Source organism: Ascaphus truei, chromosome 1 (genome assembly GCF_040206685.1).
Source record: "Ascaphus truei isolate aAscTru1 chromosome 1, aAscTru1.hap1, whole genome shotgun sequence".
NCBI lineage: Eukaryota > Metazoa > Chordata > Amphibia > Anura > Ascaphidae > Ascaphus > Ascaphus truei.
In genome coordinates this window covers 278,472,465-278,616,643 of record NC_134483.1, presented here as the reverse complement: position 1 = coordinate 278,616,643, position 144,179 = coordinate 278,472,465, and the positions used below count along the sequence as shown (strand labels likewise).

General features: G+C 43.5%; 1 protein-coding gene and 1 long non-coding RNA gene across 7 annotated transcripts; one reads left to right on the top strand and one right to left on the bottom strand.

Moving 5' to 3' along the window:
- Positions 1-54,304: 54,304 nt before the first annotated feature.
- HEMGN (hemogen) lies at positions 54,305-130,708 on the bottom strand. 4 transcript variants are annotated; one of them, XM_075604576.1, is made up of 4 exons: positions 130,517-130,708; positions 108,619-108,706; positions 81,326-81,549; positions 54,305-54,478 (listed from the first exon to the last, which is right to left on the bottom strand). In XM_075604576.1, exons 1-4 carry the CDS (start codon positions 130,608-130,610, stop codon positions 54,363-54,365), a joined length of 522 nt encoding a protein of 173 aa, XP_075460691.1. In that variant the 5' UTR covers positions 130,611-130,708; the 3' UTR covers positions 54,305-54,362. The 4 variants fall into 4 exon arrangements, with proteins under 4 accessions (XP_075460691.1, XP_075460683.1, XP_075460710.1 ...); XM_075604568.1 differs by having other exon boundaries at positions 108,619-108,709; positions 130,517-130,704; XM_075604595.1 differs by having other exon boundaries at positions 108,631-108,706; positions 130,517-130,704.
- On the top strand, positions 119,908-130,808 carry LOC142497163 (uncharacterized). 3 transcript variants are annotated; one of them, XR_012802190.1, is made up of 3 exons: positions 120,775-120,905; positions 128,851-128,986; positions 129,849-130,808. It is a non-coding gene; the product is annotated as an uncharacterized LOC142497163 (long non-coding RNA). The 3 variants fall into 3 exon arrangements; XR_012802192.1 differs by having other exon boundaries at positions 129,819-130,808; XR_012802189.1 differs by having other exon boundaries at positions 119,908-120,905; positions 128,851-130,808.
- The last annotated feature ends 13,371 nt before the right edge of the window (positions 130,809-144,179 follow it).

Genomic DNA, 144,179 nt, shown 5'->3' with positions numbered 1-144,179 from the left:
AAGGGATTGTCTTTAGACCGTCCTGGGTTGTGATATATCTTTTGTTGTCTAAGCAGGACGGGTCCCTGATTGTATATTTGCTCTGTCTTCTCATTAACATACCAAGTGAGTTTATTCATGGATATCTGTTTAGAAGGTTTTATCTGTATCTCTCTGTATCCATGTTATAAAAGTATAAGGTTTATCAGGACTGGTTTGGACCCGCTGAAGTAATTCAAGTTTCTTTCTTTGGTATAGCTATGATGAGAAAATATGATTGGGGAACAGTCTCGTGACAGGTCCTTAATTGCATATTTACACTTTTCAGATCAATAACATGTTAAAAGAGTTGTACGTAATCAGCTTGCGCTGATTATTGTATCAGGAGAATTGTACATTGTCAATTAAATTTTATTGTAACGCTAAATTGTACATTATCAATTACATTTGATTATTGTAACGTTGAATTGGACATTATCAATTAAATTTGATTATTGTAACAGGGGAATAATGGGAAACCAAAATTCTCAAAAGGTTGTGTGTCGCAGACAAAAATAATAAAGAATGAAAACAGAGAACAAAAAGAGACAATATAAATATATTTTGTTGGCCAGTGAATGGCACGGTTTGTACTATTATCAACAATTTGCGCAGATGTTTAAATGAAAGAGGGGTCTTTTTCTCTGGGATTGAGAGGCTCAGGGAGCGCCGCCTCGTGTGTTTTTGAATCCCACAGGGAAACATACCTTACGTTAATATGGGCCAAAAGAATTCTGTTGAGGGACAGGAGGGTCCCGCTGCATTTATTTTGACCATTGCCAGGACAGAAGTTAATATAATAACAAGTGAAATAGAAAGTGAATAGGAAAGAAATAGCAAGTGAATTTGCCAATAGATAATCAAGGCATATGATGGTGTTGAGGAAGTAGGTATTGAGGGTTATTTTTTATGAAAGGTTTATATGCAGAAATTGGGATGCAAGTAGAGATTGTGTATATTGTTTGGAAGGGACAGAAAGTGTTATAATGGTAAGAAGTCAGGACATTTTTGCCAGTAATTGCAGAGCAGCCCTAAGAGAGAGAATTAGAAGAACCAAGGTTATTCTCAAACAAATTTTTGTCTAAACCAAAACGGATCTTCCTACCAGAACTTAGAATCTCAAATTCTACATCATGCTAATTATCGCATGTGTACACAAATCACCATCCAAGAACTTGCAAGTACGTACAAAAACATAAAAGATTATTAATTGCTCACAGTGAAGTTCAAATGTCTAAAAGGTATACACCCATTATAATACTAAGTGAAAAATACTGAAAAAGAAGAGAGTTTGAGTGTCCAGAAGAGAACGATAAAGAATGGGCATATTATAAAGTAGCCCTGTAACTGGTAAAAATGTAAAAAGCTTGTTCGTACTGGACATGTGAATAAGTTTTTTAAACCAGAAAATATTCTTTTTCCTTCTGTTCAAATGTCAACTAGAAAGAGAATCAGAATAACAGCAGCACAGACTGCGCCCCCCTTTTTCAGCTTGAGGAATGTGCAAAATATACGAAAGTTAACTCAAAAACTCCGGAGCATAACAATAAGTTTTAAAAGCAGGTTATTTATGAGAATAAAGAAAGAGAAGGAAACTTTTATTAATTTAGTTGCAGGATGAAATTGTTTTGTGAATAGGTGAGAAATGTTTTTCTTTCTCGTTTCCTTTGTTATTTTTGTGATGTTGGTTGCCTGTGTATGAGAGAAGTTTTGTTTCTGTGTTCAGTATTGTATTTCTGTATTGTGTATAACCAGTAAAAACACCTTTCAATTTTATTTCTATAGGATTAGGATATGTCTGGGAATATTTTTTGTTTACAAATGTTGGTAAAAACTCACATGCACTGTTTGAATTATATATTGTATTGTATGTCTTTATGTATACAGCACCGTTGGTGTGCATAGCACTTCAGAGGAGTGGTGCACGTGATAATCATATAGGTAGCAAATGGTAAAGGTAATAGGTAATGGAATAAGCAATCCAGACATAAAAGTAACATGAAGGAAGAGGAGTCCCTGCGCTGAGGAGCTTATGATCTAATTGGTATGTAGGGAGAGTGTACAGAGACAGTAGGATTTGATTGGAAGCCAGGAGAGGGATTTCAGGAGGGGAGACGCAGAATCAGAGTTTAAAGAGTAGAGTGATTCTGGCAGCAGCGTTTAGGATAGATTGTAGGGGAGACAGGTGAGAGGCAGGAAGGCCGGACAGCAGGGGAATACAGTAATCAAGACGGGAGAGAATGAGGACCTGAATCAGAGTTTTAACAGCCGAGCAACAGAGGAACGGGCGTATCTTTGTGATATTGTGGAGGAAAAAGCGACAGGTGTTTTAGAAACGTTTTGAATGTGTTACGCCGGAGTAGCCCGCAGACCAGACCTGTCACTAGAACTGAGGTGGCAGGTATGAATACACACACCGAAAGAGCGAGGGACGTGTCCAGGTTGTGATATTAGATGGTGCCAGGCCAGATGGGGTGTATGCGTGAATACTTGCCGGTACCGTTTTCCCAGAAGTATGGTCATTACCGTTGCCGAGATCAGGGGTAGGAGACGTATGGAAGGATCGAGATGAGGGACGTGGTCGAAGGGAGCCAGAAGGAACGTAAACAGGAACAATCCGAAGTCAAGAGCCAAGGGGGTAGTCAGCCAAGCCGCGTCAAAACCGAGAGAATCAAAGAACAAGCACTGTGAAACACCCTTACAAAAACTATGACGAGCGAAGAAGCCCAGAACAGAGAGGGTATATAAAGCTGGAACAGCTAATCAGGAGAGGGGGCGTGCCTGGAGGAGCCCAGGGAGCTTCAGTGCATTGGATGCTGTTCTTAGAGCTCAGGTGACACTCAGCAAGAGCCAGATTGTAACCATGCAGTGTTTGGGGGCAGAGTCTGAGTGGGGATAAGTTCAAGGGCTTTTGTGTGTGCACTGTAAGTCCGACGTACGCATGAGAGGAAGCAACGTGGGGTGCACACGTGCGCACGGGGCGGCGATTCTGCGCCGACGGCCACGGCGCAGAGCGTGGAGGAAGTACCTCGTGGAGCGTTCCACCATGCCGAGGGGTAAGTGATGAAGCTGAAGGGGGCTTGCATGGTTGTAGTGGAAGGGTCTGAGCAGTGTAAGGAGAGAGCCGTGAGCTCTGCCTGAGGCGCTTTGTGCTCACATTCCTAACAGTACCCCCCTCTTCAGGATCGGCCTCAGGACGATCCAAGAACGGCTTGTCTGGAAATTTCCTCCTAAAAGTCTTCAGGAGGCTGGGCGCATGGATGTCTTTGAGCGAAACCCAAGACCTCTCCGGAATGCCATGGATCCTAAAGATATGCTCGGAGAAAATGTCTGCTAGGGCGGGAGAAGAGGGCCGTCCCTTGAGGGGGATGAAGTGGGCCATCTTCGAAAACCTGTCTACGACAACTAAAATGGTGTTGAAGCCCCTAGACCTAGGGAAGTCGACTATGAAATCCATGGAGATATGGGACCATGGACGAGCAGGCACTGGCAATGGGAGGACAAGTCCCTGAGGTCTCTGTGGAAGTGTCTTGTTCTGGGCGCATACAGGACAAGTGCGAGTGTATTCCGCAATGTCTTTAGACATACTGGGCCACCAAAAGTTCCGACGAATTAAGTCTAACGTCCTTCTGAAGCCTGGGTGACCTGCGGGTTTAGAAGAGTGTCCCCAATCTAGGACCTCTGGAATGAATCTGGCGAGACGAAGAGCCTGTTAGAGGGCATCGCCGTGTTTGAAGGGATCTGTTGCTGGTTCCTTTTGATCTTGTCTAGCGATTTGAAGGTGGAAGTAGCCAGAATTCTTTCGGGAGGTAGGATAGGTTCCAAAGTTGCCTCAGGCCTGTCTTCCGAGGAGTATTGTCTGGACAACGCATCTGCCTTCACGTTCTTCGTTCCCGGGATATAGGATAGGTGATAGTTGAAACGAGAGAAGAAGAGTGCCCAGCGAGCTTGTCGAGGACCGAGGCGACTTGCTCCTTCGATATAAAGTACATTTTTGTGGTCCGTTAAGATAGAAAATGGCTCCCTTGACCCTTCCAACAGATGTCTCCACTCTTGTAGTGCCATTTTAACGGCCAATAACTCTCTGTTGCCGACATCATAATTCCTCTCAGCGGAGGAGAATTTCTTGGAGAAATACGCACAAGGGTGAAGTTTATCCTGGGGCGAGTACCTCTGTGATAGTACAGCCCCTGCACCGCAGTCCGATGCGTCAACTTCTATTACAAAGGGAAGATCCGTGTTGGGGTGGCGCAGGATCGGTGCCGTGACAAATGCCGTGATGGGGGCCACTAGAGTGGAGAAATTGCGAATGAACTTCCGATAGTAGTTTGCAAATCCTAAAAAGCGCTGGATAGCCTTTAGAGTTTCTGGTCTGGGCCATTCCGTAACTGCCTGGAGTTTACCTGGATCCATCAAAAAGCCTTCGTCCGAAATAATGTAGCCCAGAAATTGGGTAGAGCGTTGATGGAAGGTACACTTCTCTAGTTTGGCGTACAGGTGATGTTTGAGTAGACGTGAGAGGACGTACGAGGTGTGACGAATGTGATCCTGGAGATTTTTGGAGAAGATCAAAATGTCATCTAAATAGACAATAACAAAGATGTTGAGCACCTCACGAAATACGTCATTAATAAAGTCCTGAAAGACAGCCGGGGCGTTACATAAACCAAAAGGCATGACGAGGTACTCATAATGCCCACAGCGGGTGTTGAAGGCCGTCTTCCACTCGTCGCCCTGCCTGATGCGGACCAAGTTGTAAGCCCCACGGAGATCCAATTTGGAAAATATCTTAGCCACACACAGTTTATCGAAGAGTTCCGTGATCAAGGGGAGAGGATAGCGGTTCTTGGTGGTGATACCGTTCAAGCCCCGGTAATCAATACATGGCCTCAGAGTACCATCCTTTTTCTTCACGAAGAAGAACCCTGCTCCCGCCGGGGAACTGGAGGGCCGTATGAATCCTTTCTCAAGATTCTTTTTTATTTAGTCTTCCATAGCTTGAGACTCAGGTATCGACAATGGGTAAGTCTTGGACTTGGGCAAGGTGTATCCTGGGACCAAATCGATGGGGCAATCATAGGACCGATGAGGAGGCAATTGTTCTGAGCGGACCTTGTTAAAGACCTCGTGGAAAGGGTGATACACAGGGGGTAGACTGGAGTCCTGAGTCATTGTGTTAGCCAAGAGTTTGGGAGACTTCCCTGACCTCGGTTTACAGGTGATGGGGGTAGGAGAGACCCTGTCAATTGGAGGGTTGTTCTTCTGCAACCAAGGTAGGCCGAGGGTTACCGGCGTACCTGGGGCCTGGATTGCGTCAAGGACCAGGGTCTCGCTGTGGGAGTAGGTAGATAGGAGGAGAGGTACGGTCTGTAGCGAGATAAAGGCTGGAGACAGTGAACGTCTGTCAATCCCAACCAAGGCAATAGGTTGGGCCTTCTTCACCAAAGGTATCCGGTTCTGTTTGGTGAAATCGAGGTCTACAAAGTCTCCTCCAGCACCGGAGTCGATAAAGGCAGCAGTAGATGTGCGAAACTCAGTGCCTGCGAGAGAAATAGGAATCGTAAGTTTCTTAGGCAGTGCCTCCTTGGGGAGGGGACGAGAAGAGATAACACCCAGTGAGAGCCCCTCCATACTCACTGAGTGTTCCCATTTCCCGGACGCAAAGGGCATGCATGGACCAGATGTTCAGGGGATCCACAGTAGAAACAGAGTCCGCTGGCGTAGCGGTGTTGTCGTAGTGGATTCCGGATCTGTTGCACCCATAATTGCATTGGCTTGGGAGGCTCCAGTGCCAGCTGCTGCGAAGGAGGCGGTCTAGGAACCAGAGGAGAGTTGGGGAAGGGTGCTTGGAAGGTTAGTGGCCGGGCATGCTGACGCTCCGAGCGTCGTACCTGGATGCGTTGATCAATGCGTATGGCCAAGTCGATGGGCGCCTCCAATTGGTCTGGCCTGGGTTGCCGAGCAAGCTCGTCCTTGATGGACTCCGAGAGACCTTGCCAGAAGACGGAGACAAGCGGCTCTTGTCCCCAGTTCGTCTCTGCGGCGAGCGTGCGAAATTCCACCGCATACTGTGTCACCGATCTTCGCCCCTGAGTTATCTGGAGGAGGGAAACAGATGCCATCTCCCGGTGTGCAGGGGAATCAAAGACTTGTCGGAACTCACCCTTTAAGGCTAGCTAGTCTTGTGTCAGGTCCAGACGCAACTCCCAGACTGGCGAGGCCCATGCCAGCGCGCTGCCCATCAGTAGGTTGTACACGTAGGCTACCTTCTTCCGGCCGGTGTCATACTGAAGGGGTGCCATTTCAAATTGAACTTTGCACTGGATAAGGAAACCTCTGCACTCCTGCGGGTTGCCGGCGTATGGCTTGGGAGGCGGTATCTTCACGTCCTGACTGCTGGGTCTCACTGGTTCTGCAGCCTGTGGAGGATAAAGAGGAATAGGTGCTTCCGGTACCAGAGCCAAAAGTTTTGCCATTTGGCGTGTTAGGGCAACAATCTGATCGGCCATGGCCTGGTTTTGCTGTATCAGCGTAGAGATTGCTTGTCTCAGTTCGGCCTGGTCTGCGTCTTGTGGGCTCGTCATAATGTTACGCCGGAGTAGCCCGCAGACCAGACCTGTCCCTAGAACTGAGGTGGCAGGTATGAATACACACACCGACAGAGCGAGGGACGTGTCCGAGTTGTGGTATTAGATGGTGCCAGGCCAGATGGGGTGTATTGTGTGAATACTTGCCGGTACCGTTTTCCCAGAAGAATGGTCGTTGCCATTGCCGAGATCAGGGGTAGGAGACGTATGGAAGGATCGAGATGAGTGCCGTGGTCGAAGGGAGCCAGAAGGTACGTAAACAGGAACAATCCGAAGTCGAGAGCCAAAGGGGTAGTCTGCCAAGCCGCGTCAAAACCGAGAGAATCAAAGAACAAGCACTGTGAAACACCCATACAAAACTATGACGAGCGAGGAAGCCCAGAACAGAGAGGGTATATAAAGCTGGAACAGCCAATCAGGAGAGGGGGCGTGCCTGGAGGAGCCCAGGGAGATTCAGTGCATTGGATGCTGTTCTTAGAGCTCAGGTGACACTCAGCAAGAGCCAGATTGTAACCATGCAGTGTTTGGGGGCAGAGTCTGAGTGGGGATAAGTTCAAGGGCTTTTGTGTGTGCACTGTAAGTCCGACGTGCGCATGAGAGGAAGCAACGTGGGGTGCGCACGTGCGCGCGGGGCGGCTATTCCGTGCCAGCGGCCGCGGCGCAGAGCGTGGAGGAAGTACCTCGTGGAGCGTCCCACCATGCCAAGGGGTAAGTGATGAAGCTGAAGTGGGCTTGTGTGGTTGTAGTGGAAGGGTCTGAGCAGTGTAAGGAGAGAGCCGTGAGCTACGCCTGAGGTGCTGTGTGCTCACATTCCTAACAGAATGTGAGAGGAGAATATGAGAGAGGAGTCGAGTGTGACCCCTAAGCAGCATGCTTGGGCTACTGGATGAATGATTGTACTTCCAACAGTAATGTGGAAGGAGGTACTAGGGAAAGGTTTGGGAGGAAGTATGAGGAACTCTGTTTTTGCCATGTTGAGTTTAAGGTGGAGGAGGGCCATCCAGGATGAGATAACAGAAAGAAATTCAGAAACTTTGGTTTGTACAGCAGGTGTAAGGTCAGGGGTTGAAAAGTAAATGTGCGTGTCTTCAGCATAGAGGTGATATTTAAACCCAAGAGATGTTATTAGGTCACCTAGAGAGAGTGTATACAGAGAAAAGAGAAGTAGGTTTGTTTAGCTTGAGAGAGGGCAGAGTTGAAACAGGATACCATAAATTTGTAGTGAAGGAATTCTGTGAGAGTATGAGATTTCCAACAGAAGGCCTTTAAAGGAACGAGTGGAGGGACATACTGCTGCGGCACAGTTTATTCGAGCATTTGCCCGTTCTGTGCCGCAGCAGTAGCCTGGCGCGCGCCCGAGTGTGACGGGCGCACGCCGAAGCAGCGGAAGAGCGCCCTCCGATCGGGGCGCTCTCCCTACCGCTGCCGGGTCCGCCGGGTCCCCCGGAACCCCCTGCCGCTGTCCCGCGATCGCGGGACACCAGGGCTCCCTCGGGGAGCCCCTGGACACGCGTGCAGCGGGCGCACGCTCCCGATGACGCGTGACCGCGCGTCTATGACGCGCGGCACGCCGAGGGGCGGCCACTAGCAAGCCGGGAGATTTCCCGGCTTGCGGTACCGACCACACTTCAATAAAGTGTGTCGGTAGTGTAGCATGATCTTGTGGGAATCTATTTGTGTATTTAGAAGTTATCTAACCTCATCTATATAAATGTCCCGTTTTTATTTTTGGGAGGCCATCAAATTTTTTAGTTTTTAGGGCTGTGGAGAAAGCTCCATTTTTTAACTTTAAGCTAAAGTTCCAATCGAGTAATTATTATTTAGAAGACAGAGAAGCCATTGTTATCTGCTAAGTCTGCTTATCTCAAGGTTATTTGTTGAAATGCCTAGAACCAAAGTGGCGCAACCCCCAGGCTGGCTAAATGCCCGAGATAAACAAACTCTGAAAATATTTTTTAGTCAAATGAATAATACTGAGTGTCTTTAAAAATATAGAGCTGGCCATGTGCTCGGCACTTCGCAAAGAGATTATAATACAAGAAATTAGTGTGAAGTCCTATACAAAATCATTTGTCTATCAACTGAATATGTGATGTATATTTTAACTTTTAACCATTTATTTTTTCCATAGGCGTCCCATTTTATTATAAGCAGTAGTTATTGTCAAATCACTGAATAATATATATACTTCTAATTCTGCTGCTGATTAAGCAACAAACATCCTAGTTGCTAATTTATTTATTTATTTGTAGAATGTTTTGCCATGAAGTGGTGCATTGGGAGTCACCTCTCGTTTTTGGGTGTGTTCTGGGCGTAGTGTTAAAGGGCAGGTGATACATAGTTGCTAATGCAGTTACATAAGTGAGCAGGGTATACATTATATACCTGGCATTTCACATTTTTAGCAGACTAGTTACAGTGGAGTGTTTGGGGTGAAAGCCAGACTGGAATTGGCTAGGGAAAGTTGTCTTGGTATAGTAATTGTTTAATTGGGAGTGAACACATTTTTTTGTCCATGACTTTGGATAGTATTGTATTGTATGTCTTTATTTATAAAGTGCCAAAAATGTACTCAGCACTTCACAAAGAATACAATACAGGGAATTATAATAGTACAGTAAGTGCAGCAAAATCAGACAATAGGAAAGGAAATCCCTGACCTGAAGAGCTTACAATTTAAGGTTTGAGGGGAACTTACAGAGACAGCAGGTGAGGAAATAAGTGCTGTAGATGGCAGTGCGTGGCCACAATGGGTGGTAGGAGTGACTGGGTGTGGGATAATAGCCATGAGTGAAGGCTATTGGGATGCTTTATTTGTGGGGCGAGTTTTAAGGTTAGTTAGTATTAAATGAAAAGGTTAACACCATTTGCATAGGAGGAGATGGCAGTGAGGCATGGAGAGCAAGTGTGTATTGGGAGAAGAGAGATTGGGCCTGTAGTTTGAGACAGTGTTTTTGGCCCCACTTTTGAAACTTGGGACAACTCTGGCAGTTTTTCCTGGTCTTAGGGATATGGCCTGCAGACAGGATAGAGTTGATTATGGAAGCAATAGGTTTGGCACTGGCTGAGGCACCAAGTCTTTGGAACTTAGATTGTAGTAAAGTCAAGTCCACATTGGCCGCTTAGTTTTAAATTTGAGGAGCATTAATAGGGGATACCTCTGTCTATATGCGGATGCTAAGATAGTAGTAAACACATTTATACAAGAATTTATTCCTAGGTATAAATTATCTCCCTATGAGACACTTATGGGATGACTTATGACTATCAGTAGTTCAAAGGAACAAATTAAGGACCATGTTATTGGTAATAAAACAATTAGGAAGTATTGTATGCAACTAATATATTTTTTGAGTCTCTCTAGGCATAGGTCAAAGTTGAAAGTGCACCTACTCGAGACAGGCCTACTCAAGCATTTCCTACACAAGTACGCTCTTCATCCCAGATGAAAAGGCCCATTTCAAATACTACTCACCACTAATACCGCAATTAAAATGTCAGAGATTTCTTCTTGGATCCACGTGACACACGTGAAACTCATCACAGCTCCACAAAAGTCACCCAAAGCACAGCCACTTCAAGTTAACGTTTTGAATGGTAAAAATAAACACCCTGACTTTTAACCCCCGAGGGAAATAAGACACCAGGTCGAGACCTGGTCTTATCAGAACATTTATCTTTTTCCTTTTTATTAATGACTCAATATTTGTATTTTTTTAGAGTGTGTTTCAGTTAGAATTTAGGATGTATGTACAATTGGGCCTTGGTGGGTGGAGTGGTTCCCTGGAAGTGAGGCTTGTGAATGCTCTTGTATGTGTTTTGGCAGTACACATCACTCTCTATGTATGTGTCATGTGCAGCAAAACTTTGATCCAGAAGTGTGTTGCACCCCCACCAAGAGGAGGGGGTTACCCAGGGGTGTGTGTCAGAAACAGGAAAGGATCACAAGTCAGCCATTTTGACCATTGCAGACATTTTTGTTTGTTCTGATATTCTGAGTGAATGATGTACTGTATATGATGCGTGCAGGGGTGATTCATGCATTCGCTTCCACAGATACCAACCCCCCTCAATTCTCAGTAATAGAATGTTGTGCTGATTCTCAAAATATATGACGATAGAAATAGATGCCATTTCCTTTATCTAGCAACGGCAATAAGAAATATACAGAGTAAAGGTCGCTTGCATAAAATAAGGTTTTTAGCATTATGTGTATAATTTCTGTATTTTCCCATTTTTAAGCCATACTGTTTATTATTGGCCTGGTTAACCCCCTTCCTCCACAGCTCTGTACATTAATGGCGCAATATAAATAAAGACATATATACATACATACACTCTGCTCATATTACTCGACTTCTCTGCAGCATTTGATACCGTGCACCACTGTCTTCTCCTTCACATTCTCCATACTCTTGGTATTCGTAACAAAGCTAATCCTAGATCTCCTCTTACCTCTCCCATTGTACTTTCAGTGTCTCTTCTGCTAACACCTCCTTTTCTATCGATCTCTCTGTGGGAGTACTCCAGGGCTCTGTCCTGGGACCTTTTCTCTTTTCTCTGTACACACTTTCTCTAGGTCATCTAATCACATCTCTTGGGTTTACAAATCACCTTTAGGCTGTTAGCACACAAATTTACTTTTCAACCCCTTACCTTACACCTGCTGTACAGCCCAAAGTTTCTGAATGTCTCTCTGCGATATCATCCTGGATGGCCGCCTGCCAACTTGAACATAACTTGGCAAAATCCAAGCTCCTGATACTTCCTCTCAAACCTGGCCCTACTACCTCCTTCCACATTACTGTTGGAACTACGATCATTCACCCAGTAGCCCAAGCACGCTGCCCGGGGGTCACATTCGACTCCTCTTTCACATTCTCCTCTCACATCAAAACATATCTAAAACCTGTCTCTTTTTCCTCCGCAATATTACAAAGATACTCCCTTTCCTCTGTTGCTCGACTGCTAAAACTCTGACACAGGCCCCCATTCTCTTCCATCTTCACTACTGTAACCTCCTACTGTCCGGCCTTCTTGCCTCTCACCTGTCTCATACACATTGGATGAATTCGACTGCTCTCCTATATATAGGCGTCCTATGTAGTTAAAAAGGCAGGTGCAAGAGAGGTGTATAATATAGTACACAGAGAGAATCAAAAGAAAGGGCTCAAAGAACCCCACTATTTGCTCTCATTGCCATAAGTCACAAAATAATGTCTAAATAGCCCTCCTGTGGTCTAAGAGCCAGATCCAAAACAGGGTTAATAAGAGCGACCAAAACAAAAAAGTTTTATTACATCAATAATTACACACTAAATGGTTAAAATGATAAAAATATCCCCACGGAGGAGGTATGGAGAAAAGAGAGTGATAGCTATATTAGGACTAATAACAAAAACACTCTTTTCTCCTGCGATCCATTCGGTCATACCATAACCACTATTTCATAGTAGTGGGAGTACTCTTGTAATCTAAATGCAGACTAATCACTCAGATTTGTATTCACCCAGTATTAGCTCTGTATATGCAAACAGGCTTGGTTCACAGTGTACCTGAATCAGAGCTTTATAAACCCCATAGCTTACACTGTAGGAATAGGTATGTCTCCCAAGGCTGCAATACAACCTATGCTGGGTTAACTCTGATTCAATTAGATCAAAAACGTTATAACCACTATCTCATAGTAGTGGGAGTACTCTTGTACTCTAAATGCAGACTAATCACACAGATTTGTATTCACCCTGTATTAGCTCTGTATATGCAAACAGGCTTGGTTCACAGTGTACCTGAATCAGAGCTTGATAAACCCATAGCTTACACTGTAAGAATAGGTACAGGTGCGCCGATGAGTATTTTAAAACTTGCCTTAAACTTGCCTTGGAAAATCTGGGGCTATAACCAACAAGATCCAGGTACATGCTGGGTTCATGCTGCAAACATTTCAGTGACATTTCTGAAGAGACTAATGGCCCATCGGATTAACACAGCAGGGGTCCCTGGCAGTCCCATTCAGTTTGTATGGGACTGCCAGGGACCCCCGCTGTTAATCCGATGGGTCATTAGTCTGTCTGCAGAAATGTCACTGAAATGTTGCAGCATGTACCCAGCATTTACCCAGGACGTACCCAGAATGTACCTGGGTCTTGTTGGTGATTGCCCCAGATTTGTTTTAGAATACTCGTCGGTACTACAGTATGTCTCCCAGGGCTGCAATACAACCTACAGTGGCGACCAACTTTATTCGAAGTTGGCTAGTTCCGCGAATTTCGGAATATCCCGGTGATGTGCGGTTTAGTAACGTTTTCTCCCAGGGTATATAGCGTTATATCGAGCCCGTGATTTAAGCATTTTATTCCCGCTGGCTGCAATACTGCAATGCCGTGTAAAAACGCATGGGGGCGTTTGCGAGCTGTTGTCTTTGAAGCCGAGAAATTCATGAATTGTAATGCAGTATATACTGTATATATACAGTATATACTGTATAACAACAACCCCTATAACCCCTAACATACACATACAGTACTGTATATGCACATCAATGATACTATAGGCCGTCCCATGGCGAGATGTGTTTGCAGCAGAGAGAGAACCGCTGCTCTCTCTGCGCAAACATCGGCACATTAAAAATTATTTAATATACATTTTTATTCATAGTGTACATGTGCAGGGGGTCTCCGGAGCTGAACCGCGTTGGTTTCAGGTCCGGGGACCCCCTGCTCCCCGAGATACAGCCCCCTTTATGAGGTGCCGGTATCCCTCTGCATTAAAGGTCCCGATCACGTGACCGCGGCATGTAAACAAAGCAGAGGGATACCGGCACCCCCTAAAGGGGCCTGTATCTCGGGGAGCAGGGGATCCCCGGACTTAAAACAAAAACGTTTCTGCTCCGGAGACCCTCTGCAGATGTACAGTATAAATAAAACACATATATAAATAAACACTCGTTCCTTACCTTAGCGGCTATGTGCTATGGTAATGAAGCAGCATGACTGTATTTTTAATAATATAGTACCGTGAGCAAGGGGTTCCCTGAGCCAGAAATTAATGCTTAGGGGACCCCCTGCTCCTGCACAATATTATTAAAATACAGAAATGCTGCTTCATTACCATAGCTGATAGCCGCTAAGGCAATGAAGGGGTTAACCCACCGTGCCCGCTTTATTGTGGGTAGCGGGGGTGGGTGAAGGGGGTATTTTGCCCTTGGTGTGAGTTTAGGACTTGCGGGGGGGTTGCGGGTGCACTTAACCCCTTCACGACCGTAGCAGTTAATACCGCTACAGTCATGAAGGGGTTAACCCCTACCGCTACCCCCCGCAAGCCCTAAACAACCACCATTGGGGCTAATACCCCCTCCACCCACCCCTGTTACCCACAATAAAAAAAACTCACACACAGCAGCAGCACAAAAAATAAACAAATAAATCTAAATAAATAAATGAATATAAATAAATACATTTAAAATACATTTTTATTCATAGTGTAGATGTGCAGGGGGTCTCCGGAGCTGAACCACTTTGGTTTTAGGTCTGGGGACACCCTGCTCCCCGAGATACAGCCCCTTTTATGAGGTGCCGGTATCCCTCAGCATTTAAAGGTCCCGATCATGTGACCGCGGCCTGTAAACCAAGCAGAGGGGTACCGGCACCCTCTAAAGGGGCCTGTATCTCAGGGAGCAGGGGGTCCCTAGACCTAAAACCACAGCGGTTCAGCTCCGGAGACCCTCGGCACATCTACAGTATAAATAAAACACACACATCAATAAAGAATCGTTCTTTACCTTTGCGGCTATGTGCTATGGTAATGAAGCAGCATTTCTGTATTTTTAATAATATTGTACAGTGAGCAGGGGGTTCCATGAGCCAGGAATTAATGCTCAGGGGACCCCCAGCTCCTGCACAATATTATTAAAAATACAGAAATGCTGTTTCATTACCATAGCTGATAGTGCTAAGGCAATGAAGTGTTAAGACAGAATAAACAATACATACATTAAATACATATTTTTAATGTGTGTGTTAAACCTCCCTGCCTTGACTGTAACCTGTGTAAGACCCCTCCCCTTATTGTGTGTGTTAAACTTCCCTGCCTTGACTAATCTATGTAAAACCCCCTCCCACTATTGTTTCTGCTAAACTTCCCTGCTTTGACTAATCTGTGTAAGCCCCCCTCCCTCTATTGTGTCGGTTAAATCTCCCTGCCTGTGTTTCTGAGTGCAGTTTACTGTATGTAAATGTGGGGAGGGGGATCCCGTATAAATAACCACACCCACACCCACTACCCACTACCCACTACCCACAATAAAAAAAATTCACACACAGCAGCAGCACAAAAAATAAATAAATAAATCTAAATAAATAAATAAATAAATGAATATAAAAAAATATATTTAAAATACATTTTTATTCATAGTGTAGATGTGCAGGGGGTCTCCGGAGCTGAACCGCTTTGGTTTTAGGTCTGGGGACACCCTGCTCCCCGAGATACAGGCCCCTTTAGGGGGTGCCGGTATCCCTCTGCTTGGTTTACAGGCCGCGGTCACGTGACCGGGACCTTTAAATGCTGAGGGATACCGGCACCTCATAAAGGGGGCTGTATCTCGGGGAGCAGGGGGTCCCTGGACCTGAAACCAACGCGGTTCAGCTCCGGAGACCCCCTGCACATCTACACTATGAATAAAAATGTATTTTAAATGTATTTATTTATATTCATTTATTTATTTATTTATTTAGATTTATTTATTCATTTTTTGGGCGGCGGCTGTGTGTGACTTTTTTTATTGTGGGTAGCGGGAGTGGGTAAAGGGGGTATTAGCCCCAACGATGGTTGTTTAGGGCTTGCGGGGGGGTAGCGGGAAGGGTTAACCCCTTCATGACCGTAGTGGTATTAACTGCTACGGCCGTGAAGGGGTTAAGTGCACCCGCAACCCCCCCCACAAGTCCTAAACTCACACCAAGGGCCAAATACCCCCTTCACCCACCCCCGCTACACACAATAAAGCGGGCACGGTGGGTTAACCCCTTCATTGCCTTAGCGGCTATCAGCTATGGTAATGAAGCAGCATTTCTGTATTTTAATAATATTGTGCAGGAGCAGGGGGTCTCCTGAGCATTAATTTCTGGCTCAGGGAACCTCCTGCTCACTGTACAATATTATTAAAATACAGAAATGCTGCTTCGTTACCATAGCACATAGCCGCTAAGGTAAGGAACAAGTGTTTATTTATATATGTGTTTTATTTATACTGTACATGTGCAGAAGGTCTCCGGAGCAGAAAAGTTTTTGTTTTAAGTCCGGGGACCTCCTGCTCCCCGAGATACAGGCCCCTTTAGGGGGTGCCGGTATCCCTCTGCTTTGTTTACATGTCGAGGTCACGTGATCGGGACCTTGAAATGCAGAGGGATACCGGCACCTCATAAAGGGGGCTGTATCTCGGGAAGCAGGGGGTCCCGACCTGAAACCAACGCGGTTCAGCTCCGGAGACCCCCTGCACATCTACACTATGAATAAAAATGTATTTTAAATCATTTTTAATGTGCCGATGTTTGCGCAGAGAGAGAGCAGCGGTTCTCTCTCTGCTGCAAACACATCTCGCCCCCGCCGGCCTACAGTATCCTTGATGTGCATATACAGTACTGTATGTGTACAGTACTGTATGTTAGGGGTTATAGGGGTTGTTGTTATACAGTATACATATATATATGTATATATATATATACTGCATTACAATTCATGAATTTATGCCATCTGGCGGACACGCGAAGCATTGCAGCCTAGTAAATCCTGAACCATTATTAATTAACACATCAACCGCGCGTCAGCCGGGCATGCGCCTTGCTGGGAAGGCAAAAGGAGCCCGGCATGCTCCGGGTGAACAGTGTGGCATTCCAGAAACATGCCAGGTACAAGCCGGTGATTACTTCGAATAAAAGCTGCCGGAGCAGTATGCCTGGCTAACTCTGATTCCATTAGACCAAAAACGTGGTGTACTAAGGAACAAATTACTACGATGTATAGTCACTTGGAACCCCGCTGGTGTTCAGTTATCAGTATAACAGAATCAGAGCTAGAAAAACCGCTATACCGTTGGAATGGGTATACCTCCCAAGATTATAATCTAGACTATGTCAGGTTAGCTCTGATTCAATTCACCAAAACATGGTATATCAAGGAGCAATATTGCCACATTGTGTAGTCACTAAAAACGTAGCTGGTCTATTGATTAAAGCCACACTATAGCCGCTATAACAAATTGCATTAATACACAAGCGCAGCCTGTCTATTAAGAGGCAAAGGTATGCCCTGCTATATATTGCTGTGTGTACACCAGAGGTTACAGCGAACCCAAATGCAAGCGAGTATAATACAAGAGGGATAGTTGAGGTCCGCATAGACTGCACGGATCGCCGCTCCTTCGTGACTTCACCTCCGCGACGTCCTACTCTGCCAACATATGTTTTGCGTGATTAACACGCTTCATCAGGGGGGGAGTCTCACCTGTTTCCCCTACAACCTATCTTAAAAGCTGCTGCCAGAATCACTCTACTCTTTCCTAAATCTGTCTCAGCATCTCCCCTGCTGAAATCACTCTCATGGCTTCCTATCAAATCCTGCATCTCACACTCAATTCTTCTCCTCACTTTTAAAGCTTTACACTCTTCTGCCCCTCCTTACATCTCAGCCCTAATTTCTCGCTATGCACCATCCCGACTCTTGCATTCTGCTCAAGGATGTCTTCTCTCTACCCCCTTTGTATCTAAAGCCCTCTCCTGCCTTAAACCTTTCTCACTGACTGCCCCACACCTCTGGAACACCCTTCCCCTCCATACCCGACTAGCACCCTCTCTATCAACCTTTATGACCCATCTTAAGACACACTTGCTTAAAGAAGCATATGAGTAGTACCATGGCAAATACTGTACACATGATACTGTACATAAAGCTTGATCCCCTGCAGATGCACTTACCAGAATGCCCTCCTACTGTGTCTGTAATTTCTTCCTACCTACCAATTAGATTGTAAGCTCTTCAGTGCAGGGTCTCTTTTTCCTAAATGTTATTTTTATGTCTGAAGCACTTATTCCCATGATCTGTTATTTGCAGTATTTGTTATTTATATGATTGTCACATTTACTACTACTGTGAAGCGCTATGTACATTATAGGCACTATATAATTAAAGACATACATACAAGAAAAGATCGCATGATGCATGGGAAAACTCGTGATCAACTGGTCAGAAGAAGAAAGAATGTGCTTGTAAAAAGTCCTCCTCGAGCGACTGCAGAGTGCTGATTTCAAGCACCTTCTTGAGGAGACATTGGTAACCTGGAAAAAGGGCTCCAATCAGAGGGTGACTGAGGATTATCTTCCTCCATCCATTCTTATTCAAGTCGCAGCTGTATCTCGAGTGAGAGTGGAAGAATGGGCTTTGGCCGTGGCTAGCCCGAGCTACCCACAAACCGGGGAGGTATGTAACAGGGACTTAACCCCTGTATAAATAAGGCTTCAATATAAGCCTGTAGTGGTCTGAGGAATCCAGTAGTGAACTGGTTAATTGCAGGTAAAGACAATTAACCAGTCTCCACCTGGCTAATCAGACCTGTAGAAAAGCCTCCTGCTGGAAACTGCTTAGAGGGACTCCCGAGCACAGTAACAACTGTGCTGCTAAAGGAGATGATTGTCTTGAGCACACAGGACTGTGTGCTGACATTAAGACACCAGGACCCAGACCTCTATTCCAGGCCCAGCGGACCCTGGAACTCGCTAGAAGCTGGCCCATCAATGGACACCACCCAGACTCAGAGACTGACAAAGAGCCCCTGCTTACAGATACCTTTTTGGATTTTAGGGTGATAGGTTGGTAAGGGGCTCACCCTCCCAGCCCTGGAGATAGGGAATGTAAGAAAGGTAAGTTTGGCACAACCTATTTCTCATAAATCCATGCTGACTATAACTAATAATGTTTCTTATCCAATAGGTATTCTTGAATTCTTCAAGTAGCTTCCCCACTATTGATGTCAGGCTTATAGATCTGTTAGATCCTGGTTCCCTTTTCAAATATAGCAACACGATTGTTTATATATAGTTTTGCCAAGTTATTTTTTTTCTAAAAGGAAATTACTATTACATTTAATACTATTGTTCTCAGATTCTTAGAATCAGCATCATACATTTATTTTGAAGCCTGAGAATTTATTAAATCAGCTACTGTCTTGATTATCTCTTTAAGTCAGGGCTGTAAAACTCAAGACAACAAGGTCTCGCCATTTGCCCCATGGTGGCTCGGCATACAGACCACATCCAGCAGGCAGACAGACACTGTACTGGAACCCAGAGTGTGAGTAGGTGAGTCCAATCACCCTGACTATTGATGCCTTCATTCAGCACCCCGCACCAGAGCAGGATAACGCAGGGAGATAGAGAAAGGTGCGCTGATGAGAGGGAGAGGTGCACTGAGGAGAGGGAGGAGAGGTACTGGGGAGAGGGAGAAAGAGGTGATGGGGTGCCGGAAAGAGGTGATGGGGCACCGAAGAGAGAGGTGATGGGGTACCAGAGAGAGAGGTGATGGGGTGCCGGAGAGAGAAAAGTGTAATAAGAAAAGTGATATGTGATCATTATCAAGCAAAAATGTGACAACAATGTATATAATCAATTTAAAATCGAAAAATATCCTAAAATGCTAACATAAAATATACATATATAGTGACAACTTGACCTCTAGTGAATATACGCTGAAGAGTGAATATATCAAAAAGAAAAAATGATGTTTAGAGAACCGAGTTCAGGCTTATATGATGAGCGAGAATGTCCTCTTACTATAGTCCAAATCAACAGGAGACTTGCAGCTTTCTGTAGGATGAACCACATCCAAAACATTTTTAGAAACCAAAAGATGCAAATGCACGCTCCATAGCGTAAAAAGGTATGATACTTTAATAAAGTGAAAAGAGAACAAAGATGCACTCACTAGGGTAAAAAAAGTTAAAAGCAGTGTAGATTATATCTCAAAATCATAATCATAATCACAAGCCAACATTTTCCCAGCATGATAAAAGTGTGTGTCCTCAAAAAGGATAAAGGAGCCAAGAGGAACTGGACTGGAGGATATCCAAATCACAGACTGTATAAACTCCAATTTCCAAGAACCCAGTGGAGGATTCCAGACAAGCAATCAGTCTGTCCGAACTTGCTACGCTTGTAGTAAGGCAGGTCTCTGTGAAATAGTGTAAGCCTCTTGTCTTGAGAGAGAACTGCCACCCCCTCAAGACAGGACTCTAACACTGATCCACAGAAAAAAAAGGTTTATACAGCACCGACATTGTTTATTGCACTAAATCACGACGGCACGCCGAGATCTACCCCAGCTGCCGCCAGTAACAACCGCGCGCCGCCGCGTTTCCCCCACGCACCCCCCCTCCACTTCGCGTGCAATTTACCTCCCTTCCCGACCCCGTACCCGGCTCCTGCTCTGCCCCTCTGCTTCCCCGCACCCCCGCTTACCTTCATTTGATCTCCAGGGGTGTCGGGGAAGCCTGGGGAAGCCGGGGAAGACGGGGAAGCCGGGCGCGCATGTTACTGTGACGTCACAGTGCGCCGCCACGCGCCGCGGCTACCCGCTTCCCAGCCGCATGGAGCCGGCGGCTTTTGCTTCAATAAACAATGTCGCTACTGTACCACAACCCTTTTAATCAAGTAGTAAATCTACTATTTAAAGTGGTTGACTTGTATACCGATTAACCTCAGATGAAGTTGTCATTTTGAGTGCGTTGGGCTATGACATTGACATTATCACGCTTACGGAGTGAGATGGAGACCGGAATTTCTTCAAGCATAACAAGTTCGGACAGACTGTTTTCTCTGTGCTATTTCAAGCTTGTTTGGAATCTTCCATTGGATCCTTAGATATTGGACTTTATACGATTTGGGATCTGGGATTTGGGAATATGTTGGTTTGACAGGGTGAATGAACGTCACCAGCCATATACCTGGCAAACCTATGTTTAGGCTTGCAGTGCAGCAGTGACGAGGTTAAGTTTCAGTGGAGAAGGGTTGCTTAATTAGTCTCACCCCAGCTGCATAATCAAGGTGTTTTAAAACCCCCAGGCTGTACACACATGCAGGCTAACTGGTCAGGAGACAGGACTGAAAGGCTGAAGAGATTACTACTATAAGGTCTGTTTTGCAAAGTACATGTATGATGAACTATCTGTGTCCTGCATGCTGAAGAGCAGCTGCCTTGTTTTCCTTGCTGAAGAGAAGCTATTTTGTTTTTGTATGCTGAAGAGAAGCTATTTTATTTTTGTGTGTTGTATTTTGTTTAATGCTCAATAAATAAGCCTTATCAAGAGAACCCGCGTGTGTGGTTGCATGTACTCTGCAACATATGGTGTCAGAAGTGGGATTTTGAGAGGCCCCTGCAGTTGAAGGGTCACACACACAGAAAAATGAGAAAAATGGAAGAATTTTTAAAGAGTTTCTGTGCAAGCAGACCAGACAGCAGGGACTGTTAATGCAGGAGCAGGCCAAACTACTATTGCAGCAGAAAACCCATCTCCTAACCCAGTAGCAGGCAGCACAGGATGAGCGGATGGCCAGGCTGCTGACCAAATTCCAGGGGTCTGCCAGTCCAGAACTTGCGAACAAACCCCCGGTCCTCCTGAGGAAAATGGCTCCGAACGAGGATCCAGAGGCTTTTCTATTGAAGTTTGAATGGGTTGCCGAAGCTCAGGGCTGGTCTGCAGATCGCTGCGCAACTGCTTTGGCCCCGCTCCTCATAGGATAAGCCCAGGCCTCATATCAGGGCCTCCCAGCAGATCAGGTGATGGACTACCAACAAGTAAAAGCCGCCATACTGGATCGCTTAGGTCTGACCCCAGAGACCTACCGGCAGCAGTTCCGGAACTTGAAGTACACCGCTAAGATGGTTATTGGACTTGTGTATTCGCTGGATACAACCCGAGGAGTGCACTAAGGAGGCAATTTTTGAGCAAGTTGTTTTGGAAAAATTCCAACAGATAATACCCCCTTCCGCATGCTCGTGGGTAAAACATCATGCTGTTGAAACCCTAGCTTTGGCGGTCCGACTCGTTGAGAACTTCCTTGGGGCCGAGGATCAGGCGAGAGCCCTGGACCCGACGGATCCAACTTCACCAGCACTTGCAGACACCCAAAGAGGGAGATTGGAACAATGGGGAAACTACGGCCCCTTCATACGCAACCGCCAAGTGCCACAAAAGGAGCAGTCCTTCCAACATAGAAGAAGTCAAAATGCCGAGCACCGCCGAGACCCCCATCCCCTTCCTGATGTCGGCTTGTCGCCAAATGAGAGGAACTTCCGAGGATGTCGCCCACAGGACCCACCAGATGCCTGGTCTCCAGTATACGGTCCAGCGGAGCGCTATCCGCGGCACCCTCCTGCGAGGGAACCCTCTCCATGTTCTGCCTTCAGAGGACAAAGCCACCGACATGTGGACTGTCCACAGATGGATTGTTCCTTCAGCAGGACCGTCACCTCGGCCTTCACTGGAGAAAATTACAAGCCCTGGCAACTTCAAGCCCAGGTTGGGGGTAAAACCGTCTAGGCCCTTGTAGATTCGGGCTCTTGGAAAACTCTGGTCTTCCAAGAACTGTTACCGCCTGACGTGTGTTCTTTTGACTCCCCGTGGAGTATAGAATGTATACACGGCGATGTACAGTGGCGACACACTTTATTCTAACTCGGCTAGCTCCGCGAATTTCAGATTATCCCGGTTATGTGCGTTTTTGTATCGTTTTCGCCCGAAGTGTATTGCGTTATTTTCGCGCCTGTGATTTAAGCATTTTATTCCCGCTGTCTGCAATACTGCAATGCCGTGTAATAACTCATGGGGGCGTTTGCGAGCTGTTGTCTTTGAAGTCTAATATCTTCGTGGTTCAACCTACGCTCAGTACACAGTCTGTGCGTGCGCGCGTAGTTATAGTAAAATTGCATATTTAATTTATTTTAAAGTACAGTACTGTACATGCTCGGACCCTGTTGGGGTGAAGTGAGGGGGTTCCTAACATCTGGGGGCAAAATTAATTTTATTTCTAGGTGCCCTAGAACAGAAGTTCCCACGCCAATTGTCCGTGAACTTGACCGAGGCCCTAAGTAGTTCCCACGCCAATTGCGTGAATATAATGTAAAATAATCAGTTCTGTGGGTCTGAGCGTGTTGTAATTCGCCTGGTCCTCATGCGGAAGGACCCTTGCCATAGTGGCAAAATATCAGCCTTCCACGACCCCCGGAACCAGAGATACCAAAAGACAGTTTAAAAGCACTTTATCAAAGTGGCTTTTTTTTCTGCCATGCAATTCAATGGCAGAAAGCTAAATTTTACCATTGCCCTGACTCCGTTCTGTTGCCACGAGAGGGTCGCAATTTACCATGCAATCCTGCCGCAACTAGGACTACATGGTGACCGAATCTGAGCCCTCTAGGTTGAACAGAACCGGAGTTGTGGGTTCCAGGTTTCTGCTTTTTCTGACTTAGCCGTTTCAAAGCTTTCTCCGCCATTACGCTCAATGGTAGGACCCTTCTCGCCGGCGTAAATCTTTCTCGCCGCCATTACTGCTCGGACCCTGTTGGGGTCAAGTGAGGGGGTTCCTAACATCTATAGGCAAAATGAATTTTATCTCTAGGTGCCCTAGAACAAAAGTTCCCACGCCAATTGACCTAGTTCCCACGCCAATTGCGCGCTCATTGCTCTTTTTTTACAATGTTGCCAATCTTGCGGCTTTGTGGTCAGGCAGTAAAAAAACAGTGCAGCAAGCCTCGACAAGTGTTGCACTGTCAAAGGAGCAAATGGAAACAATGTGAGGCAATTCAACATGTTCTTTTATTAATGGAGTCAGTACAAAAACATTTATTTACAAACACTGTACAATGTTGAAACATTTAAAGTGCACAGCCATTCAAACCATCAACAGGTGTATGGTTTACTGCTACAGTACAGGGCAACCTTGAAAACCGTGCCTGTTTGCGGCCCTCAGGGACTGGAGTCATGCATGTCCTGTGTAAAAAAAACTCACAATAATACATACTGCAGCCTTTATTAAATTCTTGTGGCAGATTGAAATCGGAGAAACATTTACAAAACATTTGTAAAACATGGAGATACATGAAAAATGGCGGTTTATACTGTATGAATATTAATTTAAAATATATAAACAGTATATATATTCTGTATATAGAAAATCTACTGTTTGTTTTTGGTGCATGGGGCACAGGGAGTTAAAGTGACTTGCTTTTTATGTACTGTCTTTGAGGGTTGTATTTGGGGGTTTATTCATCAAATTATTATGAGGAACTGCCTTTTGAAATTACAGTGCTGTTAACTATTTCAGCCACACACCTCCAGAGTCATTCATTTTCTGCAGTTGCAGTACTTTTGTCATTGTGTTTGTAATCCCTCCCTAGCCAAGCGTCAATCGGCTGAGTCACCCTATCCTACCAACCCCCTCTCTCCACTGGGTCATTAATCTTCTGCATATTGCCATTGTGTTCTTAATCCGCCCATAGCCGAGCTACAAAGACTCAGTAGGCCTGCGTCTAATCACGCCATCCCCCTCCCCCAACACTTAGAGACCTGTTTTGTTTACGGTAATGCTTTGGAAAATCCCCTCTCGAATTTGAAATGTTAATCTGATGTGCACAGCACTGTGAGAATTGAGAATAAACTGATATTTCATCACGGAGAAATAAATAGAAAGATAAAAATAATCATGAATAATACATACAGTACTGCAGCCTTTATTAAATTCTTCTGGCAGATTGAAATCGGAGAAACATTTACAAAACATTCTTAATCATTGGTGCACTGTAGGGGTGGCTGTCAATGATTATGATTCGCTGGAAAGTGAATAAATATTTATTTTATTTTATCAGGAACCAAAAAATACAAATATAAAAATAATCAGGAATAATACATAATGCAGTCTTTATTAAGTTCTTTTGGCAGCTTGAAATTGGATAACCATTTGGAAAACATTTGTAAAACATGGGGAAACATGAGTAATGCACATTTATAAGAATATTATTTAATACTACAGTATATACAGTACTGTAATGTACTGTATAATATATATACTATATACTGTATAGTAATATTATTTTTTCCGTTTTTCTCTTTTCCTCATTCTGTCTGCAGTATAGTAGTTCATTGAGAGAGGAGAGGTTTTGTGTACATCATTACTGCTGTTTATATACTGTACATTTGACTGTACAAGCAGATTTGACTGTACACAACACCCCCACCTCCCCCTAGGCCACCCTTTTTCCTGAAACGACAAGAAAACCAAAAATTAGTGCAGTTACTGTATTGTACTGTATGTGCGTACTGTACTGTATTATGGCATTGTGTGATGTGTAGAACTACTGTAGATGGCTGGTGCAGCTTTCTCTGGAAAGAAAAAAATGGAGCAGTTAGTAGGCAGTTACTGTAGTACTGTCAAACTAGTCTACTGTATACTAGAACTACTGTATACTCTGACTAGTGTTAAAATCTATGTACTGTACTGTAACCTGATGGCTGGTGCTGCTCTCTCTGTAAAGAAAAAAATAACTACTGTACTGTATACTCTTACTATCTGAAAAGAAAAAATCTGTGCTATACTTACCTGTATCATACTGTACTTAGAATACTACAGCACAGTTCTACTTTCCTGATGCTTGCCCATTACGCGCGATGACAATGGGCAACACAGTGGCAATATGGTCTATATATTTATTGCAGCGTTCCACGGTGAGTACATCGTTCCAAAAACTCATTATGCCTTTCAGCAACTCGTCCTTTTTGGAGGGTTTCGCCACTTTCCGGATATGGTCCTTCAGCTGATGCCAGACCATTTCGATCAGATTGAAGTCTGGCGATCTGTCATTGGAAAAAAAGGACAATTGGTTAAAGAGCTAAAAACAGTGGGGAACAAAAATGGGACACGGTCTACTGCACTTACTCCGCTGGCGTCTTCACCCAGTTGATGACGCGCTCAAGGATATGCGCCGTTGACGCGGTGTGCTTGGGATAGTTGTCCTGGTAGAAGCGGTGACCATTGGGGAACTCGTGTGTGATGTATTGCACTATCTTGGGCACAATGTTGTCTTGGAAGAAAGCTTTATTCATGATTCCTATAGCAAGAAAAGAAAAGTGCTCAAAAAACTGCACAATAGTACAGTACAGTGCATACGGTAAGGCAACACTTTAACACTAGTCAAGTACAGTGCATTAGGCGAGATTATATTTGATAAATTTTACCTTCAAAGATGACAATGCATCCCGGTCCACGCCTAGAGATGGCACCCCACACATGCAGCTTCACAGGGTGTTTTGGCCGCAGCTTCAAAGATATGCGGCCTTTTTTGTGGAACGCAAAGCTTGCAAATCTCTCCAGCGACACAGTAGACTCATCAGTGAAGATGCAATCCTGGAAAGTCTCCCCGCTGTCGATCCATGCCTGGGCCTGGAGCACTCTTTTGATTTTGTTTGCGTCCCGTATCATGGGGTACGCTCTGTAATGACAAGGAATAAAAAAAAATTGCGGCACAGTGCAGTACAGTTTGCTAAACAACAGTTTTACCTCCTGTACTGTCCAGTACTAACCTCACACGTCCATATTTCCATCCAATGCTGCGTCTCATCTTCTTTATACTGCTCTCGGATACAGTCAGATTGTGCTTTTCCTGCAGAGTGTTTTTAACCCTTAATGCACTCCTCTCATCATTCTCCTCACTTATTTTGTCCACCAGAAGAGTTGTCTCCCTACAATGTAAAGAAAATATATTGTTTTATTAATATGTTGTAATATACAGTAAATAGAAATATACAAAAAATGTATACTGCTGTACTATAAATATAAATAGACAAAATATATTTACTGTTGTACTATAAATATAAGTATACAAAATAAATATACTGTTGTAATATAAATATAAATATACATCCTACAGTATATATACCGTTGTAAGATAAATAGAAATATACAAACAATGTATACTGCTGTACTATAAATATAAATAGATAAAATATATTTACTGTTGTACTATAAATATAAGTATACAAAATAAATATACTGTTGTAATATAAATATAAATATACATCCTACAGTATATATACCGTTGTAAGATAAATAGAAATATACAAAAAATGTACTGTATACTGCTGTATTATAAATATAAATACACAAAATATATATACTGTTGTACTATAAATATAAATACACAAAATAAATATACTGTTGTAATATAAATATAAATATACATCCTATACAGTATATACCGTTGTAAGATAAATAGAAATATACAAAAAATGTATACTGCTGTACTTTACATATGAATAGACAAACTACTGTAATATAAATCAACAGAAATAACAACAGTATTACAGTAGATACAGAACTGTACTGTAGATGTACTGTACTGTATGAACAGTACAGTACGTACAGTTTTCTATATTTTTTTTTGTTAAGTTTTATAAATATACTTACGCGTTTGTTAACCTTGGTGCCCTTTTACGGTCTCTGTTTTTTCCGTATGCATGATAGCTCACGGTGGTTAATGGCACAACGAGGTCAGAAGTAGCTAACCAGCGCTGGATATCTGCAATTCGGTGTCCGCTCGTGTACATCTCCTTCATTCGCATGCTGAGATCCTTTGAAATCTTTTTAACAGGCATTGCTGCGAGTAGAAAGAAATACAAACACAAGAATGTATATTCGATGTTTAGTCGATGTGTATTCATGTGCAGTCAATACACAAAATGGATGGTGTATTTATACGGTAATGACTCACATTAGAGTAAGCCCACTTTCAACACCTGTGAAAAAAGAATAAAATGCGCAACTAATGTTATAAAGTGACGTGATGAATATAAATATAAATTACGTGACCTTGAACAGAGCGTCTGCAGCTGCGATGAAGGGGGGGCTCATGGACCCCTTAAACTAGCAGATAAAAACAGAAAAGACACAGCGCACAACGCTCATAGTGCATTAAAAATTATATTGACATAAATTAGAATATGGTGAGTATTGTGCGTACATCAATATGGTATAAAACAAGCAGTTTCGGGATATTGTTACCCAACGCCACAGAAAAACCGGAACAGATGTCCTCACATGGATCTGGACGCTGGTGCCTCTGGTACAGGGTAGGTAAGAAGCCTTTGCAGTTCTACTCCCCAAACTCGAGTGGGACAATAGCACACGTCCCACTCGAGTTTGGGGAGTAGAACTGCAAAGGCTTCTTACCTACCCTGTACCAGAGGCACCAGATCCAGATCCATGTGAGGACATCTGTTCCGGTTTTTCTGTGGCGTTGGGTAACAATATCCCGAAACTGCTTGTTTTATACCACATTGATGTACGCACAATACTCACCTTATTCTAATTTATGTCAATATAATTTTTAATGCACTATGAGCGTTGTGCGCTGTGTCTTTTCTGTTTTCAACACCTGTACCTGGTCGCCATGCATAAAAGGTTACACACTTTGCATAGACCACCACTTGATGAGCCTTATCTGAACTTGCCCTTGTCCAGATAGTGCATTGTGCCACCTGCTTCCATGGAGCAACCCCATTTCTATGGACGCAAGAACCCACTCACCTCTGCCGTGCCTGTCAAGCTGAAAAATCGAAAGGTGGTTGCCGTTTCCACGCCAAGGGCAAAGCGACAGGCTAAGGCCAATAAATAAAACGTTCTGCTGACCCCAAAGGTTAAGGGTGTTCTTAGACGTAAGCCTCATTATGTCAAGAAGATATACGGTAATGTACTCTCGACACAAAACGATTGGCAGCCAACCCATCAAATCCGCGTGACCACTTCCTCCCATATTCTTTGACGACTCTGCTATAGCTGTCCCGGAAATCTTCAGCCCATCTTCTCCACCCCCATCTTCTCCGGTTCCATCTGACGACGCTGCCGCCTCTGAAATCCACGGGTCACTGTCTCCTTTGCGCTTAGACGACTCTGCTTCTCGCCCGGAAATCCAAAGGTCACTTTCTCCATCCCACTGTACAGTATACTGTAGAAGACACATAATGAAACGATACTGAACATGTAGAATAAATGCATAATTTAATTTTTTCGGGTTTATTACACAGTATACTGTACGGCAGGAAAACATCAGCATACAGTACAATATTACCCATCGAAATCCCCCCATTAGCCGTTTTCTTTTCTGAGGAAAAACAAAAAGAAAAGTTTTAATGTACAGTAATGGTTAGCCCCCTAAAGAAGTAAATAGAAGAGGTAGTCAGGCGGTGCACAGCTGCCGTCTGGATATGAATCGGAAGTCCACACGCTTTAAATCTTAAAGGTTTTATTTAATGAGTGCATACACAGAAGAGATATATTGCTACAAAAAACCTCTTGACGCGTTTCGTCCCGCTGGGGACTTTGTCAAAAGAGTAACTGGCACTGACCCCAGTGACGCTTATATAGGGAGACTAAAATTGCTATTGGGTGAATCAAATTGAATACGATGTTTAACACACCAGATGGATAATAGAGCAATCAGACACTATTCCTCACTAACAAGACATCACTTGGGCCAATCTCATGCAGTACACATAAATAGAAAGACAGAAAAGATTAAAAACAATTCTCAATACTGCCGTCTAAATACAAAAAGAAACCATGTATTAAACAGTTACCAGTAGCAATGTAGCAGAAACAGCAACATATATCATATATATAATAACAAATAAATCATATCATAATTAATACATACAATAGGTGTATACGAAGAAAGCATCACTACTAAACTACACTATGGAATCTATATAAAATGTGTAGGATCATATATGGAAAATAATACTAATATCTAATCACACAGTTAATCAATCTATATACATAGTAAATTTAAATATTAATCAATCAATATAATAGTAATGACCTAAAAATACATAATTATGTATACCACTATATACACAATAACAATTGAAAAAATATACTACTATATAATATATAAATATTAATCTAATATTAACACCAACAAATACTCATAATAAATCTATTAAAAGAACTTCCAAAGAAAATCATATATGAAAAAGACATCCAATATAAATAAACGATATATCAAACTAAAAAGTGCTTAAGATCCCACTCTACATTAATCCCCGTGGGATGCAGTGTATTCATTGCATGGATCCAATACATTTCCCTTGTATTAAGTTTATTAATTCTATCTCCCCCTCTAGGGTGGATACCAACATGTTCAAGAGCTGAAAAAGAAAATTGGGAAATATCCCCCAGACTACACATTGAAAAGTGTCGCGACACTGGATGTAACAAGTCCTTCTTTAAAATATGTCTGATGTGTTCCTGAACCCTTATTCTCACTGGCCTAATGGTCCGACCAATGTATGACATCTTGCATCCACATTGTAAATGATAGATCACGTAGCTGGAATGGCAATTCATAAAATTACCAATACGGTGGTTGCCCTCACATGTGGGAATACTTTTAATGGCTCTAGCATATTTGCAAACTGAGCACCGCCCACATGGGAAAAAACCTCTTGGTATGTTACTAAGTTGTGATCCTTGTGGTTTAGCATTGAATAGACTCGGTGAGAGATGAGAACCTAAAGTTTTTGTTTTTTTATAAATAAACCTTGGTCCCCCCTGTATCAGGGATGCTATATCCTTATCTAGAGTAAGTATTTTCCAATGTTTATGAAATATTTCTTTGATCGCTTTAGATTGTCTACTATAAACTGAAATAAAAGATGGACACATGGAATCACTTTCATAATTGTATTGCCTCTTTTTCTTATTATGTATTTTAGATTTAATAATTTCCTCTCTATTAAGAGAGTGCATATTCAAATGCTTTAATGATATCAATATCTTTATATCCTCTTTCTTTAAAATTATTCGCCATTTCATGTGAACGGGTCAAAAACATTTCATTACTTGAGCAAATCTTTTTTAAACGAATAAACTGAGCCTTGGGTATGCTCCTAATCAGGGCTGGAGGGTGACAACTAGTCGCACATAGGAGAGCATTTTTAGACAGGGGCTTTCGAAAAATATCTGTCTGTATCTTTTTATCAGTATCAATGAAAAGTGTTATATCTAAATAGTCTATATGATGATTATTTTGTGTATGTGTAAATCTTAAATTATAATCATTGATATTAAGTGTGTTAATGAATGTGAGTAGTGAATCCAAATCCCCATCCCACACCAAAATAAGATCATCAATAAAGCGCCTATAAAAAATAATGTGACTACGGAATAAATTAGAATCGTGATAGATGTGACGTGACTCCCAAAGACCCATAAAACGATTAGCATAAGATGGCGCAAAAGAAGAACCCATAGCCGTGCCTAATTTTTGTAAATAATATCGTGAATCAAACATAAAATAATTGTGAGTAAGTAAAAATGTGACTGATTCCAATAAAAAAGTGCTCAAAGTGACCGATAAATCTAATAAATTCAGATAATGTTGGAGTGCATGTATGCCCTGTTCGTGTGTAATAATAGAATACAGGGAAGCCACATCATGTGTGACCCACCTGTATCCCTGTTTCCATTCCAAGTCCTTTATGGACCTAATTAAATCTGAAGTATCTTTAATAAAGGATGGTAATTGATATACCAATGGTTGAAGAAACCCATCCACATACCGTGATAGCCCATCTCCCAAAGATCCAATACTCGCCACAATGGGTCGACCAGGGGGGTCGACCAGCGATTTATGGATCTTTGGGAGATGATGGAATATGGATATCACGGGATGTGACAGGCCAAGAATTCTAATTCTTTATGATTAACAACATTAAGGATCCTGCCCATATCCAAAAGCTCCATATATTGTTTTAAGTAATGATTAGTCGGATTTGACTTTAGTTGTTGATAAAGGGTTAAATCATTTAGTTGCCTATGGGCCTCTCTTTTATACTGATGATAAGACCACAAGGGCCCCTCCCTTATCCGCTTTTTTAAATATTAACCTCTGGTCACGTTTAAGAACCTCTAGCTGTTTAATTTCTGAAATAGTAAGGTTATTATTCCCAACATTTGAAAAAGAAAAAAACCCTTATTCAATAACCGAATATCACGTTCTACCAATTTTTCAAAGGTCGTGATATACGGACCCCTTTGAGAACTAGGACAAAAAAAATAGATTTTTTCCTAAACCCAGAATCATGGTTGCCAAAGAATGATTGCATAGATGTACTAAGCGATTCTCCCTGTTGCTCCAGGATATCCTCCATATCAGATAGGAGACATTGATCTTTAAAATCAAATAATACATTATCATCATTACATACATTCTCAACCATTGGAGCATCTACATTAATATTAGATGATGTCTGTTTGCCCTGTAATGCAAAAAGAATTTTTAGGTATAATTTTCGGGTGAACTTCTGCAAATCAATAACAGTCTCAAACAATTGAAAATTTCCAGTTGGTGCAAACCCCAACCCACGATTGAGTAAGGATAACTGATCAATAGTCAATTCAATCCCTGAGAGATTGATCACATTATCCATTGATTCATTCAAGTATATTTTTTCCTTTTCGTTCTGTCTCTCGCTTCCCCGTTTCCTCTTTGATCTTCGTGTTCTACTAAGTTTTTTGAACAACTATTGGGAACCGATTTTGAGTCCGATTTAAGTGGTCTGGAAAACATCAAGGCAGTAGAGGTAGATGGTTTAGGATCTAATCTATGGGTGTCCGTGTGTTCCCTCCCATAGTCATCTGACCTATCAAATGATACTGAGTGTGATCTAGCTTCGTTCTCAGAATGATCAGAATCGAAGCTTGATGTATCTACCCTTTTATTCTTTAGTATAGACTTTTTGGGTACATGATTATCTCCTCCCTTGTCATAATATTTCTTGGGTGTTCTAGGTCGTGACCCTTCTCTCTGAGGAGGTTTTTGCCAGCAATAGATATGGCCCCTACTATAATCAGCCTTGTCTCTTTCATATTTAATTTGTTTCTTTTCACTAATCCCCTCCTCAATTAATTCAAGATTCTCTAAAAAGGTAGCATCATTCTTAATAAATAGTTCCCTTAATTCAAAGGGTTTCAATTTATTCTGAAAAGCAGTGATCTCTACATTTAGCACATCTTTTTCATGAATTTTCTGTTGGATAATTAACTCCATCAATCTAATCGAGCACTGATCTAAGATCTTGATCCAATCTTGTTCAAACTGTCTATTGGAAAAACCAAACGTCGGCACTTTCTTGACACGAAGACCTCTGGGGATCCTATTGGTGTTGATGTAATTTTCCAAGGTAGTAATGTCCCACCAGAGTCTTATGTCCTGAACCAATAATTTTTCTAATCTCACAAAGTGATTAGTTAGATCAGAAGGCTCATCACATATTAATTCACTCTCCTCCCCAAACACATGAGAGGCTTTTTTGGCCCGTTTACTATTATTAACAGCTCCATATGTATAAATCCGCGGTTTACGTTGATGTGTAGAATCTTCCTCATCATCCATAGCGTAAAATATATCCAAAAACCTATACTTGGTATCTAATGTACAGTATGTGGTTCACTGAAAGCAACTTGTATGTATGGGACACACAAAACAAATCCCAATATTTATAATTAAACTCAATAAAATATCTTCAATAAAAAATATATTGCATGTGTATGCACTCAATGGTATATCATAAAAAAATAAATGTATCTAACAACCAAAATGCGTGTTCATATCCACAACGGAAAAAACTTGGCAATATATATATTGAAAAAGCCTTTCATTCCAAGTTCTTGATTGTAGAAATGTGCCTCAATGAGCAAACAGTCTAATAAACATAGATACAAAGTGTCCCAGAATTGCTTCAAGGTATGACCAATGCTGCCAAAATTGTGCACACATAAATTCTACAGACAGTCCAAAAGAAATCTAATGGATGTATAATCACATGAAAGCACTCCCGTTCAGCGTCTCACTACAGGAAATGTTGATGAATGTGGAACCCTTATGAGCTCCGTGTGTTCATGACTCAGCCACGGGACGGGGTAAAGATGTTGTAGGGAGGATATATACAAACGGCGGAGCCGTGTCTCCAGCAAGGAGACTATGACTGGCCACTGACTCACCACGATTCTCCGCCACTGCCCTCACAAGCCCAGTGTCACACACGGTAAGAATCCCCACTAAAATAATACGGCAACAATACAGTACTCACCATAGAATTTCCCATTCAGCTGGCGCCGGCGCCGGTCCACTGCCAGTCCAGCTTTCTTCATCATCCACGTCGATAGTTTGCAGCGGGACTAGTCCACCTGTAGTCAGCTGGTGCGGCTGGAAATCGCTTAGGTACATGCAAGCTTCATCAAAACTGCACGCAAAATCCGACTCAGGCTCAGGGTTGTCACTGACGGTGGGACCGTCATTGGAAGCCGGTGCTGGTGCTGGTGCATTCCTTGGCAGCGACTGTCGTTTCTTAGTTGGTTTTAACATGACCCTTCGCCTTTTGCCGCCTTCATGATGATAGATACACACCAATACCCTCCAACAAATTGTGGCTCAATCCGATGAAAACAGGGGTTGCTACATAACCTTTTCCCTACTGCACGCTTCCACGTATGAGGAGCTGGCGAAAATTTGTAAAAGTCATAGTTTTCAATAAAATACTGATTAATTTGAGCAACTGTTGCCATCTTATCATCTGTGAAACCCAGTGACTTGGAACGGCGCTATGACAGCAGTGATAGTGATGAAAAATAATATAAATATAAAGGTTTGGTGAATCTGAAAAATTCTCAACCTACCAGGGAATGTGCACTGATTCCCTTACAACAGTTAGGATCCAGGGCAGGAAGGGAGCGATGTCATCAGAAAGGGGAGAATCTGTGTGTAAATTATTAATTAATTGAGTGTGTTTCTAATTTATTGTTTTAATTTATTGCCTTAATTGATTATGCTATTTAAATAACACCCATTAGGGGACGTAATCATTGCTCCTGAGGAAGCTGCGGTATGCAGTGAATTGAGCCAATGCAAGCTAGCAGAGTACAGCTGAATCGAAGTCTGGCAGTCTGACTATCTGCTTCATCCCCGGAGGCACAGTTGCGGTCCGGCGATCCTCCCACCCTTCGATCTACCCACTCCTACCGGATGTCGTCACCCCCAGGCCAGGAAGTGACGACAGACGCCATCCATCCGACACCGGACGAGGGGGCACCCTCGAGGAGGGATAGTGAGTGGAGTGGAGGATTTTTTCATCTGCCGAGCCATCATACCTGCTGCCTAAAGAAAACCCCTATGTGATTGTGCTCATTCAATATATTGTGAGTACATGTCTTACACGTTCCTTTGATAAAGTTTGGTGTTACCTGGTAAAACACTATGGTTTCCTTCTATCTTTGTATGATTGAATATGCCTGATTGGGAGTTGAAGCCTCCTTTGAATACATCATCCAGCCTGCTACCAGTAATTACTGCTGTGTCCTGCGGTCTCAAGCTGAGGTGCCTAAAGACCCACCTATATACAAACCTGCTGTCTTTTACCTTACTTTTTGTAAGTAGGTCATCTACACTACCGACACGTTTAATTCGAGTAGGGCTAGTTCCGCAAGCCGGGGGATGCCCCGGCTTGCTAGCCCCACTCCCTCGGCGTGCCGCGCGTCACCGATGCGCGGTCACGGATCATCGGGTGTCAGCGCCCCCTGCACACGCGTCCAGGGCTCCCCGAGGGAGCCCTGGTGTCCCGCGATGTGGGGGATGGCGGCAGGGGGTTCCGGGGGACCCGGCGGACCCGGCAGCGGGAGGGAGAGCGCCCCGATCGGAGGGCGCTCTTCCGCTGCTTCGGCGCACGCCCGGCACCTTCCGGCGCGCGCCAGGTTACTGCTGCGGCCGAGAACGGGCAAATGCTCGAATAAACTCGGCCGCAGCAGTACAAGAGCCAAGTTTTTTCTAGTTTGATCCACACTTGTATTATGTACTACACTATGATTATTTATGTGTTTTTTTCTGGGTGTTCCTGATGACATCGCTCCCTTCCTGCCCTGGATCCTAAATCTTATCATCTGTTGCATTAATCGCGGCCCATATCAAATACGCGTAACTTCTGTCGGGTTTTTGGAAAGCGGGCTGCACTTGAACACTCATGGCGGGCGGCGGGTCTCTCTAAAATACTGTAACTGAAACTGGTCTTTGTCTTTCTTTAATATGAAAAGCCTAAATTGATAAATGTTTGCAACTCTTCCTTCAGTCTCAAGGCCAAGGCCAAGTTACAATGGCACACTGTGGTACAGTATCTTATTTAATCGAAACAACTGCAAGCCGACACATTACTGATTCGGCGCATTACAATTCATGAATTTCTGCCATCTGGCGGACACGCGAAGCATTGCAGCCTATTAAAATCCGAACCATTATCAATAAACGCATCAACCGGGCATGACCCGTGGCTGGGAATGCAAGGTGAACGCGGCATGTGCCAGGTGAACAGCGTCACATTCCAGGAACAAGCCAAGGAGAAACCGGTGATTTGTTAGAATAAAGTCTGCCGCAGCAGTAAAATGGTATCCGATGGCCAAAATCCGGCTACAGGTAAAAGGTCAGGAGGCCTACCTCAAAGTAGGAGTCGCTCCCTGCCCCTGTTGTGCTCGGTCGGTACTGGCCTTTCTTTTCGGACCTAATGGCTCCAGTCTCTCACGAGCAGCCTCATTCTATGGCTCAGGAGAACCCTGGTAAACTGTTCCCCTTCTCGGCAGACCTTTTTCCCAGTTGACACCGGGTTCAAAAGACTCGGAAGAAAAGACGCTCTGACAAACAGGACTGGTTGCAGAAATCTGGGTCTCAAGGTGACCATTCTAGTAGCCAGAAGTCACAAGTGATGGCTGGGGATGGCCAGAGGGAGGGGGATATGTGCCCTTGAGATTTATCAGACCTATACTTCCCTGATTTTTGCCAGAGGCAAAGGGAAGACCCAGTCCTTGCTAGACAGCATGATAAAGTGGTAAAAATTGATCAGCAGATATTGAATGCACAGGGGGTGATAGTATTCCCACATTTTGAATTATCAAATGATATCCTGTATAGGGTGAATAGGCAGACACACACAGGGGAGGTCACCAGACAGATATTGGTTCCCAAGGCGTTTGTTAAATCTGTGTTCACTCTAGCCCATACTGTCCCTTGGGGTGGTCACCTGGGCAGAGATAAAACATTGGCCGTATTTCGTCCCAATTCTATTGGCCAGGGAGGCATAGTGATATTGCTAAGTTATGTGCGGCATGTCCGGAGTGCCAGCTAACTAGTCCGAATGGACAAAAACCAGCCCTTTGGTTCCTCTACCCTTGGTGTCAGTTCCCTTTGAGAGGATTAGGGTAGACTTGGTAGGACCTCTAGAACCTTCTGCGAAAGGAAACAGGTTTATTCTTGTAATAGTTCACTATGCAACAAGATATCCTGAGGCGTTCCCCCTGAGAACAGCAACGGCGAAGCAAGTAGCCAACAAGTTGTTGGAGCTGTTCTCACTGGTTGAACTTCCCCAGGTTTGTTGAGAGACCAAGGTACACATTTTATGGCTAAACTGATGCAGGATGTCTTAAAATTACTAGAGGTCAAGTCGGTTCGGACATCGGTCTACCATCCACAGACTGACGCATTGGTGGAAAGATTTAACCGAACTCTAAAAGGGATGTTGAGAAAATTTGTAGATTCAGAGAAGAGAGCCTGGGATGAACTGTTTTCTGCTGTTTGCAGTGCGGGAAGTTCCCCAGGCCTCCACGGGATTCTCTCCATTTGAACTGCTGTATGGCCGACAACCCCGGGGTATCCTAGACCTCCTAAAGGAGTCCTGGGAGGAACAGCAGTCTCCTTCTAAGGCCTGGGACATAGTAACTTGAAGCTCGCTGAGGCGCGCTCCTGCTCTGCCTCGCCTGCTGAAAATGAAGCTTTTTCCTGTCCTTGCAGGTGAGGCAGTGAGTGCGCTCTGGGGGCAGGGCGGAGGTGGGGCGGAGGCGTGTCAGGAGGAGGAGCGGGAGGCTAGCTCCTCCGCTTCCCCGAGCGCCAAATTTGAAACTTCCCTGTCTGTTCCAATTTTCTGAGCCTCCGCACGCATCAGCCCGCATGTGGAAGGGGAAACTATAGCCGCGCTGATGACAGATGCAGGGGCTTTGTGCATCTGCTCAGCGCGGCTCAGCCCGCCTCAGCGAGCTTATATTCACTATGTCCCAGGCCTAAGAAAACCTGCAATATGTATTGGACCTTAGGAAGCGCCTAGATGTGGTCGGCCATTTTGCTAGGGAGAATCTGAGATCAGCCCAGGACAGTCAGGAGAGACATTACAATAAAAATGCTCGTATTAGAGTGTTTCACCCAGGAGATCAGGTGATGTTGTTGCTACCCAGTTGTGAGAGCAAACTCCTAGCCAAATGGCAGGGCCCATTCGAAGTACTCCGCAGCACGGGTTATGTAGATTACGAGATCGCTCAACCAGGGTCCAGGAAGGGTAAACAAATTTGCCATGTGAACTTGCTGCAACCCTGGAAGATGCAGCGGTCTCTATTCATTCACCTGGTGGTCCGCAGCCCCCACGGGAGAACATCGTGGGTGACGATAAAATCCCAATGGGTAGACAATTGTCCTCTGAACAAAAAGGGGACTTGTTAGAAATAATTACACAATTCCATTATGTTTTTTCTGATTTGCCAGGGCAAACTAATTTAGTTTCACATGTGATCGAGACAGCACCTGGGGTAAAAGTACGTTCCCGTCCTTATAGGTTGCCTGAAAGTCGTAGGGCCCGGGTAGAGAAGGAGGTACAAGAAATGTTACACTTAGGTGTGATTGAGGAATCATGCAGTGAGTGGTGTAGTCCACTAGTTATGGTCCCTAAACCCGATGGGAGTGTAAGATTTTGTGTGGACCTCCGAAACATCAATGAGGTATCCAAGTTTGACGCATATCCGATGCCAAGGGTGGACGAGTTAATTGATGCCCTTGGTAACGCGGATTATATATCCACGCTGGACTTAACAAAAGGATACTGGCAAATAAATTTAGAGGAAAAGTCCAAGTGCAAAACAGCCTTTGACACTCCCGTGGGTTTATACCAGTTTGTGACAATGCCATTTGGACTGCATGGAGCCCCAGCCACATTTCAGAGACTCATGGATAAAGTGCAGACCCCATAGGGCTTATGCCGCAGCCTACCTAGATGACATTGTCATTTATAGTAAACACTGGCGGGCCCATCTAAATAGGCTGAAAGCGGTCCTCAAATCTCTAAGAGAGGCAGGGCTCACAGCCAACCCTAAGAAATGTGCCTTAGGTAAGGCAGAAACCAAATACTTAGGGTATGCAGTGGGAGGTGGAAAAGTAAGGCCACTAGCCGACAAGGTAGCTGCCCTGAAAGAAGTTCCGACCCCCCAAACAAAAACGCAGGTATGCTCTCTGCTGGGTTTAGCAGGGTACTATCGGCGGTTCATCCCCAACTACTCAAAAGTTGCAGCCCCATTAACGGACCTAACAAAAAAGTGTGCCCCTACACAAGTGGTATGGTCAAGGGAGTGTCAGAGAGCCTTTGAGGACATAAAAAGGTGTCTATCAGAGGGTCCCATCCTTAGAAGCCCAGACTTCAACAGGCCTTTTGTAGTGCAAACTGATGCATCAGAGATAGGGCTAGGGGCAGTGTTGTCACAACAGTTTGAGGGAGTGGAACATCCAATACTTTTTCTGAGTTGGAAATTGTTCCTGAGGGAAAAAAACTACTCAGTGATTGAGAAGGAGTGCGTCGCAGTAAAGTGGGCAATCGAGGCTTCGAGGCTTTGAGGCATTACCTGGCAGGAGTCCATTTTATCTGGTGAGGGACCATGCTCCATTGAAGTGGTTAAATAGTATGAAGGACTCCAATGCTAGATTGATCAGGTGGTATATGGCCCTCCAACCCTTCTCATTTGAGTTACAGCACAGGCCTGGAAAAGAGAATGCAAATGCTGACTTCTTTTCTAGAGAAGGGGTGGATGGTCGGCCTTCAGCCGTGCGCAGCCCCAGCCACACACTAATAGGGGAGGAATGTGACAGGGTGAATGAACGTCACCAGCCATATACCTGGCAAACCTATGTTTAGGTTTGCAGTGCAGCAGTGACGAGGTTAAGTTTCAGTGGAGAAGGGTTGCTTAATTAGTCTGACCCCAGCTGCATAATCAAGATGTTTTAAAACCCCCAGGCTGTACACACATGCAGGCTAGCTGGTCAGGAGACAGGACTGAAAGGCTGAAGAGATTACTGCTATAAGGTCTGTTTTGCAAAGTACATGTTTGATGAACTATCTGTGTCCTGCATGCTGAAGAGAAGCTGCCTTGTTTTCCTTGCTGAAGAGAAGCTATTTAGTTTTTGTATGCTGAAGAGAAGCTATTTTGTTTTTGTGTGCTGTATTTTGTTTAAGGCTCAATAAATAAACCTTATCAAGAGAACCCACGTGTGTGGTTGCATGTACTCTGCAACAGTTGGCTTTGAACTATTTTTATCCTTCTGAGTGCATCTTTGAACTCTTTTCAATTTATAAAAGTGACATACTTTTTTAGTCTATGGCTCATGCACTTTTTTCATTTATTTTGTATAATTATATATGCATATCTTTATGTATCTAGTGCCCACAGTGTATTCAGCGCTTTTCAATAAAGGGAATTATAATACAATAAATGCAACAAACAAAATCAGACAATAGGAAAGGAAATCCATCCCCTTGAGAACTTACAATTAAAGTATATTTATATATATATATATATATATATATATATTTATATATATATTTTGTAGTATATATATTCAACCCCTTGTATTGTGTAGAATTTGTGAATATTTGTATATTGGTTGAGGAAATGTATAAAATAAATAAGTTCGAAAGTAATCACAGGACACAAAAATAGGTATACTAAGTGTTCTGCAGACACCAATTCCAAAGAACTTTAGGCAAAACCAGAACCCCAAAAAAATTGAAGACAAAACCAAAACACTGGGTTGCATAAACATCTCTATATTGCATAGCTCACACAATTAAACAAAGCATTGTGCAATATTTAACGAGCTACACAAATGTTATAAAAGTATATTGATACAAATCTGATACATAATTCAAATATACATTGTCTAAACTGAAGATTGACAGCACATTCCATCACAAAAGTGCTATATGGATGTGTGTCAGTATATTCTACTTATGGAACTGATGCTTTTTTTTGTACAGAAATCACCCATAATACCAGTTTTAAGCCAGCAGGAAATACTTGAGACACCCCCTAACACAGTGCTCATTTACTGAGGCACCCCTACAAAAGGGTCACAGAAAACACAGGACAGAGAGAAAGAGTCAGAAAGGGTAGAGTCAGAGAAAACACACCAACAGGACAGAACAAATACTTCTGATGCTTCCTTCTATGCTTGGCCACACCCCAAAGGCTTTGGGCATTTCCTCCTGATTAGTTACATTACCCAGCAGCAGCCAATCTGGATAGAGGAGACTGCCCAGTCCCCTAGCAACTGTCCTGCTTTCTCCCTGCTCTGGGAGATTGGGAAAATCCTGCGGCCCCTTTTGATCCTCTCGCGGAACCCCAGGGTGCTGCGGAACCCCGGTTGGGAAACACTGGACTGAGGGATTGTCACCGGAGCTTGTGGGAGGCGTTAACAGTGCAGCATGGGGGGCCGTGGGGGCTTTGCTCAGGGTGGGAGCTAGGGGGCAAATAAAATAAGGTGTAGGTGTGTGTGTGTGTGTTTGTGTGTGCCATGCTTGTGTATGAGGTGTGTGTGTGTCATGCTTGTGTATGAGGTGTGTGTGGCATGCTTGTGTATAAGGTGTGTGTGGCATGCTTGTGTATGAGGTGTGTATGTGTAGATGGCATGTGTGTGTATGTCTTTGTTTATATGGCATGCTTTTCTATGAGGTGTGTATGAGGTGTGTGCAGTGTCAGATTTTCCATTAGGCCTGATAGGTCCAAGCCAAAGGCGGCAAAATTGTGGTGAGGCAAATATTTCCGCCTCCATACACAGAGGCCACGCTCTCAGGCCTTCCCATCAAGCCCAATGCTTGATGGGAAGTTCCTTACCTGCTGCCGCCTCCACCTTCTTTCTGGAGCTTCAAATGATGCTGCAATGTCAAACAGCATCTCATTGCCCTTACGCATTGGTGACGTACTGTAAGGAATCCACACCTCAGTTTACTGCTTACCTTGCCTCACAGACCTGTGCAGTCCTGGAACACTCCCTCTGGTATCTACTGCAGCTGTGCAACCTATCACTGCAACCTAGCCTTGTATTCACTCATTGGAGCAGTGCCTTCACACCCCCCTCCGGGGATTGGCCCGCTGGCCTTTAAGTACTGCATCCCCACAATCCTCCCCTGCCGAGCATAGTCCTTCCTGGAAGTCACAAGTGTTCTGCCACAAACCCGAAGGCTTGGCTCTGTTGTGTACTAATCTCTCTAGTTCTATTCCCTAGTTCACGCAGAGTTCTGTTCCTGTCTCCTGTGATGAAGCGGAGTAATCCTTGTTTACTTCAGCTCATTGTTTCCTGAGACCGGCTGCTAGTGTCACTCAGCGGTCTGTTCCTGTCTCCTGTGCTGAAGTGGAGGTTTCCCCAGTGTTGTCTTCAGCTCCCTGGTTCCTGGGGCCTGCTGCTCATTCTCTATTGCAGAGGCCATGTCCTGGTTCCTGCACTGAAGCGGAGGATTCTCCAGCCCGCTCAGGACTCTTGCGCTGAAGCACTGATCTACTACTGCTGCCTGACGGTGTGCCCACTCCGGTCTACCTATCACTTCCTGAGACCAATACCATGGGCCATGGTCGCCGCACGCGCAGAGTCCACTCCCGCACTCCTAAACTGAAGTGGGAAACTCCTGACTACCTGTTGCCGAACTCCTGCTTGAACAACGTTTACAAAACAGAAGAAATAACAGCGCAAAAAACCCCATAGTGTAATATATTAAAAATCAATTTATAGGGTAAAAGGTGAGTATTTGCACGTACATCAATATAAAAATTACACAGCATAACATGTTAGGGACATGTTACCACTCGGCGGGGACAGCAGGGCACGAGCAGACGTACAGCTGGAACGTCCTTCCTCTGGTCGCTGGTATCCAGGATCGGAAAGTTGAGAAGCCTTCCTGTACACTGAAGATACTCCAGCCGTCAGTTCAGAGGGGGTGATCTCCTGATCAGTTCCAGGTTAGTCCGCGTGTGCGTGTGACGTCATCAAGTGGCGTCCCTCTGCCGGTCGCGTCTCACCACACTGGGTAGTATGTCGAGTTAGCAAAAGTCCCGAACAAAGCTTGTGCAATAAATTTAAGCCACAATGGAAAACGAATAAGAAAATAAAGTAACGCGCCCTCTCCTACGTGTTTCGTATCGAAATACTTCTTCAGGGAATAATGGAGGAAGTTCTGGGGCGCTTCATATACTCTCAGCTCTCATGCGATTGGCCACACTGAATGAACTCAACTCCCCCCACCTGGAGAGAAAAAAGCTCATCCCATAGAGGGTCAAAATCAGAACAGGCAGCCTCTCGCATAGAGATATGAGGGGTTAATTTGTAAACACTTAACATTACACAATAACAATTAATTTTAATATCATATTGCGGCAAGCAAAAACTCTAAAAATAAAGAGACAGAAATTAGTGACATTTCAAATGCATAGTAAATACACAGAATGCTACTACCTAATATTAAATGAGTATTTAAAAATGATATGGTCTAGATTCAGACATTTGGATGTATAGAGAGAAGAGATTTGAATGAGTTAAATACAAAAGAAATTAGATTAAAATTTAAAATGTTCACTGGCACTATTTAAATATGATTGGAGATTAAAATAAAGACCAAACATCAATCCTAGTTGATTAAAACCTAGTGGAGACAGAGTCTGTAGTTTGTAGATCCACAGACTCTCTTGTTTGGATAATTTTTTATCTCTGTCTCTATCGCGTCTCCCTGACTGGACAATTTGGATACCTATTTATGTCAATAGCGAAGGGTCACAATTATGTTTATATTTAAAGTGTCTGGACACGCTATGTTGTTCAAACCCTATCTTTATGTTCCTAGCGTGTTCTAAAATTCTAACTCTCAAGAATCTTTTAGTCCGCCCAACATACTGATACCCACAGGGACATTGTAACAGATAGACCACATATGTTGATTTACAGGATATGCAATCTTTAACAATAACATTTTCTTTGGTAGTGTTGGAATGTTTTACGATCTGTATTCAGCATTTTGCAGGCTTTGCATTTTCCACAGCAATAGTTACCGTTGGGTTTACAAGGCATCCATGGAATCTCCAAAGATGTATTTATTGGAGACCCAATATCGCTTGGTGCCAGGTAATGTTTTAAGGTCTTAGCCTGACGGTAAATAAAGCTGGGTTTTTGGTGGAGGGAGGGACCCAGAATCGGATCGTTACATAGAATGTTCCAGTTCTTATTGATTATTTTTTGAATGCTAGTGCTAACTGAACTAAATTCCGTAATAAATGGTACTTTCAATTTGTCATCTGTATCTTCATTAGTTATTCGTTTTTTCTGAACTAGTAAAGTGTCCCTCTCCATTCTTTCAACTTTCTCAAGAGAGCTGAGTAACAGGGCCTTATCATACCCTCGTTCAATAAACCTCTCCAAAAGAGAGACCGATTGAGCTTCAAAGTCAGTTTGGAGACTACAATTTCGTTTAATACGCATAAACTGACTCAGGGGTATGTTGTCAATCCATGATCTTTTGTGATTGCTGGATGACAATAAAAAGCTGTTAGTGTCCACTTTTTTGAAAAAAGTTTTGGTGTTAATGTTTTCACCAATTCTAGATACCAGACTGAGATCTAGAAAGTCTATCTGATTCAGATTAGTCTCGGATGTAAATTTCAAATTGAAATCATTATTGTTCAGATAAACCTTAAAGAGCTCCAAAGTATCATCATCACCCTCCCAGATACACAGGACATCATCGATATATCTCTGCCATACAATAACCCTATCCGCAAATGGGTTATTATGCCATATAAAGTTATCTTCCCATACCCCCATGTATATGTTTGCATAACTGGGGGCAAAATGCGTCCCCATGGCTGTGCCACACAACTGTATGTACAACTGATTCATAAATAGAAAATAGTTGTGTGACAAAATAAAACTGATGGCATCGATAATAAAATCACAATTTAGTGGGTGGAGTTCTATATCTTTTGTTAATGTCTCCTTAATTGCCCCAATCCCTTTATCATGGGGAATACATGTACTGCACCGACACACTTTATTCGAGCAAATACCCAGTATGTACCTGGCAGATACCTGGAATGCGCCGCTCCTCACCTCTGACAAGCCCCATTGTGTTTGCCTTCCCAGCCTGGGTTCATGCCTGGCTGACGGGCGGCTGATCTGTTAAATGATAATGATTAGGATTTAATAGGCTGCAATGCTTCGCGTGTCTACCAGATGGCATAAATTCATGAATTGTAATGCAGTATATATATATATACTGTGCAGTATTGCAGCCAGCGGGAATAAAATGCTTCAATCCCTGCCTGGAAAATAACCCAATGCACTCGGGCAGAAAACAATCACAAACCTCAATACACCCGGGTATACCCGAATTCGTGGGACTAGCCGAGCTCGAATAAAGTGTGTCGCCAGTGTATAAAGGGATTGAACATCGAATGTTGCCCATCTATAACCTTCTTGCCATTTTATTGTTTTGACCAAATTTAAAACAGCAGTGGTATCTTTAATATATGATGGCAGTATTTTCACATATTTTTGTAGAAAATAATCTACATACTGCGACAAATTCGACGTTAATGATCCAATTCCGGAGATTATAGGTCTACCCGGTGGGTCGATTGATGTCTTGTGTATTTTAGGAAGATGATAATATACCGGTATGGTGGGAAATAAAACATTTAGAAATTGATATTCTGATTTAGTTAACACTGTGGACACAACAGCCTCATCAAGGAGGCCCTGCAGCTCTAAAACGAAACGTTTAGTTGGATCCTGACTGAGTTTACCATAATTAACTGGATCATTTAGTATACGCATCGCCTCAATTTCGTAACTTTCACGGTCTTGGAGGACTACTCCTCCACCTTTATCTGCCTGTATTATGATCAGATCTTTCCTGTCCTGTAGTTCTTTTAAAGCTAAGTGTTCTTCATAGCTAAGATTGTGTGGTATATCTGATGATTTAAAATTCTTAACCAGTGATGTGAACTCATTGTTCACTACATTTAAAAACGAATCGATAAAACTCCCTTTACTGTGGGCTGGATAAAACCTCGATGGTGGTTTAAAATCACAATGTTGGCATAAAGTCAAATTTGGATCCTCATCGATGGGATCTGAATTTAAAGCTGAATTGCTTGGATCAGTTCCTATTTCTCTTTTAAGGAAATGTCTCTTAAGTGTCAGGTTCCTAGTGAAACTGTGCAAATCAGAAAACAACTGAAACCCATTGGGACCACTTGATTGAGAAAATTTAAGACCTTTACTGAGAACCAACTTTTGACATAAAGTTAAATCTATTTTATATAGTATTTTTATAGTATATGCAAGTGATCCAATGCTAGGTAAAATCCATCTCTAAATCCTCTGCTGTGTGTATTATATAGTATATGCAAGTGATCCAATGCTAGGTAAAATCCATCTCTAAATCCTCTGCTGTGTGTATTATATAGTATATGCAAGTGATCCAATGCTAGGTAAAATCCATCTCTAAAGAAGTGGACACCCCATCTGGCCCTGATTCCTGCATTTGAACTACGCTGGAAAGGAGGATATCATCAATACCAGACTGCATCATTACTGCTGTGATGCTGCGTTTACCATTTATATTTGCTGTGACTTCACTTCTTCTCAAATTATGCACTTCTTTTTACCAGCCTCAGTATGTCTCAAACTCTATTCATATATCTCCATCTCTCCTTTCTTCACCACTTCTCAGTTCACATGAACTCCTTTCTTACCTGCGTCCTCTGACACCACACAGCTATATCCCCTGCACTAAAAAACACCCCTACAAATCCTCCTCACACATCCTCTTTCTATCCATGCTTCTCCTCCTTGCTTCTGGGGATATCTCTCCCAATCCTGGTCCCTGTCTTATTTCAACTTGCTCTCGTCCTTGCCTCACACATGCAACTTCTACTCCTTCTGGTGTCAACCCCTCTAACCTCATACCCATCCCCTGCCACCCTCCCTCCTCTCTCCCTTTCTCCTGTGCCCTTTGGAATGCTCGCTCCCTCTCTAACAAGTTCCTCTCTGTGCATGACTTCTTTCTCTCTCACTCCCTGCTTCTCTTTGCTATAACTGAGACCTGGCTCACTCAGTCTGACTCTGCTCTGGAAGCTGCCCTCTCCTATGGTGGCCTTTCCTTCTCCCACACTCCACGCCCTGGTGGTAGGGGTGGAGGCGTGGGGCTCCTGCTCTCCTCTGTCTGCCGTTACCGAACTCTTCCTGTTCCCCCCTCTCTTGCTTTTCCCTCCTTTGAGGCTCACACTGTCCAGATCTTCTCTCCTCTCCCTGTTCATGTGGCGGTCATCTATCGCCCACCTACCTCTACTCATCCCCCTTCTGCCTTTCTCTCTCACTTTGAATCCTGGCTCTCTTTATTTCTCTCCTCAGACTCCCCTGATCTTCTCCTTGGGGACTTCAATTGCCACATTGATGACCCCTCTCTCTCTTGGGCTTCCCGCTTTCTTTCTCTTACCTCTTCTTTTGGCCTTCAACAGTGGACTGCAGCCAGCACCCACAAGGATGGCCACTACTTAGACCTGGTTTTCACTAAAAACTTCTCTCTCTCTGATTTCTCCATTTCCCCTTTTCATCTCTCTGACCATCATCTCATCTCATTCTCTTTATCTCGCTTCTCCCCTTCTCCACCTCCATCTACACCCCGGTTCTGCAGAAACCTACGCTCTATTCACTTACCTGACTTTGAGTCCACTTTACACGCCTCCCTCTCCTCTCTCAGCTCTGCTACAGACCCTGACAACCTGGTCAGAAAGTACAACTCTGTCTTGTCCTCGTCTCTTGATCTACATGCCCCACTTTCTCTCTGCCGCCCTCGCCCTTCTAACCCTAGACCCTGGCTAAATTCCCACACGCGCATGCTGCGTTCCTCCACTCGTTCCTCTGAACGCCTCTGGAGGAAGTCTCACACTCTCGCAGACTTCCTTCACTACAAATTTATGCTATCCTGTTTCAACTCTGCCCTCTCGCAAGCTAAACAAGCCTACTTTTCTGCACTAATCAACATGCACAAGTCTAACCCACGCCGACTGTTCTCTGTCTTTGATACTCTACTCAAACCACCCTCAGCTGCCTCTCCTTACTCCATCTCCGCTCAGGACTTTGCTGACTATTTTAAGGAAAAGGTGGAATCCATACGGCAGAACATCCCCTCTGTTTCTTCCCCCCATCCTACACCTCTTCCTAACTCTCCTCCTGCCTTCCTTGAGTCTTTTTCCACTGTCTCAGAGGAGGATGTGTCGCTGTTGATCTCCTCTTCTCCCTCTACCACTTGCCCTCTTGACCCCATTCCCTCCCATCTCCTAAAACCTCTAGCTCCTACTATAATCCCTACGCTTACACACATTTTTAACTCCTCCCTCTGCTCTGGAACCTTTCCATCCTCCTTCAAACATGCAACAGTCATACCATTACTCAAAAACAGCAAGCTTGACCCTACCTGTCTTTCTAACTATCGACCTGTCTCCCTCCTGCCTTTTGCCTCTAAACTACTTGAACGTCTTGTATTCTCTCGCTTGCTCCATTTTCTCAACACCTATTCTCTCCTAGACCCTCTACAATCTGGCTTCCGCACTGCTCACTCCACCGAAACAGCCCTCACCAAAATAACTGACGACCTCCATGCTGCCAAAGACAGAGGTCATTACACTCTGCTCATATTACTCGACCTCTCTGCAGCATTTGACACCGTGGACCAACCTCTTCTCCTCCACATTCTCCATACTCTAGGTATTCGGAACAAAGCTCTATCCTGGATCTCATCCTACCTCTCCCATCGTACTTTTAGTGTCTCTTCTGCTAACACCTCCTCCTCCTCTATTGATCTCTCTGTGGGGGTACCCCAGGGCTCTGTCCTGGGACCTCTTCTCTTTTCTCTGTACACACTCTCTCTAGGTGACCTAATAACATCTTTTGGGTTTAATTATCACCTCTATGCCGACGACACACAAATATACTTTTCAACACCTGACCTTACACCTGCTGTACAAACCAAAGTTTCTGAATGTCTCTCTGCTATATCATCCTGGATGGCCCTCCGACGCCTTAAACTCAACATGGCTAAAACAGAGCTCCTCATACTTCCTCCCAAACCTGGCCCTACTACCTCCTTCCACATTACTGTTGGAACTACAATCATTCACCCAGTAGCCCAAGCACGCTGCCTAGGGGTCACGTTCGACTCCTCTCTCACATTCGCCCCTCACATTCAAAACATTTCTAAAACTTGTCGCTTTTTCCTCCGCAATATAACTAAGATACGCCCTTTCCTCTGTTGTTCGACTGCTAAAACTCTGACTCAGGCCCTCATTCTCTCCCGTCTTGATTACTGTAACCTCCTGCTGTCCAGCCTTCCTGCCTCTCACCTGTCTCCCCTACAATCTATCCTAAATGCTGCTGCCAGAATCACTCTACTCTTTCCTAGATCTGTCTCAGCATCTCCCCTCATGAAATCCCTCTCCTGGCTTCCGATCAAATCCCGCATCTCACACTCCATTCTTCTCCTCACTTTTAAAGTTTACATTCTTCTGCCCCTCCTTACATCTCATCCCTAATTTCTCGGTATGCACCATCCAGACTCTTGCGTTCTTCTCAAGGATGTCTTCTTTCTACCCCCTTTGTATCTAAAGCCCTCTCCCGCCTAAACCTTTTTCACTGACTGCCCCACACCTCTGGAATGCCCTTCCCCTCAGTACCCGACTAGCACCCTCTCTATCCACCTTTAAGAACCACCTTAAGACACACTTGCTTAAAGAAGCATATGAATAGCACTGTGGATATTCTAAACACGATACATAATGCTTGGCCCCCTGCAGACGCACTTACCAGAACTCCCTCCTACTGTCTCTGTACGTTCTCCCTACCTACCAATTAGACTGTAAGCTCCTCAGGGCAGGGACTCCTCTTCCGAAATGTTACTTTTATGTCTAAAGCACTTATTCCCATGATCTGTTATTTATATTATCTGTTATTTATTTGATTACCACATGTATTACTACTGTGAAGCGCTATATACCCTAATGGCGCTATATAAATAAAGACATACAATACAATACAATTTTGGATAAATTAAAAATGCCCTTAAAAGATTCGTTGTTGTTTAATTTGATTCCCTTCTTTGTTTTGGTCTTACACCCTCCTCTTGTCCCTCTTCTGGTGAATGGTGTCTTTTTTGTGACCTGGGAGTCTCTAAAATCTTTTTCTCTTTCTCTCTGACTGTACACCCTTTTTCTTTTGGGCCCAACTACCTTTGTTTGAGTTCCACCAGAAAAGGGGATTTTTTAGGAGATTGCTGCTCAGAGTCTTTCCTAGGGAGTGTATTCACCCTCCGATGTTCATACTGTTTCTCTTTCTGGTGTATATCTTTACTATGTGTTTCCTTGTATGTGTACTCTGATCTGTTATTCGAGCTATCTCTCCTTTTATTATAACTCTTATAATTTCTGTCTTGTGTTTTTTTAGGATAGCTTTTATATGATTTACGATTATCTTTAGGCTGTTCTCTATGGACCCTTTCTCCTTCAAAATGAAGGCTATTTTCCCTTTTTCCCTAACGCAATGCACTCAGGCAGAAAACAGTCACAAACCTCAATACACCCGAGTATACCCGAATTCGTGGGACTAGCCGAGCTCGAATAAAGAGTGTCGCCAGTGTAAATAAAAAATATAAAGAAAAAACGAATAACTAATGAAGATACAGATGACAAATTGAAAGTAACATTCATTATGGAATTTAGTTCAGTTAGCACTAGCATTCAAAAAATAATCAATAATAACTGGAACATTCTATGTAACGATCCGATTCTGGGTCCCTCCCTCCACCAAAAACCCAGCTTTATTTACCGTCAGGCTAAGACCTTAAAACATTACCTGGCACCAAGCGATATTGGGTCTCCAATAAATACATCTTTGGAGATTCCATGGATGCCTTGTAAACCCAACGGTAACTATTGCTGTGGAAAATGCAAAGCCTGCAAAATGCTGAATACAGATCGTAAAACATTCCAATCAAACACTACCAAAGAAAATGTTATTGTTAAAGATTGCATATCCTGTAAATCAACATATGTGGTCTATCTGTTACAATGTCCCTGTGGGTATCAGTATGTTGGGCGGACTAAAAGTTTCTTGAGAGTTAGAATTTTAGAACACGCTAGGAACATAAAGATAGGGTTTGAACAACATAGCGTGTCCAGACACTTTAAATATAAACATAATTGTGACCCTTCGCTATTGACATACATAGGTATCCAAATTGTCCAGTCAGGGAGACGCGGTGGAGACAGAGATAAAAAATTATCCAAACAAGAGAGTCTGTGGATCTACAAACTACAGACTCTGTCCCCACAAGGTCTTAATGAGGAGATTGATGTTTGGTCTTTATTTTAATCTCCAATCATATTTAAATAGTGCCAGTGAACATTTTAAATTTTAATCTAATTTCTTTTGTATTTAACTCATTCAAATCTCTTCTCTCTATACTGCACTGACACACTTTATTCGAGCAAATACCCAGTATGTACCTGGCAGATACCTGGAATGCGCCGCTCCTCACCTCTGACAAGCCCCGTTGCTTTTGCCTTCCCAGCCTGGGTTCATGCCTGGCTGACGGGCGGCTGATCTGTTAAATGATAATGATTAGGATTTAATAGGCTGCAATGCTTCGCGTGTCTACCAGATGGCATAAATTCATGAATTGTAATGCAGTATATATATATATACTGTGCAGTATTGCAGCCAGCGGGAATAAAATGCTTCAATCCCTGCCTGGAAAATAACCCAATGCACTCGGGCAGAAAACAGTCACAAACCTCAATACACCAGGGTATACCCGAATTCGTGGGACTAGCCGAGCTCGAATAAAGTGTGTCGCCAGTGTACATCCAAATGTCTGAATCTAGACCATATCATTTTTAAATACACATTTAATATTAGATAGTAGCATTCTGTGTATTTACTATGCATTTGAAATGTCACTAATTTCTGTCTATTTATTTTTAGAGTTTTTGCTTGCCGCAATATGATATTAAAATTAATTGTTATTGTGTAATGTTAAGTGTTTACAAATTAACCCCTCATATCTCTATGCGAGAGGCTGCCTGTTCTGATTTTGACCCTCTATGGGATGAGCTTTTTTCTCTCCAGGTGGGGGGAGTTGAGTTCATTCAGTGTGGCCAATCGCATGAGAGCTGAGAGTATATGAAGCGCCCCGGAAGTTCCTCCATTATTCCCTGAAGAAGTATTTCGATACGAAACGCGTAGGAGAGGACGCGTTCCTTTATTTTCTTATTCGTTTCCCATTGTGGCTTAAATTTATTGCACAAGCTTTGTTCGGGACTTTTGCTAACTCGACATACTACCCAGTGTGGTGAGACGCGACCGGCAGAGGGACGCCACTTGATGACGTCACATGCACACGCGGACTAACCTGGAACTGATCAGGAGATCACCCCTTCTGAACTGACGGCTGGAGTATCTTCAGTGTACAGGAAGGCTTCTCAAGCAGAGTTGAACTTTCCGATCCTGGATACCAGAGACCAGAGGAAGGACGTTCCAGCTGTACGTCTGCTCGTGCCCTGCTGTCCCCGCCGAGTGGTAACATGTCCCTAACATGTTATGCTGTGTCATTTTTATATTGATGTATGTGCAATACTCAACTTTTACCCTATAAATTGATTTTTAATATACTACACTATGGGTTTTTTTGCGCTGTTTTTTCTTCTGTTTTGTATTAATCTGGAGTGCTGAGCCATCCCATAAGAACAGCGGCATAAAACCTCCCTCCAATCAGGTTATATTTTTATTTAGGTCACATTAGCACTTATCACTCACTAATCACATATGAGCGCAAAAATTTTTTGTATCACCTTGAACAACGTTTACCCTGATGTCTCCAGTCCTGACCCTGGCTTGTCCACTGACGATGCTGCCTTCTCCAGTCCTGACCCTGCTACGTACAACTACGAACTGCGCAATCCGGATCAGCCTGCGCGGTCTAAGGTCGGTGCTTTTACAACTCCACCTCAGCCACTGGGTCCGACCCAGGTTTGTGGCGAGCACAACCGTAACACGTACGCAGCATCATTTGACTCTGCAATTTAGAAGATGGCGGAGGGCGGCAGCACTGAGGAGGTGGCACCAGGTAAGTGCCTAGGGGCGGCGGATCTGGAAATCCACCGCTGGACGTGTGTGTATATAAAATACAAAAAAACAGAACTTACACTGACCCTGTGTTAATAATTGTAACTGGTGCTAAGGTCCAGTATCTTCACTGGTGTACTGTATGTGTTTATATGTATATATGGTATGCGTGTGGGTGTATGGGATGCATGTGTGTGGTGTGTATATGAGATTCGTGTGTGTGTGTATATATGGGATGCATGTCTATGGAGGTGTGGTGTATGGGATGCATGTGTGTGTATATATGGGATGCATGTGTGTGTATTGCAATTGGGTGCAATAAAGTGTGTTACATCTGTATGTATATTGTGCATATATGTTCTGTGTGTGTATGTATAAAATGTATTGCATGCACTTTGTGTGCATTTGTTTATAGTGTTTGTTCATGCATGCTGCGTGCATCTGATGTGTGTATTTGGTCTGTTATCGTGTGTGTTATGTGTTTCTGATATGTGTACATATGTAAATGGTATGTATATCTGGTTTGTTTGTTCATTGTGCGCTTGCATGTGTATGCAGCTTGCTTATTGTATGGTATGTACATGTGTGTGGGGTGTGTATAGCCTGCATCTATGATTGGTGTGTGGGCTGCCTGGTTCCTGGGCCAGTTGGATGGGCTTGCCTCTTTGGCTAAAATTTGCCAGCCAGCCCCTGCAGAGGCATCAATGGAATACAGAGATCAACATCCAAGGACCCAAATAAGTACGATTTGGGACCAAGAATGTACTCACAAGTGATATTTTTATTTGGTGTACAATTATTTTTCAGAAATTCCATTGTTTTAGTCCAGATAGACGAATATCACAGCTTTCAGTTATTGGGGGACAGGAGGACTTACTTGTCTCAAAAGAATACACAGAAAGTTAGAAATTGAATGATTATATTATTATTATTATTATTAATTATATAATCATTCAATTGCTAACTTTCTGTGTATTCTTTTTTCTTTGTTAACATCATATACACCAACAGATCTAAACTGGAAATTATTTTGTCCGACTAAAAAACTTGTGTTCAATAATTAAAACATGAACAACAAAAATGTTTTAAACTCGAAGCACTTGCAAAGTACATCAAGTTAAATAGATAATGGGCTAGAGGATATTACAGACGTCTGCTCAATTCATAGCTGCCTATTCTTAGTATGACTGGTACATGTTCTTAATACAAAATCCAAACAGTGTAAAACAACACACTGTCACAACCCCATTTCTTTCATCCGCTGATACCAAAAACTATTGTTGTATGTTTAATGTTACCTAAAGTCAACAGAAAAATATTTCAAATTCAATTTATTTTTTACTTTTAGGAAATTACTTATACCAATGGTACAGTTTAAAGTAATGGAATGTAGTATCCTTGCTCCCTTTGTTCAGCATCCAGAGGAAAGTTTAAGACTTCAGGTAATTCTGCAACCGGCGCAAGTCCTGCCTCCAGTTCCTCTTCTTTTCCTATGATAAAACATATTGGTAAAGAGAAGTTGTGAGCAGAGAGGGTTTTGATCATTGAAGTAAGTATGTTTTAATAGTAATAAATGTGCTTCTTTAGAGAGGACCTTAAACACAATTACATCCTTTTATCTGTTTCCAACAAAACTATGTTTGCGGGGAAGCGGCTCCTATCGCATATATTTTTTAAAGTTATGTTTTATGTCAGCAACATATAAAGATTGTATTATTTAATCTGACTATCTCAAACTGATGAACACAGAAAAATCCCTTTAAAACTCTTGTACACTTCATGAGTTCCCTTTTAAGCTGCCTAGCAACAATTGCTGCAACAATAATTTTTCACGGTTGCACAATATTTCACATGCTGATCCAGTTAGGGTTAGTGTACAGCTTTTTTTTACTTTATTAACAGTATAACAAGGGGAACAGCATGGTGAGGCAACAAACTGCATTTTTGGATACTTTACTGCGAACATTCAGCAGTATTGTGAGACAGAAATATTGTGAGTGATGTATCAAAGTCTCTTGGCTGCAACACTACTGCAGAACACCACGAGGCATATCCACAAAACATCTCATTGAGAGCAATGGCGTTGTTCACCAAACTTATACTTTGCAAAATAACCAAATGAAGATGATTAAATGGGTTGTCTGTTCTTGAAAGGGCTTTATCAATTTGTTCAAAGTAAGTTAGAAGGAGAGGGTTGACAGGGCTGACTCATTCTCACTAATAATACGTTAAAAAAAAAAAACAACCGCCACACAAAAGTCTTAGGGGTTTATTCACTAAACTTCAATAAAATCAGTGACATGCCGAGCGACTTTGTATTGTTTTACCTGGCTACGCGTTACCTGTGCGAAACGCGTAGCCTGCTGAACGTGGAGCTTTTGGACACTCTAGGACTCCATACTCCCACACCTCTACAGTTTCCCCTCTGCTGCTGGACGCGGTATCCAGCGACACTGTGAGGAGTAACGAGGAGCGGAGAATCCACAAGGCCACTCGCCATGTGAGTGGTTTTTTAGCTTTTATTGATTGTTTGATTTAATAAAGTGTGTTATTTTTAACCCCTATTCTCCTGGATGTCTTTGTGGGACTGCGCTTGCCACGAGTGCTAGGATGCCCTTTGGAGAGACAGACCCAGAAGACACAGAAGGGAAAAGATACCACCTACGGGTATTGACTCACACATGGCCGTGTGAGTCACTATTTATTAATTTATATTATACACCACCACTCTTCCATCTGCACGATCACTGGGGCAGTTACCGCAATCTGCAAGGAGATTTTAAACACACTTCTACATGTGGTGACTCACACATGGCCGTGTGAGTCGGATATTTATTTATATTTATTTATATATCATCATCTCTCTCACTGTATAGTGTTTATTGGATACAATTACGGGTTTAAGATACCCCATATATGTTGGTCACACAGAGGGTTAAACATAATTTGTGTTCGCCCCCACTACCCCCACCTGTGCATTGTTGATTGCATGCTTGACATTCATTTCTCAATACAGTGATTCTACTGACAATTGTTCTGTATATTCTCTATTCTATGGTTTGCGCTCACCACATCTGTTCCACCACTAAAACATGTGTGTCAAAATGGTATTCAATAAGAAAAAACACCATTTTTTTAAAGTGCGGTCAAAAAATGCAAGATCACACTGCTTGTTTTTTTGTTTTTTTTCCTATTGCACTGAATCTGTTTGTTTAAACTGCAGCATGGAAGAGCTGCACGGAAACTCTGCGTCAACATGCACAGCTCTTACAGGCGATCGTGCAGTTTAAATATTAATTTCAATAATAGTCTAGAGAAGGGGGTCTCCTGAGCTGAACCTCATTGATTTCAGCCTCGGGGACCCCCTGTTTCCCGAGATACAGGCCACGGTATGGGGTGCCGGTATCCCCGCCATTTTTAAATCCTCTGCATCACGGCCCACATCACCGAGGGTTTTAAATACTGCAGGAGATACCGGCACCCCATACCGGGGCCTGTATCTCATGAAGCTGGGGGTCCCCGAGGCTGAAATTAATGCGGTTCAGCTCAAGAGACCCCGTGCTCCCGTACACTATTAGTAAAATTCACATTAAAGCAGCTTCATTACCCTAGCGGCTAGCCGCTACGGCAATGAAGGGATTATTTATTTATTTGTTTATAAAATATTTTACCCGGAAGTAGTACATTGAGAGTTACCTCTCGTTTTCAAGTATGTCCTGGGCACAGAGTTAAGACAAATAATATAGGTTTACAAATACAGTTACATAAATGAGCAGGGTATACATTATATACAAGACATTGTGTGCACAGTTAAAGATCATATATATATTATGGGCATATGAAACAGTTACAGACCAGATTAAAATGTGTGACAGCCTTAGATTTGAAAGAACTTAAACTGGTGGTGGATGTAAGAGTCTCTGGTAGGTTGTTCCAGTTTTGGGGTGCACGGTAAGAGAAGGAGGAGAGGCCGGATACTTTGTTGAGCCTTGGGACCATGAACAGTCTTTTGCAGTCTGATCTCAGGTGATAGGTGCTGCATGTGGTAGGGGTGAGGAGCTTGTTCAGGTTGCTGGGTAGCTTGCCCATGAAGAATTTGAAGGCAAGACAGGAAAGGTGAACTTTGTGCCTTGACTCGAGTGATGACCAATCTAGTTCTTTGAGCATTTCGCAGTGATGTGTGTCATAGTTGCATTGGAGAATAAAACAACAAATTGAATTGTAGAGGGTGTTAAGTTTGCTAAGGTGGGTTTGAGGTGCTGAGCCATATACTATGTCTCCATAGTCAATAATTGGCATTAGCATCAGCTGTGTGATACGTTTTCTGACCAGGAGACTTAGGGAGGATTTGTTCCTGTAAAGTACCCCTAGTTTGACATAGGTCATGGTTGTCAGGGTATCAATGTGCATCCCGAATGTTACGTGGGAGTCAAACCATATGCCCAGGCATTTAAAACTAGTAACAGGAGTTAGGGTGGTGTTAGTGTTGGTTCTAATCTGGAGCTCAGTCGCTGGAAGCTTTAAAAATTTAGTCTTGGTCCCAAATACCATTGTTACAGTTTTGTCAGTGTTTAAAAAACAGTTTGTTTTGGGAAATCCAGTTTTCGAGTCTGAAAAAGTCAGACTGATGTATGTGTTGAAGGTCAGAGAGGCTATGGCTGTGTGCATATAGGATTGTGTCATCTGTATACATGTGTATTGAGGCTTCCTGACAAGCTGTAGGAAGATCATTGATGAACACTGGGAAGAGTAGGGGCCCCAGAACAGAGCCTTGCGGGACGCCACAGGTGATATCCAGGGGGTTAGAGTTAGAGCCAGAGATGGACACATGTTGGGATCTACCTGATAGGTAGGACTGAAACCAGTTTAAAGCATGCTTCCCTATTCCAGAGCTCTGGAGTTTGTTCAGCAGGATAACATGATCAACTGTGTCAAAAGCCTTTGCAAAATCTAGGAATACTGCACCAGTGAGTTGTCCCCGTTCCATTCCACACTGGATTTCATTGCAAACTTTTAGCAGGGTAGTTACGGTGGAGTGTTTGGGACGAAACCCAGACTGGAATTGGCTAGGGAAATTTGTCTTGTTATAGTAATCGCTTAATTGGGAGTGGACACATTTTTCCATGACTTTGGATAGGATTGGGAGAAGGGAGATTGGCCTGTAGTTTGAGACAATGTTTTTGTCCCCACTTTTGAAGATTAGGACAACTCTGGCAGTTTTCCAGGTCTTAGGGATATGGCCTGCAGACAGGATAGAGTTGACTATGGAAGCAATTGGTTTGGCAATTGCTGGGGCACCAAGTCTTAGAAACCTAGGTTGTAGTAAGTCAGGTCCACATTGGCTGCTTAGTTTTAATTTGAGAAGTGTTTGTGTAATCTCCTCTTTGGATACTGGGCCAAATTGAAAATTGTGGGCAGTGTTGGGAGGGGGTGGGGCTATAGGGGTACTCCCAGGATGAGATTCAGGTTTGTGGTTTGGGCTGCGTTTCACTAATAAGTTAGTAGCACACCCCACAAAGTAATCATTGAATGCATTTGCAATATCGGTGGGGTTTGTCAGAGTAATATCGCCCATAGTGATATTACTTGGTTGTTGATGGTTACGAGGCTGGAATATGTTGTTGATAACCTTCCAGAAGTTAGCTGGGTTTGATGTGTTCTGGAGGAGATTGTCAGAGTAATATTGTGCTTTTGCATGCCTTGTTTGCGTTGTGCACATGTTCCGCAGGCATCTGTAGTGATTGAGATCCTTGGTAGTGCCAGTTACTTTGTGGCTTTTCTACAAGGCATCCCTGAACTGGTAGAGTGCTATAAGGTCAGGTGTAACCCATGGAAGGGGGGCACCCTTATTCTGCGTAGTGGAGCATGGGTATCACAGAGTTTTAAGAACTCGGATTGGAAATAGTCGAGCGCAGAATCAGGGTCAGGAATTAAATCGATTCTGTGCCAAGGGCAGTTGGTAAGGTCAGCCAGAAACTGTTGTGGGTTAAAGTTTCTAAATGTTCTAGTGAGGAGAACTTTAGGGCTTGATTGGGGCGGTTTAATTTTCCTTACACAGTACACAATTGCATGGTCACTGAAAATGTCAGGAAGGATGCCAGATGATTGGAATCTGCTGGGATTTGAGGAGAGAATCCAGTCAAGCAAGGAATGGTTGTGCGATTTCAGGTTTGTCCGTGTGGGTTGGGAAATGAGTTGTGATAGGTTAAGCGATTTGATTTGTGTGTGGATTTTGTGGTTTTTAGGATCAAGCCAATTGAAGTTGAAATCCCCAAGAACTAGCATCTTACTCTTCTCATTCAGAGAGGAAATTGAGCCAAGAAACTGGGTGATGTCAGTCAGAGATTGTAGAGGGGCTTTAGGGAGGCGGTAGATGCCAGCTAGCAAGATGGGCTTAGAAAAGGGGAGGCAGATTCTGGCAACTAGGATTTCAAAAGAGGGTGGGCTTGGGGGGCAATTTAACAGTGTAAATTTTAAGGTGTCTGCAATATAAAATAACACCCCTCCTCCTCTCTTTGACCTATCTCTCCTAGAAATGGAGTATCCCTGAATGGTAATATGTGCATCAGGGGTTTTAGGGGTTAGCCATGTTTCTGTAAGGACGATGGCTTTTGGTTTATGCATAAGGCACCATGCCCTTAGTTCATCTTGTTTGGGCAGTAGACTCCGGATATTTATATGGGCGACAGATAGTCCCTTTTGGAATTTGAAGGGGGTATTCTCAGGGGTATGGGACAGAGTTGAAGTGGGAGGGCCTGGGTTAGATTCAATATCACCTGCTAAGGAGAGAAATAGTATGAGTAAAAATTTGAGTAGTTGTTAAGGCACAGTAGCTGGTTTATTGGGGGCAGAGGGGTGAGTGAAGACAGTACATAGCCGAGGGTGGGTGATTAGGTCTACAGGGAAGGTTGCGGGAGGAGTTAACCACTTCATTAACATAGCGGTGGTAACCATGCGATTTTGGGCATTTTTTGGCTTATCGCACAGCTTTTTTTTGCCCGTATTACTATAAAAACCGTTTCAGTGCGATATTGCCCTGTTATCGGAGATTTGTGAATAGCAACACAGGCAATATCACACTTTAAGGGCATTTATAGTGCTATAAGCCACTTATCGAAGTTTAGTGAATGAACCCCAAAATGTTAAAAATACAAAGTGAGCTAGTCTCAAATAGAGCAATATATATAAGTATGGAAAACAGAGCACTCACTGAAAAATTGGAAAGTTGGGTCAACTTAGGGTGCAGGTGCCCTAGATACAGATATCAATCATAGAGCAAAAAAGGCTGACACTCCTTATCTCCCTCCCTTATCTCTCTATCTACTGTATCTAGAAAAAACTGTATACACATAAATTGTTACACATGTACTCATGGGGCTGCTTCAACTCGATAGTTATTAAAAAGTAAATGATTTCAAATTATATAGAATATATTTTAAAAAATATTCCTTATTTAAAAAAATGATTTAATATATTACAAAATTGATATACTGTATATATATATATATATATATATATATATATATATATATACACACACTTAGTTAAGTTATAGTGGGTAAAAAAGTGACATAAACACTCCACAGCAAAGCATATAGCAAATGGAAATATTACTGTATGCTCTTTTGCATGTCTTAGACAGGTGTACAACCCCGCCTATATGATTTATTATTTATAAAAGTTCATATTTTTGGATGCACTTGATCTTTATCCTTTTTTGATTTACTGCACCGACACACTTTATTCGAGCAAATACCCAGTATGTACCTGGCAGATACCTGGAATGCGCCGCTCCTCACCTCTGACAAGCCCCGTTGCGTTTGCCTTCCCAGCCGGGGTTCATGCCTGGCTGATGGGCGGCTGATCTGTTAAATGATAATGATTAGGATTTAATAGGCTGCAATGCTTCGCGTGTCTACCAGATGGCATAAATTCATGAATTGTAATGCAGTATATATATATATACTGTGCAGTATTGCAGCCAGCGGGAATAAAATGCTTCAATCCCTGCCTGAAAATACCTCAATGCACTCGGGCAGAAAACAGTCACAAACCTCAATACACCCGGGTATACCCGAATTCGTGGGACTAGCCGAGCTCGAATAAAGTGTGTCGCCAGTGTATACATTTTTTTTTAGCAATGATCTACTTTGCTGTAACATGTTTTGTGCTCTGTAGATTGGGTTATGTTACTAAAAGTCACATGAAGACTTGATGTGATCAATGATTAATTGATTCAATGTCCATTTTTTCCAGACTTGTTTTTGATTTTTCTGACTAGATCAATGGTTTTCAATTCTATTAGAGAGGGATGGAGTTCCGCAGAATTTCACAGTATAATTATAGGGTTCCTTAAAAAAAAAGAAAAAAAAGGTTGGAAATTACTGGACTAGAGGTTTATTGTTTGAATTGTCATGAAGAAGAACAGCTGTTCTATTCAAAAGGCACAGGATATGTGAGAGGCAAAGCAGAAGTTTGGATCCCTCTTTCCCCCGGTGGTGCAGCGACCAGAAGCAGGCAGCTGAAGGTACTGGTTCCCGGAGGGATTTCCTGTGCGGGGCACCCGACCGGGTGGACGTCACTTCCGGTTGCAGGAGACCACGCGGTGAGCACACAGGAGAAGGACACCATTGCTGAGTCGGATGGCAGTATTGGCTTATGAGTGCCTATCTCATACCTGCTTATATACCGTGTACACTTGTGAATGAGCATTTGACTGTTTTTATTGTTCTATAAACCGAATTGTTATACTTTAATGCACTAGGTGTGCGCCTGTTTTTTTCTTTTCTTTTTCATAGGTATCAACAGGGAGTAGTGATCCCTTCTAAACGGGCTGCCTATTACCTGGATGCGTTTATTTGGAACAGGACTCTGTGTTTTTTAAGGTTTTTTACGGATTTTATCCATTGGTTTTTATTTACTCTATTTTTACACATTTTTTATCACAATTTTTTGTTATTAAAGTATTAGTACATTGCTTTTTATTTTTAAATGTAATATCTTAAGTTAACATAGGTTTTTTAAATTTATATACCCATCTTTGCCACCCCATTGGTTGTATTTCACAGTTAGATAGACATAATCACAGTTGTTAGGTTACAATAGAGGCGCTACTTTGATTTTTTGTTTTGTTTTGTTATATATATATAACAAAACAAAACAGAAAATCAAAGTAGCGCCTCTATTGTAACCATTGTATATTGTATATATATATATATATATCGTGCCACATAGCATTAATCTGTGTTCATATTTATTATAAAAAATAGAAGGTGCAAAATAGCACACACAAGTGTAGATAGGAAATGCGCATTTGAGAGATATTCTATCTCAAAGAGATAATGTGAAGATTGGGCGCAGGCTCTGCCCCGTAATGTCAGCATCAAGTGCAGGCTCCTCCCCCGAGTTTGATTCAGACCTTGCTGGTGCCTCATCAGTGCCTGCTGTGCAGACCCGCCCAGCAACGATTCAGGGCTCTGATTGTAGTATCAGCTTCTGCCATGCAGCCGTTTAGCTATTGGCTGTTCATCCTTTATAAGCTCAGCGATTGCCTCTGCAAATTGGCTGAGCATAACAGTTTGTTACTTGTGACATTGTGCTGGTCGCATGCACTCTGTTGTACCTTGTCCTGTCTTTCTTTTCTGTGCCTTGTTGTGCCTTGCAGGTTCACCTGAACCTTGACCACAGACTTTTACCAACTACCCTACAGACTCCTGCCTTCGACCTCGACTTGGATATCTAATATTCTACCTTCTACTACCCTCGACCTCGACTAAGTGACCTCTACTACCCTCCAATCTCCTACCCTCGACCACGGTGAATATACATACTACCCATCTTCTCCAAACCCTGACCTGGCTACACAACAATGAACCTGCACACCGGACATGTCCTCTCAGCTTCTGGTCGGTGTTTACTAATCCCCACCTTGGCCTTGTGGTCCTGTCCTCGTATGCTCAGTCCCGCAAACATTGACCCCGCTGAGGTAGGTCAAGTTTTGGCCCAGAATGCCAACATGTTCAACAAATTACTACAGTACCTAGATCAAAATAACAAACGTATGGATCAGATCCAGTCCGCGGAACAATCCACCACAGACCAGGTACAGCGTGCAGTGTTTATTCCTGCTCCCCCAGCAGCGGCTGTCCCAGCACTGAGTTCTACCCATGTTGCCGCTGAACCTTGACTCCATACACTTAATCACTATGGCGGAGACCCCGTCAGCTGTCGTAGGTTTCTAAACCAATGTTTTATTCAATTTGAACTTACCCCTTCTTGTTTTGTGTCTCAGTGTTCAAAAGTTGCATACATAATGTCCCAGTTAACTTCCCGGAGGAAGTTCATATCCATGGGCATCTCCTATCTGGGAGCAAAGATCAGGCCTCACAAGTAACATATCTCTCTTCACACAGGAGCTCCAAAGGGTCTTCGACACTCCAGGATGAAAGGTTATGGCTTCTTCTTCCCTCCTGCATATATCTCAAGGCAGTCGAACTGTGGTCCGCTACACAGTTGAATTCCGGATATGGATAAATCCTGAGTACAGTGTTATGTCGTAAAGCAATGTGCCTTGGTGTGTAAATTGAATACACCAACAACCAAGGAGGAAAACAATACAATGGGGGAGGTGTGCATGACAACCATGGATAAAATGCCTATAGCTGGTCTGGGTGTATCCGGGTAACCATATTGACTATATGTACTGCACCGACACACTTTATTCGAGCAAATGCCCAGTATGTACCTGGCAGATACCTGGAATGCACCGCTCCTCACCTCTGACAAGCCCCGTTGCGTTTGCCTTCCCAGCCTGGGTTCATGCCTGGCTGACGGGCGGCTGATCTGTTAAATGATAATGATTAGGATTTAATAGGCTGCAATGCTTAGCGTGTCTACCAGATGGCATAAATTCATGAATTGTAATGCAGTATATATATATATACTGTGCAGTATTGCAGCCAGCAGGAATAAAATGCTTCAATCCCTGCCTGAAAAATACCTCAATGCACTCGGGCAGAAAACAGTCACAAACCTCAATACACCCGGGTATACCCGAATTCGTGGGACTAGCCGAGCTCGAATAAAGTGTGTCGCCAGTGTACACTGAAACAGGTGGGTGAATACTGTCTCCACCTGAAATAAGTGTTGATCTATGTGATCATACAGTATAGAACAACAAAGAAATGGGTGAACCCAGGTGATTTATCCAGATCCGGAGTTACTATACTCCTATTGGTTCCTCTAATGCGCCATTGCATTGTTTATTTTAAAGCTCTTTATTTTATCGGTTATTTCTAATAAACTATATTTGAAAATTTCCACAATACATCCAGGTTCAGTGAGAGAGTGTTAAGAATTGGGGTCCTTTTCCTTTTACAGTTGTTATTAGTCTTATTGCCCCAATGAGCACTTTTACGTTCCTACTACCACACTATATTAAGTTGAAGCGGAGGTTTTTCTGTAGTCCGTATACTGTTACTGCCAGCGTTCATTTCCTTAGAGACGGCTCTACTACAGTTGGAGACAGGTACGGACCATACGGAAATGATTCAGCTGGACGTAATCCACACTCCAAAAATTGACGTAATTCTGGGGTTACCGTAGCTCCAACTTCATAACACTTTGATTGATTGGGTGAAGTCTCGACTCGTCCATTGGAGTTCACAATGTCTAAAGACCTGTTCCGTACCATCACAAACACTGGATGGTGTTTCTGTACCGTCCAAGGTGAATCCCGGTCTACCCAGTATCTACTCCACTTTTCAGAATGTATTCGACAAAGTTCAGTATGAGGAGTTGCCACCACATCGGTCGTTTGACTGCCCCATTGATCTTTTTCCCAGGTCGGTGCCTCCCGGAGGAAGTTCATATCCACGGTCACCTCTGGAGAACCGCTCCATGAAGGAGTATATTCAGGAAAACCTTCAGAGTGGATTTATCCAGAAGTCTTCTTCTCCTGCTGGCACAGATTTTTCTTCGTTAAAAAGAAAGTTGGAATGCTACAGCTGTGCATTGACTACCGAGGACTCACATAAGCACAGTAAAAAAAACGATATCTTTTACCACTCATTTTTGAACTGTTTGACAGGTTGCAAGGAGCCTCTATTTTCACCAAATTGGATTTACGAGTGGCATATAAATTGGTGAGAATTCGTCAGGGTGATGAGTGAAAGATGGCTTTCAATACACGTGATGGGCACTACGTATATCTTGTTATGCCGTTGGGACTCCGGCGGTATTTCAGAACTTTGTGAACGAGATATTTAGGGATCTCCTTGACAAATATGTCATCATATACCTGGATGATATCCTGATCTTCTCAAAATCAGCACAAGAACTTCCAGGCCATGTGATGCACGTTCTAAAATGGTTGCGGGAGAATCATCTGTTCACTAGAGAAATGCCAATTCCATCAATCCAGTACTTTTTTTCTGGGATATATCATTTCGGATACTTGATTAGCCATGGATCCAGTCAAAGTCAAAGCCGTTCTGGACTGGCCATGTCCCCTCAGCCTGAAAGCTGTTTAGTGGTTTCTAGGATTTGCAAATTATTACCGCTGATTTATCCAGAACTTTTCATTCATCCTGGCACCTCTCAACACATTAACCAAGAAAGGGGTGGACTGTTCTCTGGTCTGCGGAGGCAGCGGATGCATTTGACAGACTAAAAACAGCCTTTGCTTCGGCTCCAGTTCTGGTGCACCCAGATCCTGCTTTACCCTCCACCCTAGAGGTAGACACATCAGATGTGGGGGCAGGAGCGGTGCTACAGCTGCAGCGGCCGTTATTCAAAAATTTACCTGGGTAAATTTTGCGTTGTGCCGCGTGTGAGTTGAGATATACTCACTAGTTTTGCCGGAGCAGACATAATGGCCCATCAGATTAACACAGCAGGGGTCTGCCTGTCTGTAATAGACAAGCAGTAAGAGATAGGCTGAATCAGTCACTCTAACTGCGTGCCTCTCACAGGCAATCGCAGGTATTTTATTTTATTGTAAATATTACAGTAATATAGCAGGGGGTCTCCGGGGCTGAACCGCATTGATTTCAGGTCCAGGGACCCCCTACTTCCTGAGATACAGGCCCTGTTATGGGGTGCCGGTATCTCCTATGCATTGAAATGTCCCGTGACGCGAGACATTTACGTGCATAGGAGATACCGGCACTCCACAACCTGGCCTGTATCTCGGGAAGCAGGGGGTCCCCGGACCTCAAATCAACAAGGTTCTGCTCCAGAGACCCCCTGCTACAATACACTAGTAATAAAATTTTAATTAAAATATGTAATGACCACCAAAACACAACCCACCCCCTGTACCCCATATAAAACCATATTTAATTTTTTTACACACAGGATTAATACCACAGACCGGCGGGGGTCCCTGGGTTGTCCCAAAGGCTGTCCACAGGCCCCACAGTGCACCCCGGGCGGTACCCAGAGGTGTCTGGAGGCCTTCTGGTGTCAGAGTTTTAGCAGTCGAGCAACAGAGGAAAGGGCGTATCTTTGTAATATTGCAGAGGAAAAAAGTGACAGGTTTTATATACATTTTTAATGTGAGAGGAGAATCTGAGAGAGGAGTCGAGAATGACCGCTAGGCAGCGTGCTTGCGCTTCTGGGTGTATGACAGAACTTTCAACAGTAATGTGGAAGGAAGTAGTGGGGCCACGTTTGGATTGAAATATGAGGAGCTCGGTTTTTGACATCTTGAGTTTAAGTCGGCGGAGGGCCATCCAGGATGATATCGCAGAGAGACATTCAGAAACTTTGATCTGAACAGCAGGTGTAAGGTCAAGGTTTTAAAAGTAAATTTGTGTGTCATCAGCATAGAGATGATATTTGAACCCAAGAGATGTGATTAGGTCACCCAGAGAGAGTGTATACAGAGAAAAGAGGAGAGGTCCCAGGACAGAGCCCTGGGGTACCCAAACAGAAAAATCTGTAGAGGAGAACGTGTTAGCAGAAGAGACACTGAAAGTACAATGGGAGGAGAGGTAAGAGGAAATCCAGGCTAGAGCTTTGTTACAAATACCAAGAGTAGGGAGAATGTGAAGGAGGAGAGGGTGGTCCATGCTGCAGAGAGATCGAGTACTATAGTAGATTGTAATGACCTCTGTCTTTGGCAGCATGGAGGTCATTGGTTATTTTAGTGAGGGCTGTATCAGTGGAGTAAGCAGTGCAGAAGACAGATTGTAGAGGGTCTAGGAGAGAATAGATGATGAGAAAATGGAGCAAGCAAGAGAATACAAGATGTTCAAGGAGTTTGAAGGTAAAAGGCAGGAGGGAGACAAGTCGATAGTTAGAAAGACAGGTAGGGTCAAGCTTGCTGTTTTTGAGTAATGTTATCACTGTTGCATGTTTGAAGGAAGAGGGGAAAGGTACCAGACTAGAGGGAGGAGTTAAAAATGTGTGTGAGCATAGGGATTACAGTAGGAGCAAGAGGTTTTAGGCGATGGGAGGGAATTTGGTCCAGAGGGCAAGTGGTAGAAGAAGAAGAGGAGATCAACAGTGACACATCCACCTCTGTGACAGCAGAAAAAGAGTCAAGGAAGGCAGGAGGAGAGTATGGATTCCACCTTTTCCTTAAAAAGTCAGCAAAGTCATGCTCCCCCCCGCTCCCAACATGGGATGGAGGGGAAGCGCCGTTGCGAGCCCGCGCCGAAGCTCGCCAACACAGCTTCCCCCGTGCGCCTCCCAACAAAGCTTCACCCGCACGCTCGCTAACACAGCTTACCCTGCACACCCACCTCCTGTCTCGGGCAGCAGCCACAGAATTAGCCCCACAGTCTCACCCCCCCAGCTGCCTTCCTCCCGCGCTCCCGAGCCTACATCCAGCCCCCCCCGCTGAACCTGCCTCCCGCCCCCCCCTATTTCCCCTGTGCCTACCTCACATCTGGCGGGCAAGGAAGCAGGAAGTAGCACCCACCTGGTCAAGGTCAGTGACCCACTCACCCATCCAGTCACTCACCCACCCAGTCACTCACCCACCCAGTCACTCACCCACCCACCCAGTCAATTACCCACCCAGTCACTCACCCACCCAGTCACTCACACACCCAGTCACTCACACACCCAGTCACTCACACACCCAGTCACTCACACACCCACCCACCCAGTCACTCACCCACCCAGTCACTCACAAGTCACTCACCCACCCACCTAGTCACTCACCCACCCAGTCACTCACTCACCCAGTCACTCACCCACCAAGTCACTCAGTCACCCACCCAATCACTCAGTCAACCACCCAATCACCCAGTCACTCAGTCACTCAGTCACCCACCTAGTCACTCTGTCCCCCACCCAGTCACTCAGTCACCCACTCAGTCACCCACCCACCCTGTCAACCACCCACATAGTCACACACCCACCCAGTCACTCACTCAGTCACCCACACAGTCACCCACCCACCCACTCACCCACCCACTCAGTCAGCCACACAGGCAGTCAGTCAAAGGCAGTTAGCTGCCCACCCAGGCAGTCACCCACCCACCCAGGCAGTCACCCACTCAGGCAGTCAGTCACCCACCCAAACAGGCAATCAGTTACCCACCCAGTCAGTCACCCACCCAGTCAGTCAGTCACCCACCCAGGTAGTCAGTCACCCACCCAGTCAGTCACTCACCCAGGCAGGCAGTCACCTGTCTTTTGTTGAAAATATAAATGTAAACAGATTGCATTGTAATGTTTTTTTCTATATTACTATAAGAAGAAAACAGTTAAGTAAAAGTTGAGCACTAAAAATATTTTTTCATGGTAGGTGTGCTATGGGTTCGGCGTGGGGGCCTGCTCCTTTCATTTGTCCTGGGCCCCATGATTTCTGTTGGTGGCCCTGTTTACAAACGCTATTGGAAAACCTCAACAAGCACTTACGTTTTGTTTTGTATATATATATATATAATGTGTGTCATTTCCCAGAATCCCTCGCTGCTGCACTGGAAGTGCTGTGTGCTGAGTGATAATGGGGAAAGGCAGGGTTGCAGACCTGTCTAACACATGCAAATGAGCATACAGTAATATTTCCATTTGCTATATTCTTTGCTGTGGAAGGTTTTCGTCACATTTTTTACCCACCATAACTTAATTAAGTGTATATATATATGCAAATATAGCTGTATGCTCATCTGCATGTCTTAGGCAGGTCTGCAACCCCGCCTTTCCCCATTATCACCCAGCATACAGCACTTCCACTGCAGCAAGGGATTCTGGGAAATGACATGCAAATGAGCACACAGTGTCACAGTGGTGTGAAAAAGAAAGTACACCCTCTTTGAATTCTATGGTTTTACATATCAGGACATAATAACAATCATCTGTTCCTTAGCAGGTCTTAAAATTAGGTAAATACAACCTCAGATGGATGGCAACACATGACATATTATACCGTGTCATGATTTATTTAACAAAAATAAAGCCAAAATGGAGAAGCCATGTAGGTAAAACTAAGTATAACATGATTCAATAGCTTGTAGAACCACCTTTAGCAGCAATAACTTGAAGTAATCATTTTCTGTATGACTATCAGTCTCTCACATCGTTGTGGAGGAATTTTGGCCCACTCTTCTTTACAACGGTGCTTCAGTTAATTGAGGTTTGTGGGCATTTGTTTATGCACAGCTCTCTTAAGGTCCAGCAACAGCATTTCAATCAGGTTGAGGTCTGGACTTTGACTGGGCCATTGCAACACCTTGATTCTTTTCTTTTTCAGCCATTCTGTTGTAGATTTGCTGGTGTGCTTGGGATCATTGTCCTATTGCATGACCCAATTTCGACCAAGCTTTAGCTGTCGGACAGATGGCCTCACATTTGACTCTAGAATTCTATGGTATACAGAGGAGTTCATGGTTGACTCAATGACTGCAAGGTTCCCAGGTCCTGTGGCTGCAAAACAAGCCCAAATCATCACCCCTCCACCACTGTGCTTGACAGTTGGTATGAGGTGTTTGTGCTGATGTGCTGTGTTTGGTTTTCTCCAAACGTGGCATTGTGCATTATGGCCAAACATCTCCAATTTGGTCTCGTCTGTCCAAAGGACATTGTTCCAGAAGTCTTGTGGTTTGTTCAGATGCAACTTTGCAAACCTAAGCCGTGATGCCATGTTCTTTTTAGAGAGAAGAGGCTTTCTCGTGGCAACCCTTCAAGCAAACCATACTGCTGCGACACACTTTATTCGAGCAAATACCCAGTATGTACCTGGCAGATACCTGGAATGCGCCGCTCCTCACCTCTGACAAGCCCCGTTGCATTTGCCTTCCCAGCCTGGGTTCATGCCTGGCTGATGGGCGGCTGATCTGTTAAATGATAATGATTAGGATTTAATAGGCTGCAATGCTTCGCGTGTCTACCAGATGGCATAAATTCATGAATTGTAATGCAGTATATAAATATATACTGTGCAGTATTGCAGCCAGCGGGAATAAAATGCTTCAATCCCTGCCTGGAAAATAACTCAATGCACTCGGGCAGAAAACAGTCACAAACCTCAATACACCCGGGTATACCCGAATTCGTGGGACTAGCCGAGCTCGAATAAAGTGTGTCGCCAGTGTACTTGTTCAGTCTTTTTCTAATTGTACTGTCATGAACTTTAACATTTAACATGCTAACTGAGGCTTGTAGATTCTGAGATGTAACCTTGGGGTGAATTTGCTGGGAGGTTGTGAGGATTCGCCATTCTGGTGGCTGGAGACCATCTCCTCACCTGAGAACCCCTGCCACCACAGACATCCAGGATGAGCGATCTCATGGTTCTGTTACGCACACGCGGACTACGCACGGTCAGTTTGTTCTCCTGCGGGCTCCGTCTCCAGGTCCCATTTCCACACAGGCGTACGGCACGCTCGTTCACCCAGCCTCCCCTCTAACCTCCTTCCCAGTCTCTGCCCCCACTCCTGTGACAGGCAGTCCCGGTGCGTGAGTGACACATGTACCGGACTCCGCCCCTTGACCCCAGTGACGCGCACGGATCAGCGAGCGCTCGGTACCACTTCTAAGACTCGGGCACGCTCTACTGAGGGACATGCACGGTGTGCAAGTGACACATGACCAAGTCGCCAGTCTTCCGCATTGGTGACGCACGCGACACGTAGCTCCGCCTCGGCTTCTAATTTGGTTGTGTCATAGGGCACACCTGTGTGACCCAGCAGCCTATAGGATTCCCCTCTTCTGCTCCGCTTTTCATTGGTTGATGGTCCTTTATACACCTGTCTTGCTCAGTCTCTCATTGCTGAGCATAACCTTGTGTGATGCTTTACCTTGCTGCCTCCTGCCTCGTTCCTGCTGCTGCCTGACCCCTGCTACGTTATTAGACTCCGCATTTCTCCTCTTCCGGCTTACGTACGACCATTCTGAAGTCTCTACTTCTGATCTCGGTTATCCTCGCAACGACTACTCTCCACTCTCCAATCCTGACCTTGGCAAAGTACCCCAATGATCCGCTACTCTCCAATCCAGACCCGGCAAGTATAAACGACTACTCTACCTTCTATATTGCTGACCTTGCTTGCAAGACCAATCTACACTGTAGACGTGCCCTCGCAGTTGTGGGTTGGCGATTATACAATTCCCTACCTCAGCCTCGCGATCGCGTCTGGTTTGTGGTTAGCTACGCGTTACAGTATGCTCAGCCACACAAACTTTGACCCCGCAGAGGTAGGAAGAGTCCTGAGCACACACGCCAATGTCTTGTCTAATATTGATGAAAAATTAGTGGCTAATGACCAACATATGCGCACTCTCCAGGAGAACTTCAGATCCCTCACTCTCTCTATACATGAGTCTCGGCCTGTTCCTACCCATGTCGCTCCTAGTGTAGTGTTTTCTGTCATGTCTGCCTCCCATCCACTTAACAAACCTCGGCTACCTACACCCAACTGCTATTGAGGGGATCCCCACGAATGCCGGGGGTTCCTGAATCAATGCTTTATTCAGTTTCAGATAAATTCTTCCTGCTTCACCTCTTTACGCGTCAAGGTGGCGTACATTATCTCTCTTCTTACAGATAACGCACTTGCTTGGGCTTCTCCCATCTGGGAACGGAGGTCTGATCTCACTCAAGACATCAGAGCCTTTACTAGGGAGTTCTGTACGGTGTTTGTTACGCCCGGCTGTAAGGTATCTGCTGCTTCTACTCTATTCTATATTTCCCAAGGTAACCGTCCAGTTGCGAAATATGCACTCGAATTCAGGACCATTGCCGCAGAGACTGATTGGAATAACGAATCTTTGTCGGCTGCTTTCTGGCGGGGCCTCTCCGAAACCCTAAAAGATGAATTGGCTACTTACGACCGTACCACCGATCTGGAGGATCTTATCACCATCTGCATGAAAGTGGACCACTGTCTTCGGGACAGGAGAAGAATAACTGATAGTAAACCGCTCACCAAATAGTAGTATGATAGCCGGTGCAAAGGGATGGTACTGGCATAGCAAGTAGACAAGAAGACATACGTAGAAAGTCTCCCACAGATCCCTTTTACCACTGCACAAACAGGCTAATGATATATATTAGCAGGGGTATCATGCTCCCTGAACATGTATCAAAAGGGCTGTAGGAGAAATCACTTGTAATCGCACCCAATTCTAGGAGTGAACAATTACCACTAAAAGGCCTAGATTAGGCAAAACAATACATTTTTATTATAAATATATATATCATAACGACGCATAATCAGTAAGCATAAAAACATCTAAAACACAAGGTGTGGGTGATCACAGGAGGCTAATTAATATCTCCTTAAATGTTTGGTTCATAAATTGAACCCTCCTGATAGTGCTGCTCAAAGTACAAGGGGAAAGATATAGAACAGGAGGTAGGTATAGGGATATCTATAGGTAGGGAGAATGCCAATATTCAACAATACCTCATATCTTAATCAGCCTATATAGTAACCATCTCCTAAATTAGGCAAGAGAGTGAAGAAATATAGTGTGTATTGAAGCCACAACGAGCACAGAGTCCCATAAATCAGTGGTATAGCAATGTTAGAGGTGCCGTGATCAGTGTGATAGCGCGAGCATAGCGATCATTCCCACCGTCATGAGTGTAAACAGCACCCCACACTAGTATGCCGGTATACACCCTCTCCCTCCCCGGTACTGGAGCAGTCTCACCCGTGACCTCCGACGTCAACGCGATGACGTCATCCCTTCAGGACAGGAAGTCAGAGAGAGCGCATCACCAGGTCATCTCGTCTAGGACCACTCCTGTTCAGGTGAGCACAACCGAACTACCACCAATGGACACTTCCGAACACATGCAATTGGGAGGTACTAGTCTCTCTAAATTTGAGAAGCAACGTCGCAAGAATGCGGGTCTTTGTCTTTATTGTGGAAATCCCGAACATCTTGCCTATTCTTGTCCAAATAAGTCGGGAAATGCGAAGTTCCCATGAGAACCAGGGGAATCTCATTGGGAACACATTCTCTCTCCCCTATTTCTAGGATCCTCCTTTCCATCACTCTTTCAGGGGACAGGTTTCTTGTTTCTACATTTGTCTTTCTCGATTCATAGGTCTTGAGGCCATTGATGGAAGACCACTTCAACCGGCCTTCATCTCACTGGTAACCGAGGTTCTTCACCTTAAAACAGGAAATGATCACCTGGAGAAGATTCAATTCAATGTGATACACACACTTTCCGTAGGAGTAATTCTCAGTCTTCCCTGGTTACAGATTCATAATCCCCGGTGGATTGGCTGAACAAGGATCCCATCCTATAGAGTCCCTTCTGTACCAAGTACTGTATCATAGAATCCAGTAGCATCTGTGGAACTACCGCGTTTGAAGAGAAGGAAAGGGTACTATTGCCTGAGGAGTATGCCGAGTTCAGCGACGTCTTTGATAAGGTCAAGTCTGAAGAATTACCTCCACATCGTCCCATTGAATTACTCCCAGGTTAGTCTCTGCCCAGAGGGGCTGTAATGATAGGGCATAGCCGGCCTTCATTAATAAAGTGGAGCCTTTCTGGCTGTCCCTGAAACCGTATGGCAAGGTCTGAGAGTGTCAGCTCTTGGGTCTAATATTGTACCTTACTGTGTTGCCCTATAACTTTGTTCCCCTATTATACTGTCTCCCATAGGGTTTATAAGCTAGGAACTGTGTGTGTGGGGTTAACTGTGTAAGCCCAGTGGGCTAGTTAATACAGTCTCTGTGTATTCCCTTTGACTCATGGGCCTGTAGCTGCCGGTGCAAACTTATACGTGGATTGCCTTGTATGGGAGGCCTCTTATGAGAAATAGCTGCAGGGCAGACATCTGGAACATGAGGGAAAAGGGGGGAATATTTTACCTGTATTGCCTGCCAGCAAGGTATTCTTAGCTGGTGTCTTAGAGAAGAGAAGGTTTTAGAACCCCACATGATAGGTGCAAATGGTGAAGTGCAAGCTCTTGTGTCTAAATGTTGGTTTTCTGTGTTTTAAAACTGCAATGCATTGTGTTTGTCCTGTGAGGAAAACCCAAGTTGGTGACAAAAGGCAGTGTGAATTAGCATGTGAATTACATGTGAATTAGCATTTCAATGCCCCAGCTCAGATAGGGATTGCCTGAAAATGAACTGACCATGTTATTTCTTATATCATGTTTCCTTAGCCCTTGAACTGTGAAATTTCTTATGTGTGTCAGTTTTAGGGGGGATATTTGGGTGGAAATACAATTATTTTGGCTGCAGGAGTTGGAGGGCCAAAGTGGCTGGTAGTCATTTAATTCTCCCAAGCAAGAAGGCCTGATTTGCCAGTACGCAGGGTGAATTACACCAGGACTTCCCTGTGTCTCCCAGACTCCTGGATTTCGAGACAAAATATCCCCAAGTTATTTCCCTTAAGTATAAGGTACCCCAAAGTATATTCTGTAATGAAGTGTACTTTATATCGTGTTTTAGTGTTTACTATAAGGTTCTATACAGAAAGCACAGGCATATGGTTAAGAAGCTAGCTTGTTTGCATAGAATCCATAGTTCAAAGAGGAAAGGATTTCCAGAAGGAGGAAAACCATTTGTTGAGCAGGGTATTTAGATTAGAAAGTCTTTGTTTTACGTACATACAGCGGAGCCAGGGAAAACGGCCCTGTATGTCAAAACTCATAAGCATGTTTTCCATTGGCAAGTTTTGAATTTATCCCTCCTATAAGTGAGTGCGTAATCTCAATCCCTGCTGTAATTGGCTATTAGATTCCTCAATGATTTAGATATGAATCAAGCCTATATAAGAATGTGCAGTAAAAGCAGCTCTCTCTCTTTTACCTGTTGGAGATGTGAAGACATGCAGATGCTGGCGGGCCTCTCAAAGGTGCTTCTGTGAAAGAGCTATTCACATAGAGAAGCATAGAGAGGCCTAGCCAGCAGGCGGGATTCCAGTCCAGGAGTCCAGAACCAGGGGACTATCAAGGTAAGCCTTTGCTGAAGCAGGCGCCTTGCAGCTAGAAAAGGGTAGGTCTCATTCCCCAGACCCCAGTACGTGTATATTCTCTGTTTTTTGTATTTCTGTGTTTTTCCGATGTATTATTCGAATTAAAAGCACTTTTTTACTGGCTGTTTATCCTTGTGACTGATCCCTTAAATTAATGTGTAGATAAGTCCTGGTCTCCCGTGACAGGGGCCTCTTACCCATTATCCATGCCTGAGACCAAGGCCATGAGAGAATACATTGCCGAGAACCTACAGAGAGGATTCTTTTTAACTTCACCTCCCCTTCTGGTGCCGGATTCTTCTTTGTAAAGAAGAAAGACGGGTCATTACGACCATGTATTTACTATCGGGGCTCAATAAAATCACCATAAAAAATCATTAACCACTTCCTCTCATATCAGAGCACTTTGACCGCCTACAAGGCGCTAACATTTTTTCCAAATTAGATTTACGTGGGGCCTATAATCTCATCAGAATTTGTCAAGGCGACGAATGGAAAACCGCATTCAATACCAGAGATGGACATTATGAGTACTTGGTCATGCCGTTTGGTCTGTGTAATGCCCCAGCTGTATTTCAAGATTTTGTCAACGAAATCTTCAAGGATCTTCTCAATTCTTTCGTGATTATCTATTTGGATGACATTTTGATTTTTTCTAAATCCAAACAGGGCATGTGTCCCACGTCAAACAAGTACTCCTTCGCCTACTGGAAAATCGACTCTTTGCCAAACTCGAAAAATCCCAATTCCATCAAGCATCTACCGTTTTTCTAGGATACATCATTTCCAATACCAGTCTTTCCATGGACCATGCTAAAGTCAAAGCGGTACTGGATTGGCCTCAGCCCACCACACTCAAAGCCATTCAACGGTTTCTAGTATTTTCCAACTACTATCGCAGATTTATTCAGAATGTTCTTCCTTGGTAGCCCCTCTTACAGCATTAACTAAGAAAGGAGCTGATCCCAGGTCTTGGTCTCCCACGGACATTCAGTCCTTTTCTCGCCTTAAAAACACGTTTGTGTCCGCACCTTTTCTTTTCCATCCCGATCCCAAACTTCCTTTTACCCTCGAAGTCGATACATCGGATGTCGGTGTTGGCGGTGTTCTTTCTCAGAGGAAGACTCCTCAGTCCAGGTTGCACCCGTGTGCTTTTTTTCTCCAAAAAAATTTCTTCCGCTGATTGCAATTATGATATCGGGAATCGTGAACTCCTGGCTATGAAACTAGCACTCGAAGAATGGAGACACCGTCTGGAGGGTACTGAGGACCCCATAACAATCTTGACTGATCACAAAAATCTGTTATACATCGAAGGAGCTCGTCGCCTAGGAGCCCGTCAAGCCAGATGGTCACTTTTCTTCTCAAGATTCAATTTTATAATCTCCTATCTTCCTGGAACTAAGAATGTCAAAGCTGATGCCCTTTCTCATCAATTCTCTTTGGACGACAAATCTGCGGACCGACAATCACCCATTCTTCCTTCCAAATGTATCCTTTCTGCAACTACCTTCAACATCCTTAAAAATATCGTGCGGCAACAGGACCACATCCCTACCGATCTTACAGCTCCTGAGGGTCGCCTTTACACTTCTCCCCTGCACCGGAAAAAAGTTCTCCAATGGAGTCACTCCTCCAGATCTGCAGGTCACCAGGAGAACTTTAGACCCCATCTCCAGAACATTCGGGTGGCCCGAGATACAGAAAGATGTCAAGGAATTTGTAGCCGCGTGCCCAACTTGTGCCAGGACTAAAACTCCTAGGAATCTCCCTTCTGGACTTCTTCAGCCCTTACCAGTTCCCGATCGGCCATGGACACACTTGTCCATGGATTTCATCATTGATTTACCCATATCCAGGGGCATGAACATGATCCTCGTGGTAGTGGATCGATTCTAAAAGCAATCCCACGTTATACCTCTCAAGGGTCTTCCCAACTCTTCCAAATTGGCTGATATATTCATCAGAGAAATCTTCCGTCTTCACGGAGTACAACTGGTCATTGTATCGGATAGATGTTTTCACTTTGTGTCTCGCTTCTGGCGCGCTTTTTGTCTGCAACTGGGTATTGCTCTTCATTTTTCCTCTGGATATCACCCACAAACAAATGGTCAGACTGAGAGGACCAATCAGTCCCTAGAACAATACAGTACATACAATGTTTTGTGTCTGATTCCCAGGACGACTGGTCCGAGCTCTTGCCCTGGGCAGAGTTTACTCATAACGCACAAAGCGGATCAACCCTGGAGTCCCCGTTTTTCATGAATTACGGTTTCCACCCATCTACTCTGCCTCTCTCTTCGTCCGCATTGGGGGACTCAGTGGCAGACAACAGGATTAAAGAACTGCAAAACCTCTGGAAAAAGGTCCAAGGAAACATCAGGACATCCACCAATAGGCAGAAGACCCAGGCAGATCGCCACCGCAGACCGGCTCAGGATTTCAAAATTGGCGACAAGGTCTGGCTGTCATCCAGAAACATCAGGCTGAAAGTTCCTTCCATGAAATTCACACCCAGATTTCTCGGTCTGTTTACTATCACAGAAAGGATCAATCTGGTCGCATACCGACCCTCGCCTTCTTCAATGAGGATTCTGTCCATCTTTCATGTTTCATTACTCAGTAGCAGATAGAGGAATGAACCTTAATGTTCGGTGCTACTAGCCTAATAGACACGCGTGCATCACGCAGAGGCAACAATATTAACCCTATCCATACCGGAGTCCAGAACTATAAACACCATACAAGCTGTAGTTGTAATGAGTAATGCCCCTAAGGCAATCACATAGAACAGGGATAAGCTGACCACGGCGATCACGGGATGTTTCCTTACTCAAGCCAGTTGTTCAGAATATTTCCATTCGAAATTTCCAAGCAAACCTTCATGGAGTCGCCCGGAGGTTGCTCCTAGAGGGGGGGGGGGGGTTGTGAGGATTAGCCAGTCTTCCGCGTTGGCGACGTGCGCGACACTTAGCTCCGCCTCCGCTTCTAATTTGGCTGTGTCATAGGGCACACCTGTGTGACCCAGCAGCCTATGGGATTCCCCTCTGCTGCTCCGCTTTTCATTGGTTGATAGTCCTTTATATACCTGTCTCGCTCAGTCTCTCATTGCTGAGCATAATCTTGTGTGACGCTGTACCTTGCTGCATCCTGCCTTGCTGAATCCTGCCTTGTGCCTTGCTGCTGCCTGACCCCTGCTACGTTATTGGACTCTGCATCTCTCCTCTCCCGGCTTACGTACGACCATTCTGAACTCTCTACTTCTGATCTCGGCTATCCTCGCAACGACTACTCTCCACTCTCCAATCCAGACCCATCAAAAATAAACGACTACTCTACGTTCTATACTCCTGACCCGGCTTGCAAGACCAATATACACTCTAGGCATGCCCCCGCGGTTGTGGGTTGGCGTTTATACAATTCCCTACCTCAGCCTCGCGGTCGCGTCTGGTTTGTGGTGAGCTACGAGTTACAGACGTCCACTCCTGGGAAGATTGACAACTGTCTTAAGTGTTTTCCACTTTTGAATAATCTTTCTCACTGTAGAATAATGGACTTTAAATTGTGTGGAAATGGCCTTATAACCCTTCCCAGATTGATGGGCAGCAACAATTGCTTCTCTAAGAGCATTGCTGATGTCTTTCCTCCTTCGCATTGTGTTAACACACACCTGAATGCTCCAGACAAGCAAACTGCTAAAACTTTGGCGTATATAGAGGTTGTCACACTTGCTGATGATCAATTAATCAAGGGCACTTGATTAGCAGCACCTGTCTGCTACATAGCATCTTAATTCCTATGGAAGCAGATAGGGTGTACTTTGTTTTTCACACATACTGTAGCTTCTCCATTTTGGCTATATTTTTGTTAAATAAATCATGACATGGTGTAATATGTCATGTGTTGTTGTTCATCTGAGGTTGTATTTACCTAATTTTAAGACCTGCTAAGGAACAGTTGATTGTTTTTATGTCCTGATATGTAAAACCATAGAATTCAGAGAGGGTGTACTTTCTTTTTCACACAACTGTATGTATATATATACAAACAGAAAAAGACTGCGCTCCTCAGGTGTTAATCTGACACTAGAAAACTAATTTAAAAAGTACTAATCTAACGTCAGCAGTTTAAAATGGCATAAAAATGATGTAAACCTGTGATGGCTGATTGACTACACACTATTATATTAAAAGAACACAAAAATATGATTTACATATATGTATTAAAATAGCTGGATATTATAAGCTACTGATTACCATGCTATACCATTTGAGAGAAATATAAAGTTAATATGTTGCTACCAAAATAACGTTGATAGATGAAAATATGTGTTATGAGAAACACACAGATGGATACCCCCAAAATATGAAAAAATACCAAAATGAAAATATCAAAAAATAAATAAATAAATAAATAAAAATAGAAAAAGGGTCCATGGATTAGGATCTGGCTGCTCTCCGCTAGGACCAACGACCTCCCAGAAATCTGTGAACAACAAGAAAAGAAAGCGCCCGATCCTAGTGCAGCATGAAAAAATACAATTTAATACAATTTAAAATAACGCGTTTCTTCACTCTCACGGTGAAATCACAAATCACCGTGAGAGTGAAGAAACGCGTAGGGAAGAGTTTTTTAAGCTATTGAGAATTCATTCATTACTCACCGTTAACTGCTAATGCACCACGGACGCTCTTGGGACATTTTGTTTGCTGCTGGGACTCACATCCGCCTTTGCGGGGTCACACTTACCATACCTCCCATCCGGATACTGCTGAGAGGGTGGTGGACTTCCGGGTCATGCTGTGAAGGGTTGTGCAGTTCCTGTACCTCTACCGGACGACGGTTCAAAGAAGCTGGGACTTCACAGAAGGAGAGAGTGGCGTGCAAGTGGAGCAACATCGTTGTGCAGTTGGCGAATGAGTATACTTATTACATGCTTTTACCTTTTATTTGTTTGTGAGTTTAAATTTGTTGGATCTACCATTTTTTATTAAATTGTATTTTTTCATGCTGCACTAAGATCGGCGCTTTCTTTTCTTGTTTTTCATATATATATATATAACATTCTTCCTTTTTTTTACCATAAATATTGTACAGATGTAGCAGGCTTTATTTTATCTACTGATAACACAGAGTATTGAATTATAACACATATCATTATAATTATATCACAACATTTCCATAGGCTCAGTGGGAGCAATAACCCTTGCTACATCTGAATATTGAGTTTTTTCTTTTACTGTACTGTAAGTGATGAGGTTAGTGAATGATGAGAGAGCATCTATTAAGGATACCCGTCTAAGAGAACTATCAGAGAGAAGCAGCCTGATTCCATATACTGTATAGTACAGAGTATCCCACAAAACCTGCCAACCATGTGACCCCAGAGAGAATACATTTAGACTTTAGGTTCTAGTACCACCCTGTAAGGTCTGAGGGGCAGGGATTTTTGCAAGTCGGCAAAATGTTTGCATTTATGTATGCAACTCTTGCCCCAAAATTGGCAGGTACCTCTGTATTATAAGTATGTTTACACAGCTACGTATAATTACATGCAGCATACACTAGCAATACTGTATAAGGTAATGTATTATTATTGTTAACTTTATTGACTAACTGATATGTATAGTTGCAAGGTTTCCAAACCACCTATGCCTCATTTGGGGAGATTCACTAAGCTCAAAAACAGTCTAGTGCACCGAGATCCTGCATTTAACTGGCATTCAAGATATGACAGTGTCATCACCCGTATCGGAGCGTAGTGAATCCAGTTGATTGATTGTTAAGGTTGTATATACTGTATTAACCAAATATAGCCAATAAAGGTAATATATCTGCTCAACCATTTCTTGCTGGGTGACATGCAATCATCATATACTGTACTGACTTGCTAATACAGTAGTGACATTGTTCTTGTTAGCAATTAAGAGCCTACCAGTTAGCAAACAGATGTTATCTTGGGAAGCATGTCCTCCAGCCTCCTCGTGTATTACAGGTGGCACATCTACAGTCACTGTTACGACTGAACCTTCATCATGTGCCCGGCCATTTTCTATTTGCTCCTCTTGAACCTCAGACTCGGGTACTTTGGCTTGATACTTTTTTCTCCCACGCCCGTTTCCTTTGCCTTTCCGCTGCCGTTTACTCTTGGCCTGCTCCCTAAAACAACAGTTAGCATTTTTCTAATATGGATGCAAGATGTTCAAAAGCGTTTTTTACTTGGATAACTTGTTTATACAGTATGTAGCATTGGAATTAGTAATTTCGGCATCATACTAAAACTGCAGTCTTCCATTCGAGTGAAATACCACATTTACATAGAGCAACTATATTAAACAATATACATGGATTATTCAGAGCGACATTCATTTGTTTATAAAAAAAACGGCATGCTAATTTATGCAAATGAAGTCTGATTGATAATGAGTATGTAAGTAGATACAACCCACCGTTCTGTGATAAAGGCTAAGCAATTGGTTTTACAGAACACCTGCAAGTAACATAACATTTGGCCCCTGGTCAATATGGTTTGAAGATGCTTCCCTATGCTTGAGAACAGTTTAGTCCAATTCATATTAATGGAGTTGAACGCTTTCTAGCAATAGTGGCTTCAGATCATATTGAATATACGTGCTTGAATCTGTAATGAAAGTCTAATATTACCAGAGCTTTCTTTAATTAAAAAATTTACATTTTCTCTTTTTCAAACTGTATTGTAGCAGTAATATAGTATTAACGTTTTAAAACAAGATCAAAGGAGTCCGAACCGTTTATTTATCAGAATAAGGATCTAAAATCACGTGAAATCAAACACAACTATTTAATAGCACTTTCACAACAGATTTTGTGTTATACATGTAACGGGTATTCCACCCCACCCAATCGCATATATACACTGGCGACACACTTTATTCGAGCTCGGCTAGTCCCACGAATTCGGGTATACCCGGGTGTATTGAGGTTTGTGACTGTTTTCTGCCCGAGTGCATTGAGTTATTTTCCGGCAGGGATTGAAGCATTTTATTCCCGTTGGCTGCAATACTGCACACTACATATATATATACTGCATTATAATTCATGAATTTATGCCATCTGGTAGACACGCGAAGCATTGCAGCCTATTAAATCCTAATCATTATCATTTAACAGATCAGCCGCCCGTCAGCCAGGCATGAACCCAGGCTGGGAAGGCAAATGCAACGGGGCTTGTCAGAGGTGAGGAGCGGCGCATTCCAGGTATCTGCCAGGTACATACCGGGTATTTGCTCGAATAAAGTGTGTCGGTGCAGTAGTGTGGGTGCGTAGAACATATATTGTTACCAGGTGTGGTGCGTATACCTGTCAGGCTCACATGAGGCAGAGCCACCGCTAGTGAGAGCCTGGGGTGAATCCTCTGGAATGTTTTTTTGTTTCAGCGCCTCCACCTATGTAGGATTCTATGAGTATGTAGAATAACCCTAACATAGGAACCACATGCAAATAATCAGTACACCATATGTATGATAACCAATACCGGTTTACTTGTGCTCACATGAACCATATAACATCATCATAATAATGGGTGTCCCTCTCTAGAGGGGACACAGACTCTTGCGTCTCGCAGGACGCTTTCCCCTACACCGGGTGATCCCACCCCGTGTCCAATGACCCCACACAATATGTCCCGCACTCTTTAGGTGAGATGATATGTGTGACTGCGCAGCCACCGGTACCAAGTGAGTATAATGTATGATTGTTGGTGCACTTGAAGATTGATACCTGCCCGGGGCTCCCACCCCGGGTTCCGCAGACTACGTCAGGGATTCCGCCCGATCCGACGTCGTCCTCCACACCGCGTTGGGTGAATTCCAGCGTGGATAATATCACCTTTTGTCTCAGGGTCTTTGATGGCGTTCTGAGCCCAGAACCCACCTCGCAGGGCTGCACGGCTTCAGCGCTGTGTCCCTGACTATCCAAATACCTAATGGGGCAGTGTCCCTATCTAGGGCCTGTCCCTATAGCACCACAAGCTAAACAGTGTCTCAGGACCTAACTGGGACCTAGGGGGCTGCTGGCCTAATGCAGTGGGTCACTCACCCCTGCACTCACCTCCTTCCCCTAGCTTGTCCTGGTCCTCACTCACTGCGTAGCTGCAAACCCGCGAAAATGTATCTATCTCCCTCCTGGGGAGATACTGCAGCCCTATTGGCTCCCTGGAGTCATGTGGCTCTGCCCTTGTGCACACTGGGGGCTGCTACTCTCGGGAGCTATTCTCCCTTGCGGGGGCCTCGCACGCATGTCTTTTGCGCATGCGCCAACCGAGCAATGGCGGCTCCCTGCTTCCCGAGCCGCCGGGACCCTCGCAACGCAACCGCGGCCTTAGCAACGGCCCGTTTGCGTCCCCGGCAACCGGCCCGCTCGCGTCCCTAGCAACCGCCGCAACTCACAGGCAACGCGCACCTGCACCCTCACTCCATCGCGCGCGGCGGCTGTGCACTCTGGAAGAAGGGGGGTCAGTTAGAACAAGGGGGGACCTGGCTACATCCTCCCCCTGGTGAAAAACCCCAACGACCTCGCTTGGGATACATAACTCAACCCGTACAGAAATTATATAATATAAATGCAGTAGATCATATAACTTAGCACATGCACAACTCTAAACAATATTGCACAACTCTGTGAGCATCACAATCACAGATTGGATTTTGCTCCGAGACCACTGCTGAGCCTCATAATGGGGTGCCCCAATTTGATCATAGGTTACCCGATTTGGAGGGTACCTGACTCTTTGGCTCCTACGGAGCTGTTCTTCAGCAACTCCCTCTGGGGAGTAATAAGTACAGTCCTGAAGCTCAGCCTCTTCCCTTGAGGGGAGAAATCTCTCTGAACAGTCTTTGTTAGGCACAAAGCACAGGCTCTGTGGATCCAAAGGCTGGCCTGTTGGTGCCACCTTAGTAGGCATTGGCCTACGGGGCCCCTTACCCGTAGCTCCTCCGGGAGATGCCCCTTCTGTGGAATAGTCCCTTTGAGAGGGTCCCTCCATAGGGTCTTCAGGAGTTTCAGAGTGGGTCTCGTTATTTACAGTCTCTTGACCCACCTCTGATAGATCGGACTCACCGTTGAGCGGCGTGGCCTATATTTCTTCTTCTTCGTCTCCCACATGAGGAATGGGGAGAAGGTGATTACGATGCCAAACCTTTACCCGGCCGTCTGTGTCTTTGATGCGATAGACCGGGAGGCCGGGCATCTGTGACTCTACCTCATATACGCCATCTCTCCACCGGTCCGCCAGTTTATGTTTTCCGGGGACTCCCAGATTACGAAGCAACACAGCATCCCCAGGACGTAACTCTTGATACTTGACCTTATTGTCATATCATCTCTTATTGCCAGCATTCAGTTTAGCTGTAGACTTCTCAGCCTGTTGGTAAGCTTGCTGCAAACTGTCCTTTAGCCTTTGCACATACTTGAAATGGGTAGCATTGAGTATCCCATCCGTTGATACTCGAAGACGCACATCTACTGGGAGTCTTGCCTCCCGCCCAAATATGAGAAAGTATGGGGAGGATCCAGTGGACTCATGGCGAGTTGTACGCGTGTACCAAAACTTCTACATGACGACTCCATTCTGTTTTCTGCGCACCCTTCAGGGTTCCAAGCATGTCCAACAGGGTCCTGTTGAATCGTTCAGGATAAAGCATCTCTGTCGGGGTGGTACGGAGTCGTCCGGGATTTGGCGATGTTCAACATTTTAAGTAATTCTCGGATCAGAGTACTCTCAAAATCCCGCCCTTGGTCGGAGTGAAGTCGGTTTAGGAGACCGTAATGAACGAAGAACTTCTCCCATAGAATTTTTGCGACTGTGATGGCCTTCTGGTCTTTTGTGGGGAAGGCCTGCGCATATCGGTTGTAATGGTCCGTGATGACCAGCACGTTACAGATTCCTCGGCTATCAGGTTCAATACACAGAAAGTCCATACACACCAGATCCATTGAACCAGAACTCTTGAGATGGGCCATGGGAGCTGCTCTGGTAGGCAAAGTCTTGCGTTGAACGCACCGGGAACAGTGGCGGCAGTGTTGCTCCACCGCTTCCCGCATCTTGGGCCAGAAGAACCGGTCTCGGACTAGCCCAAAATTCTTCTCTACACCGAGGTGTCCGTGTTCATCATGTAGAGACTTCAACACCATATATCTCAAGTTCTGGGCTAGAACCAGTTGTCGCCTATCAGGGTGGTTATGATATTGGACTACCCTATAGAGCAAACAATTGTCTATCTCGAATTTGTCCACCTCACGCATTAGTAACGCGACCAGGTCTCGGGGGGCACTCTTCAATAGAGCGGAATTCTTTCTTTGAACAGCTTGCCGAATGATGCTGATTACTGGATCTCTTATCTGATAGTCCACTAAATCTTTCCATCTTATGACTTTGTCATGGGTTATGTTCATTCCCTCGGGATCGCAGTAGGCGGCGGGGATCGCCTGCGACTGGCACCCTAACGAATCTGCAACTCGTAGTTCGGAGAAGGCCACCCGATCATTGATGACGGCCGCTATGCTACACATTGCTCGCATCCCAGATCCAGGGATCTCTTCCAAATTCATCATCATCGGGAGTAGCACTTAATCCTGGTCGTCTTTATAGAGCATCAGCTCCAATATTCAAAGGCCCCGGCTTGTACTTCAGAGAGAATCTGTAGTTACACAGAGTTGCCAACCATCGGTGCCCTGCTGCATCCAACTTGGCGGAAGTATTGATGTATGTGAGGGGATTGTTATCTGTCCTTACCTCAAACGTAACACCATAGAGGTAGTCATGAAATTTCTCTGTGATCTCCCATTTGAGAGCCAGGAACTCTAGCTTGTGTACCGGGTATTTCTGTTCACTGGGTGTCAGACTGCGGCTGATGTAGGCTACAGGCCGAAGACCCTCGGGGTGCTTCTGATGCAGGACAGCGCCCAGTCCATTGAGACTGGCATCCACATGCAGGACATAGGGTTGTTCTGGGTCAGCATACGCAAGCACTGGCGCTTCAGTCAGGCTTTTCTTCAAGTTCAGGAAGGCCCGTTCACATTCGGGCGTCCACTTATCGCCAAAAGGTTGACGGGCCGACGTGGCCTTCCTTCCAGTATCTTCAGGGTATATCTTCAGCAGATTGTTCAGGGGTTTAGCTCGACTAGATTACCCTTCCACGAAGCGACGGTAATACCCACAGAAACCGAGGAAAGATCGCAGTTCCGTGACATTCTCGGGACGCGGCCAGTTTACTACCGCTTCTACTTTGGCGGGATCGGTAGCAATCCCTTGAGCAGACACGATGTGTCCCACGTAGGTCACCGAGGTGTGACAAAACCGACACTTGTCGAGGGATAACTTCAATCCTTCATTTCCAAGACGGTCTATCACCTTCAGCAGCCTCTCTTCGTGCTCTTCCAGGGTCTTCCCGAAGACAATGATGTCGTCCAGGTAGACAAGACACTCCCGAGGGTTCATGTCCCCTATGGTTTTCTCCATCAGTCACTGGAAGGTAGCAGGAGCTCCACATATACCTTGGGGCATACGCGTAAATTGGTAGAAGCCCAGAGGGCAGACGAAGGCCGTCTTTTCCTGATCCTCTTCACTCATAGGTACCTGGTAGTACCCAGATCGCAAGTCGAGCACACTAAACCATTGGCTCCCGTTTAGAGCATTCAGGATTTCTTCAATGCGAGGGAGGTTGTATTGATCGGGTACCGTACGATTATTCAGAGTTCGATAATCGACGCACAATCTTACAGATCCATTCTTTTTCCTTACCACCACTATGGGTGATGCATAAGGACTCCGCGACTCTGTCAGTATCCCAGCAGTCTCCATTTCCTTCAGTACGTTCCTTACATCGTCCACATCCCTGGGGGCGATGCGACGAGAGCGTTCACGGAACGGAGTGGCGTCACTCAGCCTAATGGTGTGTTGGGCGCTGCGACTGCGGCCCACATCCATCTCGCTGGTGGAGAATACCGTCCTCCTTTTATTCAGCTTGACCGTCAGTCGATCCTTCCACTCAGTTGGCAGCGTCGAGTCTCTGAAGTTGAAGTCCAGATCGGCTAACTGCTCACCCACTGCAGCGGCGCTCACCTGGGGCACTGTTTCTACCGGGCTGATGGGATATATGTTGCCCAGACTTTGTCCTACATCAATGTCCATTGGAAATGGAGAGATATTTTGAACATACACGTTGGTTCGTAGAGGAATTCGGGTCGTCCACTCTCTCACTTCAGGTATTACCCTATACCCTCTCTGGATCTCTTCCTCAGGGTCACTCTCCAGAGAGAACAGATGATCAGTCTCATCTCGATCCGGATAACAGCACCAGACGGCCAGGCGTTGCACTCCTCCTGGGGAAATGGTCGTCAGTCCGCGTTGACGATTGTAGAGGTCCCCGTGACGCTCCAAGACATATACTCTGTTACACTCCTCTCTCAGTACAGGGTCCAGGAGTGGATTGGCCATTGGCAATTCATTAGTCTCTTTCAAGTAGGCTCTGATTACGGCTCACACTATATCCGTATTCGTTCCTAAGATGCCCGGGTACTGACACTGTCCTTGAGGCTTTGGGCACACCATTGTCTCCACATGCATGGGATGTTTCTTGCCGGTATTCAATTGAAGTATCTCCAGTTGAACGCTCACAATCCCATCGATGGGGTAATCTTCATTGCTCAACCCCCTCACCTTCATATGTTCCGCCGACCGCAGGGGGCAGTGCTTAAGGTGTTGGTCGTAGAATTGCCGGTATATTATGGTCACTTGGGACCCGGTGTCCAGTAATGCAGAAGCATAGACTCCTTCTACTACCACACGCACGATTGCAGAGGGGCCTACCTGACAGTACCCATCTCCGGACAGAATTCCATCGTCTGGGCTTAGGTCAGTAGGAGCTTCGGGTGGCGCAGGGGTGGCCTCGGATGTCTTGGCTTCTGTGGTCTGTATCCGACAGATCATGGACCTAGCCGGGCTTCCTTTACTGGGCGGTTTCTTTTCTTGGGTGACTCCATCAGGGCACTCTCTGGAGAAATGGCCTTTCTGTCCACAGCCATAGCAGACGACATCTTTAGGATCCAGTCGTCTTGGGTAAGTGGGGGAGGATCTCCCCGAAGCCCGGCCTTTAGTTGAGGGCGACTTGGGTGGCGCCTCTTCCTCTCTGACAGGTGTCTTGATCCGGCGAGCGGAGGCTCCTGGGATGTCACTTGCCGGGGGATCTCTGACCTTGGTGCCTGTATGCAGCTTGGTATAGGCTTCATGCCCTTTGACGATCCCCAAAATGTCCATGAAGGTAGGGGGAGGCCCCTCCATTAGTGAGCACCTGATCATGATCACGATGTGATGCGTGGGAATGGCCCCTCAGAGAAACTGCTTGCGCCGGTATTCGTCCATCTCTGAGGCTATGATGAGCCCGCAAGTTCGCAATTTCCACAGGACCAGCTGGATTCGTTGAAGGAAGTCTGACAGGTCTTCCTTCTCCTTCTGTCGGAGACCGTAATATTTGAACCACAGCTCACTCTCCTCTTCATCTTTGCCATAGATCTGGACTAACAAGTCTACCATCTGATGAGCAGAGAGATCAGGGTCTTGGTCGCGCTATGCACTCACCATGGTGGCTGCTGGTGGTCGGAGGCTTTCCAGGATTCTCTGACGTCTGACCGTTTCAGAGCAGGGCCATTCATCGATCACCTTGAGGGTGTGTTCCTTCCAAGAATCGATGCTTTCTTCGCCTGCGGGCACAGGAACCATTCCTGAAAACGCCTTCAATTTCCTATAATTTTGAGCTTGGGCGGACGTAGTTATCGCTTCCACAAGCTGCGGGAATGTCACTCCTAGCATGGAGCCGCCACTGTCTGAGGAACTTGCGATCCCCGCCCCCTGACTGTTAAGGGTTGGGGTGAAGCTGCTCACTAACCGGTTAGGGACCGGTGATGTTGGCGGGCTACCGGCCCAGCTGGTGGCCCCTTGCCTAGCATCAGTAGAGAAGGTCACTCGGGGTAGCGATATGTCTGATCTGATGGGTGTACTCGAGGCCATTTCTTTATCTTCCCAACCCGCATGTCTGGTAAGGGAAGTTACGTGACTGGAAACGGTTCCAGGGTAAATTAGAGGGCACCCTTGCGGCAAAGTCTCTGGTAGATACACTACTCGTGGGCCTCTTTCAGGGGGTATAGCTTGTTCGGTGGCCAGCAATAGAGTGTTCTCTTGCCGGTCAATGTTGTAGTGCTTGCTGATGAGGCGGGCGCCCGCCAGACCAGGTAATGTCCTTACTGCGCTGCAGACAGTAAACATGGATACATCGGCAGGTACCCCATCTACGGCGACTACGTGTCGCAGGAGCTCGCCCAGTTTTTCGGCCCAGTCGGCCACTTGTTTGGGCGTGAGCGCAGACATGCTGACTGATAGGATACTATGTTAACTACTGCGTAGGGCACCCCAGGACTTATCTCAGCAGCGCCTCCAAATGTAACAGGTATTCCACCCCACCCAATCGCATATATAGTGTGGGTGCGTAGAACATATATTGTTACCAGGTGTGGTGCGTATACCTGTCAGGCTCACAGGAGGCAGAGCCTCCGCTAGTGAGAGCCTGGGGTTAATCCTCTGGAACGTTTCTTTGTTTCAGCGCCTCCACCTATGTAGGATTCTATGAGTATGTAGAATAACCCTAACATAGGAACCACATGCAAATAATCAGTACACCATATGTATGATAACCAATACCGGTTTACTTGTGCTCACATGAACCATATAACATCATCATAATAATGGGTGTCCCTCTCTAGAGGGGACACAGACTCTTGCGTCTCGCAGGACGCTTTCCCCTACACCGGGTGATCCCACCCCGTGTCCAATGACCCCACACAATATGTCCCGCACTCTTTAGGTGAGATGATATGTGTGACTGCACAGCCACCGGTACCAAGTGAGTATAATGTATGATTGTTGGTGCACTTGAAGATTGATACCTGCCCGGGGCTCCCACCCCGGGTTCCGCAGACTACGTCAGGGATTCCGCCCGATCCGACGTCGTCCTCCACACCGCATTGGGTGAATTCCAGCGTGGATAATATCACCTTTTGTCTCAGAGTCTTTGATGGCGTTCTGAGCCCAGAACCCACCTCGCAGGGCTGCACGGCTTCAGCGCTGTGTCCCTGACTATCCAAATACCTAATGGGGCAGTGTCCCTATCTAGGGCCTGTCCCTATAGCACCACAAGCTAAACAGTGTCTCAGGACCTAACTGGGACCTAGGGGGCTGCTGGCCTAATGCAGTGGGTCACTCACCCCTGCACTCACCTCCTTCCCCTAGCTTGTCCTGGTCCTCACTCACTGCGTAGCTGCAAACCCACAAAAATGTATCTATCTCCCTCCTGGGGAGATATTGCAGCCCTATTGGCTCCCTGGAGTCATGTGGCTCTGCCCCTGTGCACCCTGGGGGCTGCTACTCTCTGGAGCTATTCTCCCTTGCGGGGGCCTTGCACGCATGTCTTTTGCGCATGCGCCAACCTAGCAATGCCAACCTCCCTGCTTCCCGAGCCGCCGGGACCCTCGCGACGCGACCGCGGCCTTAGCAATGGCCCGATCGCGTCCCCGGCAACAGGCCCGCTCGCGTCCCTAGCAACCGCCGCAACTCACAGGCAACGCGCACCTGCCCCCTCACTCCCTCGCGTGCGGGGGCTGTGCACTCTGAAAGAAGGGGGGTCAGCTAGAACAAGTGGGAACCTGGCTACATCCAGTATATATTTTTTATAATGCCTTGTATAGAGATGTGTCTGAGGTGCTAAATAGCACACGCTCGCTTCTCCTACTCCCCCCCACTTCAGGGTTTAGATTTCTCAGTGTTGTGAAATGGTGCAGATTTCTGAAGCATCTAAAACTGTTTTTGTTTTTAGCCCTGTAAGGTTTGCCAAAATTTCTTGTGGAACAGCGAAATGTAAAAGTTATCTAAAAATCACAGATCAGTCTTGTTATTGTGATTATGTTATACATCCAGCAGCAGACAAATACCATTTGCATTGAACTTATCATACAATTAGTTATTTGCATCTCAATTTTTAGGCAATTGAATTCTGTAGGGTCCAATCGCACAGTATAGTACGCTTATGCTTCCTTGTCGTTTTTTTCTATTTGTCTATTGAAGTACCTATTTTTCTATTCACAACCTGGACCATCTTATAGGCACTGACATTGCTAGTAACAATATACAGATAGAGGCTATGGTTCATACCACAAACTTGGCAACTTCTGAATAACAAATTGGGACAAACAAAAGCTGAGTTTAAGTAGTACCAACATTTTTTTTCCCCAACTTTCCTTTTATTGGGGTTTCCATGCATACAATATATCACCAACAATTGTCTCAGGAATCAACTGTAACTCGTATCTTTTAACAACACGTAACATAAATATGACATCAACTGAGGGTAACATACTGTACATTCTACAAACATGACTCACCAAACGGACAAGACACAACACAGACAGGGAAGAAGGGATAGGTGGGGGGTGGGGGGTGAGAATAGTGTGGCGCTGCCGTTGCGTCCGTCGTTTCAAACTCCTGGCTTCTTCCCTACTCATCAGGCTCTTCTCTATCTTCTAATCTAACCGTCTGTCTCTATGTGGTCGTGGACCCTGCGTTGTCAAAGGAGAACGCACCTGTATCTATCATTGTAGGATTGCGGATATGCTTATCCCCGGGATGTCTGTCTGGGCCAGCCAAGGCGTCCAGACTTTTAGGAAATTTGGGCCGGTGTCGTTGACCAAACTCGTCAACTGTTCCCTCCGGCAGACGTGCCAAATTCTGTTTCTAATCTTGGTTATTACTGGTAAATCCGATTGTTTACACAGTGCTGCTATCTCGCACCTGGTAGCTGTTGCAAAGTGCGCGATTAATTTGTGCGACACATTTGACAGGCCCTGGATCCGTCTGCCCAATAGGAACAACCACGGGTCCAGGGGCATCTCCAAACCGAGTATCCTCTGTATCCAATCTCTAATTTGTACCCAATTCAGGCCACCTTCGTGCAAGACCACAGCATGTGTTGTAGATCTGCTATCTCCCCGCACTGCTTTGGGCAGAGCGGGGAGTATTCTTTGACAAATTTAGATAATTTTACTGGGGTATAGTACCAACGCATTAGGAGTTTATATGCGTTCTTTAACATGGTGCAAATTGAACTTTTCGCTGCTGCCTGCAGGAACCCGTCCCAGTCCTCGTCCTCTAATGTCTCCCCTAAATCTGTCTCCCACTGTCTCATGTAACTGGGTCTTGTGGTCGTCAGTGTCTCAGTACAGATCACTTCCCTGTACATTCTAGAAGTTAGTCCCCGCGTGTCCGTAGCTCTAGAACACAGCTGCTCAAAATTTGTTCTTGCTGTTCTAATTGCGAATTTGTTATAAAAATCTCTGATCTGGAGGTATCTAAAGAATTCCTTGTTTGGGATATCCTTTGTGGATATAATTTGCTCAAAGGTTTTTATATGTATCCTCCCCTCCAGATCCTTTAATCTTGTGATACCTGCCTGTGCCCGCCTGCCTGTGCCCAAATTAACAAATTACCGCTATTCATTCCTGGAGCGACGTCCGTGTTGCCGATTATCGGAGTCATTAGGGAGTCATTAGGGAGTGTTGGGAAGTGAGGTTACAGCTAATTTTAGTAGCCTCCCAGACCTTCAAGGAATTGGCCATGGCCTGAAGCGGAACCCCCATTTTGTTGGAGCTTCCCTTTGAGAGCAAAATCAGATTATGCAGCTCAACCGGGGCAGTGTTTCTCTAGTTCCACCCACCGCTGCTTGTTCGGATCTGTGTGCCACTGGATAATTTGGCTTAATTGTGCCGCTTTATAATAAGCTAACAAGCAAGGTACCGCCAGTCCCCTTTTGAAGTAGGCCTCTTTAAGATACCTTTTGCAATTCGGGGGCTTTTTTTATTCCAAATTAATTTCATAGTGTTAGACTGTAGGGAAAGGATGTTGGAGATCACTAGAGGTATTGGCAGGCTCTGGAAAAGATATAACATCTTTGGGAGGAGGTTCATTTTCACACTATGCATCCTGCCAATCCATGATATGCCGCCCCTCATCCATGTCCTGAGATCCTCCCCCAATGTCTTAATCATTTTTGGGTAGTTTTCTTTGTATAACGGAGTCCAAAACTTGAAATGGATGGCTGTGGTTTTTCTTCACTGCTGCTACTTTCCTATTCACCTGTAAATGATAGAAGGGTACACCATTGCGCAGTACTACTGATTACTGATGTTAACCCCTTACATGCAACTTTCCCAGTGCAGACTGAGTCCACTTACAGGAGTGTCTCTTTCAGGATACAGTGGAGACAATCTGTGCTTTATTCCCTTTAACGTCCATATGTACCACGAATCCCCCGTGTACTTCCTTATTCTCTTGGAATGTCGTGATTCCCAGAATCACCCGAACTCCACGAGCCCCCAGAGAAGGAGAGTGAACAATTGTATAAGGGGATCACAAATTTATTAAAAACGGCTTCAACAAGCCTACCAAACAGGCTAGGACAAGCCTGCAACGCAAGAACAAGTTAAAATACTACTCACATGTTCTCACATGAATACATGCGATTCAAAACGACACGAGGATGCTGTCCGCAGCTGGTGTTGAAAGTCCTGTGACTGCTCCGGCTGAGATAAGCTCTCTCACTGCTTTACTCCTCCGGTTTGTTGTGTCTGAGTCTCCTCCCCCGCTCGGCTACGTTCCGGTTTGTAACCGACAGGTCAGACAGACTCCTCACCACTGCAGTCACAGCAAGTGCACTGCTGACAGGAATCCTAGCTCCTCCCACCCTAACGCGTTTCGTGACGTAGGGACGCCACTTTCTCAAAGGAATGAGGAGCTAACAACGATCTCTTGTTATATACTCCCAAGTGGTGATTAACCCTTTGAGTGATATAGATATATGTATCACATACTGGTGCAATCTTGTCTGCTATAAAACAATGTACATCTGAGGATGCCAACACCCTGGGATTCAGGTGTACATGCTTAACAAACTTTCACCCAATTGTGGTGACAATCATAGTAAAAACATATATGAAGTAAAAACAACCTTATAAGTTGCAGGACAATGTAAATAACAAATGTTAATATTAAAAATGTTCATTATAAAAAAGTTCATTATAAAAAAACAGGTTGGATACATATGCAATAAATGTTACTCTTGTAAAAGGAAGCCAAGTCAAATTGAAACAACCTTATACAGTAAGTTGCAGGGCAATGTGAATAACAAATGTTAATATTAAAATGTTTATTAAAAAGGCACTAAGTGGAATATATAAGCAATAAATATTACTCTTTTAAAAATCAAGCCAAGTCAAATTCTATATTCAAACCCTTGGGGGCCAGGGTTTTTAACGTGTAGATCCAAAAACTTTCTTTCTTGGATAGATTGTTTAACCTATCACCACCCCTCCAATTAGGCTTGGGACAATCTATTCCCTTACATATTAAACCTTTGGGATTCTGATTATGTACCAATCTGAAATGGTTGGAGACACTGTGTGTCTCCAAATCTCTTTTAATGTTATATATGTGTTCTGCTAGTCTACGTGTCAGTGGTTTTCCCGTTCTTCCCACATATTGAAGTCCATACGGACATTGTAGGAGATATACACAAAACCTGCTTTTGCAGTTAATGAATGAACCAATTTCATATGTTCTGTTCGTAACTGTAGAATGGAACTTATCACATTTTTCGCTGTAACTGCAGGCTGTGCACTTTCCACACACAAAGTAACCTTTAAAATCAGATAGTCATGTGATCGTTTTACGTTTTGATCTATCGTTAGGACAACTCGGTGCCAATGAAGCCTTTAGATTATTGGCTTTTTTATATATGATCTGCGGCTGTGGAGGTAGAAATGATTGTAAAACGGGGTCTCGCTGGAGGATTCCCCAATGTTTCTTGAGTGTTTTTACTATTTCAGGGGCCATGCTATTGTAATTTGTACTTTGTAATGAAAGGTATGAATTCTCCCTCTCTCACTTTTTTAGTTCTCTTACGATTTTTGTCCACTAATGATGTTCTATCTACCTGATTGACTTTTTCAATAGCCAATTCTACTTTCTGTTTGTTATAATTCCGTGCCACAAACTTATGCTTTAATTCTCCTACTTGTTCCTCCTAGATGTGTTTTTGAGAACAATTTCTTTTTATTCTCAAGGCTTGTCCCTGTGGGATGTTATCTATCCATCTCGGGTGATGGTGGCTGGATGCCAAGAGATACGTGTTGGCATCCACCTCTTTAAAATATGTTTTTGTGTGCACTACATTGTTCTCTATATACAATTTTTGTTATCTTGGTCGCTAGTGGGTGGTTTTTGGAACCTTAGACCCCTTGGAATTCTCTTGTGTTCTATATATTTTTTAAGGGTGATACCTGGCGCTTTAGAAAACCATTGTGTCCATAAGAAACAAAACCAGTCTTTAAAGAATGTCCCAGAGTCCAAAACTTGAAATGGATGGCTGTGGTTTTTCTTCACTGCTGCTACCTTCCTATTCACCTGGAAATGATAGAAGGGTACACCATTGCGCAGTACTACTGATTACTGATGTTAACCCCTTACATGCAACTTTCCCAGTGCAGACTGAGTACACTTACAGGAGTGTCTCTTTCAGGATACAGTGGAGACCATCTGTGCTTTATTCCCTTTAACGTCCATATGTACCACGAATCCCCCGTGTACTTCCTTATTCTCTTGGAATTTCATGATTCCCAGAATCACCCGAACTCCACGAGCCCCCAGAGAAGGAGAGTGAACAATTGTATAAGGGGATCACAAATTTATTAAAAACGGCTTCAACAAGCCTACCAAACAGGCTAGGACAAGCCTGCAACGCAAGAACAAGTTAAAATACTACTCACATGTACTCACATGAATACATGCGATTCAAATCGACACGAGGATGCCGTCCGCAACTTGTGTTGAAACTCCTGTGACTGCTCCGGCTGAGATAAGCTCTCTCACTGCTTTACTCATTCCTTTGAGAAAGTGGCGTCCCTACATCACGAAACGTGTTAGGGTGGGAGGAGCTAGGATTCCTGTCAGCAGTGCACTTGCTGTGACTGCAGTGGTGAGGAGTCTGTCTGACCTGTCGGTTACAAAACGGAACGTAGCCGAGCGGGGGAGGAGACTCAGACACACCAAACCGGAGGAGTAAAGCAGTGAGAGAGCTTATCTCAGCTGGAGCAGTCACAGGAGTTTCAACACAAGCTGCGGACGGCATCCTCGTGTCGTTTTGAATCGCATGTATTCATGTGAGTACATGTGAGTAGTATTTTAACTTGTTCTTGCATTGCAGGCTTGTCCTAGCCTGTTTGGTAGGCTTGTTGAAGCCGTTTTTAATAAATGTGTGATCCCCTTATACAATTGTTCACTCTCCTTCTCTGGGGGCTCATGTAGTTTGGGTGATTCTGGGAATCACGAAATTCCAAGAGAATAAGGAAGTACACGGGGGATTCGTGGTACATATGGACATTAAAGGGAATAAAGCACAGGTTGTCTCCACTGTATCCTGAAAGAGACACTCCTGTAAGTGGACTCAGTCTGCACTGGGAAAGTTGCATGTAAGGGGTTAACATCAGTAATCAGTAGTACTGCGCAATGGTGTACCCTTCTATCATTTCCAGGTGAATAGGAAAGTAGCAGCAGTGAAGAAAAACCACAGCCATCCATTTAAAGTTTTGGACTCTGGGACATTCTTTAAAGACTGGTTTTGTTTCTTATGGACACAATGGTTTTCTAAAGCGCCAGGTATCCTTATTTCATCATTACAGTATTATATGCAGATTTGAGATAATTTGCATTGTGGGAAGCCTTTGGCATCTTTGGCCTCTTGTCATCACAATTGGCTAGTATACAGTATTGCACAATATTGCACAGGTATTTAATTCACGTGTAGTTCACACTTTATATAGGTTAAGCGCTATAGTTAGGGTTAATTCCTTCTTTTTTCTTAGTTTATTATCTCACACCCACCAGCAGCTAACCTCAGCCCATATGGCTTTATTCACCAATAGAGCACTGTTTGATATGGAATTCCATGGATTCATTGAAGATTCCAATGAAACCATGGATCCAGACACTGAAAATATAGACACACAATTCACCAAATTGGAAAAATTACTCAATCAAGAAGTAAGACAAAAATGGGAAGTTTTCACCCTTAAAAAATATATAGAACACAAGAGAATTCCAAGGGGTCTAAGGTTCCAAAAACCACCCACTAGCGACCAAGATAACAAAATCTTTCTAGATGAATGGAATAACATCTTAGGCACCTGTTCAGTAGGGCTCATCTCACTATTACTTAAACGTAGGAGTGTCACCCTTGAGATCTTAGATGAAGACATTAATAAAATTAGAAATCAATTAGAACCCTTTATGGAGCTGATTGAGTATAACATTTTAGAGGAAAGAACTATCTCAAGAATGGAGAAACTAAGTAAAGAAGTCAAACTTAATAAACAAAAGAAATTTATTAGGGATAAAAAAGACTACGATGAGGGGAAATAAAGAAATTGGAAAAGAGATTAAAGTGTCTCTAATGTGGAGACAATTGAGATCATTCCAGATGAAGATCAAATGAAAACTAACATTGAGGAAAAAAAAGATTCTATCCGTACTTCTAATAATAGTGATAAAATCCAAGAGAAATCCAAACAGCGATCCCAACCAGATAAACCACAAGGTAGTTTTAAGAATAAATCACAAACTAATGACAGGTTGAGGACAGATTCTCATAGGTACAAAGAAGAGGAAGAGAATCAAGTTTTTAGGAACTATCGAGATAGATCTCCATTATATAGATCAAATGATAGATCCAACGGTAGAACAAATCAGGGACACCCTCATTTTTTAGAAAGACGCAGAGACAACGAACCATTCTGAGAACAATGGAGGGAAGTGAAACATACACAAGCAAGGGTGGACAACAGGAGAGTAGAAAGAAAACGGTCAAGGACAGACAATTCAGAGGGAAAAGAGGAGGATCACGTAAGAGAAAGAAAAAGATCAAACCCAGGGCGCAATTGGTAAACGCCAGGACCAGTGTGTTCAATCTAAGTAAATATAACCTTACAAAGATTGAGACCAATGTCCTGGAAAAAGGTTTGAATTTCGCACCTGTACGGGGGCCAAACATGTTTGAATTATATGTAGATGTCCAGAAGTTTATTCGGAGACTCACTTTAAAAAAATATTACTTGAGAGATCCGGTCAGTAGGGAATCCATCATGTCAGGTCCAATTCCTATTGCCAATGATAAACCTCCCCTCACTCCATTTAAGAATAAATCCACATTCTACCCGAGAGCAATGAAAGGTAATTTTATAAATACCTTCACAGATATGGTCATTGGGGATTTGGAAGCATTAGGGGATTCCTTCAAAATTAAAAAGCATAATCTCACAAAAGATGAGAAAGAAACAGTTAGAACCCTAGCTGAAAACAATAATATTGTAATTAAAGCAGCTGACAAAGGGGGATTCGGTCTGGTAGTTATGGACTCAAGTTACTATCAGGAAGAATCCAATAGGATCCTTAGTGATCAGATCACATATAAAAAATTGGAAAAAAATCCTACAGATCAGTTCAAACAAGAACTTTCAATTTTTATAAATAAAGGATTGGAGGATGAAGTGATAACAAAGAAAGAACAGGAGTTCCTGATGGTAGAGGAACCCAAAATACCAGTTTTTTACTTCATCCCCAAACTGCATAAGGATCCCATCAGACCCCCGGGAAGACTGATCATTTCAGGGATCGGTTCCCTAACTTCGAACCTTTCTCAATTCTTAGACCACATATTGCAAAAATATGTCGTACAAGTTCCATCCTACTTAAGGGACACCACACATGTGTTGAACTTAAGTCAAAATCTCATTTGGGATAGCGACTTTATTTGGGTCACATGTGATGTGGTGTCTCTATATACCGTCATTGAGCATGAAACAGGTCTGAGAGCGATAAAAATGGCATTGGAACAAGACAACGAAGTCAGTGTAGCACTAATGGAGTTTGTTCTCATTGGTATTCGATACATTCTCCAACACAATTATTTTAGTCACGATGGGGAGTTCTTTCTCCAGACGTGCGGCACCGCAATGGGTACCAGGTTTGCACCGAGCTATGCCAATCTGTTCATGGCCATGTGGGAACGGGAACGGATTTGGAGCAATAACCCGTTTGGTGCAAACCTGGTACTCTGGAGAAGATATATCGACGATGTGCTGTGTCTGGAGAGGTACACAAGAAGAACTAACCCAGTTCCAAGAATATTTAAATGCCAACTCCTGTAACATTAGATTCACTTTCAATAGTGATCCAGTGTCTATTAATTTTCTAGATCTCACCTTATATATAGAGAACAATGTAGTGCACACAAAAACATATTTTAAAGAGGTGAATGCCAACACGTATCTCTTGGCATCCAGCCACCATCACCCGAGATGGATAGATAACATCCCACAGGGACAAGCCTTGAGAATAAAAAGAAATTGTTCTCAAAAACACATCTAGGAGGAACAAGTAGGAGAATTAAAGCATAAGTTTGTGGCACGGAATTATAACAAACAGAAAGTAGAATTGGCTATTGAAAAAGTCAATCAGGTAGATAGAACATCATTAGTGGACATAAATCGTAAGAGAACTAAAAAAGTGAGAGAGGGAGAATTCATACCTTTCATTACAAAGTACAAAGTACAATAGCATGGCCCCTGAAATAGTAAAAACACTCAAGAAACATTGGGGAATCCACCAGCGAGACCCCGTTTTACAATAATTTCTACCTCCACAGCCGCAGATCATATATAAAAAAGCCAATAATCTAAAGGCTTCATTGGCACCGAGTTGTCCTAACGATAGATCAAAACGTAAAACGATCACATGGCTATCTGATTTTAAAGGTTACTTTGTGTGTGGAAAGTGCACGGCCTGCAGTTACAGCGAAAAATGTGATAAGTCCCATTCTACAGTTACGAACAGAACATATGAAATTGGTTCATTCATTAACTGCAAAAGCAGGTTTTGCGTATATCTCCTACAATGTCCGTGTGGACTTCAATATGTGGGAAGAACGGGAAGACCACTGACACGTAGACTAGCAGAACACATATATAACATTAAAAAAGGTTTGGAGACACACAGTGTCTCCAACCATTTCAGATTGGTACATAATCAGAATCCCAAAGGTTTAATATGTAAGGGAATAGATTGTCCCAAGAATAATTGGAGGGTTTGTGATAGGTTAAACAATCTATCCAAGAAAGAAAGTTTTTGGATCTACACGTTAAAAACCCTGGCCTCCAAGGGTTTGAATATAGAATTTGACTTGGCTTCATTTTTAAAAGAATAATATTTATTGCTTATATATTCCACTTAGTCCGTTTTTAATGAACATTTTAATATTAACATTTGTTATTCACATTGCCCTGCAACTTATAAGGTTGTTTCAATTTGACATGGCTTCATTTTAAAAGAGTAACATTTATTGCATATGTATCCAACCTGTTTTTTTATAATGAACTTTTTTATAATGAACATTTTTAATATTAACATTTGTTATTTACATTGCCCTGCAACTTATAAGGTTGTTTTTACTTCATATATGTTTTTACTATGATTGTCACCACAATTGGGTGAAAGTTTGTTAAGCATGTACACTGGCGACACACTTTATTCGAGCTCGGCTAGTCCCACGAATTCGGGTATACCCGGGTGTATTGAGGTTTGTGACTGTTTTCTGCCCGAGTGCATTGAGGTATTTTCCATGCAGGGATTGAAGCATTTTATTCCCGCTGGCTGCAATACTGCACAGTATACATATATATACTGCATTACAATTCATGAATTTATGCCATCTGGTAGACACGCGAAGCATTGCAGCCTATTAAATCCTAATCATTATCATTTAACAGATTTGCCGCCCGTCAGCCAGGCATGAACCCAGGCTGGGAAGGCAAATGCAACGGGGCTTGTCAGAGGTGAGGAGCGGCGCATTCCAGGTATCTGCCAGGTACATACTGGGTATTTGCTCGAATAAAGTGTGTCGGTGCAGTACACCTGAATCCCAGGGTGTTGGCATCCTCAGATGTACATTGTTTTATAGCAGACAAGATTGCACCAGTATGTGATACATATATCTATATCACTCAAAGGGTTAATCACCACTTGGGGGTATACAGTATAACGAGAGATCGTGGTTAGCTCCTCATTCCTTTGAGAAAGTGGCGTCCCTACGTCACGAACCGCATTAGGGTGGGAGGAGCTAGGATTCCTGTCAGCAGTGCACTTGCTGTGACTGCAGTGGTGAGGAGTCTGTCTGACCTGTCGGTTACAAACCAGAACGTAGCCGAGCGGGGGAGGAGACTCAGACACACCAAACCGGAGGAGTAAAGCAGTGAGAGAGCTTATCTCAGCCGGAGCAGTCACAGGAGTTTCAACACAAGCTGCGGACGGCATCCTCGTGTCGTTTTGAATCGCATGTATTCTTGTGAGTACATGTGAGTAGTATTTTAACTTGTTCCTGCGTTGCAGGCTTGTCCTAGCCTGTTTGGTAGGCTTGTTGAAGCCGTTTTTAATAAATTTGTGATACCCTTATACAATTGTTCACTCTCCTTCTCTCGGGGCTCGTGGAGTTCGGGGGATTCTGGGAATCACGACATTCCAAGAGAATAAGGAAGTACACGGGGGATTCGTGGTACATATGGACGTTAAAGGGAATAAAGCACAGATTGTCTCCACTGTATCCTGAAAGAGACACTCCTGTAAGTGTACTCAGTCTGCACTGGGAAAGTTGCATGTAAGGGGTTAACATCAGTAATCAGTAGTACTGCGCAATGGTGTACCCTTCTATCATTTCCAGGTGAATAGGAAGGTAGCAGCAGTGAAGAAAAACCACAGCCATCCATTTCAAGTTTTGGACTCTGGGACATTCTTTAAAGACTGGTTTTGTTTCTTATGGACACAATGGTTTTCTAAAGCTCCAGGTATCCTTATTTCATCATTACAGTATTGTATGCGGATTTGAGATAATTTGCATTGTGGGAAGCCTTTGGCAGCTTTGGCCTCTTGTCATCACAATTGGTTAGTATATTGCACAATATTGCACAGGTATTTAATTCATATGTAGTTCACACTTTATATAGGTTAAGCGCTATAGTTAGGGTTAATTCCTTCTTTTTTCTTTCTTTGTATAACGTTTTGCAATCCCTGGTGAGATATACCCCTAAGTATTTGCTAGCGGAGGCTTGCCATTTAAAATTAAAGTTTATTTCTATAAATTTTTCCAATTCTTTGGATAAGTTTATATTCAGAGCTTCTGATTTTGTCTGATTAATTTTGAAACCCGATATTTGATTGAACTTTCCTAGGATCGCAAAGATTTTGGGGAGAGATGTGAGGGGTCTTGACAGTGTTAAAATCACATCATCAGCGTACAGTGCCACCTTATGTGCCTGGTCTCCAACTGTTATTCCTGCTATATCCGGGCTTCGTCTAATGTGCGCTGCTAGTGGCTCAATACAGAGGGCGAACAGCAAGGGGGACAACAAACATCCCTGCCTCGTTCCGCTACGGATGCTTAACTGTTCCGACGGGAAGCCCTGATTCCGCACCCTTGCCGTCGGGCCCTCATACAAAGCTAATATGGCATTTTACAGACGTCCCTCGAAACCAAATGCCTTCAATGTCTCTTTCAAATATGGCCAGTCTATCCTATCGAAGGCTTTTTCTGCGTCTAGACTTAATACCATGGACTGGATGTTTTTTGTTTGGCCAGATCAATCAAATCTATAATCCTCCTGGTATTGTCCACCGCCTGCCTGCCTTCGATAAACCCTACCTGATCCGAGTGAACCAACCCGGGAAGGACGCTACCTATCCTGTTTGCTATAAGTTTGGAAAAGATTTTAACATCTGAATTGATCAGTGAAATGGGCCGGTAGCTCTTGCAGTCTGCCAGGTCTTTACCAGGTTTATGGATCAGGGAGATTGAAGCCTGTAACATTTGTGTGGGGAAGGAGGCCCCTGCTAGAATTTCGTTAAAGAGTTTTAACAGATGGGGAGCTAGCAATTTCAGATATTTCTTATAGTATAAATTAGAGAACCATCTGGTCCAGGCGCTTTTGCTGGTTTAAGTGTCTTAATTACCTTCGCCACTTCCTCTGGTGTGAAGTCCTCTGTAATACCTCTCTCACATCCCTGCCCAACCTCGGTAGCTTTGCTTCCTGCAGAAATAATTTGAGCAGCTCTGTACTTTTCTGATTGTGGGTGACCTTGTTTCCGTCATACAATGTTTCTACGAAACATTTAAATTCCTCTACAATTTTTCTAGGGTTGGATGTCAGGTCCCCTCCCTGCGTTCTAATGGCGTGAATGTGGTAATTTGGAAGCCTGTTTTTAAGCTTATTGGCAAGTAAGGTATCTGGCTTGTTAGCTTTTTTGAAAAATTTACGTCTGGTCCATGCCATTTCTCTCTCGGCCTGGGCGGATAAGAGCAGTTTGAGTTTTGTTTTAGTGTCCAAGAGCTCTTTCAGATTGTGCTCTTGTTTATTTGATTTATGTAGTTGTGAGAGATCTGCTAGCTTCTTTTCTAATTCTTTAATTTTGGCTTCTCTCTCTCGTTTACGTTTAGCTGCCAAATTCATTAAAATCCCTCTGAGGGTAGCCTTATGGGCCTCCCACAGCGTAGAGTGTTTTGGGTAGCTGTCCCTGGAAAAATGTGTCTCCTGCAGAAATAATATGTCTGCACATTTACGTCGATAATCTTTAAACGCAAGTTTCCTTTTTGTTGGACTGTTGAACCCCTTTACATTGTGTGATATGAACACTATTTCGTTACTCACCTTTAGTCCTGTGTACTCTTGTCAGTGCTGTTCGAATGATGTCTTGGTTGACTTTCCCTTTGATGGAATCCCGATATTGCCGGTTCTTCTTCTCCGTCTGCCAGTAGTTAGATGACTGGGCGAGGGGGGGGAGGGGGGAAACAGAGGGTAGAAAACAAAAGGGAACAAAAACACAGTAATACATTCAACAGTTAACATCGGAACTCGACGCCAGGTCACACCCTCAAGTCCCACACCTCGGTGCTCTCCCCACTCGTGGTGATCTTCTGGTAACTCTTTGCTGCCCTTAGCCACTACCCCCGAGTTGTGGCCCTGAGGACTTCGCTGGGGATCTGAAGAGCCCCTCTCCCCATACCCCGCCTTCGGCCCCTAAGAACTCCCGAGCAGGCTCATAACCCTCAACTCCTGCCCCTCTCATAACTACCCTTTACTTAAAACCTTCTCATAACTTGTATTAACCATTTATTAACCTTTTAATGAATTCTGCACTTCTTCTAAATGCCTTCTCGTCCCAAGCCCTGACTATCTCCTCTGACGTCTTCTGTCCACACCGAAAGGCCCACCTGTCCTGTCTTCCCCACTGGCCAGCCTGAATCCTCCTCTCCACTTCTATCTCTCTTACCTACCTCCTTATCCTCTCTTCTATAGTCCTGCGCTCCTTCTCTCCCTCTCTGTCCTTCTCTCCCTCTCTGTCCTTCTCCTATTCTCCCTACCTCTCAACGCTATCTCCAACTTCTCTCTACCCTCCCTTTCCTTTTCCTTGCCCTCCTTGTCCTCCCTCCGTCCACCTCCTCAACCTTCTCCCCCTTACAACTCGCTCATTCCCTGCTACTGACCCCCTCATCTCTAGTAGTGCCCCCTTCCACTCCCATCCTACCCCTCCTTTGCACTGCTCCGTCGTTCCTGTTTCCGCATTTCCCCCCCCCTCCTTCCCATCTCCTCGCTCTCTTCCTTGTGTGCCCTCAAACCTGCCTTCCCCTTGCTGGCCTTTCCCCTCCTCTGCTGCACCGCCCGATCCCCCTCCAGTCCAACCCGCCTCTTCCCCTCGGTCTCTGCCCCCATTCAGGCCCTTTCCTTCTGCCTCCCCCTTCCCCCTATCCCCCCTATCCCCCCTGCAGCCCACTCTCCAGCTTCCGGTGTCACTGCCGCGTCCTGGTGACGTCCGCCGCTCTCAATTCCGGTTCCGGTGCCACCTCCAAGATGGCACCCGCAATCCCGCCCCTCGACGATGACGTAGTTCCGCCCGCCGCCATCTTGGATTCCTCTTCGCGCCAAAAAGGACGTTCGCGCTCTCTCTCCTGCTTCCCGCCCACAGGTACCTTCCTGCTCCTGCGTGTCAGCATGGTTTTCTATGTGCTCCCATGTCTCCGCCATCTTCCTCCACCGACAGGGCCTTTGGATCCAGGTACGGCAAAGTTATTTTTACAGGGTTTTTCTTCCAGGCCCCGATTGTACTCTCATATTGGCCTCTCTTTAGTGAGATGCTTCGGCTTGGGAACTGCATCACTGCTAACTTGTCGCACCTATGCCCGGCAACAACATCCAGTGAACTAGTGCTTTTTAATAACAACTTGTGGTTTTAAACTTTGAACTGTGTCTAGTGCAGTGTATTTCTTATTTATTCCCTCCCTTATCCTTAGCAGATTTTGCACTGCTGGACCACGTGGGATCCAGGGGTGCCTCCTCTGTACCCATGGCTGCAATATCCTCCTCTAGCCCTAGTTTGTTTAGGTTCCACCACATCCTTCATGGTGAAGGACCGGCCATTTCAGATCACCATGAGGCTAAAAGGGAAGGTCCAGTGGTACCTAATTGCCTTCTCCCTCAGTTTCTTTGTAATGGGGAGCAGACTCCTCCTTCGTGCTAGTGTGGAGGGTGCCAGATCTTGAAAAATCAGAAGCCAGGTGCCCTCAAAGTCCACCGCTGGTAGGGGTCTTGTTTTTTGCAGGACAGCCTCCCTGAATCTAAAATGGTGCATCCTCACAATGATGTCCCTAGGCTGTTCTGCCTGCATCGGTTTATCTCTCTAATTTCTTTAATGTCATTAATTTGACTCTGCAGGTCCGCTGTTTTTTTATCATTTCTTTTTATTGATTTTATCGTCTGGTCCACTTTTGTCTCTAATGCTCCAGTTCTCTCCCCCAGCCCTGTAACTTCCTTTTTCAGTTCTTTAATCTCAGCTTGCAGCATAGATTTCATATCTCTATAGAGCTTGTTGAAGTCACATTGCCTCAATGGCCTCTGTGCTGTGTTGTACAATTCTTCTTCATCTCCCTCCAGCTCCGTTTCAGAGCCTGTGTTTGAAATGGGTGCTATTTCTGCATGGGCACATGCCGCCCGGGCTTTCCCAAAATATTCAGGCATCCTCTTCTTCCTCGGGGTTTTCACTCCTCTCTTTGACATCCTGCTACCTTTATGAATCTTTTGTGATTTTTGGCAACAAAATGCGGTTATTTTTATACTGTAGGTTTTGAGTGCTTATATTGTTCAGTGAGGCTTAGAGCAGCTATGTTATGCTACCATGCTCTTTGCCGTCATTGCTCTGCCTCAGTACCAACATTTTTAAGTTGAGTGGTATCAACCCACCCAAAATAAAGTGTTTTTTTTTTACTTTATAATCAGGGGGCCCTCAGGCGATGAAGCACAGAACTCACATCTCAAAATGATGTCGCAGTCCCCGTCATTTGGAGTTCCACGTAACCTTCGGCGAGCCCTGAACATCATGAGGGCAGGCAGTCTAGGGGCCTGTGAAAGGGTCTTTCCCCACTTTAAAAAGGCAGCACACATAGAGCCTCTCTGTAGCTGATGAGTCCAGCAGGGAGCTGGTTAATTGTATCTAGAGTCAATTAGCCAGTCTCCATCTGGCTCATCAAGCAGCTTTAAATGTGTGCTGCAAAACTGCATTGATCTCTTGAGCACAGAGGGATTGTTTTGCCAGAAGAGATTCCCAGGAAAACAGACCCTTTATTCCAGGGCGCAGCGGACCCTGAAACCCGCCAGAGGGTGGCAAGCCAACGGACGCAAACCCAGACCCGGAGACAGGTACCGTTTTGGACTTAGATGTCAGAGTTTGTAAAGAGGCCTATCCTCCCAGCACTGCAGATAGCGACTGGGAAGTGAGTTAGACCCTAAAGGGGGATAGGCTGTTTTGTTTGTTGTGTGTGCTCCCTTAAAACTGTATTGTTTGAAGCTATGGGCTGAATAAAAGCCAAGGTTTATTTCCCCCAAATCTGTGTCTCCTGGTCATACCTCTGCACTCATCTACAGGGCCCTATGATGTACAGCGTACATCATGCTATCCATGCTCATTTTCTAGGAGGAGGGAATCATGTTCGTAATTGAGACGGAAGTGGAACTTACTCCTGGGGGACCTAGTCGAGACAATGTGATCGCTATACCAAGCGATCACATGGTCAACATACTGTATGGCAGTCAGGTACCACCGATCTTCCGGCACTCAAAGGTTTAAACACAGTAAAAGGGAAAAGAACACAAATGGAAAACATGGAAACGTGACTATAGATAGTCATCAAATACACCAGTATCACAACGAATCAGGTAATAAATAGAATGTTATAATTTTATGTAAATGTTTCGTGATTGAGTGTTTATAGCATGTGGTTGTGAGATACACTACTATGCTTAGACTTTATTCCTACTTCATAAAGCTGTATAAGGGGCAGATATTTTGAGTTTTGAAAGGAGTTAAAGGAAAGCCTTTTGTAATTTTGCTACATTTTTGTAAAAAAAAAATTGCATTTTTTTTGTTCAGAAATCCGTTACAAATAGGGAAATTTTGGCATTTCCACAAACTTATTTTCCCATTTTGGTGAAAATGGCTACATTTCACTATTTTAGATTCAAAATTACCCCAAATGACAAAATGTCTCAGTTTTTGTTAACTTTTTTTTATAATTTCAAGAAAAAAAACAGACCAATGAATTTGCGAATTATTTTAGCGAAATCTACTGTTTTGTCATGGAAAAAAAATGGGGAAAAATTGCTAATTTTGCAGTGTTCGCAAAATTGGGCAAAGAGTTCGCAAATCTCTACTCTTGGTGCTATTTTCCCTTCAATATTTTGTCCAGGATAAAGATTATCAGGCATATATAATTTTTAATCCGTTTTAAGAAACATGATAAATAATTTCAGTAATCAGATGGATGAGTGAGATGATTTTTCTGAACCAGTGGTGGAAACTGGGCTATTCCTGCTCCTGGAGAGGAAAACAGATCATTTAAACTAATGAGCAATATTTGGTGGGATGACTGCTTTAATTTATGGGAGAGTGGCTAATTATTATGTTTGGTTACAGTGGGATCTATCTCATTTACCCCGATGATTTACCCCAAAACCCACTGGAAAGTGTCTTTCTCTTGTGCTTCCTCTTTTCTTCTCTTGAGAAGGTCTCGGTCTCTCAGACGACGTGTCGTAACTACTGGTAAAAAGAAATAATATGTTTAAATGTATTGATCAAAACATGTCTGAACCTATGAGTTTCGTTACCAAGAAGGACATCACCATTGCATATAAATCTTTATGCCTAGAATATTCCTTCTTATGTATTGTTAAGAGCTGTGGCATAGAGAAATAACACTTTCTGCAGGTATCTGGAAAGTCAGGACTTTGGTAACCTACAGAACATTTTAATATATTAAATAGTTCAAATTATAATGGAACATACGGAAGCATAATTGTAACTTTACTTTGTATCTTTGATTGATTGCATCTACTGTAACTAATTGCATTGAAGGTACACTATCATTCTATATACATCCCGTGTGATTAATCATTAGGCTTCGACTTCATTATTGCAATGTGATCTTTAAGTATTTTCATTTTAATATTTTCCCTCCCGAACTAAAGTGTTTTGCTCTTTCTTTAGGTCAACAAAGAACAGAAAGTATAATAGAATAGAGAAGTGGGAGATGTGTAGGGAGAGAGAGGGGGATTTTCATAAAGCATTCTTTTTGCAAAGTAAAATGTTCATGTTTTGCTGCACTAAGAAAACATAAAATCTGCCAGAGCAGAGCTAACAAGAGAACATGTCAGAAACAAAGGCGAGAATGTGATAAAAGAGGACCAAAGGAGAAGCTTTCAGGTGAAGTAAAACTATTGAGCTAACATTTGCAACAGGTCAAGAAACTTTATAACATTTCTGATGCCTGCAAAGGGTTTCTGCCGGTATCTCCCTTTTTTGGTTCCAAACAGCTTGCTTGTTTTATTTTCTGTCAGGGAGCAGATAAAATTATCTTGTAGATTTACATAAGTGATCTCATTTTATCACCATAAGTTACTATTGCACTTCTCATATCAAAGGTTGGCAGGTTGTCAGTGTGCATTGTAAGTTGCAATGAATGCTGATATCTGAGGGTAAAAGGGCTGTCATTCATGCTGGACACACTACAGCAACAGAGCAGATAGCGTTACCAACACTGCCTACTATGCATGATATAGCTTTGAACATGACTCATCTATTTGTTATTTGAGGCGCCAGCCTCCACATAGTAAGATATATGTGAGTTACAATAAATTGAAAGTTCTTAGCCATGTAACACTTTTTTTTGTGGTTGTCATAATTCAAGATATGTTTCAAGGCTTTACAAGATTAAGGGCCGTTCTATACAGGTTGCGGCCGTGCGCGCGCATGTGCGAACTCGCGTGCATGTGCCGTATGCTTTTCCCTGTATATAGAGCCGGGAGCTGCAGGTACTGTGTCTATGTGTGTATATGTGTGTATGTGTGTGTGCATGGGTTGTGTGAGTGAAATAAGTCCTAAATAAGATTTTTTTTAAAGAAAAAAAAAGTTTAATATATATTTTTTTATTTTATTTGTGCAATCATTGACACACACACACACACACACATCCATACAAACACACATCCACACATACATTCATACATACATACACACATACACACACATACATACATTTGAGCGCCGGTAGCGGCGCAAAAAGATTATTTCCCACGTCTTCGCTGCTGTCTGTTGGCTCCCCGGTCCCTGCCATGCGCGCGCGGCCCTTGTATAGAAGGGCTGGCTGACCTCAGCCATCTATATCTGCCGTGCCAAGCACAAGGGGCTATAGGAGGAATGGCCAACTCCAGTAATCAAGGGCTCACCAACAGGTAAGGTTCTTAGGATATCCCTGCTTCAGCATAGGTGGCTCTATCAGTGGCTCAGTCAATTATTGACTGATCTACTGATTGAACCACCTGTGCTGAGCCAGGGGTATCCTTAAAACGTGTTGGTGGCCCTTGAACTGGAGTTGGCAACTCCTGGGCTATAGGAACCATATCTAACTGAAGCAATTTGGAAACATCACAATGGTAAACCCTTTTCAATTCAAAATAAAGTTAGAAGACTACTGGGTGATCACTCATTTTATTGTGATCAGGATCAAATGATGATGAGTATGTCTGGACACTTACAGCAAATCCCTTTGCTTATATAAAGCAGATCTTACATGCAGTGCCACTGAAGGTGACAAACGATCCAAAGCGTAGTAGGAGTGCGACAAATTTGTACTACTCAAGCTGGCCAGGACAGCAAAATATCCTGAATTTGTTGACTGATGCTATTTTTATGCCCTGGGTTGTGTTTAGCAACAAACTATGTATGAACTGTAGATTCACAACGCGAAGAATAGACAGGAAGAAAATACAGGTTGCACAGTTTGCAACAATAACAAAAAAGTGGTGCCTGCAGGAAAACTGCTTCTAGCTGCCCAACAGCCTTATGACCCCTATTCAATATGATGTGAAGCTACTTCCTCATGCTGGAGAAGATTTTAGTCCCATTCATTTAAATGAAGTTGAATTCTTCTCTAGCACTTGAAAGCAGTTTACTGTAACGGCATATTTAAAATAGGCTTAGACAAATTCAGTTGCTGTAAGTCATCAGTAATCATGACTGTCCCTATTTCTCTTTAAGTTGTCACCACAAGCCCAATTTATGGAGGAAAATACATAAGGCGTAATAAAGTGTTCTTAATGAGACATAGAGCCCTATTTCTACTAATTGGAACAGCTATGTCATAATTTAAGATACATTTAAGGCCTTATGTACTAAACAGTGCTCTGGCATAAGATACCATTCGGTATCATGTCACTTTGCGGCCAATTCACTTAAATAGGATACTGTCTGTACCAGTTGTGACGGTAGGGGGTAACCAGGCTCTTAAATAAAGGTTAAGTCTGTTTTGGTTGCCCCTGATCCGAGTATAAGGGTTCAAGAGTTAGTTCTTGGTCTCGGTAACATTGTATGTTTCAATTGTACTTTGTGTAATAAAAGTATTCTCTGTGTTTTTAACTTTCCGGGCATGCCGGCGAGCAGGGATTGCTAAGGGATGAGTTTCAAGGGGGATTTTGCGGAGAAATTGTTGTCAGAATGTGCCTAGGTAGTTGGGGTCCAGAGTTGTTGGCTCCCCTAAAAATGTGCCCAGGAATCATGCCTGATTCTTGGATACATGTAGGCACATTGCCCTGGCTATATCTCCCCTTGAAAATGCAAGCGTGACTCACCACTAGGGTACCCTGCTTCAGCATAGCCCAGAAAGGTGAATGGGGCACGGGGATGAACAAGTGTCCCTGTAACTGAGGTGATCCCTAGGTTAAGGGGGGTACCCCAGCTAGTGCCCAGGTGACCCAGAACCTGTGTTGGGTTTGTGGGTGCCCCAGCCATACATAAGGTTGTGGGGGGACTCTCAGAGTCCTGACTAAGTCCCAAAAGAAAGTGTAAAGGGAATAAGGCTGATAGGAATCTATTCTATTCCCCATACCCAGAGACTTAGGAATGTATTAGAACTATGTTTTATTAAATGTATTATAAAATAATGTGCTTGGGACTTTCGGAACCGATGCCCAAACAGACTGCCAGGGCTAACCCATAGGCGCCAGTAAGTCTGCTGTACAAAGTTCAAAGTAGTCAGAGATGCCAAAGGTGTGAAAAGCATTTGGGCAGCAGGGTAGAGCTCAAGTACCCAGGTCCGTGGAATAATGGCAGTCGTCCGGCCTGCCAGTTGATCTGCCAGACCTAGTGGAGCCTGACACAGCAGGTGGCATTAAGATACTGCTGCGGCACAGTTTATTCGAGCATTTGCCCGTTCTGTGCCGCAGCAGTAGCCTGGCGCGCGCCCGAGTGTGACGGGCGCGCGCCGAAGCAGCGGAAGAGCGCCCTCCGATCGGGGCGCTCTCCCTACCGCTGCCGGGTCCGCCGGGTCCCCCGGAACCCCCTGCCGCTGTCCCGCGATCGCGGGACACCAGGGCTCCCTCGGGGAGCCCTGGACGCGCGTGCAGGGGGCGCAGGCTCCCGAAGACGCGTGACCGCGCGTCTATGACGCGCGGCACGCCGAGGGGCGGCCACTAGCAAGCCGGGAAATCTCCCGGCTTGCGGATCTGGCCGCACTGCGATAAAGTGTGTCGCCAGTGTAGCCATCTCTGTCCCTGGCTAACTTGCACATGTCCCTTGACAATTTTATATTTCCTGCTGACCCAGCTTTTCATACCGGCTTGGCTCTGATTGGCTGCTGATTTTCATGAATGAAACTCAGAATACTATAAAGAATGTGTGAGCCAATGAGATTCAAGTTCTCCGGTAGAAAGAGCGCGGGTGGGCTTTTCAAAGTTGCTCTTGTGCGAATAATAGAGCAACCGGCTTCAATTTCAAGCCAGAAAAGCCTGCCTGCCAGATTCTAAGTCCTGACTTTTGCGTCCAGGTTCTCATAATCGAACGTAGCAGACGCAGCTTGGATCTGATGCCGATTTCAGTTCCAGAGGATCGGTGGTAGCTCGCGGTCAAGAAAGTTCAAGTTCTCAGAAGAGAAGGGAGCGGTGGAGTGTGGAACTTCACGCCGTTTTGGGAACCAGGAGATTCCGGGCTAAGTCCCGGTAAGGGTTAAACTGTTATTTAGAGTTCCCTGCACATAGGTAAGTCTAGTTTTAGACCTCAGACCCCCAGTAAGTGTGTATTTTTGTCTGTATTTTGTGTTCCATTGTGTGTAAGCGAATTTGTGTGAATAAACTTAAATTTATTTCATTATCTTGTTTTACTCAGTGAATGGTCCCAGTTAAAAAGGTGTAAATTGCCTGGTCTCCTGTGACACCAGTTATCTATGGGCCCTAATATCAGAACAGCAAAAAACAGGGAGAATCCAAGACGCCCAATAAATCTATCCTTAAATGGCAGGGGGATGCCTCAAGTTTCGAATCAGACGGTTCGGATTACAAGAACCGCTCACTTGGTGTTTCATTTTGTGATACTGATGATGATTGGCGAGCGAAATCTACCTCTCCTGAGAATGGCTTTCTTCAAAAATCTATAGCCATGTCCTCAAAGAAAGAAGAAAGACCATCATATTCCCTTTTTCAACAGGAGTCAAAAAACGAAAAAGGACAAGGAGATCATCCAAGAAGAGGAGGGGGAGGAAGAGGGGGGTCCAGAGGTTCGAGCAAGAGAAAAAAATATGCATAGTGATTGAAGTGGTTAATGTTATTAATCTTTCCTTCAAGGAGCTCACGAAAGAGCAGTTGTTAGTTCTCAACAGAGGACTGAGTTTTGCCCCCTATTAAAATTTTAATTTATTCAACACTATCATTGACCTCCAGAAGTTTATTCGTAAACTGTCACTAAAGAAATACTTTTGTAGACGTGGTACTGTACATCAGAGGTTCCACTTTATTCTGTGACAAGAGATTTATTAACTGGAGGGGACAGTGAGGTAGAATCGGTAGGGGGTTTAGAATTATCCTCATTTCGTGAGCAATGTGATTTGTCTGATCTTACAGATCTTTATGCTGAACAATATCAGGAGTTAGATCCTGAGAACCCTTCATCATTCAGCTTCTTTGGTCAATTACACTCGGTCTTAAGAGGAAAGCTACATTTTGTCCTCAAATTTTTAATAATCATAATATTAAGACTTTTGAGAAGCTGGTTGAGAGGGATCTCAGGTTACTGGCTAGGGGTGTCATACCTTCAGGTGTCCCATTTTGTGATAGAACTAATCTTACAGATGTTGAATTCCAAGAGATGCGTGCTCTAAGAGATGATAAATCCATTACCATTAAGAAGGCGAAGGGAGGGGCCATTGTGGTTCTTTCCTCTTCAGATTATCAGGAAGAGGCGTTGAGGATACTGGGAGATATTGACTCATATAGGAAATTGACTCAAGACCCTACGGCAGAGTATTTAATTCTTTTGAAAGAGTTACTAGACGGGGGTAAAATCGTATGTGTTTTAAATTCTAAGGAGTATGAGTTTCTCTATAATGCCTCACCGATTGTGCCCATCTTCCACCATCTCCCAAAGATCCATTAGTCACTGGTCCGCCCCCCGGGGCGGCCCATTGTGGCTAGTATTGGATCTTTGGGAGATGGATTGTCACGCTATATTGATGGCTATTTACAGCCTTTAGTTAGGAGTCTGCCCTCTTTTCTGAGAGATTCTATGGATTTGTTATCTGCTATTAAGAATATTCTCTGGCAAAGAAATTTTAGATGGGTCACGATGGACGTGATGTCGCTCTATTCTATCATCAATCATGATCAAGGTTTACAAGCAGTTCAATTTTTTCTTGAGGCTTCAACATTATCTATTTCACTGTGTGCGTTTCTTTTAGATTCTATCACGTTTCTTCTCACTCACAACTATTTTTCTTTTGATGCACAGTTTTACTTACAAACACGGGGGACAGCTATGGGGACGTCTTTTGCCCCCTCTTATGCTAATTTGTTTATGGGTCTTTGGGAATCCACTCACATTTTTGGGGATAATAATTCTTTTTGTCATCATATTATTTTCTATAAGCGCTATATTGACGACCTTATTATGATTTGGGACGGGGATTTGTTGTCACTGAACACTTTTATTCAAACATTACACATTAATGAATTAAACCTCAAGTTTACATATGAGGAGCACTTTAATAAAATTAATTATCTAGATATTACCCTATTCATTGATACGTTAGGGAATATTCAAACAGACATCTTTAGAAAGCCTAATTCAAGAAATACATTGCTAGAGGCAGATAGTAGTCATCCAAGATCTTTGATCCGCGGTATACCGAAGGCCCAATTTCGGCTTAGACGTCTCTGTTCAAATGAAGAGCTATTTGATCAGCAAGCTGAGGTCCTAAAAAATAGATTTATCTCTAGGAGATTCAAACAAGAGAATATTGAGGTAGCATACAGGAACGCAAAATCATATACAAGGGCGGAGTTGCTATTGCAGCCTTTAAAGAGAGATAAATCTAGACATAAAAAAAGAACATGAGATAGATGGAGGTAAATCACCTCTGTTTGTGACCCAGTTTAGTCGCCAGGCAGAACAAATACGTTCTATCATTTATAAACATTGGGGGACCTAACCTTAGATAAGGATTTATATAGCTCATTAAAACAGGGGCCAGCTATTACATTTAGGAAGGCTAAAACTTTGTCTAGCTTTTTGTCACCTAGTCTATTTAATTAATCCATTATAGAGGATAATAGACTAAGAAAAATAAGGGGCTTTTTCAAATGTGTCAAATGTTGCATCTGTTGCTATGCAAAACCTATCAAATGTGTTGAGATCATTTATCCTTAAAAGAAAGGTGAGGATCCCATGCTCTATTAATTGTGATTCAAAATTTGTGGTATACTATATCACCTGTGACTCTCACTCTCTCAGACAGACAGACAGACACTCTCATTCCCTCAGACAGACAGACACTCTCACTCTCTCAGACAGACACTCTCTCTCTCACTCTCTCAGACACTCTCTCTCTCAGCCCACCCACCCCCTGCAGCCCATTTTCACAAAAGCAGCCTGTTTTTCACACCCACCACCCACCCCCTGCAGCCCATTTTTCACAACCACCCACCCACCTTCTGCAGCCCATTTTTCACAACCACCCACCCACCTTCTGCAGCCCATTTTTCACAACCACCCACCCACCCCCTGCAGCCCATTTTTCACACCCACCCACCCCCTGCAGCCCGTTTTTCACACCCACCCACCCCCTGCAGCCCGTTTTTCACACACACACACTCACCCCCTGCAGCCCGTTTTTCACACACACCCACCCACCCCCTGCAGCCCATTTTTCACACACCCACCCACCCCCTGCAGCCCGTTTTTCACACACAACTGCAGACCGTTTTTCACACACACCCACCCACCCCATGCAGCCCATTTTTCACACACAACCACCCACCCCCTGCAGCCCGTTTTTCACACACAACCACCCACCCCCTGCAGCCCGTTTTTCACGAGGGCTATAAGGAGCTGAATCAAGACTACTGAAACTACTCTTTGATAAAGCGCCCTTGGCGAGAAATGCGTTAGAGGTTTCTCTTTTTAAACTACAGTAGGCATGTTTAAATAAAGTTTTTGTTATTTTTTTCTATTGGCCTCCAGTTCCACGTTTTTTGCTGTGCTCTTAGTTTTCCTTTTTCCTTATCTATGGGCCCTAAATGCTTATGCTTGCAACGCTATTGGTGAAAAGTTATAAATATCAAATTGTATACAAAGTAAAACGAAAGAAGTTCCTGTATAGGAATCCTCATAGATATTTAGCAAACTTCACAATAAAGTATTTACCAGCTTGGGGAACTGCCCCACTAAATTTGTCAGAGAATGGCCATGCATGAAGTTTGATACCACACTCGCTACCATATAAACCAGGCCTGCACAACTCCAGTCCTCGAGGTTCGCAAACAGGCCAGGTTTTCAGGCTATCCCTTCTTCAGCACAGCTGGCTCAGTTAGTGGCTCAGTCAGACTGAGACACAAATTGAGCCAGCTGTGCTGAAGTAGAGATATCCTGAAAAACCTGGCCTGTTTGCAGCTCTCGAGGACTGGAGTTGTGAAGGCCTGATATAAACCATATTAATAATCAACAGGAGAGACCTTCTGCATTGTGACATGATAATAGTCAGGATGTTTGCGATCACAAAGTGATAATGTGCTAAAACTATTTATCCACCTTAAGGCCTTGGCCATGTTTGGCGCTTGCTGGCGGAAGCGTGCTGATGCGCGCTCCCACTCAGCACTGAGCCCCTAGAGCTGCAATTAGAGCGGCTTTAGTAGGGGCTCACCTGCGCTTCCGCGAGCTTGCGGAAGCGCAGTTTTTAGGGGAATTTAAAATTCCCCCGCTTGCCGGTGAGGCAGGCCGGTCACGTGAGCGGTTCGCCCAATGAGGGCAAACCAACTCCGTAACATCACTGGCCCGCCCCTGGCCAGTGACGCGCCAGCTCCCAGACCACCCCCGGACCGCCCCCTGACGGCCTGCTGAGAGCGCTTGCGGTAAGCAACTGCAAGGCCAGGAAAGCACCCGCTTTCCCTGAGCCTCAGCGTGCCTCTGCACGCCAGCGGTAAGCGTGTCCGAGGCCTAAGAGTGTTTTGGCTTTAAAATAACATGAAGAGAATCATTTGCCAACCCTCCCCCTGAAATAAAATGCACCATATTTACGAAGCGGTGTATGCCATAAGATACCTTGTGGTTTAAGGGAATGGGTCACAAGGTTTCTTCCCACGAAGGAAGGTGTCTTATGGTCAGGACCCGGGGCCCGGCCAATCGGTGCTGCAAGTTGAGTCCGGCTTTCATTCCTCTCGGGGCCGGGCCCAGCTCTCCTTCAACTGCAGGCCTCTTCCTTCTCTGTCCCACGCCGATCTTCCAACGCCAGCACGCAACGGCCTTTGTGACATCAGCGCACAAGAAGTAAGTTTGGCTCAGCTTCTGGCGTGCGGCAGCAATGGGTGGCCCGGTGTGCAAGCGCGCCAGCGCGCCAGTGTTGCAAGCACGTGGGACAGAGTGGAAGAGGCCTGCAGCTGAAGGAGAGCTGGGGCCCGGCCGCGAGAGAACCGGCAGCCGGGCCTGGCCAGAGGTAGGCCCAACATGAAGCACCACAGACATCGGCTGGCCTGACCATCCGCAAGATTTTTTTAAGTATTGGTGGGGGGGAGAGGGTGTATTTTTAATATGCATTGGAGGTTTTTTTATATGTATTGTTTTTTTTTTTTATATATATGTATTGGGTTTTTTATATGTATTGAGGTTTTATATGAATTAGTTTTTTTTTTATATGTATTTTTTTTAAATACAGTATATATTGTTTTTTTTATATGTATTTGAGGAGTGGGCGTTATATGTATTGGGTTTTCTTTTGTGTGTGTGTGTGTGTGTATTTATATGTATTGGGGAGCTGGTTTTTTTGTATGTATGTATGTATATATATTTATATGTATTGGGGAGCTGTTTTTTTTTTGTATGTATGTGTAACTGTGTTTTCCCTGGGCCCTGCTTATCCTGACCCATATGTAAGAAAATCCCCCAATTACATGGATGTGTATTGTGTGGTTCACCTGCTGGCTTACAGGACTCCTGAGTCTCCCGCTGGGTGTTAGTGGGGATATCAGCACGACAGGCATCTGAGGTAGTGTGTTCTGAGTCCTACTCACATACGATGCAGCGCCTCCACCCCATCAGTATCTCTGCGGCCGCAGGGGGATGTATCTGATGGGGACCTCCTCTGTGGTACCTCTTTCTGTAGAATGACTCCACACTCACACAGAAGGGATGTAGTGAACAAGGGCATCTTTATTGTCATCTTTCCAGGCAGACTGCCCCTCATAGTGGTAGTGCTAGCCGCTCATCCTGTTGGAGTACATTCCTCTCAGAAGGTTCCTCCTCTCTTAATAGAGTTGGCTCACCTCTCCCTTAAGGGAGATCACCATCTGTGCCAGGTCCCTGAACACAGTGTGTAGTCAGCTAGCACTTCAATCTGACAGCCTTGAACTGCTGCAGACACTCCTTGTCTCTCCTGGTTAACACTCTAACTTTTGGCAGTGCTGTGTCTTATATAGACTCAGAAACAGACTCACCTCTGTGTCACTAACAGTGGACACAGAGCATGTTGTCACTTCCCTTGTGTACATATGACACCTCACCAGGGTGTGAGGGCAAACCTCCATGATTGTTGCTGGCAACCCTACATACTTACCAGGTTTACTGCCAGCATGAGAAAGAGCTTTATACCATTTTTATACATGGCTACATATATATATATATATATTGTGAGAAAAAGAGATGACCCGCATCCATAAGACAAATTAAGGCAACTAAAAAACCGACAAGGTAAATCTAAATATAATAATCCAAAAAAATTACATCGGTAGCCCGGCACTTTTGTCTGACACATACATCAGACTTCACTCTTGTACAGGCATTTGCCATTGAGAAGGTGAGCCTTGGGCTAAGAGGTGGCGATTTAGAGAGGGCTTCTGCGCAGGGAGTCTAGGTGGATCGTCCAAATGGACTCGATGATGCCACGGGGCCTGAACGACTACCTGGGCTTCTCGATGTTCCTATAGACGCCACCCACAGCCCCCAATTTTGATGCACCCTTTTCTTATTCACTTATATTTGTGTTTATTAAATTGTATGTGATGAGAATGTCATGCACCTCCCTTTCTCTCTTCTTTCCGCCTTTTTTCCTATTTAATCATAGAGTCCTGGGTTTGAACCACACAGGATCATCAAGAATTTGGGACTTGATTTATACAGCAACCAAGATTGGACTAAAATCGCACGAATCTACATCAGAATAAAGAGGAGAACAATTTCATGCATTTTCCTGTAAAGACTATACAAAACTAAGTACTATATCTGTACTCATTTTTTTTGGCTATACCATGCCATTATGTTCATTTACCTACTGTACACATAGGTGGAGCATATGGAGAGACTATAATATATGCTTCATTCCATAGATTTCCAACTTCTGAGTATGACTTTTTCGGGGAGTTAGGGGGACAAATTTGGTGTACCCTATTACAATCTGAAACTGTACTAGATAAATCCCCTCAGAATTATTCAGCACTAAGTATTCTAAATTCTGATGTCTCCACATGTGTATATATGATGTTTAAAATATATGGCAGTAAAATGATTATTAATAACTACAGAATTCCATCTCGGCTTTAATAATGGTATAGTTGGCACTTCAAGTGATCTAACTAATGATGATGCAAGTTTTGATATACTTTTTGAGAGTACTCTAAATTCATTATTATCTGCATTTTTCATCCCTATGACTGAACCATATATATTATCTTTTTGTGTGCTATTTAACTATTGCCTATGATTGGTTTATGCTGCTAAATTACAAATATCAATATACCCATTGCAAATGTGATCTGTTTATACCCTCCTTCTAACCATGTATATTTTACTGGCAACATTATTCTGTTATCCTTACTTAGTATGCAACTGTCCCTTTAATACAACCTAGTGGTGAGCTAAGTACACTGCGCATGTGCACGACTCAGGGCTGTATTAGGACCATTACAGAAACAGTGATTCTGTCTATACTTAGGGCAGGCATGCGCAGTAAGGTGGTTTGAAGTATCAACTAAGGGCAACACTTGCCAGCTATGCTGTGAGTCAGCAAGGGGCGCCAGTGACGATTAGCAATGATGTCACGGACATGTGCAGTTATAACCATTAGGTCCGCTTTTGCCAGTAGTATCTGAGGGCAGATACTGACATAGTAGTGTAGGCGACGGTCCTGGAATAAACGCAGGATGATGACGTCATGCACATGTTTACTGTGTATCTGGAAAATTGAGCAGCCAGCACTGCCCTCATTAAGGTAGGTGTTGACATGGCATACCCTTATCATTGGTCCTTTGGCTATGACAATGTCTGCAGGCTCATTATACCCATCTGTTTACCCTTTATTATTCATGTTATCAATCACAACAGGTGGCACCACTCACTAGCCCAATTATATCCCTATTTAAGATGCATGTTACAGTGCCTACAGTACCACTCCCAGTAGAAGGCTAAGGCCGAAACGTGTAGGAGCAGGTCCAGTAGGCAGGATCCCCTGTTTTGTCCCCCCTTGGGACATGGTCACGTGCTGAGAGCTTTGCTCCTTGTTTCCTCCCCAGACACTGCTGAGTACCTGACTTGAGGTGATGTATTGTGTATTTTGCTGCTGCAGATTATGGTGTGCAATTTTGACTATAACATGTGTGCTGTACATTGAGTTTTACTGACACTGCATTAATCTGTCTTTATCCCAGATTTAAGGGAGATTGAAGTGTATTGCTCTCTCTGTATTTTCCACGCTATTTAGTCTCTATCTGCAGTTAGCTGTACTAATTCCACCCTGTCAGGTACTTTAGAGCATTTATTCTGTTCATTCAGACCTTTGTATTGTCCATTATGGGACACTCTGGTTAGAGGATAAAACAAGTTTTGCTATATAGGGGGTCCATGCCTTATTTTAAAACTTTCTGTGTTTTGTATTTTAAACTTATGTTCTGTGACAACCTTTAATAAAATTTTGTGTATTTGTACTGCCAGGCAAACTAGAGTGCTTTATTTTGGGCTATTTTTCCCTCTTGCAACATATATACATATATACATATATACATGTAGAGGTATCAGTACCGTGTTAGCCAAGCTTCAATAATCAAAAAATAAATAGATGATACCGTTCTGTGGCTAACGAAATGCTTTTATTTGTGCGAGCTTTCGAGAAACACTGATCTCTTCTTCCGGCGATGTTACAATGAATGAAGCAAGCAAAAGGTATACTTAACAACAGTGTCTATTGGAATGTTATCTGTGCTGGTCCTTCCCCCGGTGTGGATGTGTTTTATGGCTAGAGGTGTCAAAACGGGGGCTAAACAAAAGAATGAACCTGCATCGCCACAGCATCACACGCGGAACAAGAGACAGTCCTGTTGGCGAACATTTCTCTGACTCTGGCCATAAGATGAACGATTTGAGGGTTGCCATACTGAAAGGTAATCTTAAAACACCGAAAGAGAGACAGTTGCATGAATACAAATTTAGGCAACTGTTTGGGACACTTAGCAGTGGACTAAACAGAGATCGAAATTTTATGAGTCATTACTGACACAAGTGAACTCTCTTCCCATGAGCGCTATAGGCTATGTCTGTACATACTGTGCTATATGTATGCACACACAGCTGTCTCTTACACATACCAATACTCCTTGTTTTTCCATCCCTATACACCTATAGGGACCACAAAGTATCCACACACACTTTTAGTTGTGCTACAATCTCTTACATTTCCACACCCACCCACACCATTTATATCCACTCCCACTCCACACACACCTTTTGTAAAGCACTGTATATACTGTGGGCTCTCCATTCATTTTTATTCACACTGATACACACACACACTCACTTGCTTTCAGGAACCTTTTGACACCTCTAGCCATAAAACACATCCACACCGGGGGAAGGACCAGCACAGATAACATTCCAATAGACACTGTTGTTAAGTATACCTTTTGCTTGCTTCACTCATTGTAACATCGTCGGAAGAAGAGATCAGTGTATCTCGAAAGCTCGCACAAATAAAAGCATTTTGTAGCCACAGAACGGTATCATCTATTTATTTTTTGATTATATATATATATATATACATATATATATATATATATATATATATTAGTGTGTGTGTGTATATTTATATGTATTGGGGACCTATTTTGGGGTGTGGGGATTTTTGTGTATGGTGATTTTTATGTAGGTATGTATGTATGTGTGGGGATTTTTATGTATGTATGTATGTATGTATGTATGTGTGGGGATTTTTTTGTAGGTATTTGGGGGTGGGGTTTTCTGGTATATATTTTGTGGGGGGAATTGTGTGAGGAGGGGGATTGAGTGAGAGTGGGGTAATTGACATGCGGGGGAGAGTGAGAGGAGAGTGAGGAAAAGATAGAGTAAGGGTGAGATGCAGAGGAGAGAATTACATGTGAGATAGGGGGGCAGGGATTGAATGAGAGTGGGGTAATTGGAGGGGGAGAGTAAGAGGTGAGACGGAGGGGAGAGAAATACATGGGAAGAGGGAGGGAAATAGAGGGGCCTCACGAGGTGTGAAATGGGGCTCCCAACCCTGCCAATGATTGGGTGGCCCCAGTCAGACCTGTAGTCCTGGGCCCTGGGAAATCTGTCACTGGCCCTGCTTATGGTATAGCACCGCAAAGTACATATGGCCCAGTATATAAAGTATTAGAAAACATAAGAGAAGGGGAAACAATAATTAGATGTATCAATTTTAACAAATCTTGTCAACATTTTTTTTCCTTGTTTCATGTGTAAAAAAAAAAAACAGAGGTTGAAGCAAGTGAAATCATCTGTTATTTATTAAAAAAAATGTTTCTTACATTTGACCCAGACAGAAACAGATTTAATAGTAGGGCTCTTCCACTGGTGGCCTTTAGGCCAAATCTTGCCACAGAGGGTTTTCGAGTGGCCCTTGAACTGTCTGTCCAGGCTATTTTTAATGTAGTTTCGTAGGTAGCTAAGTGCAATTTTTCACACTAAAACTCACTTCTGAGCCAAAGTAATTTCATATGCACAGTAAAGATGTTATAAAGGTTTGCAAAATTTTGAAGTACACTTGTACGTCTATAATTGTATCCAAAATTACATCACAGTATTCTTGTGGCCTTTCTAATTCTAACTTTTTTTTGATGTGATGCCCTTGCAAAACTTGTTAAAGAGCCATGTTATAGACATAGATGACACAGACTATTCAATGTTATTCTTACAATTTCTATCCTATCTCTTAGCAACACCTTCTGCTGTGTACTCACTTTGTCCATCAATCTATGACTGTGTCCTGTACCTTATCTGCATGGCTGCTCCACATAACTAGCAGTGACTAATATTCATGGGTGTGATGTGGGCCTTATCTTTTTGGCTATAGTACTTCACACAAAGTCTAGCAGCAAACACCATTCATACAGTATCAGGCTGCCTTGGAGTTCAGAGTTAAAATGCACCTGCAATAGTACATGTACAGTAACAGACCAGTAAAGTATGACTCATTTATCATTTCTCAATGTGGAGCTGCTTCCCAGTGAGAACCTTTTAGTTCGATTCATTTGAATGGAGCTGCACTCTTTTTTTTTTTTTTTTTTTTTTACTAGCGCAGGGAAGAAGTCTTTAGAGAAACCGAAAGTTTGACCGCAGATACTGTATAAACCACTTGGCCCACCTAATCTGCCCATTTTCATATCTTCTGTAAAACCTCAGACCCTATTTGATCCTTGTCTTTCTTTCATATTTAGGATAACCTTATGTCTATCCCACACATGTTTGAATTCCCTTACTGTATTAGCCCCTACCGCCTCTGTTGGGAGTCTATTCCACCTGTGATAGGGGCGAATAAAGTAAGGAATCAGAGATTGTATAGGGGCCAACGGGAGAGTCTCCCTCACTTGAAGACTTTTGATATCAGTGCTTTCAATGGAATTATACAGAGGCGGACAAATTTATTCTAACTGGGCTTGTGCCGCAAGCCGGGAGATTTCCCGGCTTGCTCATTTGTTTCCCTCGGCGTGCCGCGCGTCACCGATGCACGGTCACGCTTCATCGGGTGCGTGCGCGCCATGCGCGCGTGCCCAGGGCTCCCTGAGGGAGCCCTCGTGTCCCCGCGATGTCCGGGATGGCGTTGGGGGGTTCCGGGGGACCCGGCGGACCCGGAGGGGGGAGGGGGAAGCCCCGATCGGAGGACCGATCCTCCGAGGCTTCGGCGCACGCACGGGACACCCCGGCGCGTGACCGGTTTCTGGCGCGGCCGAGACCAGGTAAACGTTAGAATAAACTCGGCCGCGACAGTAAGTATCAAGATGAAGCAATTTTCTTTGTATTGTTGAGCAAATTGCATTATCTTGGTGCATATCTTGCACCTGAGAGTATTGATGGCAAAAATGCATAGGAATTACTTTATTTCATTTGTGATAATTTGCACCATGGCAAATCTACGAACCTTTGTTATACAGTATTTGATGCAAGTCTCTTGTAAATTAGTGTAAAGCCACCTAAACCAGGAAGATGTTGTTAATACAAACATAAAAGAATAATGCACAAAGTATTATTGCAAATGGGGATAACTCTCTTATTAATATTTAGCTGACTCTTTCCACCCCATACTAATCCTTTTTGTTCTAGCACGCACAAATCTCATTCACTTACACAATGGAAACAGGATATACAGTACTGTAGATGTAATATTGTTGCATAGTGATGGCAAATTGAACAATGCTTTCAAGAGAAGGTGGGATCAGAGTCAAGGACAACTATATCCAGCATCTTAGGGCAGCTGTCATGAAATCCTAAAAGTACTTTTGAAGTTACCCATTAAAATTAGAGTTCATGCAATATCCTACATATGTGTTGTTGTTTTTTTAAATATGAATCTGTTCTGTAGTATAAGATAATACTTGCTACATTTTCCTTTTTTTAATTCAACTCAATGCCATTTTTAATGAGTTTTAATATACTGTACTGAGCATCCTTTTCTATAGTTGGTTTTAACACACTTTCCCAGCAGGGCAAGTAATTTGCAACACATTCCTGTTTGTGATAATGTTGCCAAAATTCCCAGCATTCCCAAATTCCTAGATAATGTTACCTTAGTAATATAAGGATACATTGTAGCTTCTGAGTTATATAACGTAACTTGTGGTTGTCCGCTCACCAAATCTTAGTAATATATTGAATAGTTAATCAGAACACAGCCGGTGCATAGGAATGGTATTAATACAGAAACACAAACCAGGAGATCACATAATCTCCCAAAAGATCCCTATTAGTTGCACTCCAGGGCTGCTAAAGTAGAGGGGGTGTAATACTCCCCGACACAAAGTCTAATTGGCTTATTGGGGTACACAAAGTAACCGCTCCCAACACTGTAGGAGGACAGTTACCACTAAAAACCTAGATAGGTCAAAAATAATAACATTTTATTGAACCATAAACAACGGCGCAAACTCACAGTAATAAAACCAATTAAAAATGGGTGGTGAAGTAACCTCAGCAGGGAACAAGGGATAATCCCAAAGTAACTGTATGGACAGTCCCATACTGTATGATGGTTACTAGATCATTCCGTTTGTAGGTGGACCACTAGAGAGGTGAGTATATAGTGCCTGCTTGATTCGGTTCAAATTAACCTTTTGGGTGCTAGATATCCCGAGATAGGGATTGTACTCAGATACACAAAGTAAGCTTGAGATCTCTAGTTGGAACAGGATAAGGAAAACCTCCGCTCTAAGTGTACAAATAGTAGGTAGCTGTGTATGGTAGGTGCATAAGCATACAGTATAATCAATGAGGTAGAGAATATCAGACCCCACTATATATATATATATATATATATTTCTATTGGTGAGACATACTGCAGTATGCATGAAAATGCTCCCGCAGCTTTAGTGTCACTGTGGATCCAACTTCTATAGCATATACATCAAATCCTGCAAGGTAGGTGCAGTATAGACCAAACACACACAATATTAACCCACAGATATCAGTAGGTGTGTATACGGGCTATCCACCATGCAACAGTCTAAGATATACAACAATCACAGTGGGTGCAGCTGCACAAAATTGTATAATATAAGGCTGTGTCAGTGTGTCAGCTCATAGTAATAGTCTCAGCAGTGATACCGTGTACACCTCATCGGTGCTATAGGCACCCGGCGCCCATCACAGCAAACCCGTCCCCCAGTAAGCCGGAAAAGTCTCATCCGTAACCTCCGCGATGTGTATTTGTACACTTAGAGAGGAGGCTTTGCTTATCCTGTTCCAACTAGAGATCTCAAGCTTACTTTTTGTATCTGAGTACAATCCCTATCTAGGGATATCTAGCACCCAAAAGGTTAATTTGTACCGAATCAAGCAGGTACTATATTCCCACCTCTTGTGGTCCACATACAAACGGAATTATCTAGTAACCATCAAATGGGATTGTCCATACAGTTACTTTGGGATTATCCCTTGTTCCCTGCTGAGGTTACTTCACCACCCATTTTTAATTGGTTTTATTACTGCGAGTTTGCACCGTTGTTTATAGTTCAATAAAATGTTATTATTTTTGACCTATCTAGGTTTTTAGTGGTACTGTAACTGACCTCCCACAGTGTTGGGAGCGGTTATTTTGTATACCTCAATAAGCCAATTAGACATTGTGTCGGGGAGTATTTAACCCCCTCTACTTTAGCAGCCCTGGAGTGCAACTAATAGGGATCTTTTGGGAGATTATGTGATCTCCTGGTTTGTGTTTCTAGCTTCTGAGTAACACTGACTAAAGGATTGATTGAAACTGAAAGGCTACTATTTAGTGAACCCTGGGAAGCAGGATCGTTGATGATCGATTACGGGAGAACAAATCGATTGTTAGCTTAGGTAATTTGTTTTCAATAAAGGTAATCAAAGGCAGCCTATATTAAAACAAAAATATATCATTTTATTTTTAAAGTGCTGCACAGACTGCCTCTTTAAGGTAAAAATTGCTATTCATAGAAAGCTGAAAAAAAAGTCAGAGTAGTCTGTTGCCAGCTCAACAGGTACTTTCCCCAAAAGAGGCAGGACAGAGGAATAATGTTTGTGATTGGGTTTCTTAATATAATTCTGCTTCTTCCTACTCCATTAATGATTTCTGACTATTTCAATTTCCGCCTATAATAACAAAAAAGTTGTAGATACAAAGTTAGTAAACACTGTGTGCCAGTACAAAAGCTGCTTCTCCAGTGTCACCTGGTGTACAAAAACAACAAATAACTACATGTTATTATGAAAGTGCATAATATTATAACATGGAAACAAGAAAACAACTATCTGATCCAAGGGTCATCAATCTTTGACAATCCTGCATATATATTGCACGTTTCCTTGAAAGGAATGCAATAGTCATTTGTTATTTTTCTACTTGTGTTGAAATGATCTGTGGTATATTTATGCCACCACTAAAATGAATTTAAAATATTGCTAGCACTTCCTATACCACTGGCAGGGATATGTTTATATTTGTCTCATGTCATGTCAGTTTTTTTTTTTTTTGTTTTGTTTTTTACAGATTTGTTGTAATACCTTTTTTAAGGGACCAATATGAGAGTTCTTTATACATTAACTTATAAATGTAACTTTATAACAAGTATATTTTTTCGACAGAAACCTTATTTAGAAGTATTTTAAATAGTAAGTTTGTGAATTTGGTAAGCTGAAACTTGGCAGGAGTTTGACTTTCTATAACTATTCCCATTTGAGTGATGTTTTTTAGCGTTGAGCAGATCCTTACAAAGAGCCTGCCCCTTCCATCTCTTTATACAAGTTTATTAATTGGACTGGAATAAAAACTCTTAATTCACCAGAACACCCTATCCAAATTCTCTGAGAAAAAAAACCTTAATTTCCAAAGAAACCAAAGTAACCAAATGTTTGCTTTTAGTAAGTATATTTGCATAGTTATGTTTAGAAAATTATCTATGCGCTAAGAATAACTGCCCCAATAATTAAAGCAATTATATACTATGCTTTCCAATTGTCATTAGACATCATAACAAAAGCAGTAAGAGTCTTATTCCTATTACTTGTATGAGTGGAAATATCAGTTGGAGTCCCACAGCATGGAAAGGAACTGAACAGAAATGATGTCCTATTGTAAAGCTAAATCAACAAAAGATGTATTTGAAATCTGAGAAGAGGCGCTATCTCCTTTACCACTAACTGTGTCTGAATTGGGTTGCTTTTAATTACAGGTTAATGGCAACGAGCTTGGCGTATTGAATGATAGCCTGTCTTCTCCTTCTGAGAACTGGTCCATGACCCAGTGCAAGTTCCATGGGAAATCAATGTCTCGGGCACTAAACTGCATTGTGAACATGCTGGGTAATTGTAAGTTCTTCATCGTGTCTGTAAACTCTATGGTCATCACTATTTACAAAGAATGTTTTAAAAAAAGTAATTTATTTAGCGTGATTCTCCTGGACCTAACCTATATATGAGCCAGAGCAGTGCATTTTAGTGATATTTCATCATAGCACAAATACAATTTACTTCTCCAGCAACAGGGACCAGACAATGAGCCCCATATAGGCCAACAGTGCTGTGTGCAACTCATTCATTACACTGCACTGTGATACAAATCCCTAAGGAGGTTGAGAATGATGACAAGACTGAAAATATATTTCTAAACTGAACTAAGTACAGTATGGGTGTAGGAAAATCCCTACATGAACTTGTGCAACTCTATGAATTATGTGTAGACATGTGTCACTGCAATAAATACATTTAAGCTGTGTGATACCTGGTCAGGGGTTCTCAAACCTTTCCTTATCATGAATCACTTTAAATGTTAATAATCAGTTGGATCATCATATTTACACTGAGCTCTGTTAATCACTATATTGACATATATGCAGAACATATATTTTAAAAATTCAGAACCTATACCAGCATGCAGCAGTTATAGAAAAGCCGCTGACCGCGGAATAGAGCTGCCAGGTGTGAATTTTTGATGTTGTATGCCCACCACTGATGATCCTGTTACCTGCCTTATACTATCAATTTATTTGCTAAACTTGCATCTGCTGATGTTACTGAACAATGAAAATAATTATTTAGCAATCTTATCGACCATTTCGCTTTAGAAAGCAATTTTTAGGGTTACATGTCTCAACTTTCTAATGATATTTATGCATTTAAATCTATTTTGATGCTTGTAAAGGTCAAGAAATTCCAATTGCTGTCGTTACAGTACATCTTGATACCAGAGAAATACAACATTGAAGGAAGATTTACATTGACTATTACCTTAAAAAACATAGTGTATAATGTTTACTGGGCCTACTGTACATGACACTTACACATATGTTTTGCTTTACTTGAACATTCAAAGTCCCTTAATCAAATATCAAAAAGTACCTACTCATCTAAGAAATGGGTTTCTGAAGTTCATATACAACATTATTTTATATTTTTCTGTTGGCACGGCCCTGCAAATCATTCCACAATATTAGAAGCACAAATATTTGTTCCTTTCTGCTAGCATACTGATACAGGAACAGTACAATTTTTTCACAATGATAAGAAGCAGTTACAGATATTAAGTTAACCATTCTCAACTAAGAAGACACATTATCAAACATATTACATTTTCAACCTACGGACTGACATGTGAGTGAGATTTCTGATGATCCCATTCAAATTTATTACGGCAACTGATCTGATTCAGGGTTATCCTGAATTTAAAGAGGGTTTTCTCAAAGTCTCAAAGTCTGTGGAGGTGACTGATATATTTGAGCGTGTTATCTTGACACTAATTTCTATGGAGGTAAAATAAGCATTTAAGAAGGAAAGAGAGATTAAATAAAATAGTAAATAGTAAATATTCCCTATTACTGGGAAGTTCCCATTCTTCTTTACCTGGAATATCATTCTCCTCTTCATGTTGCTCACTTGCTGGGGCAGAGTGTTCAGCCAGGTCTGAATAGTGCTGGTCTTTTTTAAAGTCCTCCATTTTTAGACAAGCTGCAAATGTCCCTCTTTTTTTTTTCCCCAATGTCAACGGCTTCAACTATTTTGTGTAGTCATATCAAAATGGGTCGTCATTCTCAAAGGAGTGTCTCACAAACTTTCCCTGCCTACCCGCCCATATTGTCTTATCTCCTCTGACCATTCCAGAATGTTAATAAAGATTTTCTTATCTCACGCTGAATGTGTGTGTGTGTCTCCCTTGTGTTACTGGCGGCTAATTAAAAATGCTGATTATTTATGTTAGTAATTTTTGAGGCCTGAGTTAGTGCAGTTATTAAAACATTTCAAAGAGCATACATATGAGGATACAAGGTGGTATGGAGGTACAATGGGGGCAAGTGCCAGTTTGACAAGCAGTGAGACACCCATAGTAAATACAGATAATACTAGAAAACTTCTAAAGACTAAACCAAGTGGGAGCAGAAAGGAAGGAGCAGATAAGATAATAGTACAGGCTGAAAAAAAAACTTAAATGCATGCTTGCTAATGCAAGAAGCCTGACAGATAAAATGGGGGAGCTTGAATTAAAGCTGCAAGGGAGCAGTATGATATCATAGGCATTACAGAAACATGGTGGGATGAAACTCATGACTGGACAGTTCATTTAGAGGGTTATTTTCTTTTTCGGAAGGATCGAACAAATAGAAGGGGAGGTGGAGTATGTTTATATGTTAAACCGGATCTAAAACCTATTATAAGGGATGATATTGATGAAGGGAATGATGAAAATGTAGAGACTTTGTGGATAGAAATTAGCAGTGGAGGTAAAAGTATAAAGAAAATGTTTGTGGGAATATGCTATAAACCACCAAATATCTGTGAGATTGAGGAAGCTAAAATACTTTTGCAAATGGAGAAGGCATCAAAACTGGGTCATGTTTGCATAATGGGGGATTTTAATTATCCAGACAGACTGGGGCAATGAGATTAGCGTTACAACAAAAGGAAACAGTTTTTTTGGGGGTGCTTAAAGACAAGCAAGGAAGCATTGGCATCTTAAGAGTGATGCATTTAAAGTGATCATTTTAAGTGATAAATATAGTTAGACTATAGTTAATGTACTTACTTTCTTCATGCAAGACAAATGGCCTCAGCTGATGACATGGATCTAATTGCATTCTCTTCACAGGTATGTCCCTTGATGTGCAAGTCCTGTTTAAAAGATTTACTCAGTGGCCTTAAGTAGTGATAATTTTGGTATGTCCCTTGATGTGCAAGTCCTGTTTAAAAGATTTACTCAGTGGCCTTAAGCAGTGATCATTTTGGTATGTCCCTTGATGTGCAAGTCCTGTTTAAAAGATTTACTCAGTGGCCTTAAGCAGTGATCATTTTGGTATGTCCCTTGATGTGCAAGTCCTGTTTAAAAGATTTACTCAGTGGCCTTAAGCAGTGATCATTTTGGTATGTCCCTTGATGTGCAAGTCCTGTTTAAAAGATTTACTCAGTGGCCTTAAGCAGTGATCATTTTGGTATGTCCCTTGATGTGCAAGTCCTGTTTAAAAGATTTACTCAGTGGCTTTAAGCAGTGATAATTTTGGTATGTCCCTTGATGTGCAAGTCCTGTTTAAAAGATTTACTCAGTGGCCTTAAGCAGTGATAATTTTAGTATGTCCCTTGATGTGCAAGTCCTGTTTAAAAGATTTACTCAGTGGCCTTAAGCAGTGATAATTTTGGTATGTCCCTTGATGTGCAAGTCCCGTTTAAAAGATTTACTCAGTGGCCTTAAGCAGTGATAATTTTGGTATGTCCCTTGATGTGCAAGTCCCGTTTAAAAGATTTACTCAGTGGCCTTAAGCAGTGATAATTTTGGTATGTCCCTTGATGTGCAAGTCCTGTTTAAAAGATTTACTCAGTGGCCTTAAGCAGCGATAATTTTGGTATGTCCCTTGATGTGCAAGTCCCATTTAAAAGATTTACTCAGTGGCCTTAAGCAGTGATAATTTTGGTATGTCCCTTGATGTGCAAGTCCTGTTTAAAAGATTTACTCAGTGGCCTTAAGCAGTGATAATTTTGGTATGTTTGAATATCAAAATGTGTTTTTTTTCCCCCTCTCTTAACTATGTGCTGTTAATTGACCAACTGGAACAAGCTGATTTATTGGGGCGGGGGGAAGGTCATGTGACTGCTTTAGATGTATAAAACACTTATTCCCCTTGCATTGGCAAGGAAGCATTGGCATCTTAAGAGTGATGCATTTAAAGTGATCATTTAAAGGGATTAATATAGTTAGACTATAGTTTGACTAGAGGTGACTGGGGACTGCATCCTTTCTGCAAACTCTTTTACTCAAGACAACAAACGGTAAGCTATTCAGATCACACTATGATCCCATGCTTGCTAACCTGCCTATTTCAACCCCCACCCCTTTACAACTTATTCACTGCAGTCTCTCCTAAAACTGACTGCACAATTACACTGAAACCCTGAATGACTCTAGCATTGCAATACAGCTAAACATTTGACAAGGAACAGGCACACACCTGCTGTTTAGTCTGCACACACTTACTCTGCTCACAACAGCTCCTTGCAACACTGCCTACATCTAGCATCATGAACCTGCTATGTATTTTAATTTTTTTCTTTCTCCTGGCCTCATGGAGATGTTACTCCCTCTATCCACTACAAACTCCTCCATCCTGGCCCACACCCAACATCACCATACACCCTGGACTACTCAAAAGCCTTTCACTATCTACTGAATGTTGGTAGAGAACTCTAAAAACCAGCACACCAACCACCTCTCACTCAAATGGCAAACATCACAAATCTACAACTTGCAAAAAAATACCCAAATTTCTACTCATACTATTACTCTCTTTAGCAGGTGATATTGAACCTAACCCAGGTCCTCCCATTTCAGCTCTGTCCCATGCCCCTGAGAATTCCACCTTTAAATTCCAAAAAGGGCTATCTGTCGCCCATATAAACATCCGGAGCCTGCTGCCCAAACTGGACGAACTAAGGGCATGGTGCCTTATGCATAAACCCAAAGCCTTCGTTCTTATAAAAACATGGCTATCCCCTAAAACCCCTGATGCAAATATCGCCATCCAGGGATACTCCATTTTTAGGAGAGATAGGTCAAAGAGAGGAGGAGGGGTGTTATTTTATATTGCAGACACATTACAATTTACACTGCTAAATTGCCCACCAAGCCCACCCTCTTTTGAAATTCTAGTTGGCAAAATCTGCCTCCCCTTTTCTAAGCAAATCTTGCTTGCTGGCATCTACCGGCCCCCTCAAGCCCCTCTACAATCCCTGACTGATATCACCCAATTTCTTGGCTCCATTTCCTCTCTGAATGAGAAGAGTGAGCTGCTAGTTCTTGGGGATTTCAACTTCAATTGGCTTGACCCTAAAAACCACAAAATCCAGATACAACTCAAGTCACTTAATGTAAGGATTATGGAGACACGCCGTTCACGGCGTGCCTCCCACTTACCTGCTGCCTCGCCTGACATCATCTTGACTCGCAGGGACGCCGGAGAGAGGCGCGCGAGCCCCTGCACTGTGCGCGCGCGCACACGTTCTTCTCTCTCTTCTGCCCTCGGATCAGGGCGTGGGGGTGCGCACGCAGCCGCAGGCGCTGCTACACAGAGACGCGGCCACACGGTGGCGCAACCGCCTCTTAAAGGTACAGGTTCCAAGACTGTTGCTGCTATTGAATGCAGCCAGGTTGCTGCCCTTTATGCCTCATCTCCTGGGACTCATAAGGGACCTATCCCTGCTACAGCTGGCTCCTTCTACACACCCCTTTATGGCTGCAATCCTATTGGACCCTCACTCCTTTATATACCTGCCAAAATCACTGGTTCTTTGGTTGAGCATAGTACCAGTTGTCCTTACCATTCTCTGCCTCCCTAGTTCTATTTTTACAGATCTCCTCGTGTATCAAACCGGCTTCCGCTACGTCTTCCTGTACCTTTGGCATCCCGAACTCGGCACACGGCAATTCGACTCTCCGCATCTCTGGCATCCCGACCCTGGCTTACGGTAAACGACAACGTCCCTCTCTCTAACCCTGGATTTGGCAAACGGCACTCTCTACCAACCGTACCTCTCCTGCCCGATCCGGAATCCCCGACCAATCTACTTTCAAGACGTGTCCTCGTGGCTGTGGGTGGTGTTCCTACCTTCCCACCTCAGCACCGTGGTCCAGTCTCGTTTGTGGTGAGCACATCCTAACACTTAACCTATCGCAACTCAATTCCCAACCCACACGGATAAACCTGAAATCGCATAACCATTCCTTGCTAGACTGGATTCTCTCCTCAAACCCCAGCAGAATCCAATCCTCTGGCATCCTTCCTGACATTTTCAGTGACCATGCAATAGTGTACTGTGTAAGGAAAATTAAACCGCCCCATTCAAGCCCTAAAGCTCTCCTCACTAGAACATTTAAAAACTTTAACCCACAATAGTTTCTGGATGACCTTACAACTGCCCAAGGCACATAATCGATTTAATTCCCGACCCTGATTCTGCGCTCGACTATTTCCAATCTGAGTTCTTAAAACTCTGCGATACCCATGCTCCACTATGCAAAATAAGGGTACGGGGGCCCACCTTCCATGGGTTACACCTGACCTTATAGCACTCTACCAGTTCAGGGATGCCTTGTGGAAAAGTTACAAAGTAACTGGCACTACCAAGGATCTCAATCACTACAGATGCATGAGGAACATGTGCACAAGGCAAACAAGGCATGCAAAAGCACAATATTACTCTGACAATCTCCACCAAAATACATCAAACCCAGCTAACTTCTGGAAGGTTATCAACAATATATTCCAGCCTCCTAACCATCAACAGCCAAGTAATATCACTAAGGGGGATATTACTCTGACAAACCCACCTGACATTGCAAATGCATTCAATGATTACTTTGTGGGGTGTGCCACTAACTTATTAGCGAAACGCAGCCCAAACCACAAACCTGAATCTCATCCTAGGAGTACCCCTATAATCCCACCCCCTCTCAACACTGCCCACAATTTTCAATTTGGCCCAGTATCTGAAGAGGAGATTATACAAGCGCTCCTCTAACTAAAACTAAGCAGCCAATGTGGACCTGACTTACTACAATCTAGGTTCCTACGACTTGGTGCCCAAGCCATTGCCAAACCAATTGCTTCCATAGTCAACTCTATCCTGTCTGCAGGCCATATCCCTAAGGCCTGGAAAACTGCCAGAGTTGTCCCAATCTTCAAAAGTGGGGACAAAAACACTGTCTCAAACTACAGGCCAATCTCACTTCTCCCAATTCTATCCAAAGTCATGGAAAAATGTGTCCACTCCCAACTAAGCGATTTCTATACCAAAACAAATTTCCCTAGCCAATTCCAATCTGGCTTTCGTCCCAAACACTCCACCGTAACTACCCTGCTAAAAGTTTGCAATGAAATCCAGTGTGGAATGGAACGGGGACAACTCACTGGTGCAGTATTCCTAGATTTCGCAAAGGCTTTTGACACAGTTGATCATGCTATCCTGCTTAACAAACTCCAGAGCTCTGGAATAGGGAAGCATGCTTTAAACTGGTTTCAGTCCTACCTATCAGGAAGATCCCAACATGTGTCCATCTCAGGATCTTCCCACAGCTTATAAGGAAGCCTCAATACACATGTATGCAGATGACACAATCCTATATGCACACAGCCATAGCCTCTCTGACCTTCAACACATACTTCAGTCTGACTTTTTGAGACTCGAAAACTGGATTTCTCAAAACAAACTGTTTTTAAATACTGACAAAACTGTAACAATGGTATTTGTGACCAAGACTAAATTTGTAAAGCTTCCAGTGACTGAGCTCCTGATTAGAACCAACGCTAACACCACCCTAACACCTGTCACTAGTTTTAAATACCTGGGCTTATGGTTTGACTCCCACTTAACATTCGGGATGCACATTGATACCCTGACAACCAATACCTACGCCAAATTAGAGGTACTTTACAGGAACAAATCCTCCCTAAGTCTCCTGGTCAGAAAGCGTATCGCACAGCAGATGCTAATGCCAATTATTGACTATGGAGACATAGTATATGGCTCGGCACCTCAAACCCACCTTAGCAAACTTGACACCCTCTACAATTCAATTTGTCGTTTTGTTCTCCAATGCAACTACAACACACATCACTGTGAAATGCTCAAAGAACTAGATTGGTCATCACTTGAGTCTAGGCGCAAAGTTCAACTTTCCTGTCTTGCCTTTAAATTCTTCATGGGCAAGCTACCCAGCTACCTGAACAAGCTCCTCACCCCTACCACTTGCAGCACTTATCACCTGAGATCAGACTCCAAAAGACTGTTCATGGTCCTAAGGCTCAACAAAGTATCCGGACGTTCCTCCTTCTCCTACCGTGCACCCCAAAACTGCAACAACCTACCAGAGACTCTCACATCCACCACCAGTCTAAATTCTTTCAAATCTAAGGCTGTCTCACATTTTAACCTGGTCTGTAACTGTTTCATACGCTCATAATATATATTTTCTTTAACTGTGCACGCAATGTCTTGTATATAATGTATACCCTGTTCATTTATGTAACTGTACTTGTAACCATGTATTATTTGTTTTACTCTGTGCCCAGGACATACTTGAAAACGAGAGGTAACTCTCAATGTATTACTTCCTGGTAAAATATTTTTTACTCTGTGCCCAGGACATACTTGAAAACGAGAGGTAACTCTCAATGTATTACTTCCTGGTAAAATATTTTATAAATAAATAAATAAATTAGAAGTATTACCAAATATTCAAGTCCATGAACATTTGGGTAACAGTGATCATAACATGGTCTTGTTTGAAATAAATTATCAAAAAAACAGATTACTTGGGTTCAACAAAGACATTAAACTTTAGAAAGGCAGATTTTAATAAACTGAGGTCTAATCTAGTAGTAATACAATGGGATGATGTTTTTGCAGGGAAAAATGTAGAAGATAACTGGGCAGTCTTTAAAACATTGTTAGAAAAGCACACTTATCAGTGTATACTCTTGGGTAATAAGTATAAAAGAAATAAGTCAAAACCAATGTGGCTAAATAAACAGGTAGGGGAGGAAATGGACAAGAAGAGGAAGGCGTTTAGATTCTTTAAGTCAGAAGGGACAGAAACAACGTATCAGAATTATAAGGAATGTAACAAAAATTGCAAAAGGGCAATCAAATTAGCAAAAATGGATAATGAAAAAAGGATTGCAATAGAAAGTAAGGTCAACCCTAAAAAGTTCTTTAAGTACCTTAATAACAAAAAAATGAGAAAAGAAAATATAGGACCCTTTCAGTGTGAGATGGGTAGGCAGATTATTGGAGATAAGGAAAAAGCAGAGGTATTAAACCAATTCTTTGCCTCTGTGTTTTCCAGGGAAGAATCAAGTTCAATAGTAGTGCCACAGGAGGAAGCCACAACCTCCATATTAATGAACAATTGGTTAACTGAGGAAGAAGTTCATAAGCGACTTGAAAAAATTAAAGTAAATAAGGCCCCGATGGCATTCATCCAAGAGTTCTCAAGGAGTTAAGCTCAGTAATAGCAAAACCATTATATTTAATATTCAAGGACTCCATTTCCTTGATGGAGAAGGATTTAGGAATGCTTGTAGACAGCAGGCTTAGCAATAGTGCCCAATGTCATGCAGTAGCTGCAAAGGCAAACACGATCTTATTTTGCATCAAACGGTCAATGGATGGAAGGGACGTAAACATTATTATGCCCCTTTACAAAGCATTAGTAAGACCACATCTTGAATACGGAGTACAATTTTGGGCACCAATCCTAAGAAAAGACATTATGGAACTAGAGAGAGTGCAGAGAAGAGCCACCAAATTAATAAAGGGGATGGACATTCTAACTTATGAGGAGAGGCTAGCTAAATTAGATTTATTTACATTAGAAAAGAGGCGTCTAAGAGGGTATATGATAACTATATACAAATATATTCAGGGACAATACAAGGAGCTTTCAAAAGAACTATTCATCCCACGGGCAGTAAAAAGGACTCTGGGACATCCCTTAAGGTTGGAGGAAAGGAAATTTCACCAGCAACAAAGGAAAGGGTTCTTTACAGTAAGGGCAGTTAAAATGTGGAATTCCTTACCCATGGAGATTGTGATGACAGATACAATAGATTTGTTCAAAAAAAGGTTGGACATCTTTTTAGATGGGAAAGGTATACAGGGATATACCAAATAAGTATACATGGGAAGGATGTTGATCCAGGGAATAATCCGATTGCCAATTCTTGGAGTCAGGAAGGAATACATTTTTCCCCTTAATGGGGTTTTTTGTTTGCCTTCCTCTGAATCAATAAGTAAGTATAGGTATATGATAAAGTATCTGTTGACTTAATTTAGCATAGGATGAACTTGATGGACCTACTTCTTTTTTAAACCTCATCTACTATGTAACTATGTAAATATACTACATATACTAATATTGACAGCTCTTCCGGGCAATGATTCACTGAAATTGTTTAAGTGCCTTTAAGAAAGTAGTAATAGATTGTCTAATTTAAAGCGTCAACCCAAGCTGGCCTTTTTTCCCCCCCACTTTTTTTTTTTTTTTAAGCATAGCATCAGGGAATTTCCAGAGCTGAACCTCATTCACTTCAGCTCCGGGGCCCCCCTGCTTTCCGAGATACTTACCTCCATAGGGGGTGCTAGTAGCCATTCTGGCTCGCTAGCTGGGATTCACGTAATGGCTGCTTTTCAAAGCTTCCGTGTCCTGCGGGACAATAGGAAGCTGTGACGTCATCCGGTGCGGCTTCCTATTTGCCCACATGGCACGGGAGCTTTAAACCTGCAGGCGATACCAGCAACCCCTTCAGAGGTAAGTATCTATGGAAACAAATATTGTGGGGATGGGGAGAGGAGTTCCCCTGAGTGTGCTCTACAGAGGTGAAGTGGAATGCGGTGTAATGAGTGAGGACAAAATAAATAAATGGGACTGGAATGATGATGAAATCTTGATGGTGGAATATGCCAAAGTAAATTGAAGAGGATGCCAAGTCATATAAAATAAATCCACATGGTGTCTCCCCTGAAATAATGAACACAACCTCTCCGTGTCTGGACCCAGTATTATAAAGATAATGTCTTAGATACTAGTCCTAACAATGATACACGGTGTATAACAGAGGTGTGGGAAAGGACAGGGACTAGGCAAGGGGAGGGAGGTGAGAAAGGAGGGGGGGAGAGACACCTGTCCGAATGCCAGTGGAAATCTCTCCTCGTGATGAGTAGAGTGGAGCTGGCCTCAGGTTACTCACGGGACTTCTTGCGCTGATCACAACACCCCCTGGTATGCTCATGTGGGGTAAGAGCGCCGTGACGATGTCCCTGAACCTTGGCCAAAGCTCCTCACGTCGGTAGGCTTGCTTCAGTTGGACGTCGCTGTGACGACATTCGTCGTCAACACGCTGGATTCTGCTGTAACACCACCTTCCCCAATCTCCTCAGCCGTGTGCTCCGGTTAGTGATGTAGATGTGATGTCATCTATCCGCGACACGCCTGAACCGGCGACTCATCTCAAGCGGTGTCCTGCTCACTCAATTAGACCGCAGACAATTCCGTAGGGCATAAACTCCCATAGGTAAACCATGGATGAAAAATAAAGAAACAGTCCCCTCGCGTGCTCTAATGCATGGATAGGAAATGTAGTATGGTAAAATCAGGCACTTCAAACCAATGAGGCTGATAAGGTTGAAGAAAAAATAATGAATTTATTAGGGCATAAAAAGCCAAAAGTTAAAACACAGGAGTCCCCTGACGCGTTTCTCGCCTCACAGGGCGCTTTCTCAAAGGGTGACTGAGTTTGGAAATAGAATGCCTTATATAGTGCATCACAAACAGGTGTTTCTAATGGGTGATTGCTGTAGTGATGAACCAGCCAATCACAGATGAAACTTCAGATAACACCTATGTGAATGTGATTTGCACCATAGAGGGCAAAAACATACATATAAAATATAAATAATTCATAAAAATGAACAAAAAACATATAAAAACATGTATACTTATCATTCCTAAACTATCTATAGTGTATATATTGTGTCAATTCTATATAACTCATGTAAATTGTTATACAAATAAGTTTGTATAAGTAATAGTGTAAATGAAAAGTTTGTGAAATAATAAAAGTACAAAATGTGCTATTGTGAATGTAATAATTGCTATAATACCAAACAAACACGTAAACTTGAAATATATCAATGTGAAATGTGAAAAAATATATAAAAATAAAGTGTATGTCAAAAAAGAAGAAATATGCACGTGATCATGCAATACATAAAAAAATAATAATAATAAAATATATGCACATATGTCCATAAACCGAAACATACGTGTATATATATATATATATATATATATATATATATATATATATATATATATATATATATATATATATATATTATATATATTTATATAACATGTGTAGAGATTCTGTGTTAATCATAACCAGAATCTTGAACCTACTGTAGGTGCCAGATGCCGGGTAAGTGCTGTGTGCTGTTGCCGCTGCCCCACCGGGTCTGGGAATGCTGGGAGAGTTCTCAGCTTTCCCCCTCCGGCGGCCATTTTTTTCCCGCGACCCCGTTTATAACGCGGTGGTCGCGGGTGGCTCCCGAGGACCGCGCTATAACGGGGTTAAGCTGTATATATATATAACATGTGTAGAGATTCTGTGTTAATCATAACCAGAATCTTGAACCTACTGTATCACACAAGGTGATGATCCATGAGAAAGGCATAATGTTAATATATGAGAATGTTATTTGTATAACTAAACATGGAAGTATATTATGATATAATAACCCATATTACAAAATGATGCTATATGGGCCTAGTATACATATAACAATGTAACTATATGGTATTCACTTGATGCATAAATAATAAATAATAATAATAAAATATAACATGAATCACAAATATAAATTGATCGATGGAGAAAGTGTACATATCAATACAGAAAAAAACGTGTATTACATGAAGATATTTGCTAAAGCCATATGAACCACATAAGTATTCAAAATAGGCAAGGCACATACAGTAATGATATATATATATAACTACATTGAGTGCATATAAGTTAATATTAACAAATGATTATACAAATTAATAAACTGGAAAAGTTTTACTGAATATTATATCTAGGTAGATGACCTATGACAATGGCTGATTCGACACACATCCACACTTCAACATATATCAATTGATGTATATGATGTGTACTGAAAAACATTCTTAATAAATATGTATATATTCATACCGTATTTCCTCGATTGTAAGACGCCTTCGATTGTAAGACGCACCATTGATTTGGCCCTTACAATCGAGGAAAATTACTTTTTCACTTACCATGTTTCAGGAGAGGTCCCATGTCAGCGGAGGATGAAGTGGGCGGAGGCGGCAGGAGAGGTCCCACGTCTGCAGATGGTTGAAGATAGACAGCGAGCGGGAGTGCGGTGGCGGCAGGACAGGTCCAAAGTCTGCAGGTGAATGAAGATAAGAAGACAGCGGCTGTGCGGTGGCGTCAGGAGATCATAATAGGAGGAGAGCTGAGCAGGAGCAGAGCGGTATAGGGGAACGGCTTGGGAGGTGCACACTGTAACCGGAAGTCAGACACCGGTCAACTTCGGTGCACCTCCCAAGCCGTTCCCCTATGCCGCTATGCTCCTTCTATTATGATCTATTAGCCGCCTCCACCACCGCACGCCCGCTGTCTTCTTATCTTCATTCACCTGCAGACTTGGGACCTGTCCTGCCGCTGCCACCGCACTCCCGCCCGCTGTCCATCTTCAACCATCTGCAGACAGGGGACGTCTCCTGCTGCCGCCGCACACTTCGTCCTCCAATGACATGGGACCACTCCTGAAACATTTTAAGTGAAAAGAGGGGGTTAGTACTGTAGACACTTATTAATACATCTATTCTAAGACGCACCCCGATTTCAGACATATGAAAATCGAAAAAAAGGTGCGTCTTAGAATTGATGAAATAGGACGTGAAGAACTTGATGGGAGTTATGTATCATGTTTGTAAAAAATGTATCAGCTCCCAGTCTACGTTGATGCCATTGGGGTACAAATAGTCAAGTGTGAAAATCCAAAACATCTCTCGTTTGTTAAGCATGTTCAGCCTATCCCCACCGCGAATATGGGCTGGAACATGCTCCAAACCAAAAAAAGAGAAATTCTGAATGCCCCCCTGAGGGCATTCCGAGAAATGTCTAGGAACTGGATACAACATGTCTCTCTCTTTTTTTTTTTAATGGCTCTAACGTGTTCCACTATCCTCTTTTTTAAGTGGCCTAATGGTCCGCCCAACGTAGATTTTTTGACAACCACACCTAAGAAGGTAAATAATGTAATTGGTGTTACAGTTCATAAAGATCTGTATTGCTTTGGACATTTTTGGATTAATGCATGGTATGATTTTAGTTGTACGTGCATTCTGACACACCACACAGAATCCACATTTGTGAATTCCCTTCGGAACGTTCCCGAATCTGGGTCGAGAATCTCTGGAGTTAAATAAAGAAGGTGATAAATGGGAACCTTTTGACTTGGCTTTTTTGAACACGAACCTTGATCCTTTGTCCACTATAGAAGCCAAATCTTTGTCTAAACGTAAGGTATCCCAATGCTTCAGTACAATGGCTCTAACAGTATCTGCTTGTAAACTTTGTTGGGTCACTGTGACAGAGTGTAGTCAACTCCTATCAGTTACGCCTGGGAGACATATGTCTGAGTGCTTCATCCAGCACTCATAAGGGTTAACTCAGGTGGAAGTTAGGAAATCAGAACTCTTTGCTGACACCTGAGAGCCAGCAAGGTAGATAAAGGATCATGTGACTGGCAGTAGCTGCCAGAGAGAGAGAGAGAGAGAGAGAGAGAGAGAGAGAAGCACACTGCTGCGGGAGCCCTTAGCCAGAGGGATTTCACCAAAGACTACTTCAACTAAAGTCAGGATTATTCATTTGTTTACTGACTGCTTAAAGTACCCTTATCTGATTGTAAACTTTGTTGGGTCACAAATAATGGTATATGGCTTTGTTATCCAATTTATATTTGTTCAACCCCTTGTTGGAAGACAACAGTTGAATCCGATCCATTGCTCTGACCGCATTGAGCGCTCCATTAAGGTCTGAACTCTAGGAGCTATTGTTGTTCAATCTGCATCAGATTATAAAGAGGAAGCATCTAGACAATTGAATGATCATAATTCTTATAAAAAACTCCTTTCGGATCCCACCGATATCTTTCAGCGAGAACTCAGGAATTTATTAGAATTAGGTCAGGTGCTCTATGTCCTCAATCCCAGAGAATTGGACTTCCTGTATCCTACACATCCAGTGGTGCCCATTTTTCAGCATCTCCCAAAGATCCATAAATTGCTGACACGACCGCCAGGTAGGCCTATCGTGTCTAGCATTGGATCTTTGGGAGATGGTTTATCACGCTACATAGATGCATATTTGCAACCTATAGTTCAATCCCTACCATCATACTTGAAAGATAGTAATGACTTAATTGATAA

Coding starts and splice junctions, on each gene's coding strand:
- HEMGN (XM_075604568.1), bottom strand. CDS start 130,610: ATGGAGGACTTTAAAAAAGACCAGCACTATTCAGACCTGGCTGAACAC. Junction 81,550..108,618: donor ACTTTCCAGTGGGTTTTGGG/GTAAATCATCGG, acceptor CTGTTGTTTTAG/GGAGCAGGCCAAGAGTAAAC. Junction 54,479..81,325: donor TAACATCTGTTTGCTAACTG/GTAGGCTCTTAA, acceptor GTTTTATCATAG/GAAAAGAAGAGGAACTGGAG.